The following is a 144,179-nucleotide window of genomic DNA, read 5'->3' as shown; positions in this document are numbered from 1 at the left end:
ACAACCAGGGCTGAGCACTTTATTGTGGTCATTTTGACGTGGATGAACATTTCGTCTCGTTTGAAATTTCGACCATATTGGACATTTCGTCTCGATGGACATATTGACTCGATGGAAATTTTGACCTGATTGGACATTTCGTATCGATATATGTTTTGACAATGGTGTCACGTGGCTTATTGTACATTTTGAGTCGATAATCATTTCGTCTTGTTGGACATTTTGACCAGAAACTCAAATTCATAAGTGCTGAAAAGAGAACCGAATAGATGGTTCCAAACATCTGAGGCCAGATTCACGAAGAGCTTCTTAGTTTACGACAACTTAGCTAAGAAGTTCGTAAGTTAAGAACATCGTAAGAAGAGGAGAAATCGGTATTCACCAACGCGTTCTTAAGTGAGAGGAGGAAAGCGACGTTGTCGTACGGAAAAACTAAAACTTACCGGTGCTGTTGCTATGGCGACGGCGTCTTCGGCAGCACGAGCAACCAATCGGAGAGCTCGGCATTTGTTCGGAGCCGTTCGGAGCCGTTCGGAGCACGTGGATTTTTCATAACAAACACAGGCGGCCTTTCTGCCACCGCTGGTCTGGGGTTCGTATCCGTGCAGTGATATGTCGACGCTAACCCGACTTAAACTCGCCGGAATGCCGAGGCCGGGATGCGTAACCATCCCCATTGACTGCTACGAACTCGATCGCTACCAAGTCAACACAACTGTCATCGTTGGTAAAAGACGGCCCGCAGTCGTTTGCAGAGCGACATAGATGGGAACAAATTGCCGCGGCGTTTTTTGCGGCCTCGGAGATGACAGTGTAAGCAAGAGCCACGTAAATGCCTGTTCACACTACGGAACGGACGCGCGCATTTGATCGAAGTGCTGGATTTGCGCTGTTGGACCGCGAATTGATAAGCGCTTCGGGACCGATCCTTTACAATTGCAACTCGATGCTGACGTGACACCCGGCGAAGAAAGGTTGGACCGGCATTGCGACCCACGAGCTGTTACAGCGATCGACTGTGAGGTGCAGTCGTGTCAGAATAAAATGGAATACTAATAACAAAGTGTACATACCATGTTGCGAAGGTAATCCATACGGCGTTTATTTGAGCTTGATATCACACAAAACAGAGATAGAATCGATGAGAGCCCCTTTTCGACGACAGCGTTCGTCACCGTTGCGTCGGAAAACAAGGAGATGACAAGAGGAAGAGATTGACCTCTTAATTTAGAATTGAGGTCAGCGATCAACCTATATACGGGAAGGGTTCACAAGGGTCGCGCGGGCATATTCCATTCAGCACGCCAGCCGGTCGTGGGCAGACGGTCTTCGCCAAGGACCGTCAGATCATCGCTGCGCCGAGTCGGAGTGCCTGCTAGGCCTATCTGCCGATCGGTCGGAGTCCGTACTCGTGGCCCTTGGAGTTTTTCCCGGGTGTCTGTGGATCCAGCGTTCTTGTTCGTTCGTCGTGGTCTGTTTCAAGTACTTTTTACTTGTTTCTTGCTGCTTGAAGCCGGGACGCGTGAGAAGCGCACGTAGAAAAATAAACATCCGTTGGTTGTCGCGACCAACTGAGCGACGCTGTCGGCCATGCTGATTTGATCGTAAGAAGTGCGTAAGACAGCTTCGGAGCCGTCGTAGGATTTCGTCGTAACCTGCGCAAAACTTACGAAAATTTCGTTTCGTGAATTCTTAAGTTTTGTCTTACGCAGATTTTTGGCGTAAGATCGTTTCGTGAATCTGGCCTCTGAATCTTAGCCAGTGCAGTTCCTCTACCGTAGACACTATGGTTGATTTGTTTTATGGTGTATGAACCTCATTTTGTTTGTTTGTGTATTATGTTCTCGTTCCTTGACTTAGGACCTGCCTTTTTCTTATCTGAAGTGTTTTCATAACTAAGTCTTGTTTTATTGGTAAATACGGTGTTTTTACAATGTTATTTTCGTGTATTTATTTTTGCCTTACGTCGTTAAGATATGTTTCTTTTTTGTTATAGATGTTTAACTGACTTTACACAAATGCAATTAGCTGGTTACCCCCCCCCCCCCACACACACACACACATACTCACAAGAATGATGTTTTCGTGGGCCAGCGATATTTATCTGTATAACTGTGATCATAAATAAATATGTATGTATGTATTAGAGGCTGTATCAGAGTTGGCTAAAAAGTTACGGGCGTTAAAATATTTATTGATTAGTTTTCATATCTTCGTCGCCCGTAGCGTACCGGATTTACTCAAGTAAGGCAGTGCAGATAAAAGCGCAGACGTGTGAGCTAGTATCTAGTGTGAGCCTAGCACAGCGGAATACCTTCGTTTGTACCAGAACTGCACGGCGCAGGCACTTTCCAAAGCCACATGCACGCGCCCGTGCCTTTGTTAGCACTGCAGATCGATGTTTGTCAAGCTTTCAACGTGATTGCGACTCAACCAATTAACCATTCGATTAATTTATCATTCAATCAACCATTTTCAAGGCCACGCTGCATGCGCCGTGACTGTACCTCGGCGGTCGCATGGTCCCTCAGCGCCAGCTCGTGGCGTTGGCTAATATTCGGATTGAGTTTAACCTAATAAAGTCCTTAGATGTTCGCTTATTTCCCTGCGAGGGCCGCTAGAAGCAGAGTGTCTTTACTTCGAAACGTGCAGACATTGGGCAGAACCTCCTAGGTAAGAAGGCCGGAGTACTGGAGTTTCTACGTCACATGGCTAAGGCCATCGCGAAGCACAGGTTGGAGAAGCATGCAGCACGCGTGCTTCGCGCTCGCCTCCTCGCCTTCGCGAGGGGACGTAGAAACTCCAGCACTGCGGCCTTGTTACCTATTCTCGTATGTACCTCAATAACCCTAGTAAACCAAAATTCGGCTCCTCGTCCCGGAACGTTATAATTTCGCTTTTTATCTGCTGAATTAAGAAATATGTAGGGGCATCTGAGATTAGCTTTACGTTATTTCCTCAAAAAGTACAGATTTAGAAATGACAAAGCATCGTTTCTTCCTTCGACGACAAAACCTTGTAAGAACTACTTCGGGCAGCACATGAATAATGCGCAAAAATTCCTTATTTATTGATGTGACCACGAGTATAGGGGTGTTCCACCGAGGCACCCTAGATTAACAAGGAACTCAAGCATGGACAGATCGGGCGGAAACCCCTGCCCCATTTATGTCACGCTGTATTAGAGCAAAAGCTGAGCCTGGCTGTAATTAAAATAATAAAAATAATCGCGAGTGTACAACAGGCATAAAGTAAGTTATGTTTTCCTCTAAGCTCGACTCTGTTATAATTATACAGAGTTGTCCGTAATTACACGAAGTTGACCGATTATGTGTGATGGATTTCCATCGTTTCGCAAAAAAACAACACATGCTACACCTGCTGCAGGTGTTGTCTCTGTACGCTGGATGAGTGTATAGCTCGACTCACAAATTTAAGCCGTGAAGCTTTTGGAACCTGATCCTACATGCGTCGCCCTTAAACCGAGGTACGTAAAGCTTTGGTTCTGTACGATGTTCTGGACCAGCGAAACTTATTTCTTTTCTATATGTGTCGTTCAGTTTTGTAATATTAGTCGCCGAATATATAAGTATAAAAGATTTGAGGTTAAATTCACTGCATGAGCTCAATCTCACGATCTGAGCTTTGCGTTTTCAAAGAAACGCGCACAATTCCGTGCTATTCATATATTTATTGATTGGTACTGTTAGATGGAATTCGCATGGTTATAAAAAATTATGATCATTCAAACTCATACGAAGCACCGATATATAATAAAATATATAATCCTCAAAAATCACAAACACAACCACAAATACTGGAAAGTAGAACTGTAACGCTGCCAAACAATACCCAAGACGTCAAGCACGTCTTAAATAAACGCCCAAACAAAAAAGAAATCGTATCAAACTTTTGTTTTACAAAAAATTGCAAACGCCTCATGAGAGAGAGAGTAAATTTTATAAACAATGCTTCCATCATTATTCAACTGCCTCGAAATGTTTCATATTATGCACGAGGGTTCACTCTTTGCACAGTAAAGAAGATAGGCTGGGCAGTCAAAATACTGGATGGTTTAGAGATAACGGACCCGTGTATTTCTCGCCACATAAATGAACTACGCGTCACCTAGCGCTCTGTTTTTACTCAAAATGTAACGCTATTGGTTAGAAAAAGAAGCCGAAGTTTCAGAACTAGTTAATATATAATTTAAGAAGTTATGAACAATTTACGGTGATTTGTAATGAGGAAATAGGGAGCATTTTCGATAGCAGACGCCATTTCTCTCCACGCATTCCCGGGCTTCGTTGACCGCCATGTTTGCGCTGAAAATTCCCGAAAATTGTTTATGCGGAGCGCGATTTCGTCTGCTTCTTGCTCAGAGGTCGTGATGACGTCAGGACGCCGAGTTCTGATTGGCTCTGATTGGAAGAATAGTGGGTAGACATCAATGCTAACTCTTGAGGTCTACCGGCTATTTTTCCGATAGAGCCATTCAGAGCTCGGCGTTCTGACGTCATCACGACCTCTGTGCAAGAAGCAGACGAAATCGCGCTCCGCATAACTTGTCAATCAGACAACGGTAAGATCTTAAACATTGCCACGTGGTCCCAACCCCTGCTGCCACATTTGGGTGGAGACTAAGCGGTGGGGAGATGCGTAGCTTATTTCTGCCGTGAGAAAAACACGCTTTTCTTCTTACACAAGCACCCGGTATGTTTGTTGAGCAATTCCAAATTACGAGGTTGCATGAGAGCTACGAATCACGTGTCATTGTTTGGCGACTCATTAACGTGACGTCAACATCAGCGTATTTTGGTTTGTGACAGATTCCTTAGCTGTGGTTAGATGATACGTCGGCAGCGTATCTGATGGGAAGGGGGCAGCTATGATTGGTCAGAACGGGAAAAAAGAGGGCGGTGGTAACACCATTTGTCGAAACTTGTCGCGACTCAAATTTACCGCCGTCCTGAAAACACGGCTATTGTGCCATTGACATTAAATTATTGACCCTGCTTAATTGAATGTTCTATTTAAATGGAGATACATTAGTAAAAGGCCATGTGAGCAAAAATTCCAAAGACAACAAATATTTTCTAATTAGTTGGAGACGAGAGACAACACATTGAGGGTGGTAACAAACGAAATAGGCTGATAACTACTGTCAGACTATGGAATTTTTCTGTACTAAAACAGCGAGCTTTCTGGCCAACAGAGTTAATTAACGCTTTTGGTATGTGCAATTTTTAAAAAAAATATCTTTATCTTTCTTTAGCATCTTCAATATCGAGTCTTCAAGAGTAAAGATTACTGCAGGACAGTTCTCATTCTTAAAATAGACAAATACAAAAAACATGAACGCTAATTACGATTGTTATCACATGAAATATTAAAGCATACTCGTAACTTTTTTATATATCCCTTTGTTTCCCATAACGTTACCACTTGCACAAATACAAATCTTACCACATGGTTTTACTTTGAGGGCAATAAATAAAACAGAAAAAAAATACGGCAGGTCTAAACAACGTTTTTTTTCTTGAACAAAAGTGATGTACACATATGTGTACGCCAGGAATGCCAGGTCACTTTTTGCGAAATTGTTGAAAACAGTTGGGTGGTCAATCCTCTTCAATACAAAGGTATGCCCTGCACTTCCTGCGTTGCATCCTGCTACGTCGGCAGCATGTTGGCAGCTTGCACCGCGGCACATTCTATTTATTTTTATTTACATATACTGCAGGCCCCACATGGGCCCAAGCAGGAGGGATAGCATACATAATAAATATAATAGTAATACATACGGCAAAACACATGAACACAGACGCGTACATATAAGGCTGCGTTACACAATTTACCATACAGCATAAACAACACTTTATAACAGAGTTTTTCAAATGTGCGCATATTCAAAACTAAACAAAAAAAAATGCAGTTTTGGACCAGACTGCCCCCTAGAGAAAAAAACATAAATTCCAAAAAGCAAAAAACAACAGCAGCAAACGAAAATAGGTTGTAATGTGATGACGGTGCTAGTATTAGAGATACGACAAAAAAGATATCTCAGTTTCGAAGGCTTCGTTTGGCAACTTATTCCAATCTTCAATGGTTCTGGGAAAAAAAGAATTCTTGTAAAGATTAGTTCTTGCAAATATGGGGGTTAAGGTGAGTGAATGACGATGCCTTGTCGAGCGCGTGTCAAGTTGTGAAATATAACTTTGTGGCTGAATACCCAATCTATGAAAATAAAGAGAATAGAGAAATTTTAACCGAGCTATTTTTCGTCGTTGAGTAAGGGTGGGAAGGTTGGACAGACGTAAAATGTCTGTTGGGGAATCAAATCTATTAAACCGTCGGTAGATATATCTCAGTGCTACGTTTTGTATCTTGTCGAGTTGTCCTATATCTTTCTTTGTATAAGGGTCCCATACTATGCTAGCATACTCTATAGTGGGTCTGACGATTGTCGAATATGCAAGTTTTCCGAGTTCATTTGGTGCCTCGCAGAGTTTTCTTCTTAGTAGTCCAAGCTTTCGGCGAGCGTTTGAACATATGTTATCAATATGTTTTGACCACTTTAAGTTACTAGTTAGTGTTACACCTAAGTATTTGTATTCTGACACTTCATTGATGGGTGTTTCTCCGATTGTGTATTGAAATTTTAAAGGGTGTTTCTTATTTGTCATGCAGAGGTGAACAGTTTTGTCATAATTGATTTCCATTTTCCATCGTTCACACCAACTGGCCAAACGATTAAGTTTATTGTTCAGAACTTCTTGATCTACGGGAGAGGTGATAGCGGAAAAAATAACACAATCGTCGGCGAATAAGCGGACTGAACAGTCCGCGCCCAGGAAGGATACTAGATCATTAATGTATATTAAAAATAACAATGGTCCCAGCACGGAACCTTGTGGCACCCCCGACGTAACCTTCAATATGCGAGAGTAACTTCCGTTAACGTCTACGAATTGGGATCTATTACGAAGATAAGCAGCTACCCACTTAAGTATATTATGAGGGATGGCAAGCTGATATAGTTTAAATAGTAATTTATCGTGGGGTACTTTATCGAAGGCTTTCGAGTAATCAAGAAATATGATGTCTACCTGGCCGGCATGATCAAGAACTGCTGCAAACTCATGTACCGTGGTTACCAGTTGCGTGGCAGTAGAAAACCCCTGTCTAAACCCATGTTGCTGATCAGAAAGTAGATTATTTCGTTCTATGAATGTTTTAAGATATTTTACCACTATATGCTCCATAAGCTTGCATGATAGACAGGTTAGAGAAATCGGACGGAAGTTAGTGACCGACATGTAATCTCCTTTCTTATGGACGGGTACAACGCGTGCTCTCAGCCAGTCATTGGGTAGAGAACTTGTTAAAAATGAGACTTGAAAAATGACTGTTAGGAAGTGAGCAAGTGATTCAGCATACCGTCTAAGAAAGGCACTCGGTATGTTATCAGGCCCCGGCGCCTTTTTTTCGTCAATGTTTAATAGCATAGATACCACCCCATGATAGGAAATTTCAAAAGTCATGTCGCTTTCATCATCCGCATTACACAACAAGATTTCACTACACTGCGTAAAAACTCCCTGAAAGTAATTATTGAATGTGTCGGCAATAACTGCGGCGTCTTCAATTATCGTGCCGCCTTCCCTAAGCCGCTCAACTTTCTTATTTCCGTTAGACAGATATTGCCAGAACTTTTGTGGGTTTTCCCGGACAAAGTTTGGAAGCGTATTCGTGAAATAAAATGATCTTGATGCTTGCAGTTTTTCCTTTAGTGTGTTACTTAGTTGTAAGATAACACCCGAATCTGGGTTTTGTCTTTTCCTTTGTCGCTTAATCCTACGCTTTAACTGAATAATTTCTCGAGTTATCCACGGGTTGTTACCCCGAATACGCTTCCGTTTGTCGGGTATAAATTTTTGTAAGCAATAGTCGACATGCTCCTTAAACGTGTTCCATAAAATATTCACATCATCACCAGAAAAGTTTTCAAAACGTGAATCAAGGTAGTCTAAAACTGCAACGTCGTCTGCTTGGGTGTAGTTTTTAACGTACACAATATTAGGGGTTGATGCACATGACACTTTATGAACAGTACAGCAAAAATAGACAACCTTGTGGTCGGAAAAATCCTCATTGACAGAAATGGTTGTAGTTTCAAAGCAAGTGTTATGAAAAACCAAATCTAAGATGGAACTGCACACGTTAGTCACTCTCGTGGCTTGTTTTACAATTTGCGTGAGATTATATGCGAGGATCATGTCAAGAAGAATTTCTGAACTTTGCGTATTAGTCCGACCACAACTTAGAGTTGCCCAATCGACATCTGGGAGATTAAAATCTCCAGCAATTATTAATTTCTGGTTTCTAAAGTGGTTAAGGTGATCATATAGCTTATAGAGAAATTCAGAATGTGCAGATGGAGCTCTGTAGACACCAATTATCACAACGTTAGTACCCCATAAATTTAGTTTGCAGCAAAAACTTTCGTGGTTTTCTATTTGCTCAAGAACGACATATGGGATAGTTTTTTTAACTAATATGGCTACGCCACCTCCTCTAGTAACGCGGTCCCGTCTGAAACTGTTGTAGGAGGGAGGGAAGATGTCACAATCAGGGATATCAATGCTAAGCCAAGTTTCACTGATCACCGCGACATGCGGGTCATAGAGCATTAGAACATGTTCGAGACGCTCTTTTTTATTCACAACACTTTGTGCGTTAATACAAATCAAACGAAGCTGGGTTTTGGCTCTGGCTTGTTGAAAATCATCATTGCGTCATTCCCCGCTATTTGGGGATGTTCTCGCGGCATTCAGCCTCACTCTAAAATCTGTTTCATCATCCCACGTGTACACTTCTCCGTTTACAAAGAGCTTATCATGCACTAGTCTGACCCTGGTGTCATCTTGTCTATCGCCCTGTACAGATGACCAAAGCTTTTTTCTTTTCGACAGAGTGCTCTGGGAATAATCATTGGATACTGATAGGCCGGTGTTTTTTAGCTTTTTGCAGTTATTTAAAACTTCCTGTTTCTCGTTGTAATTAAACAACCGCAGTATAACGGGCCTCGATTTTCCTTCTTGTAACCTACCGAGCCTGCGAATGCGCTCCACAGATGACACGGTTACACCTAGCTTTGCGGAAAATGTTTCGTGAATAACCTTCTGCTCCAGGTCGTTCCGTGTTTCACCTCGTTGTTCAGGAAGTCCAAAAACAATGAGGTTGTTTCGACGAGACCGATCTTCGTAATCTACAAGCTTTCTGTTTTGCTCGTGCAATGCCCTTTGAAGTTCTTGCACTGTGCCCTCCAGAACAGCTAGTTTTCCCCCAGTTTCCCTGGTAGTTTTAACAACTTCATCTAACTGATCGAGTCTGGTGTTTATCTCAATAAATTTTTATTTCAAGAACTTCTTTAAACAGTTTACTCTGTTCATGCAGCACGCTCTGTACCAATTCCTTCAGATCGTCAGGACCAGGGTTGCTCTCAATATCGCAACCGAGTAACAGACACAACTTCAACCAACACTCATTTAAACACTTCACACATTGGCTGGGGCACGGCAGCACAACTAAGCAGTATGAACTTGGTTTAAAGCATTTAGTGTATGAGTCGTAACTAACCTGCGGTATGAAGAAGAGGTTTTTAGGCATCGTGCTCCATGCGTTGCTGCCGTGCCGCCCTCTGAGCCAAGTTGCCGGGCGTTGCGGTTTTATAACCTCCCATGGTGACGTCACAGTCCCGTGGTGTCGTTGTCTCATCTATGCGCAGTTGTTGATGCTCTTGTCATCCCCGAAAACGGGGGTGACGTGCAGGTTTGTCGTCCCGGTTTCATGAACTGGAAGATGCAGTAGCAGCAGAATCTGCGGTATGAAGAAGAGGTTTTTAGGCATCGTGCTCCATGCGTTGCTGCCGTGCCGCCCTCTGAGCCAAGTTGCCGGGCGTTGCGGTTTTATAACCTCCCATGGTGACGTCACAGTCCCGTGGTGTCGTTGTCTCATCCATGCGCAGTTGTTGATGCTCTTGTCATCCCCGAAAACGGGGGTGACGTGCAGGTTTGTCGTCCCGGTTTCATGAACTGGAAGATGCAGTAGCAGCAGAATCTGCGGTATGAAGAAGAGGTTTTTAGGCATCGTGCTCCATGCGTTGCTGCCGTGCCGCCCTCTTTACGGGACCTTGATCGGGACATGGTTGACACCATCGTATCTCACCGAATCTGGAATGTCCGAGGCTCAGTTCGACAGGGTGTTGAACCGACTGTCTTCGAGGTCGGCTTCAGAAGTGTCTTCTTCCTCCATCAAGCCGATTGCCATTTGCAGCTTGAACTCTGCAAGCTGCAGCTGGGAGCCCTTTACCGCGCGGTAGAGAAGCCAGCTCTTTACAACGGCAAGATCAAGCAGGTGATAAATTATCTTTTTGTACCATTTCTTGTCTCTTGAGTTTGTTTCGGTGGAATGAAAGAAGGTGATCCGCTCGGTCAACACCGCCCATACTCTGGTTGTAGACTTTGACCAAGCTCGGCCTAGGTACTTTTCGTTCTTCAGTGGGCAACGCCCCATCCTTCCATTCCTCAGAGTGGCAGTGCATCCAAGCCCACAGCGCTTCATTTCAGTTAGAAGTTCAACTAAGGCAAAAAAGTTGTCGCAGAATATTTTTTTCCTTCACAGCAATCAGTAAGTTGCACTTCCATCTTTCCACTTCCACCAATTTCGTTTCAAATGTCTTCTGTGTCAACAACACGGTTGTCACTGTAAAGCTGGATTTTATAGACATAACCTGACCCTCCAGCAAGTGTCCAAACTTTATAACCCCGCTTTTTCGGCTTTTTTCAATATATAAACCTCCGGGCTGGTGTCTACCCTTAAAAGGTATCATCATCTCGTCCACTGCAAGGCAGGGCTCCTTTTCTGCGGCTTGCCGAAACTTCTTATTGACTGGGTCAAGGTTGTGATGTATCTTGTAGAGCCTGCCACAGCCGTCCTGTTTTGTTTGATTTTTTTTTTTTCGTCGTCATTGTTGCTGCATGGAACAAGGAAATTACTTCATCGAAGCGATTATGGGGCATGCACTCGGCAATTCCTGACTGGCGCAGCAACCGTGACCAATACAGGCGCCTGTTGGGCAAGGACACTACGGACAAGTAGAGAATCGTCCCAATAAATTTTCTGTCTGTTTCCTTGCTTGTGATGGGCATCACCTTCGGTTTGTACTTCTGGATCCTGTAGCGATTTGTTTCAATCGTGAGATGTTCTATCAAATCCTCATCAACGAGCTTAGTGAACAAACTCAGTGGTGCTTTCGATTCTGCTGCGTTCACCTATGGAATTATGTTCACTTGTCCTGAAAGCCCTCATTAAGTTACAAGTCTTTTTGACCCAGCGCCATGTCTTTTTTACCTTGTTCTTCACAGTTGTTGATTCCTGCACTTGTGATTCATCTGTGTCGAATGAGTCCGATGAATACGCGTCGGAGGAACCCTGACTGGCTGGGGCTTCCACACTAGTCATCATCCGAGTTGTCCAACGCGGAACATTCGCTACCACTTGGGCAGTCGAAAATAATAGCTTGAATATCCCCTCCTGTCAGGTTGACGCCTGTCACAAAAAAAAATTGTTTATGAGAGCACTGTTAAAGTGTGTGCATACGCAGACACACTTGTTTTATGACGTATATATCACAGAAGAGACCTACACGCAACCGTGAATTCTGCGAGCAAGAATATAGAACACCATTTTCCCGACGGCAACGCAGGTGGACGCTGTCAAGACTACAGGCGCTCTGTGCAAATTTTATTGCACATTTTACCCTTTAAAATTATGTAGAATGCATTGCCAGGGATTCCTATCTATGAAAAGAAGTAATTTATACAAAATAAAGGGTTTATCACGAATAAAATATTGAAAACAAGGGGAGGCATACGGCGAGCCGCACCTCGTGGAAGAAGGGCATCGTTGTTTTTTCTGCCGCTCGCACTTTTCTGGACGCCTTGCGCCATCTATTGGGAGTTATTTGAAGCGCAGGAGAATGGCACGTACTGTAGCCGTTGGGGATTTCAAAGTTTTGCCCTTTACACATGACCTGTAATATATCAATTCCTTTTGGGCAACATATGTTGCCATTGGGTTGTAAAGGGACATTATATTGACACAGCGAAACGTTTTGTAATATGTTACGAGATATTAAAAAACACAAGAACCTGATCGTTCAAGCACATTAAAGCGACGATTTCTATGATATATCAGCCTTTTTGTTAAATAGGTAAAATGTTTACGAGAAAAGTACATAACTTCTATTGTCACGCACTGCATCGTTCCGTTTGTAATTATATAGCTTCTCTTGGTGTCTTTCAGGACTGACATTCGAAAACAAAAAGACACACGTCAAGCTTCTAAAAAAAATGAGTCTTAGCTTGTAATGGTCCTCTTGACTCAGCAAATTTCAGGGCATGCTTCCCCAGTAAAATTGGCGGAAGAAAATGCACAGTCGAAAAAGCCATCTACATATCACATGCCGTTTGGAGTTGACATAATATTGGCCTTGTACAAGGCGGGTTATCCTTATTTCTTCCTTGCCAAAACTGCGAGGAAGGGCGAAAGGAATTCATCCCCAGAGAAGGGTGACAAACATCAAACTCCCAGGGGGGGGGGGGGGGGGGGGGGGGGGGGGTGTCAAAGGGGAACTGATGTTAAAAAATAGGGAAAGAAGAACGCGAGCATAAGTGGAAGACGCATTTGGACAAATCCAGCTTCCCGAAGCACTGCACAACCCAATTAAGTTTCTCTCGAACATTTGGTGCCGTCACTCTAAATGCATCACTTTGGTTTATCCATAAAAATAGCAGAGCGTTGCAATTATTACCCCATTCAGCCGCCCCAATTATGAACGTCAAAATATAATATATATTCGACACAAAGGAGTGCTGTTCAGCAGGATAGTGAACGAGCTAAACGTGACACTAATTTTACCAATAGACACAGCGTAAATTTGCGCAGGACAGCATCAAAGCTGCACCATCGTGCAGTGTTTCTGCGCATGTTTTATGTTAGTAACAAGGGTAAGTAACAACCCATGCTTGGTTAGAAAATGTAAAACTGAGATCGCCTTTGTTTTTATTTTCGTCGCAGCTCGTACCACAGGCCCCACCACTGCTGTCCGCTCTTCATTTCGTCAATATGCCACCTCCAGTCTACAGATACATAGAAGGGATACACACGAGCCTCTATTTCACCGATGAAAACATGCGCTCGGCACTGAAATACAAACCGGAGCCAGAAGACGTGTTCATAGTGAGCTATCCCAAATGTGGGACCACGTGGATGCAGTACCTTGTGTATAACATCTTCAGTGGCGGTGTTCCTCCACAGAACATGGGAGAGTTCCTTTCGAGGTCGATCTTCCTCGAAATGACCGGAAGCCCAGCTGTTAAGAATATGTGCCGTCCAGGTTCCATCAAAACGCACTTCTCGTTCGACAAACATCCCTATTCCACACAAGCCAAGTACTTATACATCGCAAGGAACCCTTATGACTGCTGCGTGTCCTTTTACCACCACACGAAGTCATTTCCTGCGTACTTCTTCGAGACCGGAACCTTCAACGAGTTCTTCCACATGTTTCTCGAAGGAAAAGTGGACTCTGGAGATTACTTTGACAACCTGCTGTCCTGGTACGATCATCGACGTGACCCTAACGTCCTTTTCTTGACCTACGAAGGTCTCAAGAAGGACACCGAGAGCTGGGTGCTGAAGATGGCAGACTTCTTGGGCAAAGACTACGGTTCTAAGCTGCGATGCGATGCTCATGCCGTTAAGACTATAATACAGATGTCCAGCATGGAAACCATGAAGAAAATCTTTAGCAGGGATCATGCCACACTGGACGAGACCAATTTGTCTACCGATGATAAGTCCAAAAATCCTTCGGAATGCTTCGAAGAATCGGTGCTGGCTGCGATGAAAAAGCCAATGACTGGCGACTTTATACGTAAAGGTATCGTCGGAGACTGGAGAAACCACTTCTCCGAGGAGCAAATTGCCAGGATGAAAAGATGGATAGCTGTTAGAACAGCCAGCAGTGACGTCATGGAACTCTGGAAGGATGAGGATCTTCCCTGACCGGACGTTAGGGAACAATTTTTACCTTTGTCATATTAGCGGCAGCTTTTGAGTGTGTGTTATCTTACATCAATTCTGAAATAAAGAAAAGTAGAGGGGTGTTAAAAAATAGCACCAGAATTTCTTAACTTCTGTAAAAGGTTGCGAATGGTGGGAGATGTTTATGAAGTCCGCATCTCTGATTTCCCGCACTGCACGCTGAATCCTATCATTTCTTTTACAACAATAGCTTAGTTCAAAAAGGCAATTTGTGTTGCTTTTTACAAAGGGCCGGGCGTCAATTCAAAATTTTAACCCGATCAATCGCCACTTTTTAATCCATTAATTAATCGATCAATCGGTTTCGCTGATTTACATGCATAATGTATAAAACAGGATAAATTTACAATTGCCTATGCAGATTTGCTCCATTACCGCGTGAAAAACGACGCAACGAATATATTTTCAATTAAAGTTCAACTTTGATTTGTTGTAAACAGTCCAAAGCTTATTTTTTCGCTTGTGTCTGCAGAGACGTTCGTTGACATCCTCCGGCAGGACCCGGCTCCTTTGGTTGTCCACAATACAGCTGCGCTAAGCAGAAACCTGCTTAGCGTTGAAGTGACTCTGTGAGAAATAATCTTCTCACCTTGCTGCGAGTTGCAAACGTCGCCCCTGGAGCTTAGATTAAATTTTAATTTAACTTAAAGTTTGCCCTTCATATGGTGTACTCCAAGTCTGCGAAGTAGCTAATACTGAAGCAAGTAAAAGTGGCGAAGGATGCGCCGCGCCTTTTCCCTCTCAAGACACTTATCAGTTTAAATGTAGCGTTGCTCATGTGTACTTGACCCAACCAACTGCAGATAAAGGCAGAAAGAACCATCGAACCCGCGAAGCCATCGGGTCGCCTGCTATAGGAAGGCAAAACAGGCTGGGAAACTTTATTACGGGCTTTCGTCATCGTTTTATGGTGCTGTGATGATGGAGAAAGTTTTCATGATTAGATATTGAGTAGACACAATGCTTTCTAGACATTATTTACTTTTTTATGGGTCCATTTTTAACCTTATGTCAAGCCCCTGTGCATTTGCCCATAACAACGGTCCCATCTACGGTTTGTTCAGAGCCGTATATTGAAAGAGTTTGGCCAGTGGGTGGTGGCGACGAAGGCGCCGGAGAGGAGAAAAGTGAAGGTAAGGGAGGAGAGCGCCGAAGGAGCGAGAGGGAAAGAAGGAAGCAGAGAGGAGACGACCGCCATTTTGACACAACGCTGTCGGCGCCGAGCACTGTTGAGGCTACGCGTCGTCTGCTACGGGCTTATTTCTTTTTCGCCTGAATAAAAGTTTGGTTTCAAACAAGGAGAAACTTCATTCGTTAGCTTTTTAAGCCACCGAGGAGTAACACTATATCATTCTCTTGCCACAGCGCAGCCTGCCAAATAAATGGAAAGATCCGAAATGGACCTTTTCCGAGAAGCGTTCTGCGCACGCGCGAGCGCCCGATGCCAAGCGGTGGAAGTCGGCACGAGAAATTTAGGAAATTCGGAAGGAGGCTGTGGATCAGTGAGTAGAACACGTAATTGCAGCTTGTATATAATTGTGTTACACAAAAAAAAAAAAAGAAAGTGGATGGAAAGAAAAACACGACGTTTGGGTGGACGCCACGGATGGCCACTGCAGCTCGGAGAGCGAGGAAACTGGTAGCGTAGCTCCCATTATCGACTGGTAGCGCAGGTAGGTCACTTCCTCAATTTTTAGTTCGTGCAGTCACCGCCTGGTGCCGTTGGTATGTGGAAAAGGTCCATTTGGATGTCAATCCCATGCATACCGCCGGGCAAGGGGGATAGAAGGGTAGGAGAGGGCATGACGTCAGCCGCGTAGGCTCCACAAGCCATGCTTCCTCGACGCCTCGCCTCTTTCTCATTTTCCTCCTTACTCTCCTCACTTATCAGCACATCACGTGACCGTAGCTAGCCTTCGTCTAGCCTTCGATCTGATAAAGCCTACCGGACGGAGCACGCGCAAGCCTGCAAGGAATCCTTTTACAATCAACCATCCATCTCGCACGTGACATGTCACGCGCACCAATCGCCAGAGAGATCTGCGGTCACGCTGGGCACAAAATCGTTTAAACTTTTTATGACTAGGCTTCACCAATATTGCAACGTGGCCCCTCCTAGTACTTATAACCTCCTTGCCGCCGGGCGACGAATGAAAATGGCGGCCCTCCCCGCTCAGCTGGGAGCAGCCCAGATAGGGAGCAGCCGGGAGTTCCACGCGCATGCGCTCAAGCCTCTCGCTCTGCGCCGCAGGCTGGCTGGCTCGCTCGGGAGGGTGCGTTACGGGGGCGAGATCATAGACTGGGTTTGTGTGCAGCGAAGAGCCATGTTGTGAGCCTTGGGGCAGTCAAGTTTAGTGTGACACATCGTGCCATCTAGCTCAAAGTATTTGCAACACTGAGAAGGCCCTTTCCCCAGCCTGCTTGCTCGTGGGGCTGTTCACGAATCGCTTTGAAGGTGTTGATTTGTGCGTTCTTGGTCTTTCATCCTTAACATTGCAATCGGGTGTCCCAGGCACTGTTGCGTACCGGAGTGTCGCAACCCCGGAAGCTTAGCAGGCATACGAATCGAGGCATTCCGTTCACATTGCCTCACTTCAGATGGATTTCTAAATGTGATATTTGGCTCGATATTTGGGATGAATGTACTCGAAGGAGGGCGGATCCAGAACTCCCTTTTGGGGAAGGGGCGTGGGGGCGGGAAAATTTGTAAGGATACTATGCTCCCATTCTTTCTTGTGCACCGGGGGCTCCACCCATGTCAAATTGCCCTCCGAGAAGGGGGGGGGGGGGGGGGGGGCGCCCACGTCACCCCCCCCCCCCCCTTGAATCCGCCCCTGACTCGAAGCCCGGCGTTGTCTACGGGTTCAATCTGACTCTCTAGAGTCAGACCAGTCCTTTGACGTTCTCACTGCTCTCTGCTCAGTGGATAGATCTTGATCGAACGACGTTTTGTGGACGTTTGGGCGTAGTTACGGGAGTGACCGTTCTCTCCGCTTCGCCGGCTGCAGAGTGAACTGTCTTTTGCGCCTTTAGCGTGATCGCGTAGCTGCCCAAGATGGTTGGTCTATTTCGACCTGTGTCTATGCGGTTGTAACTTCGTCTCTGCTGCAAGAAGGACGTCTACTCAAGAAATAAACAAAATTTACGTACCCCTCGAGAAAAAGTTATCCATGCGGCGTTTATTTTTCTTCTATGTAAACGAGAACAATATATTCAATCGACGAGAACAAGCATCAGCTCGCGACGAGCAACTGCGTACGACACCGTCCAAACTACAACCAGCTTGCACGAAAAACAAATTCCTTGGACAATACAATTGTCTTCGATACGACGACAAGATGGCGGGAAACAAACTGATCCCAAAAATTAGGTCAGATATTCATGCGGAAAGTTCTGCTTTTGTTCCGCTTTTGTAGAGCTCGGCGGAAGTCTTCGTTTTTATAATCTTGTGGTGCGCGCAAACAACGTGAAAAAGAAAAAAGAAATGAAGAAAACGGTTCTTGTCTACTTTCTGTCACTTAAATTTGGTCGTAATACGATCCGTGCGGGCCGCTATGGCGCCACCGTTGGATGAATGGATGCGTGGGGCTGAACCCTTAGAATCGGCCGGCGTCTTGCACCATCTAGCCATTATTTTTTTCCGTGTATTTATCATATAAAGAAACGCAAAATATACAAGGACGAGGAAGCAGACAGACAAGAGCGCTCTCGCAACTGTTGTTTTTTTTATTTGTGAAAACAATCATATATATAGCTTCGAACTAACACATACTCTCTCCTAAGATTCCTGTGATACAGACACGTAGCCAGGGGGGGGGGGGGGGGGGGGGCATGGGGCCCGGTCCCCCCCCCCCCCCCCCCCCCCCCGCAATCTTCAATTTTGCTGGGACCTCTTATCCCCCTTCCTTTTCATACAGCACTTTGTCCTGAGCGGACCCCCGCCCGAAACAAAATCCTGGCTACGTGCCTGCTGCGATACCAGGTGCTGTGCCGTAGGATCAAGAATCCCATTGTATCGAAAAATCCCTGTGATACCAGGCACCGCACAAAATACACGGGTCTTGTCTACGATATTCCAACGTCATGCGGCTCGTCTTAGATCGGCCTGAAGGGAAGGCGTTTCAATGATCGTGCACGTGAACACGCCGCGGCGACGAAAGCCACTACATCGGGACATATTGCCACTCACTGCAGTCGTTGCCCATGTGCCCCGTCATTTGGCGATACCAGCTAGGTTTCTGGCTAGATACCCGGATAGGGTTTCTGGAGTACTGCTTGAGGCCTTCGAAATCCAGGCAAAGGGCAAAAAATGTGTAAGTGACACGTCGCTCTTCTTATCGGTGAATGAGTATTCCTTCTTGTTACGGGGGATAAACAGATAAAAAAAGAGCGCTCTTGTCTGTCTACTTCCTCGCCTTTGTATCTATTGCGCTTCTTTAGGTGGTCATGAACCAACTGGCCCAAATTGCTGCCTTAATGCAATTTATCATAGTGGTATATATCTAGAGATTTATTCCTAAAAGCTATACCCGATCCGTACGACGGAGGCGCCACTATACAATCGGGTGCCCTCGACATACGCCACCAGTCGGATAATCTCGTCTTGTTTATCTCCCCCTTCCCCATGCCTAGTTTTCTCTCACTGTCTCTAAATCCCAGAGCACTTGTCGCCTCCTCAGCTACTACAATGTGAAGCCCCTCACAGTAAAGTATCAAGTGCTCAGACGTCTTCTCCTCCTCTCCACAAGCTCCACGCACCGTATCTACTTCCTCATATCCAACTATAGACCTTTTCCACAAGGGCGCCGCCATCTTGAATCGTCGTCACTTCCAGTATGGGCGACGAAAAAAAAGTAAAACGTTTCAACCTGTAACTAGTAAAAAAATAGAGGCGAGCCAAAACGAGAATGTGTGACGGTTAGGCTTATATCCTAAATGTCTTCTATTGGCGTGGCAACGGCAAAGTTACGTTTTCGCCCATACTGGAAGTGACGTCAATTCAAGATGGCGGCGCCCTTGTGGAAAAGGTCTATATATACGTCTCAGTCCGCAACACTCCCGTCCTCGCCTAGAAGAACAAGGAGCTCCCCCATGAATTGTCGAAGATGGGCTCCTTAGTAATGTCCTTCTGAAACGATCTGTAAATTCCCAAGGCCGATTAAGTCTGCATGCCAGCTTCCAATAATTCCCTCTCAGTTTTTTTTTTTTTTTTTTTTTAACTACCTCCTTAAACTTTGTTTTCTCATACGCCTCCCTGCAAATTGCCCATATATTTAGATCTACGTTTTCTAGTCCACTTTCTCCATTTTGTATTGACGGCTTTCATGCGTATTCGCGTCTCCAGCTCAACGCTCGCCCTCCCGCGGCGGAAATGGGAAGAGCTCTAGTGAGGGTCCCCCGATTCTCCTGCTCAGCGGGCACGGCGGAACTGCTCGGGATCATGGCTCGCCAAGTGTCATTTCCGAATGCAAACAACAAACACCCTTCACAGTGCCAACGTAGTGCTGCTCCCGGTATGGGATTGTACCTTACTGAAGAGTTTTAGTATTGCGCATAGAAGCAAACGCAAGCGGCGTGCGTTTGCGTTAAGCGGGTTTCACATGCAGCGATTTTGGCCCTAAAAGCGGCGCGATTTCTGCCGTCGCGGCGCTCGTGCCGCTCAACCGCTGGTGCTGGCCAGACCGCCGTGACGGCAGAAATCCCGCCGCTCTAGGGTCAAAACCGCTGCATGTGAACCAGGCTTTAAAGTTGCGTGCCCCATTTTGTGCGTGCGCCTCATCGCCATGCGCCTATCCAAGACGGCAATTTCGGGCTCCGCGCACGCGCAGTGTGGAACACGCAAAGCTAACGCAAACACACAGTGCTTACGTTCGCTCGTATACACAATACTAAAACTCTCTACTGTTTTACCGGCTTCCAACGCCAACGAAACGTGCTGCAGTGAGCAGTCGTGCAAGCAGGTATAGGCGCTTCTTCAAACTGGAAAGGCTGAGATTGGAAAAACGACGGAGCGTAAGAATGAAAGTAACTAAATTTTATGAAGAAATTAATAATTTAAACAAAATGTTTTTTTTTATTTTTATTTTTGGGCATTTTGTTTGGAAGGGTATTCGCGGCGACTTTGGACGTTTTGCCGATTGTCAAAAGTCGCGACTCTGATAGCAAAATATACTTTACCGACAATTAATGTAATTTACCGTGGATTTCTCACATTAGCTAGAATGTTTCGTTGATTGTAGACTATTTTATCTTATTACTTGGTAATTAAAAATGCTGCAATTGGCACCAGTGATCATAATTAGCACACTTTCAATTGTGATATTTGTTCGCGCGTTTGAAATTAGATCATAAGCAACAAATTGTATTAGAGCTCGAAAAATATCATATTAAAATATCTTAATTTTAATATTAATATTATTAAAACATATCGCGGCAGAGTATGACCCCAAATAACGCCAAGATCACGGAAATACGCCATTTAATTATAATAGTCTCCAGAAAGGTTTTTAGCATGTAAAAAAACTCTGACTTCGTTATCAACATAGACAAACCGTCAAACACTGGATATAATATGAAGTCCTATGCGTCACGCGTTGCTATAAACACACACACTCACACACACACACACACTTCAGCTGTCTGACTCGGATTCCGTCTTTGGGTTGTTGCAGTGAGACCAGCGTTTATTAATTTATACGTTTTGTGGACATACTGTAAAAATTAAAATTATTCTCTTATTTTTGTGCTGGAAATAATGTTAAACCAACAAATCATCTAAATACCGAAAGACCAGATAAATGGCCAGCAGTTCATTATTTCCCATGGCAATTATCTGAGCGAGAAAAGGCAGCGAGAAAGCACAAATATCAGCACTGATTTTTTCAACAACTACAACTACAAATATTAGCTTGAATCGAAAATCTAAATGAAAAAATAAAGTTTACGCGAACAACTTGTCTAACAAAATAATTACGATATGAGACACATCTTGAGTTATGAAATAATTCGAAATTACGAACTATATCGAGAAATTCAGACCAAAATAGAGGTTAGTTTCGGTTTCGCTCCAGAATTAAAACGCGAATGCTTGCGTAAATATAACGCTAAACTGCTTTCTTTTTTCTTTTTTTTTTTTTGTTTGTTTTTGTTTTGTTTTGTTTTGAGAATAAAGAGGTGACTTGCGATAATAACACCCTAGCTTCCTGATATTACCAGAGATAATTTGTGTCGCTCAGTGAAGCCATCATACTAGACAGGCTCAACAGCGGCACGCATCTCCGACCCTCACTATAACCGCCATTTTGGAAAATGAGGGACGCCACCTATAGTTAGTTGGAGTCGCGAATATAAATAGCTAAGAACTCTTCTTCCCCATCGTTCTGCATCTGTTTCTCTCAGCCTATCCTCAAATTCTATCTTAGTGCTAGCTTCCCTGCCCTCGAATGAAGACCATCCCATATCACCCTGTCCATCTTGGTTCGGTGTTTTACCATGTGCTCCGAGAGTCAATCTACCTACTCTGCGTTGCTTTGTTTCTAGCCTTGTCTGGACGTCCAGCTTTATGCACAAAACTACTTTTGCAAAAGTCAGGCTCGAAACAATAACTCCTTTCCAGATCTCCCTCATCGCCTTATACCTGTTTTAGTTCCAGAGTGCTCTATTTTTCGTTACAGCTGCATTTCTGTTGCTCATACCAGTTACACATCCGGCATGTTAATTGAGGTATTCTATACCCTCGTTAGTCCATACTCCCAGATACTTGTATTTATCAACTCGCTCGACCCCTAACCCTTGGATCTTTAGCGCCGCAATTCCGTCATCATTAAACACCATGACTGCTGATTTGTCTCTACTGAATTCTTAGCCTAACCTGTGGCCCTCTGCGCCACATATAGGACTAAAGCTCAATGTTGCTATTGGCCATTAACACTATGTCACCCGCATACATCAGACCTGGTAATGACTGTTTGATATTTTGACCTTGCCTATCGTATGAAAGGTCAAACCTAACATCGTCCTTTTGCAACTTTTTTCTCTAATCCTTGGAGATAAATTATAAATAGGGTGTGTACTTTCCGGTGTGTACTTGTGAGAAAAATCGGCGGATGTTTTTCGGTGTTTATTTATTTTCAAAACACCGGCGTGTTTCGGTGGAACGTCTCACGACGAGGCTAAAAACTGTGATTATCGGTGAAAAAAAAGCGATTAATCACAGAGAGAGAGTTCCAATTTTATTCACATAGTTCATACACTTATTTTCTTGGAAGCAACTATTTCTCACACTTGGTTATTATAGTAGATGCAAGCATACTTTCATGCTTGCATCTACACGCAAGGAACGTGCTGCCGTCATGGCAGCACGTTCCTTGCGGTTCGCAACCCGCAATTATGAAAACGCGCGCTCCTGTACGACACGGACGTTGGCAGTGTCTTCCAGGAACCACAGCAACCTCTGAATACATGGCTTCCACCGACATCACTTGGCCAGACACAATGTGGAAAAGGCACGTGAGAGCCTACCCTCCACTGTGTTAATTTTTCCACAAAAGGGGGCCATGGGAGACACAGTAGGGGAAAGGCGTATGAGAGCTTAGCTTCCACTGCGTTCACCAGACGCTCTTGACCCCCAGAAAGGAGGGCGGACTGACGCCACCTGCAAGCCATGTATAAACACTGGAAGAATGCAGGATCCACGAGATAACACGTTTGACGAACCTCTACGGGGAAAGGGTTTCGCTTGGTTGGAAACTAGCAACGACCGGTGTTTTTCGGTTTTAACCAGGGCGAAAATATCCAACCACCGGTGTTTTTCGGTTTTAACCGATTTTATATTTTCGTCACCGACGGATGTTTATCGGTGTTTTTCGGTTAAAACCGGAAAATGCACACCCTGATTATAAACAACAAAGGCGACAAAGGGCGTCCCTCTCTAACACCTCGTTTTATCTCTGTAGCATTTGTTCCATTGGGTGATTCCACGTCAGTTCATACAATGATGGCCCAGGTCATAATTTCCATATTTTTGTTAAAAATATATATGAAAGCCATGTTTTTGGGAGGAACGTTAAGCTATATACGAACGCAGTAGAACTTTGTTATATAAAATAGTGAAGCTCGAGGAGTGGAAATTGAGGACATTTCACGATGCTACTCTGCACAGTCGCCATTTTCCCATCGAAGCCTTAACGTCACCATAACTTTTTAATACATTTTTCAAAAGGTTTACGACACGTACACAAAAAATACCAAGAGAATATTTCTATGCAAACAAAAAAAAAAGTGAAACATGTCATAAAACGTGTTTTAAAGACATTCATAATTAAAAAAAACAATTTTTATAATACTTTACAAAACATATCAAAGTGCGCATCTTTAAATTATCTTTACGAATATATAAAGATAATATACCCACCCTTAATCGTCTCCTTGATATTAAGGCAGAAATCCAGCTCATTTCTGAAAAAATGGCGAAATTGAGTATCGATATTAAAAAAAAAAAAAGAAACTTCATCTTTTTCTTTTAAGTCCTCTTGGAACTTTGCAGTGACTTGAACTAACCTGTGATGGCAAAACATTGAGTAACATATGACTTCCAAACGGGAAAAGCTACGACAAACCTTCACTGGGAGCGAGCCGACGTCTTCGTATAAGGGCTTTGCCGCATAACGTCGCCTTCATGGAAGCGTCAAATGCTGGAAAGCGGGACCCGATCGTAGAGAGTGGAAAGTCCTGCTGTTCCGAGCATTGCTTGATCGTTGTGTGACCATAGCCCCCCCCCCCCCCCCCCCCTTAATCACGAACGAGAAACGTCTGCGAACACACGTGCGCCCTACTTCCCTCTATTCTACAAGGGAGGCGAGGGGGTAGCTTTGCGCCGCGGCCGCCGGGGAGCAGGACCGCGGGCGCAAACATGCGCTCCGATAAGAAACCGAAATTTAGAAACGCCTCCAAATAAAGCTTTTTTACAGAAGGCCGTAAATTGCTGCCCCGGCGTTATATTCTTCAAAAATAGTTGATTTAGTGGTTTTCGATGATGCTCACTCAGCAAGTTCCTAATTGGAACTATATGTCTATTTCGACTAATTAAAAAGTTAATCAACGAATTTTAATTGATGAGCCGACTTATCGCAGAGATTAGCCACCCGCATTATGTCCGCCTGGACGCATAACTCACCTGCACAAACCGCATTAGTGTAGCTTTCACGGTCTTTTTTAAACAAATGTGTAAGAATAAAAAAAAACGTAGATGTCTGTTATGTCTTTTCACATGTGGTAACGGGCTGGCAGGAGCTCTGCGTAAGGGTTTTTCACCTATCTGCCTAGCCCCGCACACCATCACTTGTGCCCATTCCAGTATGTGCAAATAAACTATTATTATTATTATTATTATTATTATTATTATTATTATTATTATTATTATTATTATTATTATTATTCCTTGGACTTCCGTTGGTACTGGGCCACCCGTTCTCGTAGCCTTGCAAGACTTCTTGTCGGTTTGCTAAAGAAGTCTTTGCATGGTTCACCCACGATGTCCAGCTTCGTCCTGGGGTGACGTCCGTGCAGCAGGAAGGCTGGCTTCTCGCCTGTTGCTGTGTGAGGAGTACAACGATAGATGTCAAGATATTTTAGCACGGCGTCCTTCAGAGGACGCTGCTTCTGTGCACTGGAGTGCACAAAGTGACACGGTTAAAACGCTCGATCTGGCCATTTCTCTGTGGATGATAAACTGAGGAAAAGGTGTGCTTCACTCCACGCTCCTGCAGGAATGCTTTATAGTCGCTCGACACGAACTGAGGCCCGTGATCACTGACCAGTTCGGTGGGGTAGCCCTCGCGGCTGAACACAGACCGTAGGAAGGCAATTATTTTGTCTGACGTCACCAGACTCGTCAGGCACACCTCCGGCCACTTGCTGAAAGAGTCAATTAAAATGACAGCATACCGACAATCGCTTGGCCCTCTAAAAAACGGTCCCACAATATCCCATCCTCGTCGCCACTGTTGTGTTGCTGTCGACGCAGCCGAAGTGACACGCTCCAGTACCGGTGCAGAACCAATGTTATCTTTATTCGTTCTTGCTCTTTTATAACCATGACGATAGTGGCGCCACCACAACAAAATGCATGTCCACACAGAAAGAGAAAAATAAGAAATAGACAGACATGCGACCGCAAAAACGTGATTGAACCTGGGCCGACAAACTAAATCCCTCCAAGGTTAATTAAAGGACAGCAACGGGAACGGGCACCTTTCCCAATGACCTAAACAGATGAGTTTCGCCACGCTATGTGAACTGACCGAGGCAGAAGCCCTAATCCCCCCCTCCCATTTTACTGCCGTAACCCCCTTCCCATGCACACACACGCACACACACACCAACTACACTCCAACACCAAAAATGCCCAAAGCACTAAAATAAAGGAAACTTTCACAGGGTGATTCAAAACAAAAGACGGCTGACTAACGCTATGCTTAAAGGAGACTCGGTGTCTTCGGTGTTCAATAGGTGGAACTATAAACAAACAACACCAGCTTAAAGGATCTGTGTAACGATATTCAGTTGGAATGTTTTTCACTATAAACGAGCTTACTGGCACTAGTAAACTCAAGGATACTCGCACGCAGCGCGACTGGCCAAGAAACTCCTTTGTTGCGGTGAAATTTCAAGGACAAAATCAATTATTTTCAATCAATCTCTCCTTTGCAAAATTTGATGACGTAACGTGGGGATCGCAGAACACCCAAGTGACGATGTTTGAATGCGGTTCATAGACTGGACCCGAGCATTGCGTGGGCACTCGATTTGGGCTCGTGATAATTACTATAGTTCAAGAAGCATTCGGGTAGTGGCCCCTGTCCAATCGCTGCAACGACGACAATAGCCGAGCCATAACAATGTCTAGAACCCAGCGCGTGTCCTGTGCTTTGCCAACCCCAGCGCGTGGCTATGATCTACATTGGCGGCATATAATCGGCTCCAGATCACGTGGCCGCTTGTTCTGGCTGCGAGTTGAGGGGGTGAACGCTGCTCGTTTTTCTTTAATTTTTTTTCTGGGACTTCTATTGCGTGGGGTGAAAAACGAACGCGTGTTTCATAGGTCATTAACGTCAGGGATCCGTTTTAAGCGGTATTTGCGCAAAGTACAAAAATTGTTGCATCACTCCTTTAAGCGTTCGTGACGCACCAATTATTTCTACAAAGAACGACAGAAGTTGATAACCACAAGGACATTTTCTTTCGGAACTCTGACCAGAAATTCAGAGCCGACAGAGTGGAATTCAGAACCTCTCAAATAGGAGTTTGCGAGGACGTTTCAGTATAGTGGTTTACTAAGCGAGCGAGAGTTTAGTGTCAGACCGTACAGCCATGACCTAACGATTCAGCACCGTGTGATTGTTTTGTGTAGACTATCCACGGAGACACAAGTGTATAGCGATAAGCACCTTGTACCGGTAGGGCGTTTGGTAGGAACAGCGCAAAAAAGACGTAGGACGAGGTCGGAGAAAAACACAGACAGGGCGCTGACTTACAATTGAAAGTTTATTGCTCTGCAAAAAGAGAAATAAACGCAGAAAGGAGGAAGGGGAGAGAACAAACAAATCAAACCAATAACATACGGCATCACCCACGCCCACGCGCCGTCACACGAACCTGCCACACTTTCTCACAAAATCGACCTCGTCATTTGCGAGGGCAACAGAAGGAGCGCTCACACACGTGTCAGCTAGCTCCGATAGACACCATAAAATACGCTTCGTCTATCTCCCTCGCAGTCTTGTTTTTGTGACGAGACAAAATCTTTATATCATGAAATGACGGCGTGCAGCCACACCTATCACGATGGACCGCTAGGTTCCCTGAGGGCGAGGAAGGCAAAGAAAGCGAATGTTCCCTTGCCCTTGCCCTTACACAACGCCCAGTCTGACCAATATACACCCTGCCGCAGGACACGGAGATCTGGTACACAACCCCGCTTGCACAAGCGACGTACGGGGTGCGATGTTTGACGTCGCACTGAACGGAAGGGCGTCCCTCTCTACTCACAGCAGCACAAAGGTGTGACAGTTTAGATGGCGCCGAGAAGACGACGGGCATCTTTAACCTACCGTCAACGCGCTTAATTCGGTGGGACAAGGCATGGATATACGGGAGACCGACAGGTCTGGTGGATGGCCTTGGTTTTTTCCCAGGACTAGTGTGCCCCCTAAACATTCTAGTGTCTTCATGAGCTCCATGGGTATGTCGTATGGGCCTGCTGCTGTGCCTGCTGGATCCTTACTTTCTGCTTTATCACAATCTCTTGTGGTCGTCCCAATTGTTACACAATTGTGTTCCTCCTCTACACGTGCTGCTGTCAGTGCTATCCACTGTCCACCTCTGCTCAAGCTGAAAGAAAGCCTCTTCAATTGTCCGCCTAATATATTTCCATGCCTCTTCCCCCTCTACTCTTCTCCCATTCTGTGTGGTCAGTAAGTGTTGGAATCCTCTGTCTTCCTCCCTTGCGCTTTAATGTGCTCCCAAAACCTTTCTGCCGCATTCCTATATATATTTTTTTTTTAATTTAGTTTCATCATACACTGCACTCCTGCACTCCCAATTTTGGCCTAGCTGTTAAAGTTGATGCCTCCCTTTTTCGCCTCTTGGAAGTTCTCCCATTTTGATGCTACTTCAGCTGGTAAGGTTCCCCTTTTCTTTGCCCACCTATGCTCCCTAAATGCCTCTTGGCACCGCAACATGGTTGCTTTGACCTCCTTATCCCACCAGCTTTTTAGTTTGTGCCTTCGTTTTTGCTTTCCTTTGTTTAATTCGGTGCTCTTCTAATTCTCTTTTAAAAATTTCTATTAGATCCTCATACGTCCCATTCTGTTTCTGGTTCTTTCAATACTATGCTCTCAATACTTTTTTTATATTTAAAATTCACGAGTTTCGGCTTACCCCGTCGTTCCTCAGCTTGTTGTCCTGGTTCGGATGCGCCAAATTTTATCTTAGTTATTTTGTGCTCACTATATTTAAGTTTTCTGTACCTTCCTCGTCTATTTCCATACTTCCTAGCCTGCCATACCGCTTGTGGGACATAAGGCAGTAGTCTATTGTTGAGTGCAAGTTCTTTCGTTACACGTTACTTTCGTGTCGCATTGTACTGGTACATTAACTAACACCAGGTCCAGGGCATCACAGAAATCTTCTAAGAACTTTCCGGTCATATTTGTGAACGCGTCAAACTCTTCTAAGTGGGCACTCATGTCTCCTGTGATAATTATTTCCTGATTGAGGCCAAATTCTCTGATGTCCCTCGATATACATGTACAGTGTTCAGTACTTTCCCGCTTTGAATCGTTTCCTGTTTTCAGGTAAACAAACCCCAGAAGAGTGTTTAGACCTTTTACCCTACCTTTCAACCATAAGTGTTCTCTGCAGCCCTTCCTCTCTCTTTCCCAGTCTTGTCCTTTTAACTAACGTGCCTAGACCTCCGCCTTTGCTTTCAGCTCCCCTCCGGTTGCATCCCATCCAGGAGTAGCCTGGTATGTACGGTGGTTCTTCCTCATCTTTAAAGGGGCGGTGCAACGATTTTATGATTAAAAGAATTTGCATCTCGTCATTTTTACGTTGTTTATCGTGGCCCAGAGGATAGAGAAAACACTTCCTTCACTAAAAATGTCGCGATTCCGCTGCATAATCGCAAAGCACAAGTCGAGCTTTTTCCCCCACCTGCAGCCCCAAGTGGCAGCCGAAGGAACTACGGCAGAAAGATTACGTGACCTCGCTCGGCTCTAAGCTGCAGCATAGCGCCCGCTAATGTACGCAGAGAGAGGGAGGGGAAGCGTCCTCCGAGATAGCACACGGGAAGCTACACGGCACTCCGAATGACGTCACTGGGAGTGCGACCAGGTGTGACCCTGAAGGCTGGGAGTGAGTTGAGGGGTGCCCGAAATACCAATCTTTATCTTTTTTTTACGCAAAAACTAGGACACGCTGGCGAAATCGGTTTTCTGTTCTTTACTTCAAAAGTGTCAGGGGGCAACTTCCAGAAATCTTTGACCGAAGTCCGAAAATCGTTGCACCGCCCCTTTAAGTCGCGTTTCTGGTGGAACTGACAATTGGCAATTTGGAGCAGCTCTTGTAGCAGAGAACAACAGCTTTTGGAGCAGAGATTCACACTCCTGGAGCAGACAATTTTGAGCTTGCATGTCAGAGAAGTTTATACGATCTCTTTGACAGTTAGCCTCTGGAATAAAAACTTCAGTTGTTGGAGTGTTCCGAGACTATCTGAAGTGTCATACCTACAGGGGGCCTGGCTGCTACAGATACTTATTTATTGAACATTCGTACGTGGGCAATTTTGAAGATGTCTCAATTAACTAATTAAGAATACAGATGGCGTCTACCGCTGTGTTTGACGTAAAAAAGATGTTTTTGGCTACTTTATAGGGTCTGTGTCACAATGACGTAACTGTCACGAGTTTAATACCAAACGGACACTTTTGTATTTAATGTGTCTCACGCTGCTCTCTGCGTAATAGTAGTTAGGCATGTCAAAATAATGGATTTCGAGTTCGAAGCAAATTCAAAGTGTGTAGTGCGTTTGGCCCAATATTTGTGAATCGAATATTGAATAGTTGCTGGGTGATTCCACGTCAGTTCATGCAATAATGGTCCGGGTCATAATTTAGATATTTTTGTTAAAAATATATATGAAAGCCATGTTCTTGGGAGGAACATTCAGCTAGATATGAACGCCGTAACAATTTTTTTCGCTGAGATATAAAATAGAGAAGCTTGAGGCGTGGAAATTGAGAAGATTTCACAATGCTACTTTGCACAGTCGTCATTTCTTTATCGAACCTTTCACGGCACCATAACTTTTTTAATAGGTTTTACAAAAGTTATACAACACATACACAAACAATTAAAAATATCCATAAAATATTTCAATGCAAACAAAAATGTCAAACATGGCACAAAAACGCGTTTTAGAGACACATTCACAATTTTTTTGCAAATAAACCATCTTTCATAATACTTCACAAAACATATCACAATGCGCGTATTTAAATATTCTTTACGAATATATAAAGATAATATGCCCACCCTTAAATATATTTTTGTTATCAACGCGGAAATGCGGCTGATTTCTCAAAATGTGGCAAGATTGGGCGTCGATATTTAAAAAAACTCCATCTTTTATTTTTCTTTAACTCCCCTTGGCACTTTGCAGTGACTTGAACTAACCTGTGATGGCAAAAGATTGAGTAACATATGACCTCCAAGCGGGAAAAGCTACGACAAACCTTCACTCGGAGCGAGCCGACATCTTCGTCATAGCGGCTTTGCCGCACAGCACCAAACGTTTTGAGCGTTAATTATGGCATGTATTTTATATTATTAAAATTCTTTTTCTTTTTATAATCGGTGAGTATTAGTGACGTGAAAAGGAACTTTGAGCTGGAATACCATTAATTAGCTTACAATTCACAGGAATAAAACGGCCCCACTCTGCAAATTCGCTACCTATGCATCATGCATAAGCTTAAAACTCTCAGTTGCGCGAATGGCCATGTATACATCTGGTCTCTCGGCATATGATGACTTTCACAGATGAGTTCCCTGGATTCTTTTGACAGGTTTTACGGTGGTCCACTTTGCTTGCTTCACCGCACGAAACTCTCGAATTCGAAGACAGTTGTGAGCACTGCGCAGAGTGGTTTGACGCGTTTTGCGAAGTGCTGAAGGCATGTAGTTCCCACCAGGAACGCAAACGATTGTACGTGCTTCTGCCACCAATCATGCTGAAGAAAAAAATATTGCGTCTGGTGTCGGAAGCGACTGCCTACATGATTGATCAAACATGAAAACTGAAGCGCAAAGGTGGTGTTTGGGCAACCCCTGATCCCTACATGGGGAAAAAGGCGAATGCCGAAGACGTGAGGGTTGCGATTGAGTACTACACACGCGACGACCTCGCATGCTCTGTTCAAAGCCCCAACAAAAAAGACGTCGTCAAAGCCATGATCAACGACATGTTCGAAGTCGTAAAAAGGTTTATGACCCGCTCTATTAAGGAAGCTTACCAGCTGTTTAGGAAGGACCATCCCCATCCCGAACTAGGCATCTCCAAATTTTATTCCCTACGACCAAAATGGGTAAAATAAAAAGTCCCGAGCACGAGGTGTGCGCAAGCATATATTGCGTCAATTTTCAGTTGCTTTTAACGGCAATAACAAATGCCCCAAAGAAGACATTTGCTGAAGACGACCTCAAGCGCATCTACCTCTTCTGCGCTCCACAGAACGATTGCTTTCTGCGCCGTTGCGAAAAGTGCCCAAAAACGCAGAGCATCTCGCTGCAGTCGCTTCATCTCGACGAAAACGAAGAGATCTGTTTCGCGTTATGGGACGCTGGCGAAGCCGTCAAAAAGGTTATGGAAACTTCTGCCTTCCTGCGGCAATAGGAGAGCGAAAAGTATATGAGGCATTCTTACATCCTTGACCTTGAACGAAGCCTGATACATGACACAAGAACCGCCTTACCACCCAAGGCAGTGATGGTCCACTTCGATTTTGCGGAAAAATGGACAGTACTCTTTCCAACCGAAGTGCAGAGTTTTCATTGAAAAAAAAACTCAAGTGTCTCTCTCCACAAGTGTGGTTACGTCCACGCAAGGCACGCAAAGCTTTGCCGTTGTCACCGATGGTACACGACACGTGACACAGCTCACGCTCTTCTAGCCACATAGGCCACAAAAGAGTATGTTAATGTTCATTTCCCAGTCTTTTTTTAAATAATTTTTGTATCAGACGGAGCGGCGGCGCATTTCAAGAATCGCTTCCCATTCCACGAATTGTCTCGGAAGCCGCACTCTTCGGCAAGATGGATCTTTTCAGCCACTGGACACGGAGAAAGCGCTTGTGATGAAGTAGGTGGAAGAACCAACGCTCACCAAGTTGAGATCTTCGCTCAACTCAACGATTGACACCGCTAAAGACTTTGTGGAAGTGCTACGTAAAAAAGTAACAAATGTCTGCATGTTCCACCTCTCTGTGGAACGGGTTCGAGAGCATCATGCGGTAAAGCAAGCAGAGTGGACCACCATAAAACCTGTGAGAGGAATCCAGGCTTCTCATCTGTGGAAGTCATCATATGCCGAGAGGCCGGATGTATACATGGCCACTCGCATAACTGAGAGTTTTAAGCTTATCTATGCATAGTTAGCGAATTCGCACTGTGGGGCCGTTTTGTTCCTGTGAATTGTAAGCTAATTAATGGTATTCCAGCTCAAAGTCCATTTTCGCGTCACTAATACTCAGCCCTTATGAAAAAAAGAATTTTAATAATATAAAATACATGCCATAACTAACGCTCAAAACGTTTGGTGCTGTGCGGCAAAGCCGCCTTGACGAAGACGTCGGCTCGCTCCGAGTGAAGGTTTGTCGTAGCTTTTCCCGCTTGGAGGTCATATGTTACTCAATCTTTTGCCATCACAGGTTAGTTCAAGTCACTGTAAAGTGCCACGGGGAGTTAAAGAAAAATAAAAGATGGAGTTTTTTAAATATCGACGCCCAATCTTGCCACATTTTGAGAAATCAGCCGCATTTCCGCGTTAATAACAAGAAGACAATTAAGGGTGGGCATATAATTTTTACATATCCGTAAAGAATATTTAAATACCCGTATTTTGATATGTTTTGTGAAGTATTATGAAAGATGGTTTATTTGCAAAAAAATTGTGATTATGTCTCTAAAACGCGTTTTTATGCCATGTTTGATATTTTTGTTTGCATAGAAATATTTTATTGATATTTTTAATTTTTTATGTATGTGTTGTATAACCTTTGTAAAACCTATTAAAAAGGTTATGGTGCCGTGAAAGGTTCGATAAGGAAATGACGACTGTGCAAAGTAGCATTGTGAAATCTTCTCAATTTCCACGCCTCAAGCTTCTCTATTTTATATCTCAGCGAAAAAAATTGTTACGGCGTTTATATCTAGCTGAATGTTCCTCCCAAAAACATGGCTTTCATATATATTTTTAACAAAAATATCTAAATTATGACCCGGACCATCATTGCATGAATTGACGTGGAATCACCCTGCTGCGTCTTTCTCCACGCACTGACACATCAAAATCATATTTTTTTTTATTATCCGAAACGATTGAAAACGATGCCGGGACATTACCCTCAAAATTTGAGATTTGGGAATTCAGTATTTGTGAAGTAAAAAAATAATTTCCAAATGCCGAATTCGAAGTTCCCGCGCGATCGGCGCCGGTGCCTTGACGTCAAAAATTGCGGAGACCTGAGAGTCGACTTTCTTTCACCACTCCCTGCTGTTGCCATGGCGACCCAAAGCGAGGAGGAAAGGAGTGAGCGGCGGCGTTGCGGCGGACCGGTTTTGAGCGGTATCGCCTGTTTTCCGTTGGAGGATACAAATCCAGGAGACGGCTCCACAACGAACTCCCGATTTTTGGTATTTCAAAAAGAAGGGCCGTAGTGCGTTCGCAATTGCGTTAAAAAAGATGTTTTAGGATTGCCGTAATTAAATGTTATAGAGATGTCGCCTACAAAGCTTCTAAATTTCCTGATTTTTGACGTCACCGATCAAAAGAAGCGAGGAGGCGAGAGGCGGGAAAATCAAACGCCAAAAATAAAAAGGCGCGCGCGCGCGCGGGAAAGTTTTTTTTCGCGATGCGGTTTTTTTTGCGTGTCTATGACTGCAACTTGCATCGTTTTAGACAATAAAAATAAATACGACCTTTGGGGCGTCAGTGCCCCTTTAACTACTGTTACACCACGCTTAAACGGAAATTCATCTGAACTCGCAAAGGTGGTTCCCAAGCTTTTAATTGCCCACTTATGAGCTCCGTTAAATCGAATCTAGTTATATTTATAGACTGTGGCCTCAGAAAGTCCAATACCTACATTGAGAGGGCAAGTAAACGACAGATTTTACAAAAAAAAAATTAAACCTATAAAGGAGCCGAGTTATGCCTAATGAAGGAGATTTATATATATTCTTGCTATATGCAAATATTTTCTTCGATTCTGAATTAAAACGAGAAAAAAAGCACAAATAATGAACAGAGGTTGTTAGAACATCGCTGCCTAATATATACCCTTGCATAATAACCACAGTTAAATTTTGAAGATCTTACCGCAACGTAAATATCAACAATCACAATGTTCCCCTTTTTCTTTTTTTTTTAATACACCATACTGCTTTGAACGTGTGTTTTTCGCCTAAGCGCGCGGTTACGCTGCGGCGAAGCACAACGCGAGATCGCGGTTTTAGCTTTGCGAGTATTGCTTCTCCGCAGTGCCCCGGTGTTTGAGGAGAAGCACACTCAAGGGGGCTAACCCGCCGCGATGAACACTTCAAGAAGTACAAACATCGCAGTTAATTTTGAAGCGAATGTCAAATAGCATACTATTTGAAACTACTATTCGAAAATTCGAGCAACCTTCTCTTTGCACATAGTGCTTAAACCTAAAAAAGCAACAAAAAACGGTACTTTTTATTTTTAGTAGCATTGCCAACACCACGTGACTGGCGCGAATTGTCCACAAATACAGCCTTTGTAGCAGCATGTAGCAGGTTATTCGTTCTGGCGCAGTTTGGCGCAGCAGTTCCACCACGGCACACACTGTGAAATTTTCAGCCTCTCAATGTTCACCAATCTCCTCCCACTTTACTCTGTTTCTACATCTCCCTGCACCCTATATTGAGCAGATTCTTTCTCTTATTTTTACGGGGCTTCCTCCTGCTCTCCCTGCTGCTCCTACTGTGCTAGCACCCAGGAGCTTCTCCCGACTCTGGTACCGGCCCAGTGTTGCCTCATTTGGCCACGGTGGCGATGATGATCAACCGACGGCGGCGCGCTCAGGAACCCTGCCCAGAGCCTCGAGGGTTCAGCGCGGGGGTCGCGGGATGGATGAAGTGGATTAAGCAATGGCGGCGGAAGACGGGCGTGGGACCTCTACTTCAGGACAGTCGGTCGCGGTACCGGCGAATCTGTCTAGCTTCGAAAGATAATTTTTTTACCGATCAAAACCATTAGAATTTAATCCCTAGACACGACCGATCACCAAGCTGATTCGTCGCCCCTTCTCTTGGCTAAAGACACCACTCGCCTTGCGAGCACGAATTGATAAGGGCCTGAAACACGAGCAAACGTCAAGCACAAAGTGCGTACTTGGTGTGGTATATGCGTGCGAACCATTTCTTTACTAGGTGCGAGTGCGGCCAATGCGTGGTACTGCCGAAGTGCTCCACAACTTCGAGCTTGGGGAGTGCCTTTGAAGCAGGGAATTGGCAGAAAACTTTCTAATCTACAGTCGACCAGTTGCATTACTGCGAACGAGTTCCCACTCCTGTGCTTGACCATTACAATGTTAAAACTGTCATAGAGTTTGAAGTGTGGCTAGTTGGTGCATATTGGCAACAGGAGAAAACAGCGTAAAAATTGAGACATTAACAATTCTCTGTAATGCCGAGTTGGAGCGCAGCTCTTGAGGAGGAGGAGGGAAGGGTATGCCCCTCTCCTTTCCCATCCTCCTCTCCTGCTCGCCTCACATTTAGCGGAAAATGTTCGCTAACTATCCCGCTAAATTTAGCGGGGAATTTTCGCCGTTAAATTTATCGGGAAAATATTCCGCTAAATGAAGCGGTAAAATTTCTCCGCTAAATTTAGCGGGCGATTTTCCCGCTAAATTATGCGGAAAAAGGTTTTCGCTAGCGGGAAAATTTTTTCGCTAAATTTTGCAGGAAATTTTCTTGATGAATTGAGTGGGGAACTTTTCTCGCTGAATTGAGTGGAAAAATTTCCCGTTAAATTTAGCGGGAAATTCGTGATAGAATGACATCTTGTTCGTCGTTATCCGTGTACGGCTGCGTTGACATTTGTAAATATGCGAGGTAATATTCTAGTTTTCACTGGAAGGTGAATAACAAGTTCGTGCGATTATACAAAGTGCGTTGTTTGTGCTTTTGTGTTTATTTATACTAATGTTATTTTATTGCCTTTACCGCGTTTATACTAGTCTTAACTGTATTAAAGTAATTGTATTATTGTATACAAAATAAGTTATATTTTGTTCTCAAGCAGCTCGAGCCCACAGGGAGAAGTAAATTAGTTGACTGTAAATAGTAAGTTTGGTACCCCTGCCACACGGAAAAGTTAATATATATTCATTAAATGATATAGGACTTAATCAGCTCGCGGTCTTGAGTGATTATACGAGCGCCGCAAGCTGATTTGTCGACCCCATAATGTCATTCGATCGATATTACATTACTTTTGCCATGTGGCCGGGGTATGATGCAAGAATTCAGTGACTGCACGCGATAACATCGCTTACATGATCGCGACACTTGTCTAGCCATGTCCGCGTTGACTATGTCTACCTGATTTTTACTGTGTCCCTCCTCCTCTCCTCCCATTTAGGGGAAATTCTCTCTGCGAAAATTAGCGGGGAATTTTTCACTAAATATAGCGGGGAATGCTCCCCGCTAAACTTAGTGGGGATTTGTCCCGCTAAATTTAGCGGGGAACTTTTTCTCTAAATTTAGCGGGGATTTTTTCCCGCTAAATTTGGCGGGGAAATTTTCCCGTTAACTTTAGCGGGGAATTTTTCCGCTAAATTTAGCGGGGAATTTCTTTCCGCTAAATTTAGTGGTGAAAATTTTCCGCTAAAATTAGCGGGGAATTCTTTTCACTAAATTTAGCGGGGAAAATTTTCCGCTGAATTTAGCGGGAAAATTTACCCATAATGCACCGAGTGGTTACGCCGACGGCGACGCCACTCAAGTCGGAAACGGGCGCCTAAGAGCTGCGCTTTAAAAAAGACACATCACAGCAGGACACTTCTTCGGTCAGCCATTCGAAACAATAAAAACAGTCTCAGAATATCTAACAAATCAAGATTGTAGTAACTAAACCCCTTTCACACACACATTCCCATTCTACGAATGAATTCTAACTCTTCATTACACATCGTAACTAGCCAGGCTGGCACTGCACTCCTCGTAACCGCTTCGGGAACAATCTCTTACAGACACACAGTTTTGCGAACCGCTAAGCCACTAGACAATCGCAATTCGATGCCGAAGCGACGCACGGCGCAGAGAAATTGGACCGTCATCGGGTAGCTCCCAAGAACTGCTCCAACTCGACATGCGTTAGCGTACAGTAAAGTCGGAATAAAAGGGACGAGCTGAAAACGTACGTACCCATGCAGCAAAGGCAATCCTTATGGCATTTGTTTGAGCTTCACAAGACTAAAACACACGAATAAAAAAGAGATAGAATCTACGAGTGTCCCTTTCCAACAAGAGCGTCTGCCACCGCTGCATCTGAAAACAAGCTAGGGACGACGAGGGGAAAGACTGGCTTTCTTACGCCAAATTAGAGGTCGGGGTTCAAGCTATTCCTACGGGGAGGGTCCACAAAGGTCGTAAGAAACCGTTTTTTGCAGTCGATTTAAAGAGCCTGGATGCTATTTGAGACACCCTGTAGGTAGGAATGCTAGGCCTAGAGAGACATTTTGACGCAACATTGCTTCAACGACCCTGGCCAAGACCATCTGCCCACGATCGGCTGGCTTGCAGAATGGAATATGCCCACACGACTCATATTCCATTCTGCAAGCCAGCCGATCGAGGGCAGATGGTCTTGGCCAGGGTCGTTGAAGCAATGTTGCGTCAAAATGTCTCTCTAGGCGTAGCATTTCTACTACAGGGTGTCTCAAATATCATCCAGGCTCTTTAAAGGGACACTCAAGCGGTTTTTGGAGAAGCTACTTTTTGGTGCGATGGTGTTAAGGCAGTGTCAGTGAATGAGTATCTTCAGTTTTAGAAGGCAGAAACGCCTATTAATCACGCAGGAATAAAATACGTGCGGACTCTTTTCTGTACTTGCGAGGACCAATGAAATTATCGTATGTTTGAAAATTTTGGCGGTCTTTTTAAAGTTTCGCTAAAAAAACAATTTTCAGTTCATTTAAATATGTTGTGCATGATAATTTCACAAGACGTAAAATATTTCTAGTTTAGAATACGCGATAGCGCAATTATCGTTTCACAAACAAGGGACTACGTTTTCTATTTGCCTTCCTCCGCGGGGGGTGAATTTCCCGTTCCCCAGGGATGCGCGGAAGCGCACGTATCTCCGCGCGTTGCAGGCCGGCTCCTTCTATCCGCAAACGTGGCGTCGGTGGTGATCGTCGGAATGGACGGCCTGGTGAAAGCTCATCGTTCCGCGTAAAAGCGCTATCCTTGACTGTGAATTTTCGTCGTATTTCGCTATGATAACCCAGCACGTACTAGAAGGGAACATCCACCTACTCGTGCGGCGATGTCGTGGCGGCACTCTCAAGATAGCAGAAACGCCCGTGCCGTCGTGTTTGTTTACTTCGACTACAGTGGTGCTTTCTAAGCATTTGTGTCCTCGAACATCGCCCGGATTTCTGATTTGGCGCATTTCATGCGTGTGCTCAAGTTCAAGGTATTACTGGCGCGTACCGTATAATGGATACGAATTTTCACGCGTTTTCATCACCGGAGAAAAGTGATTAGGGTTAGCAATCCTGAACGCTCGCAACGTCTATCTGATCACGAAATCATATTTCTACGTTGCTATATCGCTGCTAAGATTACATTGTCTTTTATAATCGTAGAAAAGGCGTGTGGCGATATTTGTTCTATTGCAATGTCGTATATTAGAGTCGTGATCGTCCAAGACGGCGCTGCATCTTTTTATTTTATTTTTTTCATTCGCTGTACCCTGCAAGCCTATCAAGAAAAAATAATAAAGCTTTAGACTAGAAAACTGTCTGTCTATATTCTGTTACGGCATTGAGTAGCAGTGCGTCCCCTTTTTTAGAGGGGCCGCTGACACAGCTGACGGCGGCGTACAGAAGCGGTCGCCGTGCTGACGACCCGCTGCGCTTGTTGTAGTGGTTACAGGTGTGTGTACGCGCGGCGCAGTGCGGTCGTTCCGGTTGCAACGGACGCAGTCATAGGTACGCGCTCGTTGCACATGTCTGAACCAGCCTTCCCCCCGTTCTCCCGAGGCGAAAGTCAACGTGGCGACATCGTTTGACATCACGTACCAGAGGTAACGCTGCGATGTCAAACGTTGGTTTGGTTACGACTTGCCCCAACCGCAAATCGAAGAATGCCCGAAAAGGTTTGCGTTTCGTCGTCCTCGGAACCCGAACATGACTCCGAAGCGCTGCTATCGTCCACATCGCACGTCGGAGTGGCGTCATAGGAAATCATCCCCAGGTCGGCTGTCCGCCGAAGAACTTCAACCTCTAACGGCGTCAGGTCCTCGAGCGTATAGAACTCCGCCATGATCGAAGCTCGAATGACAAAGAGGTTCGGCCGATGCGGCTACCTCGGGATCACTGCGCGACGGAACGTCGTCCAACGCCATTGGCCCGAGATCCTTTTGATAAGCGTGCGACGACCAATGAGAGTGGTTTCGTTTTCGGATGGATCCGAGGTTTGGCGGCCTTCAATTACATTTTTATTAAAGAAATAATCACCGTATGACTATACTTTTTGGTTTTTAGGGATACTTAAGGCGTCTAAATTCAGCTGTCATTATCAAAACACGAACTCAAAAACCACTTGACTGCCCCTTTAAATCGACTGCAAAAAACGGTTTCTTAACCTATCGCGATATGATTTTGTGCAGCATTGCCCACAGGTGGTGCATTTTTTCTATAAAATTTGCAAAGAGCGAACTTACCTGTGGAAAAAGTAAAAAAAAGAAAAAAAAAGGCTTAACTTCTATGGAAACGAAGTGAAACCACAGATCTTCAAACAGGGCGCTGTTCGGCACGGGTGACAAGAGATGGTGCAAGCGGTCGCGACGGCAACTGCCGCCAACGAACAAACATATATGGTGCTTAGAGCCGGCGTCATTAGAGAGTTTTAGTAGATCGTGTTTTCAGGCCACGCTAATCGTAGCGGTAGAGTAACTGTATAGGCACAGTTACTCTACGTAGCGGGAGCTCGCGCTGCCATCTTTGATGCATGCTCCGAAGCGCGCGCTCGTAGCGGTAGCGGGCCTTTGAAAACGATCTACTAAAACTCCCTATTAGCAGACAATCTCTTCGACTCAAAAGCGGCGCGCGTACTGCAGGCCAGTGACAGTCGCAGAACCAAAAACAGGCATTGTAACAACAAGGAACTGCAATGCAGACGACATAAGTACCGCGAAAAAAAACAAAAAAAGCCAAAATAACCCGAGAAACCATTTCTTTAATCGATTATGTGTCCATTCAATGTGTTTTATTAGTAAGGATGATAAAAACATGCATGGGCACCTGACATTGAAAAAGCTCACGCTGCTTTTGAGTCGAAAATAACGTCTGCTATTTGGCGCCGGCTCTCAGCGCCGTAAGCTCGTTCGTTAACGGCAGTTAGCGTCGCGACCGCTTACGCCATCTCATGCCTCCCGTGCCAAGACCGGTGACTTCGCTGCGTTTCCATAGAAGTTGATCCTTTTTTCTTTTTCCTCAGGTAAGTTCGCTCTTTGCAAATTTTATAGAAAAAAATGCACCACCTTTGGGCAACGCTGCACAAAATTGTAGCGCGATAGGTTAAGCAACAGATTTTTGCAGTCAATTTAAAGAGCCTGGCCGCTATTTGCGACACCCTGCAGTCCTTGGCGGTCGCTCGGTCGGTGGGATCGTAGCCACTTTGGGTATTCATGGTTCCAGCGTTTGTCGATCCGCGGCGTTCAGTTTAAAGTATTTTTTTTTCTCCTCTCTTGCTGCTCAAAGTCGGTCGGAAGCGCGTGAAGGTAGAAATGCCCATTGGCCGTCGCGAGCGATGTTGCCGGCCATGTGGATTTGATCGTAAACGGATTTGTTCTTAGGTGTTGTTGTGCTAGCGGTTGTGTCGCAAGATCGTTTCGTGAATAAGCTTGGTTACTTGTTGCGGGCAACAAGGACAAGGCAGACGGGTCACAAAGATACGGCTCTTCTCGGCCATCGTGGCCACTGGTGATGCAGCATCTTCATCCTCACTAATGTCATCATACCCACCGCTCTCGTCGCGTTGGTCGGCCTTCACACACACACATAGCAGGTTCGCGATATGTTACAGCCTTCAGCAGTGATTTTTTTTTTTTTGGGGGGGGGGGGGGGCTGAGGTTGCTGGGATGTCAATGATTTGGGGTGCAGAGAGGGGGAGGGGGGCGAAAATGCATCAGTATATTATAGAATCGGCTGGATTTCGGGGGGTAGGGGGCAAAGGCCGATAAGCCCCCCCAACCCTGGCTACGCCCCTGGCCCTCAAAACTTTGACCAAGCAAGATTCTAACACGTCAAGGCCTCCAAGTGGCAAAGCTCATAACTACGGTACGCTTGGCCCTGCATGACATGACGTCAAAGACGCGCCGGATCTCCCGAGATGCATCGCGCTCTTCAATGGCCGATTTTGAAGCGCTCATTGAAATCCCGGTGTAGGGAACAAAGTTCTCTACCTATTTTTATCTACAAAATTATATACACGTCCAGTCCGGTCGGGAGCAGCCGGTGTTCTGAGCTCGGCCTCCCAGCTCATTCTCTCTTGTCCACCTCTTCTTCCTTCGTCCGAACAACCGGTTGCTAGGGGTACTCCCCCTCCAACAAGGAGGTCGTTGGGAAACGCCGAGTTCTGGTGGTAGAGGTGCCCAAGTGACATGGCGTTTTGACCGGTCAGGATGCCTCTGTGGCTTGTTATCGGAAACAATTCGCGGTAGGTGTAGGGAAAAGTGTTGGTGTATGTTCTTCGAAATTCCCGGTGTGCATGTCCTTGATTCAAGTGAAGTGGTTGGAGGTGTAGAAGCAACAGGGGTGTCAAGGAAGGCTGGCTTGAGGCGATCGATTGACACGGTGTCTTTTCGTCCCTTTAGATCAAGAAGAAAATATTTGTCCCGACGATCAAGCACTCTGAACGGGCCGTCGTACGGATGTTGTAGAGATGGCCGATTCGCATCGTGGCGGACGAATACGTGAGTGCAGTGGGCGAGCTCAGTCGAAACGTACGTCGATTTACGCTGTTGTGGACGAGGAGGGGTCTCTCGGAGGGCTCGCATAGCCGTCGTGAGTTGCGTGGCATATCTGGCGGGATCGCTATCGGCGCCGTGATCAGCCGGGATGATCAATTCCCCTGGAAGGCGAAGGGGTGCGCCATATACGAGTTGGGCAGCACTACATCCGATATCTTGTTTGAAAGCGGTCCGGAGTCCCAAAAGCACCAATGGGAGGTGGACGCTCCAATGAATACGATCATTGTGTGCTATTAGAGAAGCCTTGAGCGTGCGATGGAAACGCTCTACGATGCCGTTAGCCATGGGATGGTATGACGTGGCCGAATACGCGAGCACCCTAGTAGTCTCACGAGCTCTCGGAATAAAGCGGACTCGAACTGTCTCCCTCGGTCGGTGGTAACCGATGAAGGCACACCAAATCGAGCAATCCAACCTTCGACGAATGTCCGTGCCGTGGTTTCGGCGGTGATGTTAGGAATGGGAAATGCTTCAGGCCAGCGGGTGAAGCGATCAATGCACGTCAGTATGTATGTGTTTCCACCAGATGTTGGGAGAGGACCCACAATGTCTAGGTGTACGACATCGAAACGCGCTGTCGGTGTTGGGAAGGCATCGTATGGTGCTGACGTATGACAATGAATTTTAGACCGCTGGCAGGCCAGACAAGACCGAGTCCAGTTTCGTACGTCCTTGTTGACACCCGGCCATACGAAGCGTTCAGTGATTAACCGCTGAGTTGCTCGAACTCCAGGGTGTGCCATGGAGTGTAGGGACTCAAAAACTTGACGACGGAAATGCAGCGGTACTAAAGGTCGGGGTGCGCCTGTGGTGTGGTCGCAGATGAGTGGTGTACCACACATTGGTAAGACTACCTCGCGCAAATTCAGGCTGCAGTGCGGCGATGAACGAACTTGTTAAAGCTCGGTGTCATCTCGCTGAGCTGAGGCCATGGCTTCAAAATCAATTGTCACAGGTACCATGCTGCAGCAGGGAGTGACGATAACCCGCGAGAGCGCATCGGCTGCCAAGTTGTCTTTGCCTTTGACATGGCGGATGTCTGTCGTGAATTCTGAGATGTATGACATTTGACGAATCTCACGGGGAGTAAATTTGTCGCTCCCTGATTTCAGTGCGTATGTTAAGGGTTTGTGGTCGGTGAAAACGACGAAATGACGACCCTCTAGGAAATGCCGGAAGTGTTTGATGGCATGATGAATCACAAGGAGCTCTCTACCGAATGTACTATAGCGTGACTCTGTTGCGCTGAGTTTTCGGGAGTAGAACGCGATGGGCTGCCAGTTCTTGTCGGAGAGCTGCTGCAGGACAGCGCCAATAGCAATATTGGAGGCGTCGACCATTACACTCACGGGAAGCTTTTGGCAGGGGTGAACGAGTAGGGTAGCGTTAGCGAGATCTCCTTTTATGCGGCTGAAAGCTTGGAAAGCCGAGTCACTCCAATTTAACGGTGTTGAGTCCTTGTGTTCGCCTTTGAGCATATCAGTGAGCGGCAGGAGTGTTGAAGCGCAGTTGGGAATAAAACGCCGATAGAAATTTATGAGACCCAGGGACTCTCTGAGTTTATGAACGGTTGTTGGTTGTGGAAAAACCTTAATGGCTGCGACTTTTTCGGGAAGTGGCCGGACCCCTGTGTGATCCACTTGATGGCCTAAGAAATTCAACGTCGTGACTCCAAACTCGCATTTTTGCTTGTTGATTATGAGGTCGTGCTCTTCAAGGCGCTGAAAAAGCAGTCGAAGATGCTGAATGTGTTCTTCGTCGTCATTGCTGTAGATTAACAGGTCGTCAACGTAGGCATAGACGAAGGGAAGTCCTTGGATGACGTGGTCGACAAAGCGCTGAAATGTTTGAGCTGCATTTCGTAACCCAAAAGGCATGCGAAGATATTCAAATAAACCGAAAGGTGTGATGATGGCCGTCTTGGGGACGTCACTCGGCTCAACTGGGATCTGGTGGTACGCCTTTACTAGATCTATTTTAGAGAAAACCTTTGAGCCATAGAGGGAAGTTGTGAAATCCGCGATGTATGGCAGCGGGTACCTGTCGGGGACTGTGGCGTTGTTCAGAGCACGATAGTCCCCGCACGGTCTCCAGTCACCAGGGTTTTTCTTGGGAACCATGTGCAGTGGAGACACCCATGGGCTTGATAATGGTTGAATGATGCCAAGCTCTAGCATGTGATCAAATTCATCTCGCGCGATCTTCAAGCGGTCTGGTGGAAGCCGACGTGGTCGAGCATGAGTAGGTGGCCCAATAGTCACGATGTGGTGGGCAACATTGTGCTTCACTGGACGCTGAAAGTTGGTAGGGCGAGTGATAGACCCGAACTCTCGTAGCAAACTTTCGTACGGCGAAGTCGGACTGGAGCAGTTAGGCCTGTCCAGAGGTCGTGCAGGCTTGCATGCGAGGTGTGTGACAATATTTGTAGTAGCATCTACCAGGCGCTTACGTTGCATATCAACCAGTAGGTTAAAATGTCGTAAAAAATCAGCGCCGATAATAGGATAGGACACGTCCGCGACGAGAAAAACCCAGCGGAATACTCGACGCAGTCCGATGTTGAGGGACAAAGCGTGTTCACCGTAAGTAGCGATTGGAGTCTTATTGGCTGCTTGTAGGGTGGTAAGTGTCTGCCTGCCTTTTGTTTCAACGGCAGAAACTGGTAGTACGCTCACCTCCGCGCCAGTGTCAACCAAGAATCGCAAACCGGAGCTGCGATCAGTTATGAAGAACAAGCGGCTGAGCTGCGTACCTCCACCACTCGCCGCCTCTAGTGGTGGGTGCAGGCATTTCCCGAAGCAGAGCATGGTCCTACGCAGTTTCGGGCGCGGTCGCCGAAGGTCCGATGGTACCAACAAATATCTGAATGTCTTGATACGGCTCGGGCTTGGGAGGGCGAACTGTATCGGGGGCGGGACGTGGATCGCTGGTGATGTTCCGATCGTGAACTTGAAGTGAGTGCGGCTACTTGGGCGGTGAGGGTCTTGATCGCTTGTTGGATATCCGTGCGAAAGGAATCCTCCGTTGTTTCAGCAGCAGAGATGTTTGCCGATGCACCGAGCAGATGGGATTGCGTGGTCGCGATAGGAGCGACTTGCGGTGCAGCGACTTCCATCACTGTGTCGGCCAACTGAGCGAGCTGAACTAATGCGAGTCCCGATGCAGACGTTAGAACCATTCTTACGTTGTTAGGGAGTCTTTGCAAGAAGAGCTCCCGCAACAGGGCGGGGTCGAATGTCGCTGCCCGCTCTCCAAGAAGTTGTTGAAGACGTCGCAGTAGCTGGGATGGTGTGCGATCGCCCAGCTCTTCAGACGTTAGTAGCTGCTGGAGCCGTCGATGCTCGGATGCCGAGGTGCGTTTGATCGGCTCAGCCTTCAAAGTGTCGTACGGGTTAGTTGTTGGTGGTTCGAGGATGATGTCTCGAATATCAACGGCAGTTTCGGGAGGCAACGCCGCTACCACATGGTGGAACCTCTGTGCTTGCGAGGTGATATGACTGGTGGTAAATTGGCTCTTCACTTGCGCGAACCAAAGTTGTGGGTCCGCTGTCCAGAATCGGGGAAGCCTGAGCGTGCGGACGACGGTGATGCCCAGCGGTGTTGCCTCATCGGTTGCCATGACGGAGGTGGCTTGCGGATCACGTCCGGGTCACCAATGTAGGGAACGAAGTTCTCTACCTATTTTTATCTACAAAATTATATACACGTCCAGCCCGGTCGGGAGCAGCCGGTGTTCTGAGCTCGGCCTCCCAGCTCGTTCTCTCTTGTCCACCTCTTCTTCCTTCGTCCGAACAACCGGTTGCTACACCGGCATTTAAAACGAAAAATATAGCCATCCGATTAGAATACAAACACCATGCGATTATCAATTACAAGTTTAGCTGACCCTATTCGACTTATTTCTTGATGTTTTCTGTATATTTCAAGTTTCAAATTAATAACCCCTTTAAAAGTGACACTGCGTTTTAGAGGCATTGGAAACAGTGTTGTCATTTTGCTGCCCTTTCGATCAACCTGATTACTGTAGTTATTCAAAGATACATCCATGTTTTTTCCCCCTTTCTCAACAAAGCTTTCTAAAATTAGGGGTCAACCTTCAATGAAGACCAAAGGTATCGAGCATTCCTAATCAACCACGTTAAAACCGACGACCAGTTCGCGCTTTCCACTCTTCCTCCTCTCCCCCTTCTACCCTGTCCTCCGTCACCTGTTCCCTCCTCCCCCATGGTGAGAAGGATCTTCTGCCTTGCAGAATTTTGACTATGGTCGTCGGCCTTTAACTCGGGCGGTTCACCAGGTCAGCCGCTGCTCCTAGCACACTGGTGCAAAGCAGTGAAGCTCGACGCACATGCGAAAATGCAAAGCGCTGAAGCTTGACGCATGCAGACTGGTGTGCAGACATTGCAGACATCATCTGGAAATCCAGACGAACTAAACAGCGTGGTAGACAAGCAATTTCTATACACCAACAAGCGGTCCCGACGTCCGGTTCTGCGCATCCGGTCCTCGCACATGCGCAGTGCCCACATCTTGTGTGGGAAAACGCGGGCCTTTTGTAAACAGCACATTGGCCACCTGGTTTCACCTGGAGTCTCAAAGCACAGTTAAAGCTATGAGCCAATGAAATAAAATAAAAAACCAGCATCAAAAGCGCTAGATCCTGGCATTTGTAGTCTTTCTCTAAATGTTTCTTCATCTGCTAAGCCAATCAGCCACTGTGAATACCCGGTGCCTTGCGCTTTTAGCATGAGTGTTTGTGTATATTCCATCCTTTAACTGTGCTCGGACCAGAGATAAAACAAACTATACGGCCTACCCTGTAAAATACATACATGTACCATTTTCCTTTCCTCCTACTTTTCTGAATATTAGTCAACCAATAAAATACTTGTATTTCTGCTTTTTTTAAATCTTATCTCGGCACAGATGTAGCACAATCTTAGCAAAAAAAAAAAAAAAAGCATTTTAATGCAAAATGCATCAATTCTTTTTTTTTTTGGTGGAAGGGGGGGGGGGGGGCTGAGGTTGCTGGGATGTCAATGACCTGGGGTGCAGAGAGGGAGAGGGTGTGAAAATGCATGTATGTATTATTCGCGTCTCCAGCTCGACGCTCGCCCTCCCGCGGCGGAAACGGGAAGCGCTCTAGTGAGGGTCCCCCGATTCTCCTGCTCAGCGGGCATGGCGGAACTGCTCGCGATCATGAATGGCCAAATTTCGTTTCCGATTGCAAACAACACTCTTCACTGTCCCAAAGTAGTGCTGCAGCCGGTGTGGGATTGTACCTTAGTGGAGAGTTTTAGTATTGCGCATAGAAGCAAACGCAAGCGGTGTGTGTTTGCGTTAGAGTTGCGTGCCCCACGTTGTGCGTGCGCCTCAACGCCATGCGTCATCCAAGACCGCAATTTCGGGCTCCGCGCACGCGCAGTGTGGAAAACGCAAAGCTAACGCAAACACACAGGGCTTGAGTTCGCTCGTATACGCAATATTAAAACTCACTACTGTTTCACCGGCTTCCAACGCCAACGAAACGTGCTGCAGTGAGCAGACGTGCAAGCAGGTGGGCGTTCCTTTAAACTGGAAAGGTTGAGATTGGCAAAACGACGGCGAGCAAATACAAAAGTGAATAAATGTTATGAAAAAACTTATAATTAAAAAAAGTTTATTATTTTTTTGGGGGGGCATTTGGTTTGGAAGTATATTGGCGGCGACTCTGGACGTTTCGCCGATTGTCAAAAGTCTCGACTTTGATAGCACAGTATACTTTATCCACAATCAATGTAATTTTACATGGATTTCTCACATTAGCTAAAACGTTTTAATTGATTTTAGACTATTTTTTTTATTTTATTGGTAATTAAAATACAGCAATTGAAACCAGCGATGATAATTCGCACAGTTTTCATTGTCATATGTCTTCGCGCGTTCAAAATTAGATCAGAAGCAACAAATTATATTAGAGCTTGAAGAATTACTTATTCAAATATGTGAATTTTAATATTATTATTATTAATACAAATCGCGGCAATGTGTGCCTCCAATTAACGCCAAGATCACGAGAATACTCTTTTTAACCATAATAGTCTTTCCAGAAAGGTATAATTCTGTTTTCTTTTCAGCATAGGAAAAACTCTGACATAGTTATCAAAATAGAAAAACAGTCGAACGCTGTATGTAATATGAAGTCCAACGCGTCACACGGTGCTATAAAAACACACACACACTTCAGCTGTCTGACTCGGATTCCGTCTTCGGGTTGTTGCAGTGAGAGCAGCGTTTATTAGTTTATGCGTTTCGTGGACATATTGTAAAAATTGGAATTATTCTCTTATTCTTGTGCTGGGATAATTGTCATTATTTCCCATGACAATTATCTGAGCGAGAAAAAGGCAGCGAGAACGCACAGATATCAGCACTTATTTTATGAACAACTACAAATAGCAGCCTGGAACGAACAGTACGTCACAAAATAAAGTTTCCGCGAACAACTTTTCCAAGTAAATAATTACAATGTGAGACACATCTTGAGTCATGAAAGAATTCGAAATTAAGACCTATATCGAGAAATTAAATTCATATTAGAGATAAGTTTCCGTTTCGCTCCAGAATTAAAACGCGCATCCTTCCGTAAATATTACGCTAAACACCGTTCTTGTTTTCAGGTTAAAGAGGTGACCTGCGCTCATTAAACATTAGCTTCCTCATATTGCCAGAAATAATTTATGCCGCTCAGTGAAGCCAGCACACTAGACAGACTCAACAGCGGCACGCATATCTGACCCTCACTAAACCCGCCATTTTGGAAAATGAGTGGCGCCACCTATAGTTAGTTGGAGTCGCGAATATGGTCAGCTGGATTTCGGGGGGGGGGGGGGGGGGGCAATGCCCGATCAGCCTCCCCCAACCCTGGCTATGCCCCTGGCCCTCAAAACTTTGACCAAGCAAGATTTTAACACGTCAGGGCCTCCAAGTGGCAAAGCTCGTAACTACAGTGCGCTTGACCCTGCATGACACGACGACATCAAAGTCCCACCATATCTCCCGAGATGCATTGCGCTCTTCAATGGTCGATCTTGAAGCGCTCATTGACATCCCAGCATTTAAAACGAAAAATACAGCCACCCGATTAGAATACAACCTTGCGATTATCAATTACACGTTTAGCTGACCCTATTAGACTTATTTCTTTGTTTTCTGTATATTTTAAGTTCAATCACTGCATTCATTTTAAATATTCAGTTTTTTACACAAACGGTGGAGTAAAATGGACTTCGTGATGTAGTTCCAGGCCACAGCCTTTGTTTGCATGTCTTTTAGTTTGTCAATGCATCTTTTCTTTGTATTTTTATAAATTGTCATCACTTTATTTTTCAATGTACTACTTGTTAGAATCTTCTGTGAGATCGGCAGTATTCTTAAATCAATAAACTTCTAAAAACAATAAAGTTCTGATGGCCCTAGGTAGTCGCCAAAAGTTTGACAGCCCATCTACTTTTGTGGAGAGCAAAGTGCATCAACAAGACACGCATCTTTCCCGGCGGGAGAGCCTTCCAAACCAACACCTCCTGGTGCTACTTACACTGACACAGGACAGGCTGCACCAAGTTGATGAATTCAGTAGATTTACCATTCAGTAAACTGTTCTTTCGTTGCAGCAAGAGGCAAACACCAGAACCCTGTGAGGCCTGAAGCAGGGGCTCTGAACCGCAGCTGCCACGACGTCCAAAACTCTCAAAAATGGGCCAAATCACAATTTACTGAATCTGCACAAGCCTGCTGCATGACCCGAACAACCGTTCTTGTAAAAAAATTAATTTATTTAGTACCAAAAGATTCTACATATAGATATTTGTGAGAAGGTTTGTTGTACATAATACCTATATTACGCAGCGAGGAGAGCTCGAGGAAAAGCCAAAGACCAATGCGGGTGATTAGTCTCCCCCCTCCCAAGAAACGCCGACGCTGGGTTTGCCAATTCGGGACGAGGGCCGTCTCTGGGAGACGAGCGCGGAAGGCTTACACAGAAAGCCCGGACAAGGTACAAGGTATTGAGTGGGGGCTCTCATTTGTTACTCTATATACAACTAGGAGCTATACAATCAGTGGTATGGTACACTCTGAGCATGCCCACACACATAAATACATGCGGTAGCCTCGCGTAACCGCCGTCCAAAAGCGTCCGTCCGATATGCTATGTACAAGTGCGGCAAGCATGCGTTCGGCTCTCGCTCTGGCAGAGCGACGGCTGCGCAGCAAGTTCTCGGCTTGCCACCTATTGCTTTCAATGGGCCCCTCCTCAACGGCACCCGAGGACGTTCGCTCGTTCACCGACATAGCCTGTGGCGTTCTGCCCGACAGTGGAGAAAAACAGACCACCGCGTCCAGCTGCGACGAGACCCCCCCAACTCCAAGGGACGTCGAACGATTCTTCGGTGCGTATGTACACGGACTGCCGCATGAAACGAATTGGGAAATCCTTAATGCTTTGTTTCAATACCTTCCAAAAATTTGTTCTCCTTTAGGACGTCGGACCTGTCAAAAAAGTTTGTAAAGGTGAGAAATGATTCGGAGCCGGCCGGTAAAACGTTGCCCATTTAAAACTCCCGAGACAAAGAGTGTAAAGAGAGGGACACACACACGCCGTTTCGGAACACGACAGAGTTTTGAGAGTTTCTTTCAAAGCGTCGCGCGCCGACGAATGGTGCAGGCAACTGCGCGAAGCAGAAGTGGCAACGCCAACCCGGACTCCAACCGACTCCACCGAGAGGACGGACGGTTGCAGTGGAGGTCGACGAGGTCGCACCGACCAAGACGCCAAACTTTGGCGACCGAATTTCCCAGGCTGTCGTCTGTCCCCGCAACAAGAGTCAAAACTTTCGGACGTATAAAGCACTCTTGAAGTCAGGCGCGAAGGAACCGAGACGCGCAACCGTATTTAAGATTTCTGCGCAATGTACTCCCTCGTAGTGCTACCTCAAAAAAAAAAAAAAAAAATTACATGCGAATCATATTTTGTACGTTTAGCTTTCCCCGTCCAATTTCTGGCTTATTTATTCAAAACATGCGTTTAAAATGCTTACACACACCTCTCTACCACTGAGTGGCAAGCTCCCACAATGCACATGAAACCCATTGATATCGAGAAAAAAAAAACGACGAAGGAGAAAACGGGCACAGCACCAATACATCGTGCAATGTACTGGTGAAAGGGCCAATGTGCGGAGGCCAATGCAGGGGCAGAAAATGTGACGAAAAGAAACCGACACACTGGACACCAGCATCAACGTTCCACCACACCCCCTCTCGATCGGCAAGAGTCCCGGCCGACCGCCGACGTGGCGCTCGCGTTGTCAACGCCTGGGGCCCCTTTTTCAGTTGTGGCAACGTACGCGATAACACTAGTCTGTCGGGTTGCGAGACCTTTCGTACCAGGAATCCTCCCTCGCAACGTCAAAGTTGCGAGAAATAAATTTGTAGCCACGCCCGAAGGATGTGCATGTGTCCCTTTCTTTTGCACTAATTCACCTCGGGTGATTGCAAAAGCGGGGCAAGCTCCTCCCATAAAGCCCTCCACTCTCTCCACTTTAGCAGAGCAAACGCTGGACAGGAGGCTAGTCCACTTGCCTCCTCTTCAGTGTTCCCTCTGTTAATCTGGAAAGAGTAGAGGGCATCATGGAAGGAGCTTGACCCCGCTTTTCTTAACCCACAACGCAGTATGAACGGTCACACAAACAAACGGCGCCAAAATTTCAAACGGAGAGAAAGGGGGGAGACGGTAGGCTCAGCAGTAAATCGAGGCTTAACCCACTGTGCTCTCCCTTACCTGAAAAGTTTCGGGCTGTTTACTGGTGAAAGCCGAGATATCTAGCACTCTTGCCTAGATGATTCGGGCCCCAAGATACACATAAAAACCAGTACTATGTTTTTCTCCCCCTTCTTAGATTGTCAGTGAACCCCCAAGGGGAATGAAATATGACACAGAGTGATGAAAGGGGCAACCCATTACGAGATGCAAGGTCGTTCAGCCGCATCGCGAGCCCCTGATTGCTCGGCTCAGAACGAACAACGGACAATGCTAAGCGGCCTAGAAAACGTCGGGGACGTCGGACTTTTGGCAGGAACCTCCAAGATGAGACACTGTCACGGCAAGGAGGCGTCTAGCAATAATGGCACCTGCTTGCAGTTCGCTAGCGATCGGGGCTTGACTGAAACCACGAGTTATCTCCAGAGATTCAAGCTTTGACTCAGTTTTGACAAAATTCCAAGTAACAAAACATTCACTTCACCTTGCCATTTCTTTTTTTTCGTCACAACGCCACACCAAGGTGTCGATGTGAAAAACAGAAAATAATCGTGAGAACATGATAGAGACGTCCCTTTCTTTGTTTTGTTGCTCGAGCTTTCTCGACTGCAGAAAAACGCCAGAAAGACGCAACACATCTTCAAGCAGTGTTCAGATTCACTTCCCACTTTGAGATATATTAGATGTGAAGAATTAAATAGAAAAGCAACCCCTACAATCTCTTCCACAAACCTGAAATTATTATTCGGTATACATTTCTCCTTTCGATAAAACCAAAGAAAACTACACACCCTAGTGCATACACCCAATGCCCATTTTACAATGTTGTTTTGCAGTCAAGACTGTAAGAAACACAGTCAATGTCAAAACAAACAAGAAAATCTGCCATTTGTTTCTTGTTGACACTTGTTTTTTTTCTTTTGCTATTAAAGCAATATGTTTGAACCAAACGAGAATGATGACAGCAGAGCCACTACAAAGTTGTCCACACGAGCAGCGGTCGATGCTATCCCCACATATTGCCGATACCTGTCGTGCCTAGCCTTTTCTCACAGGTGGAAGCCATCGAAGCAGACTGCACAAAGGTTTTTGATGAACAGAGCACAGTCACGCATCAACTGTATGTTTTGTTTGCAATAGAAGTTTGTCTAAAGCGCTTCCTCTATTTTTAGTCTTTACAAGGTACACCCTTCTCCAATGCCAGCATACCTCAAAGTAATAAATACGAATGAAGCTTCTTCGGAACTGCTTCGAGCCCAAAAGTAAAAGAAAAATAGGACAGCAGCTATTACCCGAACTCAAACTATGTACAGCGTGCTCGTGACCTGCTCTGTGGATAAAAATCAAAAGTTCTTCGTGGTCCTCATGTAAAATGTAGAAAAACAAACGTACCACTTTTTAAATCGCCAACAAAAACCAAGTTCCAAACATTCAATGTCGACGTTATACTGTTCGATGGTAACATTAAATAGTAGCTCCAATTTTTTACTAAGAACATTAAAGAGTGCGTTACATTACAGTTGCATTTTGCCGTCCGTCTCGGAAGAAGGTCATCGCAAGTCTTTCACTGCACGGGAGCAACCAACCGGAGGTGAGCTCCATGAAGACTCGAGGCAACTGCTTTTTTTTTCTTGCATATATTGATCTCCACTGTCACTGGGTGCTCGTCTTCGTGCGGTAATGCAATGGGGAAACATATGCACAACCACAACGCGATATGAATGAAATGATTAGAGTACTGGCACCACCGGCCATCGTGCAAGCCAGCGTTCAATGCTTCAATGCTGAACCTTGGCTCGAACCTCGTTCACAGTTCAGAGAAACGTCGTCGTAACTTTCTTGCATCCCCTCGCCCTGCCGCGCAAGTAAGGCCAAGTCTACGACACGAGCGCGCCATTTTCGAATGCGCCGTGAACCTTTGGCTTTGGTTCCAGCACAGAGATGTCTTTCAAAGGTTGCAGTCTGAGCTTCCACTAACAGGCTGGAGGGTTTTTACGGCAGTTGGAGGGTTTATGAAGAAGCTATGCACCGCCTACACTGTACAAATCTATGCCGGTTGACGCAAACGAGTTGCCGATGCAGAACAATGCGATGTCCACTTGCTGCTGCCAAGTAGGACGAGGCCTAAAAATGAGTCGCTAGGTCTGTTGGATGTCCAAAATGTCGGCAGTCGCGCCACCAAGAGAGAGGCCCGTCGGGGCCTCGTTTGGGGACGTGGGATCACCCTCTCCATGTGCGACGTTATTGCTGTACAAATCACTGCAGCTGCCAGTCAACGAATCGTGTTGGTTCCCAATGGGCAGTCGTCCAAACAACAAGTTAGCGCAACGAGGACACCGATCACTTCGGGCCGAAGCGACGACAAAATGAGCAAACTTAAAAACTGCATTAGCAGTAGCTGAACCCTTCGATCGTTTCCAAGAAATAAGAAAACAAGGCTTTCTGTGACACAATCTCCGACGATTCAAGTCGCCTCTGAGATGCCCAAGAACGGCGTCGGCCAAGAACAACCGGGACACCCAACGTAAATTTTAAAAAATCACGAAAAAAAAAAAAAAAAAAAGAAGAGTGAAAAATCTGAATTAGCGTGGCCAAGAAAAACGCACCTTGCTCGCCACGCTAAAAACACGAGGACACACACTTTCCATATTGCTTGCAAGGTGCACACGCAGAGTATTTGTGACGTCGCTCGTCCACGCCCGGCGAGACGATACGGAGTTTTGTCGCGAGACCGAGAACCCGCGCGGAAAATGATACCGCAAGCCTGGCCCAGACACGCGAAATCCATTCTTTCCCACTTGTGAAGCATGCACTGTTTCCGGGGGACACATTCACAACCGCAAGTTTCCTTCCTAAATGTCACAGCTCAAAGTAAGTACAACTCAAAATAAACCACCCCCTTGGCACAAAAAGTAGTTCCCAGCGTCCCTCGCGCCAGCACTCGCGGAACGGAGGTCGCACCTCTGGCGAGTCGTCTGCTTTCCACGAGGGTGGCCCTCGTAAACAGTGACTATTGACGGACGCTTTGTGCGGCTGCACAATGGGAGGTGCCCCCGCGACTTCTCACTAACACCTCCCTAAAAGATATGTACTGGCTAGCCTTTGCTGTAAAATGGAAATCTGCCGTTGTACAAGGTACCGCCGCACCGCAGACCGACGCCGTGCCCAGAACCACCCGCCCAAACCGTTTTAACGGCCCACCAAAGGGAGGTAAGGCAAGTCGTGCAGCGGCACGCCAAAGTAAACGACAAAAACAAGCTTGTTCGGTTCCGTGGCCTCCGTCGTCGGGCCCTCCACGGCGCTGACGCTCGGTTGACTGGCTGGTTGGGGTGCGGCGTGGCTTCCAAGCGTCCCAACAAGCAGCACACTCCGTGGGCCGATCCTGAAATTCGTCGAGAGGTCAGTCGACAATTCTCTTATCCTCCGTCCAAGTTTTGTACGGCCAACCTGTGCCCACAAAACACAACGGGGTCAAGACCGGCCGGTGTCGACGACATTCGAACGTTCGATTACGGTTCAAGGGGGGACACTACCCAGAAAAAAAAAGTTTTGCAAAAAAACGTTGATTTTGCAACCAAATTGTTGCGTGTATGTCTATACAGCAGAAAGATAGTCTGCCTCAACGGGCGACGAGCCTCCCAGCTGTAGATGAGCAATTTAGCCAGTGCGGTACAACCGCTAGCCTGGGGTCTTTAACGTGCATCACGCAGTAGTGATACACGACCGCACACTGGTACGATGCTCATCCAGATCGAAACGGGCAGGGGAGGGGATTGAACCCAGAATCGATTTTGAAAAATGCCACATCTAGAGTATTTCCAGAAAGTTTCATTAGTTTACACAGCATAGTAGCTGTGTGAGAATATTCGAAACTTCGAATACTTCGCGAATAATACTTGCTATTCGATTCGATTCACTATTTTGTTGTTCGAAGTATTCGAGTTCTTCAAATACTTGGAAAACTAGGAATAACGCAAAACTTGCTGATTAGTGTCAACCGCGGTCGAGTTTTTTGTTTTGTTTTTGGACTCCACAGTATGATTTAGAGTTTGGCAAACTCAAAAATCCAACCTAAGTTCCTTTCTTTTTTTTGTATGAAGCGCTGCAAAGTTACTTGCACGCAGTTTTGCAATCTGTCCTTTGCTTGCCGTGATGTCTGGATTGCGGAGTTGGCGAAGTGGTCGTGGCACTAATGCTGCGATAGGTTTGATGAATGACTAAATTTGCGACACCACATGCATTGTCGTGAGCACAAACGCGATGGGCCGTACTCACTAGCCAAGGTCCTATGGATTCGGATATGGATTTATGGCTGACCTTGGCTACCGGCAATATCTGGCTCGTGCTATTTTACCGCTTGTTTTTCCGGTTCATCAGTTTGCCAGTATTCCTTTTGTTATTTACTTCTGCCCGTTTTCACCGATAAAAGTGAGACTTGCTTCCTTCACCTAAAAAACAACATATTCTTAATTTATTGCTTCTTTGTGGCGCCCTCTATTGGCAGAACTATTGCACACGGAAAGAAATGGCACAAATTCAGTGTGGCTGCGCAGCGCGGTTGCACAATCTCTAACTCTGCTGTGGCTTGCCGACCCGCCACCGCTTGTGTACTTTCGTTTAAGTTTTTGTGGTTGCGTTCGTCCGGGACGCGATGTCCGACTGCGTTGTGGCTTTCCAACCCGCCTCCACTTGAGTACTTTCATTTACATTCTGTAACTTCACTTCTTGAATGGTGTTTTACTGACTGATCTTTTATTTTATGTTTTTTATCAGTCACATGCAGTGTTGGGTAAAGTACATCTAAAATATACTTGAAGTAAAGTATGAATTAAATGAGAGGTTGTGGACCTAAACTTAAGTAGTAAGTACATAAGGAGCCACATACTTGAAGTATATAAATACAATGTACTTTCAAAGTAAAGTACAAGAATTGTTTAACACAATCTTTCATGGTACAGTGTTTCTCTTTTTTTTTTAACTGGTATGCATTGTCCCAAGTGTAATCGAAGGCGCATAAGTTAGTTGTTTTCAGCAATGGCGGCGAATATTGGATAAGGTCAGGCAGTCACTGTGTAATTACTTTACACTGGCTGATGAACTATTTAACTCAATCAACATATAAGGCACTTGTTTGTTGACAAAGCATCATTTTGTTATACAAATTTAACATGATCGAATTGGCGTAATGTACTTTGAAGTCCGGAGTTGTACTTTCCTCATAAAGTACCAGAAAAATTTTTTTAGTAAAGCACAAGTGCATAATCAGACAATGTACTCCAAGTAAAGTATGATTTTTCTAAACCCACTCGAAGTAGCACTTTAAGTACTTCATACTTCCCAAAACTGGTCACATGTGTGACATCTTTCTTATTGCAACAAAATTGACCTTTTCATAACGGTGTGTAAAAAAGAAACCAGTTCTGTTATGATTGAGCGTTCTTGTTTAAATTTACATAAAATAAAAAATATTTGTTTAAAAAAATGTTTTTATTCGGAACTACCATTCGTATTTGAAAATATTCTATTTGATTCGTAACTTTTATTGTTCGATTCGATTCGCTTCGAAAGAGTTTGATATTCACACACTTTTACTGCATAGTTAATTCATACTGCATAATTTTCGGTCCACTGATGCTAGAGAAAAGGAAGGGGTTGAAGCGCTTTGAATGCATTTTTTTCCATTCCACTTTTTGGCATGAATTTCACTTTAGAAAAACTATTGTTTATTAATGGGATAAGAGGAAAGACTCACTCATTTTCGCTAATTGGAATTTTATGGGCAACGCAACTGTGGAATTGCTTTCTTTTTTCACTTTGTGGATGTGTTTTATAAAAGATAAAAGATTTTGTTGACAACATAAAAGGCAAAAATTTATTTAATTTTTCATTGCGATGTTAGCACCAAATAAATTACTTGTTGGAAATTTTGTTTTCACAGTTGCACTCTACAGAGATTCTGCTGCAGATCTAAAGTCGAAAAATGTTGGGTACTACATTGGTTTCGTAACGATAATTTTCCCGAACAAAGTCAACGTGTTCCTCATAAAAACAACTACAGTATAGACCACTTACAACGTAACCACTTATAGTGCAGGACCGGGTATAACGCGTTTTTTTTAAACCACCGGTTCGCCTCCCATAGAACTCCATGCAATTACGTACCGCTTAAAATGCATGCGCGCGAAGGGAAATACCGGATATAGTGTGGTTTTTGGCACAGCCCGCCGACCGCGCCGACGACCGGAGCAGCGAGCACGCTTCCCTATGCGACAGTAGATAACGGCGCTGACGGCGCGAGCTGCAAGGGGCACTCGCGGGGAGAAGCGGTGAGAGGCTGCAGTTGCCGTAGCGACGGAGGGACGCACGCACGTGTCGTTCACGTGCGTGCGTCCCTCCGCTGCGTTGGAAACAAAGAAACAAACAACCACAACGACAGACCAATTGCAGGTCGAGGAGAGGTGTTCGCGCGCGTTGCATGCCGGTCGCGGGCCGGCTGCTGCTATCCGCAAACATGGCGTCGGTTGTGATCGTCGTCGTAGACGGCATCCATCTCATCATTCTGCGTAAAAGCGCTATCCTTGACTGTGAATTTTCGTTGTGTGTCGCTATGATAACCCAGCACGTACTAGAAGGGAAGATCCACCTACTCGTGCGGCGATGTCGTGGCGGCGCTCTCAAGACGGCAGAAACGCCCGTGTCGTCGTGTTTGTTTACTTCGACTACAGTGGTGCTTTCTAAGCATTTGTGTCCTCGAACATCGCCCGTATTTCTTATTTGGCGCATTTCATGCGTGTGCTCAAGTTCAAGGTATTACTGACGCGTACCATATGAAGGATGTGAATTTTCACGCGTTTTCATCTCCGGAGAAGTGATTAGGGTTAGGAATCCTGAACGCTCGCAATGTCCGTCCGCAACCCGCGACGCCGTTAAAAGGCTGCGCCAGGCAAAAACCGCTCATTTCTTTCAAAATGTGTGACACACTTGAGACAGAACTGTACTAGTCTGGTGAAATAAAGACTGTCCTCAAACTAAGCTATATTTTTCATCTAACATAAAATAAATTTTTTTACAAAAGTAAGTTGTCTCATGTCATGCATTTTGGCCTGAAAAATTGATGTTTTGGTTATAGCGCGGTACCGCTTATAGTGCGGATTTTCGCGACTCCCGAGACATACGTTATATGCAGTCTACACTGTATTGAACCTATTTCTGACCATAATAGGTATATTTCAAGTTTCGCTTCAGTATCCCTTTAATATGACTGAAATTTACAGTATATACTGGCAGTTGCAAGGCAGGATGCAGTGCAAATTTTCATCTGTGTACAAAAATTAGGAACTAAATGATACAGTGTAAACCGCATATAACGTATGTCGCGGGAGTCGCAAAAATCCGCACTATAAACGGTACCGTGCTATACACCAACTCAACTCTCCTACGTCACGCCGCGGTGGTGGCGCGCCGGACGCACTTCCGGTTTGGGGCGGTGGGCAGAAGTCGCCGTGCGAGACATGCATTCCTGTGTTCCTTTGGAAAAAACGAGACAAAAAACCTGCCTTCTCGTCAAAATGCTGCGATGGGGGCTTTACCAAGAGAATCTGGAAAGGTTTGAAGATCAGTTTTCATGTGTTTCTGCCCCCTCCGTTCGTCCGAGAACATGGATAGCAGCCGTGAAAAGGGCAAACCAGACGCTGTCGAACTACGATTGCGTGTGCGGGCCACAATTTGTGGTCACCAGATGTATTTGCTTTGTTCCAACATGAACGAGAGAAAACCCCCAAGTTGTCCGGACTACTCACGGATTCAGTGCGTCTTCAAATTCACGCAGCCGCCTGATCGTTCGAACTTTCGTCTGCTCTTTCAAAGTTGTCTGCTTTTTGTCGTCTGCTCGTTCGAACAAAAGCGGCCCGTAGACCAAACTTTGACCCGGTGATTGCAATAAGAAGCAATTGCGGGCCTCAAAAGACTTAAGTAGGCTCGGTGTAAACAGTAGATACAAGATGTTAATTATTGGTACCGGTGGCCATCACCGACTTGTTACGCTTGGTCTGTTCGGGCTTCCGATTTTCAGTATCGACGTCGATCATTGCCGCTACCTTTTTGCACTTTTGCAGCACAAGCGACGTCGCGACCGAAAATAGCTACAAGAATCTCATCATGGTTTTGGCGTCCATTCTGCAGCGTTCATGCGAATGAATCGCCGCATGTCAAATCATTTACGGAAAGTTTAGCGGCGTAACGAGCCTTTATAATTTCGCTCGGGCGATTGAAGTGGTAAGACATTGCGATGAGGACGTAGAATCGACGACTCCAACGCGAAAAAGAGTATGCAGACTCACACAGACGCCGACAACATGACATTCGAATGGTTTGTTTACACGGGACGCGGTGCTTCTTGCCCGTACTCCATTGCGCGTGCGTTCGAACTGTCGTCTGCTCTTTCAAACTTGGCTGCTTTTTGTCGTCAGTTCGTTCAAACGACAGCGGCCCGTAAACCAAACGTTAACCCGGTAATTGCGATAAGAACTAAGTGCAGGCCTCAAAACACTTTTGAAGGTTGGTTGGGGTAAGTAGGCTAAGTGTAAACATATACAATAAGTTGTTGATCATTGTTACCAGTGGCCATCACCGACTTGTAATTACCGATTCTACTTGCGGTTTTTTAGTATCGATGTCCACCATCTCAGCTACGGTCCACGCTTTTGCAGTCCGAGCGACGTCGCGACTGTAAATAGCGAGCAGAATCTCATCGTGGGAGTCAGGCTTTAGCGCCCATTCTGCGGCGTCCACGTGAAATGAATCGCCGCACGTCACATTATTCACGCAAAGTTTTGCCTCGTTAGTTTTGCTGAAGCCGCTCAAGTATAGTCGGACACGATGTCGGTCCAACCTTTTTTTGCCGCGTGTCCTGTCAGTATCGAGTTGCAATCGTAAAAGATCAGTCCAGAAGCGCTTACCGAAACGCCGTCTAACAGAGCGAATCCAGCACTTCGATCAAACGCGCGTGTCCGCTCCGAGTGTGAACAGGTATTTGCGTGGCTCTTGCTGACACTCTCGTAGTTCAAACATATCTTTTTTAATGTCGGCTCGCAGCTCGCGACTCAACTATCAACTAAACGTATCAACTAATACCGGCCGTGCCAGAAGCATGCTCGGGTCGTGTCGTGCGAAGTGCCGCAACGAGAACGAGCTCACTGCGGCCAACTACGTTTTGGCTTTCTCCGCCAAGGCTTTGCAAACGCGTTCAGGCCTAGGCTAATTCTGCCGGCATGCCGTATTGCCGCAGAACGGCGCTGCTCCTATGCCACAAGTGATGTCACGAGAACTTTCCCACCATCCACCAGGTGGGAATTTGAAAACATTTCATTAGGTTTAAACTTAGTACTCCTGTGTTTTACAGCGCAATATTGATATTTCCGAGGTGGTGCCTGTCCCTAGCCCATATTTATGCAGAAAGATCGGTGCTAAAATTTCGTTTCCGTACCCCTTTAAGCCATAGGTTCAAAAGTTGACCCTCTTGGGCAGTGTCCCCCCCCCCCCCCCCCCCCCCCCCCAAGGCCAAAACAGCGAAGGCAATTGTGTACCGAGTGCATAAACTAGCGGCAAAAAGAAAAACGGGCAGCTTTTGATAACGAGATAAGGCAAAGCGCAAACCTCAGTGTTAGTTTTAGGGTCACAAAATTGTATACTTCTGAGCGACAAAAGTAGCGATTTCAAAAAGACCTTTGGAGCAGGTCGCTCAGAACAAAAGTATGATTTTTTGGTGCCCATCGTGCTATTGACGCAAGTGGCAAGGTGAAAAGCACAGCAAGCCCCAGTATCTCTCGTAGCAATGTCACAGTTTAGAATGTAGCAGCAGCTTCCTTGTGTCGACGAGCCAAGAATTCAGGCGACACTTTGCCGAAAAATTAACCCCTTAGAAATGTCGCCGCATGCGGTCTGCCTTACCTGGGTGCACAAACACACACATGCACATCAATGGGACGTGTGTTCTTGTGCGCCCAAAAAAGGCAGAAGCGTTGCCTATCTGCACGCAAAGTTGCGCTGCTTCTTCATCGGCGGCAGTTTTGCTACCCTGGTTCTCTGCCTGAGGAATGAGGGAAAAACGGACCCTTCATAAGGCAGAGCGAGGCGTTGCTTCTATGTTCTCTCTCCGATTTTGACGACCGTCTCCTAACTATGTAAATAAACCGTCGTTCCATAACCAAACCTCCAGCCTCCACTGAAACCTTGGGTTGTTCACATCAGGGAATGGACGTCATCAAAGGGCACGAAAGCCTCAGGACGTGGGCCTCAAACCCGCCTCTAACAGCGCCCACCCGGCTGCGGCAGCCAACAACCCTAAGGCACTCTATCCTGTCTGTTTGAGCCTCTCGCTTTATCTCGAACAATCTAGAACCAGACGCAGTGCATCTCTCTGCGTTTGCGAGTACCCCCGGTTTCCGGCTGTCATCATCCACTTCAGGCTTCTGGATGGGCAAATATGCGAGTTACACTGTTGGCTTTAAACTCAAAGTTGTTGCCCTTGCTCAAAACAACAGCAAAAGAGCAGCCAGGCAAAAGTTGTGAAACTTTTGACGAACAAAAAAGATTTAAAAAAAATTAAGTTTTTCTGTGTGTAATGGTTGCATTCCTAGTTCTCACCCGAAATCATAAAAAAATATCTGCGGCCATTACACGCATATATACGCTACATGGCAAGAGGAGCTCAATATGTACTAACTGTGCAAAAATCAGCCTCCTAGCTTCGATTAAAATATATATATACCATATTTATTCAAATATAAGGCGGTCACGATTATAAGACGAGGGGGCAGTTGAAGGACCCAAGAAAAAGAAAAAAATTGCCATATTGCTATACTGAGCTTCGAATATAAGGCGGGGTATGACTTTGAGACTACGGATTTGGGAAAAAAAACCTCGCCTTATATTCCAATAAATGCGGTATTCTCGAGGTGCATATTCCCTTAAAGGGGTAGGGAAACGAAATTTCAGCGCTCATTTTCTAGCTTTAATATGTTGCCTGTTGCACCCTAACCTCAAAAACACCAGTCTTTCGTTGAAAGGCACAAGAAAACTAATTTTAAAGCTAAATAAACGATCTTCAATGTGCACCTGGTGGATGCATGCGGAGCCTATTTGGGAGGTAGTCTAGCAACGTTGTGGAATCTGCTACGTAGTCGTGACGTAGCAGATTCCTTCGGAGCAGCGCCGCTCTTTGGCATTTCAACGTTTTCCTTCTTAGCTTTCCTCCTGAACTCACAAATTGCGCATTGTACCAAGCGGTCCAAGAAGACAGAACGGAAGGACTCCCCTCTTTCTCGCACCCTCGTTCGTGCAACCGGAAACAGCCATTCTCCCCCTAGAAAATTAGCCCGTCGCTCAAAATTCGAACAAAAGTTGCTTTCCCCACCTTGTTCAGCACTAAGCTGACAGTGTTGTGGAAGCTACGTGCTCCTTGGGCCAGCCACACGCTCGTCACCCCACGGGTACTTCGAACGGCTTGGTTGTAACTCGCTGATGCTATTGACACCACTGCAATGCTGACAACGCCACCAAGGGCAATGCTCATAATCACGCCAGCCTTGCTACGTCACGAACGCGGGGTATCTTTTCTTTCTGTTTTTGTTTGCACCCGACATCCCATGAGAAGCCGAGTGCACCGTTTGGAACGAAAAATATAGCATATCGTTCAAAATACAAACGTGCGATTATCATTTGTGGTTATTATCCGTCATGCTTGACTCATTTACGAACGAAATCTGAATATTTCAATTTTTGTTTCCGTACCCCTTTAATGACCTTCCAGTCCACGTCTCATCCTCCACTGGTCTGTTCGCCGACGACTGCTCAATATACTCTGAAATAACTAACGATTTTTATGTTTAGTCACTTCAGAGTGACCTTAACAATGTTTCTTCCAGGTTTGATAGATGGCAAATGAAACTTAACATTAACAAGTGTAAATCCACGAGTATCACGTCAAAATAACCCTTGTCCTTCTTACAACAACAAAAGTGTTGCATAAGATTCTGCATCCTTATATAAAAGCCTTGGCATACACATAAGTACAGTGAAACCCGTCTAGAATGAACCCACGTACAGCGAATTATAGTCGATATCGAACTCACGGAAATTTAAACGAAAATGCATGTAAAAAGTACTACTTGTTATAACGAACCACATCTTGGCTGTATCAATCAAACCCCCCCCCCCCCCCCCGGGAAGGCTTCCAAAAACGCACAAACAATTGCCGTCTAGCCTGTCCCTTCCCCCCAAAAAGAAGTAGGAAAGAAAGAAAATTCCAAAAGCTCAAGTTGGAATGAAATTAAGCGAAGAGAGGTAATTCAGAAGGGGAGAAAGCTAGAAAATACAGTATAGACCACTTACAACGTAACCGCTTATAGTGCAGGACCGGGTATAACGCGGTTTTTTTGAACCACCGGTTCGCCTCCCATAGAACTCCATGTAATTACATACCGCTTAAAATGCAGGCGCACGAAGGGAAATACCGGTTATAGTGCGGTTTCTGGCACAGCCCGCCGATCGCGCCGACAACCGGAGCAGCGAGCACGCTTCCCTGTGCGACACTAGATAGCGGCGCTGACGGCGCGAGCAAGCGTGGCAAGCCGGGCAAGCGGCACTCGCGGGGCAAGGAGGTTGCTCGAAGAAGGGGGGAGGAGCGAAGAGAGAGGCTTCAGTTGCCATAGCGACGGAGGGACGCACGCACGTGTCGTTCACGTGCGCGTGTCCCTCTGCTGCGTTTGGAAACAACCGCAACGACAGACCAATCGCAAATCGAGGAGAAGTGTTTGCGCGCGATGCATGCCGGTCGCGGGTCGGCTGCTTCTATCCGCAAACATGGCGTCGCGTCGGTTGTAATCGTGGTCGCAGACAGCGTTCATCTCATCATTCCGCGTAAAAGCGCTATCCTTGACTGTGAATTTTCGTTGTGTGTCGCTATGATAACCCAGCACGTACTAGAAGGGAAGATCCACCTACTCGTGCGGCGATGTCATGGCGGCACTCTCAAGACGGCAGAAACGCCCGTGTCGTCGTGTTTGTTTACTTCGACTACAGTGGTGCTTTCTAAGCATTTGTGTCCTCGAACATCGCCCGGATTTCTTATTTGGCGCATTTCATGCGTGCGCTCAAGTTCAAGGTATTACTGACGCATACCGTATGAAGGATGCGAATTTTCACGCGTTTTCATCGCCCGAGAAAAGTGATTAGGGTTAGCAATCCTGAACGCTCGCAAAGTCCGCCCGCAACCCGCGACACCGTTAAAAGGCTGCGCCAGGCAAAAGTCGCTCATTTCTTTCAAAATGTGTGACACACTTGAGAGAGAACTGTACTAGTATGGTGAAATAAAGACTTTCCTCAAACTAAGCTTTATTTTTTATGTAACATAAGATAAATTATTTTACAAAGGTAGGTTGTCTCATGGCATGTATTTTGGCCTGAAAAATTGATGTTTTAGTTATAACGCGGTACCGCTTATAGTGCGGATTTTCGCGACTCCCGCGACATACGTTATATGCGGTCTACACGATACACTGCACGCACGCACAGAAAAAAAAAACCTTTTCATTCCAAAGCGTTTGCCCACGAAGAGAAGCGATTCAGAAGGGGAGATAAGCTAAAAAAAAAAAAACTTTGCAAGCATGCAAAAAGACAAAACAAAAAACAACTTTTTAACACGTTGTTACAAGGCAGAAGTGAAGAGATGACAAAGAGAAGCTTTCGCCTTACAATGAATGCATCGAGGAAGTTCAATGTAAACGGTTTTTGCTCTATCAAACTACTTGCTATGTCGAACTGATCGTAGCGTTTCCTGCTGTTTGTTATAAACATGTTTGACTGTAGTAACCTAACGTGGAACGTTCATATGAATATGTAACTAGTACTGCTACCCGCATGATCGGCATCCTCAAAAGAAACTTTTCTCCTGCACCACTGTCCTTAAAACAGCTCCCTTAAAAATCCTCAGTTTGCAGTAAGCTCGAATACGTAGCCACTATTTGGGATCCTGCTAAAACTCTCGCATTATCGCTAGAAGTGGTTCAAGACCGTTCCATTTGTTTCATACTACATGACTATTATTGCACATCAAGCATGACCGCAATAAAGATAACTGTAGGGCTGCCTGACCTCTTCCTCAGCAGAAAAGTATCCCGGCTTTGCCTATTTCATAAGGTCTACCACCATAACCCCTCATTACGTCAGCATCTCTTAACATAACCATCCTATCTCTCATCACGTGTCGATCATCGAAATAAAGTAGGCGTCCCCCTTTGTCACTCATCAAGTTTTCACCAGTCTTTTACACCACCAATATCTCTGGATTGGAATCGCTTTCCAGCACCTATTGCCGATATAGTCGAAAGCACCGAATTTAAAGATGCCATTTGAGAGTTTGTTTCGTGTTCAGATTAACAGTTTTGTGCGACTTCATCTGCTTCTAAATAGTTTTCTGTACATATTTCGATGCTTTGTTTCTTTTATATTCACCTGCCCAGTTTTCTCTGTGTATGTTATTCAGGTGCTTTTTGTCCATTCCCCTTTGTAATGCCTTTGGGCCCCGAGGGAGGAAATAAATAAATAAATAAGAGCCCCGTTACTGGATCACGTTGGCTGTACAACTTTCCGAAAACGCTGTGCAATGGAGAATGTTTGAAACCGTGTCCGAATATTTATGGCAGTGGCATAGCCGTAGTGTTAGACTCGTGCAGTTTCCTGGTTGCAAGTTTTTCACAAAAGAGACTTATCATCGCCTCCATGCTTTTAAATTTGGAGAAATGCGTAGGATTCTCTTTGTAGGCGACCCGGTGAATCTAAACAAATCTACCGCAAACGTGCTGCACGTGCAAACACACTTCTTTTTCAACTTTTGGCGGGCAAGGATTTTAGACGCGTTTCGACACCCGCAGCGATCCAGAGAAAAGCGTTGTCATAGGGACTGAGCAATTTTATAAAAACATTTCGATGCAAATGGCAGCCTTACTTATTGAAAACCGTCTGTCGCCCGAAAGCAGGAAGGACGGTAACCAATGGCAACGTTGCCCGATGTGCAATGCGGGCACCCTCGCAGGCGGCACGTGAGGAAGCCCCCCTCCAGCGTTGAATTCCGCAATCGAGTCGATGCAACAATGTCGGTTCAAGACGACGTCACTATACTCAGCACCAACTACTTCCTGCTATGTCGTCGAGGCTAGCGCAGCCTCCGCATTGCTCCAGTTTTGCCAAAGCCGATTGGGTGAGCACGAGCGCATGGGACGCCAGACGAAGCCACCCGCTCTTGTGGGCAGTGCGGCGCTGCAGCACCGTGGAAGCCACGCTAGCCTCGACAATGTAGCACAGTAGATGCCGAGCATAGATCGACTCGGTCATGGAACTGTCCATAGACACTGCCTACACGCGCACACCTCACTTTCCCCCAAAGGTTTGCATCCCGCCATCCGAAGCGCCGCAGTTTGTGAGACTGCCGTTATGGTAGCTACAGTCTACTGCATTTTTTCGAATGTAAGTCGACTTTTTTTTTTTTTGAAAATGTTGTCGAAATTTAAGGGTCGACCTACAATCGTGACAAGGGAATTTCGACCTACATTCATAACCGAATTTCGCGGCCCTACAGAGTGCATTGAGCTAAAGAGTCACCGAGTCAGCATCGCCGTAGCGCCGAGCCGCTTTTTTTTCAAAGCTGTAGGTACACGAAAACAACTAAAACAGAAAACAGCAGCAGCAGGTGGGCCTGGGCTCGCGCGCATCCCTCGAGCGTCGGGTTTCGTGCCTGTCCGCAACTGCCGCGGCTAGCGCCGCTCCCGCATGCCCCTCGCGACGCAAGGGGGAAAGGGGGATGCAACAGCCACGCACCTTGCCCCCTCCGCTCTGTCCCTCTCCCCCTTCCAGATGCGTGGCAAAAACAAATATGGAGGTTTCACTTCTTGTTGCTAACGGCGGCTCGGCTCGTGGCGGCTAGCAGTGGTGCTTGCGTCTTTATGTTGGGTCTTTCGTCGCTTCGCCCATCTCTACCTTCTTTCGTTTCTTGTTGCCATTTTGCAATGGTGTCAGCGAGGTTTTGCTGCGAATTTATGAGGACGTCGACGAAGCGTCCAACGACGACGACATGTCCGGAAGTTCCGACGATGATTAAGCTTTTGGCATCATGCTGCGATTTAGCTGGAAGCGCTTTAATTAAAGGTTTGTCTAATTCTTTTGCCAAAGCTTTGTTCTTAAAAAAAAAAAAAAGAATAGTCAACCTACAATACATTTTTTTTTTTTTTAATTCTCGGCGAGTGTAATATAAAGGCATCGACCTATACTCATGGTCGACATACATTCGAGTAAATACGGTACTCTGGAAGAAAGTTTCCATGTACAGCACCTAGAAGAAGCTTAAACAACGCCTCCGAAGGGAGTTCGCTTCTTTGTGGGTGTTCCACAACCGAGTACATTTGGTAACGCCGATTGGAGGGGGCGGCACCGTCCCGCTTCCGAAAAGCGACCCCTCCTCACCTAGAGCTCCGTACTGAGCGCCGGCTGGAGGTCCACGTGAATGGTGATCTTGTTGGGGTCCTGGTTGGTGGGCGTGACGTCCCCGTTGGGGCCCACGGGGGTCACGGGGCCCTCCTCCTCCCCTCCCGAGGGGCAGTAGGGCACGTAGATGCGCACCCCTTCCGGAGACCCCTGCTGGGCCCTGCACACACCGGCCCCACGGGGGTTCAGTCCACGCCTCTCGCGGCTGCAACTCTACAGCCTCGTCATCCAGGAAGTGCTGGCTCCACACAATCTGCTCAAAGAGGGGGTATTTGCCAGAGTGGGTACACCATACTTTTTTAACCATAGTCCGGAGGGGCAAATTTGAGCTGAAAAGAAAAAGTTGTTCCATAGATAGCCGACATCCCGTACACATTTGCCAAGTAAAAAATCCTCCCACGTGGTGCACCTCGAAAAATGCCTCCTCTATTAGCTCACAAAGAAGCCTGTATCCACAGAAATTGTCGTTAACGTAATCTGTCATTCACAAAGTCCATCCCGTCCAGTCATAATAAATAATCATTAAAAAAAAAAATTGCCACATAGTTTGCATATGCACATAGGTAGTTCGCACTGCACAAAATTTTGACATTTGAACACGCAAAGCCCGATGACTATGGTCCAGGAACATATGGTAATAAACCGGGAGGAAAAAGATTTGACACCTTCGCATGCAATCCAGCAAACTTTTTCCGTGGTGTTGAATTGTGGCAATGGTGGGAATATAGAAAATGAATATTACAGACAAAAAAAAAAGGAAATGAAAGATGGTAATATTTTTGAAGATTGTTGCAGCTACTGAAGGGCGAGCATTGATTGCATGGAAAGAACGAAAGGCGCTTATGTTAACGAGAGAACTTTTCAGTGCGATGACACGTCATTACGGACATGGGATGGCTAATCCAGAGTGGGTTATGAATTAGTAACAGAATATGGCGGGGGAAAACTTGGTTGCCAGATCTCCGGTCGTGCTTCCTAGACTGTCGGCATCTTCGAAAGAATGCCATACTGTCCTAGTACAGATGGCTCTGGGAAGGACCACAAAGCGCACGAGCTTATTCAAGCCCTGCACAAATGAGCTCGCTCTTGAATGGTTCGTACCACCAACCCTGGATAACTCAGTCAGCAAAGCACTTGTCTCACAATCTCAAGGTGATGAGTTCGTATCCTGCCAACGACAGATGCCTTTTTAGATGGTTCCCCATGGGTGTAACGACTCTTGATGTAGATTTTTTGTTACTGCCGGCTGTTGGAACCAAACGTTACGTAAAACATTACAAAACTCAATAGAAACGCCGATGAAACATATCCTGCGTAAATATTTCGCACCGAAGTGCAGAAAGACTTGTCCTCGGCGAGTCGGGGCGTAGCCAGTTTGGTCTGGCTACGCCAAGAGGCTACAGTTATTCTTTGCGTGTGCACGCATGCGCACGTGTTTGTGCGTGGGCATGTGCACATTTTGCCGTTATACTTCGTTTCCTCTCGCAATCGATCGCAGCAGAAGCTACCAGCTACCCCAGTGAATCCAACGCTGCAACCATATCACGCGACCACCCGCTCCGCGCGTCACTGCGTCCCTTCCGAAGGTCACATGACGCTCTTGCAGCCCGGGAGTGGCTTCAATGGCTTGCTGCATCCTCCACAGAGTTGCAAACTTGGCAGTTTTCCGAGTGGTCTAGCAGGAGAAACTGTTTTCTTGCAGACAGTGGGACTTCTATCTTACGGATAATTGGCCAAAAAAAAAAACAGAAATGGTAATCTCTGGGGGGAAAGCGATCATATGGGATTTCACGGTAGGTGCTTTCTCCCCTTGAAGCTTATCACATCAACCAAAAATCTCTCTTACGACTATTCTACGCGCCGAACCAGACACCCGAAGAGATGAGCAAACTGCCCCCGGTCTTTGCGGAGGAGGAAGAGGTTGCTCACAGGGCCTGTGCGGCCTCCAGGCTCTCCCGGTAGTCGACGTTGTCGTACAGGGACGGGGTCCGGCGCAGCAGGGTGGGACTCGAGAAGCTCGACAGGTCGGCCGCCGAGGTCTGCGACGTCTCGGCCAGGGAGTTGCGCGAGCTCAGCGGGTCCAGCAGCGAGCTGGCCCCGTCCTCCGCCCCGGCCCCGCCGCAGGGGGGGGACGGGGAGGGCTGCGGGGAGGAGGCCCGGGCAGGAGAGGGCGTCCGGCTGCCCCCGTTGGTCAGCTGCAAGAGGGATGCGACGACGGGCGCGCTTCGGTCACCCTTCCGTCGACAAAACTGGGACGCCGTTCGGGCGACAGAGGGAATCACACTTCTGGCTTCCAGGCTAGGTGGCGCAAGCTACTGCCCGTCATGAAGGGTACAGCCGTAGAGCGTGGGTTCGCAAACTTTTCCATCTCGAGGAACATTTATCTTTTTTTGAGCCATCGCCGATTAACCCTTCCCGGTCGTGGCACTGAAACAATGAAGCGGAACAGAAGCTTGAAAGCCCTCTACAACAGCAACTTAGATACCAAGGAGTGATTTGCTCATAGCTATGTGTGAGTATGTGACTGAGAGCTTCTAAAATAGGAAAGGGAAACACACTTTACACGGGGGCAGGGACAGTCAAGGAAATTTTGCAGCTCAAGAGCTCGTAGGAGCTCAGTTTAAGAAGCCACGGTTACGGAGAATCGAGAAGCGGACACGGGCATTTAATCTCACGCTTCCTGGCACGCGTCGCCGAGGTGTTGCATTGTCGTCCTCGCCCACCCCTTCTTTCTCACGATCACGTGGAGGATGCGCGCACCGAGGCAGTCAAGCGTAGTGCGGGGTGATGCACTGCTCACGCACGTCAACACATGCGGGTGTTTCGCGGGTGGCTGGCAGACCACACGAAGAATGACGTGTGCAAATCTGAAAAGGACAACTCAACCCTCTCCACTTCCTTCTCCACTCTATGGGGGGGCTACCCTTACCCCTCCGCTCTTGCAATGCCTAGCCAGAAACTTGGGTGAAATCTGAGGTAGCTTTCGTCAAAATGTGATCCTGGATTAAAACTTAACGTCATCGGCACATCGACGAGCTTCGTCGATTTGCCGCGGACACCCTAGAAGGGGGCCTAGAAGACGTCCCACAGTGGGCCCGACGAATACCGCACAGACCAAAAGCTGTAGTGCTGGATGTTCTACTTCACTTACTGAGGCCCAGCGCAGGGACGGATTGCGTGCGAGTGCTGTGCGAGCGTTCGGCCAAGACTTGTCTTCAATCGGTCGTATCTCAGGGGTCTCATTTTGGTCACCGCGAGATTTAATTTGCCTCTGTCGGATCAAGCGATGATAGTGTTCTTGTTCATCTGCTACAAGGCACCCTTTCGCAGGCGGAAATCCAAAAAAAAAAATTCCGCATGTCGTCTGCTAACAGATCGCAAAAAAGGGTTGATAGTCTGCTACAAACCGAGCGGTGCGGCAAAGTGAGATCGGACGCGGGCAGAAATTGTGGCAGTCCGCCATTTCACGTTGAAAGCCACTGACAACTCGAGCTTCGTTTTTAAACTTCCAGTGGTTCTGATGCCGTACAGATGCCGATACTGACCGGTGGATGAAGGAGTACAAAAAACGAGCATGGCAGAGGCCGCAAGATCTCTCTGGCTATTGTACGCTGGTGAGACGTTCTCGCCAAATATTGCTCGATTCTGAACTTGTTAAGGGGGGACACGACCCAGAAAAAACAATTTCTGCAAAAAAAAGTTGATTTTGAAAAATGTCATATTTACATCCACCAACATCTAGAGAGTATTGCCAGAAAGTTTCATTAGTTTACACTGCATAGTTAATTTTTTATAAATTATTTTCGGTCCACTGATGCTAAAGAAAAGGTAGAGGTTGGAGCACTTTGAACGCATTTTTCTCCGTTCCACTTTTTGGCATAAATTTCACTTTAGGAAAACTATTGTTTTGTTATTACGCAACTTGGATTCATTTTTATAAATTTTTCTGGGGTGAAATTTTAAGGGGAAGATAACTATGAGCTTGTATTTTTTATTTTTGTCATTTTTCATGCTCAAGAACTAAAAGTTTGGACAAAGGATGGAAATCGAGAAAACTGTATTTGTGTTTATGTGGCTATTTTGTCATGAAAGATGGTATAACATAGAAATATAGCTCCATAGTTATCTGCTTTGAACTGTCCTAATGCAATATAACACATGAAAACAACAAATTCATAGTAATTTCAAAACAATAGTTTTCCTAAGCAGACACGCCCACTTTCGTCTTTGAACGTTTGCAATTTTTTTTGTACTTCACCCAGGTTAACAAAAATTGGCAGAAATGTTTTCAACATCAACAGAAACAAGCAGTGTAAATATAATTTAAATCCAACAAGTGGTTCAAAAATTTACTCTTTTGGGTAGTGTCCCCCCTTAAAAGGTCAAAAATGACTCATTGGTTAATTACGCGCAAGCTGCGGTGCCACGTCCAACCGGCAGACCAGCAGCCGAGTACGCTTTCGCCTAGACCAAAGTCGGACCCCAGTTGAATGCTGACACAGTACTCGTGTCTGATCTGCACCAGCCGTAAGCATTTTACGTATAAAATTCAGCACTAGTACGGCTTTTTATTTGCAAGGTGCCCCAAGAATCCTTTAGAGCAGGGGTTCTCAAACTGGGTAACGGGGGACACAGGGGTTCCACGAGCTGGTCTCATGGGTTCCGCGAACACCCATGCAAAGCGCCTTCATCTCACTTTGTACTGACATCGCGATTGATATGGTGGGGACATATGGGAAGCAACACAAGCAAAATTGCCTACGATTGTGCATCGGTTGCTTCTCGGTCGGCAAATATAGAGGGGGGGGGGTCCGTGGCAGTTTTTGAGGCTACCTGGGGTTCCGTGAGACCAAAAAGTTTGAGAACCCCTGCTTTAGAGTTCCTTTCAGAGCAAAAATAAACTATGCATTGTCAAACTTCTTTGCCCAAATGAAGCGCTAGTGGTCTGCACAAGTTGTCCAATTTAAAAATGAAAGATGATCTACGGAAAATTTCTACGGGAACATGTGTGCCCAGCATGGGGAGGGGGTGTCCCACCTTGGGGCTGGGTGCGAGCAGGGTGGGAGGCAGCTCGAGGCCAAAGGGCCTCTGGGGCAGCTCGTCTGGCGGGGGCCTCCCGGGGGGCACCTGCAGGCCCTGCCTCCTCAGCTCCTCCATGGCCCCCTGCAGGGCCTCCATGGCCGCGTCGTCGTGGAAGCCAAAGTCCTGCTCCAGACGCGCCTGCAGGAACTCTATCATTTCCTCCATGCCCTGCCGCAGCAGCGTCTCTGCAAGGACACGCCGCAAGAACGCCTCCTTGAGGGCGGGGGACCCACAAGGAGTCGCACGAGGATGCAAGCACGCAGGGGGCGATGCGCAAGCACGGAATGCCCCCGAAACGTCGCCAATCTTTGCGGCGGGAAAAAAAGAATGAAGAAATTTTAATTTGCACGGATTTGTGAGGGAACTTACATCTGAACTTGGGTGCACGTCGTAGGACGCTCCTGAGTCAATAAGCCAAGACATATAGTCGTAGAAGCTTATTGAACGGAAGGTGTGAAAGGTTCCGGGCACCTTGTTTTCACTCCACAGCCAATGAGATTGTGGCATCAACCCGAAAGAATTCCGAGGAACAAATTGTCCAGAAAGAAGCGTAGAAGTCACGTCCCGCATTTCTTAAGCCGTCGGTAACTACAGGGTATCTCAAATAGTGGCCAGGCTCTGTTAACTGCAAAATCTATTTCTTAACCCATCGCGCTAAGATTTTGTGCAGCGTTGCTTTTCTAAAAATGTTACAGAACACATCTCCACATAACATTAACATCATTTCTAAAAAAACTATGGGAATTGGTTTACAAAACACATTCCGAGTTGAAAGAAAAATTTTAAGCCGGACAAAATCTCTCGTAGACGTTAGCTAGAAAGGCCACTTCCTTGTCACTCCAAAATAGACCTCTGTTCTATGTGTTCTCTTCCCCTGTGCTTGTGCGCCGTTTTAATATGCCGTTTACATACCAACCGGCTCAACTCTCCACACTATCACTGTTGATAATCTGTTGGCTGCGGAAGCTTCGTGAACTGTCTGGCATGCTTCGCTGCTGTGCCACGGTCAGGATCGCAGCGGACAACAGCGCCACACAAGTACAACATCATCGAGCAGAAATCGAGAGACCGCAAATGAGGATGCGGCAAACGTGCTGGTCAAAGATGCGTTCCAGACGCCGTAACGCGAGGAAGTGGCAGCGCCAGCGACTCACTGCGGTGAAGCCTGAGCAGGGTGTAGGACATGGCGGTGAGCACGGGCTCCCCGTCGAGCACGTAGGCGTCCCAGAGGCGCAGGGTGAGGGTGAAGGGTACCCGGTCCAGGAAGCACTGGAAGAACCACTTGAGGGTGTACAGCGAGGTGTGCATCTCGTACCGGTCCAGGTGCCGCTTCAGCTTGGGCAGCAGCCGCCCCAGCACCCGGTCATGGTGCTCCTGGAACCGGCGCAGCTTTGGGAACCCCTGGATGAAGAACCCTGCACAGGGGGGGGGCACATCTCGTTGCACCGATCGGGTCATACCCTGCGCCACCTGGCGTAGAAACATTCATGCCCCCCCCACACGTAAAGTTTGCTCCTGCCCTCCTGCCCGTAGCTGCCCTAGCATAACTGGATGTTTCAGGATTTCAACCCCTGGATGAAGAACACTGCGAAGAGTGAACATCTCATCAGTGACGTCACCAGGGGAAGGGGGGGGGGGGGGGGGGAACTGCCCTGGGTGCGGGTGTCGTGGCAAGCCACCACCTTGGGTGCCACTTACCGTAGTGACGCCAATGCGTCTCCTCCCATGGATGGATGATAGCAAATCGGGGTGTGCGCTGTACCACCTGGCGCAAAAACATTCACACCCCCTCCACGTTTAAATATTGAGCCAAGTTCCCTGCCATAGCTACCCTAGTGTGACCATATGTTTTGGGAGTTTCTTCAACCTCTTAATGAAGAACCCTGCACAGAGAACACATCTCCCAAGTTGAGTGATGGCATTGAATTGGGCGGTAGCTTGCACCACCTGGCATAGAAACAGTCACGTCCCCTCCAGATTTAAATATTGTCTCTAGATTTGAGGCCGCAGCTGCCCTAGCACGACCGGACATTTTGGAAGTTTTTCAACTAATGGATGAAGGACCCTGAAGGTACCGCAGGGCACCAGGCACATTGCACTGATGGATGCATGGAGGGTTATACACCTTTTCAGCACTCGTCACCATGGCAAAGAAAGCCGACTCATAGGGCTGTGAAAGCGTGCACATTGTCCGATATTCCTCAGAAGAGAGCTATACAGTAAAACCTCGTTATAACAAAGTTGAAGGAGCGGTCGTAGTTATTTCGTTATAACCATTAGTTTGTTATAGCCAATGTCCATTTCTCCATACTATTAGCAAGCAAGGGGAATTATGATTGCTTTGTTATATCCATTAGTTTGTTATATCCCATTTTGTTATAACGAGGTTTTACTGTACGTTGCACAGCCCAGTAAACAAAGAGGGCAGCACAGAAACGGCAATTATTAAAATGGGTTCTCAGTTTGGATTCCTAAGAAACCGGGTGTTCCCCAGAGTACCGTAAGGGGTTCCCCAGAGTACCATCAGGGGTTCCTTAAAGTACCAAATATCCTCAGTCATCCCTGCCTCCAAGTCAAGTGGTCTTCCTGTTCAAGCAACATCTTAGCCGGTCTGAACTGATGCAGGAGTCGGGCAGCAGACAGTGCCGTTTGCAATCATTAGTGGTCCGACTACTCTTTGTGCATGCTTAAAGTTTACATTTTACCCACTCCTCCCCGACACCCAAACGGCTCAGAGAATAACTAAATAAGCAAACTGCACATTTCAAGCAGAGATCGACCATAATCCCAATGTTTCCAAAAATTGAGCGGAACAGCATGGAACTTACTGTATTTACACGATTGTAAGTTTACTTGATTGTAAGTCACCCCCCCCCCCTGCACGTGAAAACAAAACAAAAAAATCTTCTAGATGCGCATTTTACTGTGAACTTGTGAGAACAGCAAAGTATCTGTTTCGAAAGCGCAGCCTCCAACACGCAATCGAGGCCTTCTGGCGTGCTTTGGCATGCGCAAGGTTCATGAGATGCCCAGGCGTTATCGAAACTAGGAAGTTCACGCTGGAGGCGGGACAACTGAAGCAGCTTTGTGTCGTTCTCCCTCCATACAAGACTAGACTATGAGTCGTCCGCACTGGTGATGTCAGCCCCGTCACCTTCGCTGCTACGTTCTCGAAGCATGTCGTCGATGTTGTCGAACGAAATCTTGCACTTCGTAAATGACAGGATCAACCGCATCTTCCGTGCTTGCTCGGCGATCGCATTGCACGTCGCGGGTAGGGGCCGATTTCGCACTTTTGTGGCAGACGTTGCAAGCCTGACCTCCAACTCCAGAAGGCATTCCCACCTATCCAGACTTTGTCCTGCGGAAGCCTCTTCGTTTGCCGTCACTGTTAAAGATCCCGCGCCATTGCAGACTCCACTGGAGCATCGCCCGCTCTGATGGGTCAAACTTGCGTCCAACAGCACAGTTGTTTGTTGCTTCTGGGTGAAGAATGTCAATGAACGAGCACCGAACCTAAACTGCACAGATCACGCGTGTCAATACAAAAAAACATAGTTAGCGCTGCAGCAAAATTTAGACACTCAATCAAACGACAAGTCACCGTGACTTGTGCGAAAAACTGAAGAGAAGCCGCGGGGAACGCGAGCCGCGAGGCTGTTCCAGCGGCCTCCAGAGTGGTTCTTACAAGAAGTGCCCGCCACCCCCCATAGTCGGGTGCGCCGTGTGCTGTTCACCGCCGTACATCGGGGTTAATTTGCGAATCGCTATCAATAATACTCGTTCACGCAAATAAAACAAAAAGAATTCGTAAAATGAACGCTTAAAATAGCACAATGCTAGAGGTACAGCCGGCTGAACTCGTAACAAGCCGAGGTGTTTATGAGATCGCAATTGTTTCGTTTTTGCCAGTGATGGAATGCTTTGGTTTGATTATAAGTCAACCACACCCTTCAGATTTTTAAACATTGAAAAAAGGGTCGACCTACATTCGTGTAAATACGGTACATGGTAAAACAGTCACACTCTTTTACGAACGGAGAAAACTGAGAGCGAGCAAAGACCGGGCTCACCGTGCATGGCGTGCCTCTCGTCCGTCATGAGCACCGAGATGGCCCAGAAGGCATCCTGCGCAGACAACCGTCGCCCACTCACTCGCCTTCCAAGGAGAGCTGCCTCGCAAGCGGCAAGGCTAGCGGCCCGCGTCCCCACGGTCAAGTCGCCCACTTGGCGTTTTCCGTACCTCGCACACTCCAAGACAGCTCCCCCCCCCTCTATCGGTGCTACGCCTTAGTGGGCCACTCACACACGCTACCGCTTATGGCAGGAACTATTGCGCCCCTCGGCGCACGCCTCCGGCAAGCGACTGGCGACCGTTTCGCATTGCGAGTGAAGCATGTTAGTGTTCATCAAGTCAAGGCATAGCTACGTTGCAACGGTGCTCATAAATTTACGTTGACCAAGATATAAAAGAGGCAATGGGAAGGTGACACCATTGGCAAAGAGCCTCGAGTCGATAGAAAATAAAAGCCTACCGCAATATCTTAAGAGATACCCCACCCCCCCAAAGGATAACCCGCCCCCCAACTTTGGTCCCATTTGCTTCTTTTCCTTTTTTCAAAAACACTGAAAGATAGCTAACTTCTAGTAATTGCGGGGCCTTGTCCAATGGTGACCTCGAAAGATAGCTTACCCCCCATTTTCACCCGATTTGCATCCGATTTTAGGAGGGACATCTTTTGGGACATTACGGTAGTATCGCGACACACATATTCTTTATTTGGGCCAATTAGAATGAAGTCTTGCCTTTGTGCAGTTTTTCTTTTTTGTATTTGGAATTAAGTGATGCACACACTTTGGGTGACCAGGCGAAATGGCATCCGGTGACATCCCTCCACCAGTACGCGACACCGAAAATGCACACGGTCACAGGTGTCGTCACTTGACTCAAGGATGTCGCGAGATAAAGTTCATAAAGTGTGTGCAGGCCTGGCATGGGAATGCGGAGGTGTTAACAATGCCGATGAAACAAGCATTCCGTTACATGCCAAGAAAAGCATACGTGGCTTGGGTCTCGTTGTCTAAGCACACTTTAATTCAAAATATTTAAGGTGGCAGTGTGCCTGAAACTTTCTGTATCCAGCCCTCAAATACTGAAGACTGCAAGGAATAAACGAATGAATTCGTGCCCTTGTGACCGCATCCCTCCCTAAAGGATAAAAAGAAAACAGAAATGGGGTCGAACTCACCTCTTCATTCATGTACATGAGCAGGAGGGCAGCAATTTGGCTCATACCTTGGCAGTAGCCCACCTCCTGCGAGGCCCAAAGTCACTATGAAGGCAACCAAACTAGCTCCGCGGCACGCAAGCAATGATTCAGAGTTCAACATTTCTAATACGTCCATACCCCCCCTTTTAACCCCTTGACGGCAGAGTTTTTTTCGCAAAAGGTATTTCTCAGTGATCAGCTTTTGTTTCCAAAAGAATGGTATAAAGAAATGGTCAATGGGCAAGTGTCTTCTATATTGTCTAGTGGAAGCACAAACACTGTGCTTGCAAGCTCTTTGGGTTTAGAAGCATGAAATGAAGATATTTTAGGTGAAAACTTATCACCTTTCTTCCATTTCGTTTCATTTTGGTGCGTCTGCTTCCGCGACATTCCGGTGGCTTCAGATTCGGAACTGGAGGTACTTTACAGAGCTTCTCCGCCAGGTGATGAGCACTTATCCCCCGAATGTAACTCCGAAAAGCACTGGAAGTCTGAATCGAAGGAGCCAGTGCTCCCACTACTGCCAGAGCGGCCAGTATGTGAAGTGAGCATTATGTGCGTGAAGTGCCTAATTTGAAAACTATAAATAGCCCAGCAAAACGCATTACTGTGCCAATGTAATGTTTATATTTCACCAAATATATAACAAAGAGTCATGGGCGTACCAACTGGGGGGGGGGGGGGGGGGGGGGGGAAGGCGGGTACTTGTCTTTCAGTTCTTAGAGTGGGGGAGCAAGGCATGTGTTTTGCCCCCCCTGAATCAGCTGCCACTGGGCAGGGCAAACACTGGCCGGCAGCGCACAAATGATACCAAAGGCACAGCCCCCCCGACCTGGGGGTAGGGGGCTCTGGTTTGCCCTGCCCCCCCCCAACTCAAAAACAAGTTGATATGCCACTGCAAAGTGCAACACCTCCAGCTGTGCATGCAGTTTTGTATTTAAGCAGTCACTTTCAAACATGTACTCACCAGCGTACATGCAAGGCGACGACCACCAAAAGGATAGGGAATTTGGGTAAAAACACAAATTTCCTCAAAATGTACAGCAAGTGCCTCCGGAATCATGTAACAAAATTCAGGAGAACATGTGCTCCCAGAAACATTGTGTTCAGTATGGCCAATGCATTCAATGGTAACATCATCTCACTCAAATAATTTAGTTTCAAGAATGCAGCTGCACGAAAACAAGCACGTGTAAATCCCTCGCTGCACAAAAGTCCTGTGCTTGCCGAAGGACGGAGGAACAGCGATCGTTCCTGTCCAATTGGGTGGTAACTTGCGTCATCTAGTGCCGCCTCGGGCACCCGCTACTCGGCCCATGGCCACGACGAAGAGTCTGTCGACGCACGCTGCACCGATGCACTTGTTGCATTCTACTCTTCAAGGCGAAGCCTAAGCGACCTTGGCTCTTGAAACAACATTATTAAACTGGAGGTGACCAACGGCTTAATCTTCTCACTGGTTTATGTTCCTTCGAGGATGAAAATGGCACGCCCTCAGTGAAGCAACCAAAACTGAGTAGTTGTAGATGGACAAGGTGTCAATTTTAATGCTGCAAGACACAGAAAAAAAAAAGGTGGCTGTTGTAATTATACGCGATTAGCATGTGACTTCTAACAAGGATGTCGAACCAAACCTAACCCGAAATCCTGAGCAAAACCGTTAATTTTAACCGAATCGAAACAAAACTGTAATTTATGGCGCACCGTGCATTCACGAGGGTGCCTATCAAACCACTCTGGCATAGTTGCCGCGAGGCAGCTAAGTAGCTGCCTCGCCTCAGACACGATCACATGGTCGTGTCACCGCGGGGTCGATCGGGATCTCGAATTCGGCTCCCGATGCGCCGCTTTCTCTCCTAGCCACTGGAGGGCGCTACAGGCGCCCCCGTGGCGGGCGAGGAGAAACCTCCTCGCCCATCGATCGGGAGAGATACTCGGTGCCGGTGGGGCAGGGGGCAAGAGGCCTCTAAGAACTCCGGACGAGACCGAGACGCAGGCAGGCAGGTGGGTGGCGACCGGATCTAGGGTAATCGCGGGACACGAGGCCTGGGGGCCTTCTTTGTGTTCAGCTTTTGGCTTAACGTGCGTTTGTAAATATCTGTGTAATGTAACTATTTGTAGTTTAGATTGAGTGTTTTGTAGCGTTGTGTTTTATTGTGAGAATAAACTGAGAGCGGAATCCCGCTCCCGTGAAAGAGCCAGGCTGGACTCGGGTTGTTGACGGACCACGTGGGAAACGGCGAATCGGCGGCGTTGCGCGATTTCCTACAAACCGAAATCAAATGCTTGATCCCAAACCGGAACGGAACCGTAATCTCGTGCGACGGTCATCAGTTCATTGGAAACGGGTCGGAGTGATAAAATGCGAGCCTCGCCTGAGGCACCTGAGCGAGGCTCTGAGGCATCTCAGCTATGAAACCACACAGAAAGCCAAGCAAGATGGCAGTGAAATGAAGCAGCCACACGTCAGTCTCAATTAGCGCCATTCCATGGTGCTGCATGTCCGGGAGGCAGCGGCTCCACCGCTCCACGCCCAAGGTCAGCGCAGCGAGCAGAGCTTATGCGCTGGATTGCCGACGCAAGTATGCCACAGACGAAGTAAGAGAGCGGAGGAACGGTGCGCTTGCTTTTACATTCACTACTGGGGGGATTGGTGGCCGAGTGGTCTAGCGCACACCAGCTCGGAGCACGTGGAGCGAAAGCTCGTGCTGCAGAACCCAGGGATCCTGGGTTCGAGCCCCACCCCTGCCCGTTTCGATCTGGATGAGCATCGTACCGGCGTGCGGTCGTGTATCACTACTACGTGATGCACGTTAAAGACCCCAGGCTAGCGGCTGTACCGCACTGGCTAAATGTCTCATCTACAGCTGGGAGACTCGTCGCCCCTGTGAGGCAGACCAAGTTCTAGGCTGTATAAACACACACACAACCCAATTTTTTTACATTCACTATTCATAAGAAATGCTGAGGTGTACCACAAGTCTGTTTTTACTTTTCTCATATGTTAAACGAATGAGGTAGATTGAACTTTTGACTATTTCGAAAGTTCCGGGCACCGCTGTTCAAATTGCTTTTTCTGGCTCTCAATATGGCCGTTTCTGCATAAATTGAAGATTGTCATTTAATTAAAATGCAACCAAACGAGACTTGAACACATGCAATTCAATTATCAGTTCTGAGAACAAACGAAAAAAGTATTGCAGCTAACACCCAAATTCAAGTTGACTAAAAAAATAAATAAATCTTTTTTTTTTTTTTTAGCTCCTATTTTGATCCAAAATGCTTTTGAATATTTTGCAACCGTTTTTTCACAATATTTTTCTAAACTACACGAGTTTTATGCAAATTCCAAAAATTTAGAGCATAATACAGTAAACTCTCACTATAGTGAATGTCGTTTTAACAAATATTTCAGAATAACGAACTTCCAAAAAATCCCTGGTGGTTTTCCCATGCATTCTATGCAAAAATGTTTCAGTAAAACGAATGAATGAATTTCAGAGTAGTGAATATTTTTGTTCAACAAACTTGATTGGTGGACCCAGGATTATTTTTGCAACGAGTTCAACAACGTTTTGCGCTCTGCAGCGCTGGCGCAGCCGATGCCTGCCACATCACCGCCGCCGCCTCTGCAGGGGCAGCGTATCGTCGCTGGCGTTTACAGCGCTGCCCAGGAAAAGCGGCGGTGCAGTAGATGGAAATGAGCCACGTGGTGTGTCTGTTTTTTCTTCACCATCGATTCTGTTTAGCCATCTTAGTTTTGGGTAACAACGACAGGTTTGTGCGCCCACTTTCGTAATGAGTACGAAGAAATGGAAGTGGTTGTCTCTATGAGACAAGCTCAAAATCCTTCAGCGTCTGGACAATGGTCAAAGGCATGTGGACGTTGCGGAGGACTATGGGATTGCACCGTCAACGATGTCAACGATAGTGAAGCAAAAGTTGAAGCTTGAAGGACTAGCTGCCTTCAATCCCAACAGGAAACGACTCTGCACAGGATATTTCGAGCCAGTGGGACGATGCCATTGCAGCATGGCTTCGTCACAGCAAAAAGCTGCGCCAGAGGAAGTGCAAAAAAAACGTAGACTCTATGGACAGCTTTGTTACTTCATGACCTTTAAAAGAGCTGGTGCCAATTAAAATTAATTTTTTTTTTTCAAAATGAGAAAGGCAGCAAAGTAACTGTTATGCACTTTGTATATATCGGTGTACACCACTCCATAAATTACATTTAACACTTTTGACTCTGTGTGCCCTATGATGTTCCATATTCGAGTGAATACCGTATTCGCATGAATATAACGAAAGGTTTTTTTTTAAAATTATGCGCTCCAAAACGCACCTTGCGTTATATCCGGAATAGAGTTTAGCCACGAGGCACGCGAGTCTGGAAAAAGTCATCTTTCCGGCTCGATGCAGAAGATCGAGTGGGAAAAGAAGTGGGGTGCGGGAGGGAATTTATTAGCTATTGGTCCACGTGAACAGGGAGAATAAAAAACATAAGCATTTTTATCGCTTCTGTGTTTGTACAACGCACGGGGCAGAAATATAGGGAAACTGTGGGAATACGAGCACTGGCCAATTCGAGCCAAGTCAAGCCAGGCCAAGTCAAGTCAAAACAAGCCAAGCCAAGACAACTGACCATGTTTACGCAATCGTGCAACACAAGGTGTTTATGCGGAAGGACAAGAACAAGAATGCGTGTGATCATGCGCGATCGTTTATCGGGTCCAACAGTCTTTTTTCTGCCTGCGCACTTTTTGGTTTCTACTCCAGAGTGGCCTGGTGCTTGTGTGTTGGTGCTTTTGCTTTGTGCCTTGCTTTGCTTGCGGGCTGAAGAGGAGCTCACCCCACCCCGAAGAAAAAGAAACTACCGAACAAGGGGCGCCATGTGCTGCTGCATATCTGGGTAGTTGCCAAGTGGATTGCAAATGGAAGGACCTGAGCAGTGAGGTCAAGCGCAGTGAAAACATAAACCGATATTTCGTAGATTTCCATTGCCCTTTCACTTCTGCTGTGCCCATGAGTGCGGTAAATTTATGCAACCTCGGCTCGCGTTATAAAAGTAATAAAAATTTTTTTCTTTTAGAGGTTATCAAAACTTGCCCTCGCATTATATTTGTGGTCGCGTTATATTCGTGCAAATACGGTATATTCAGTTTAGTAAACCTTCAGTTAAGCAAACGATTTCCTTGGGTCCCTTGAAGTTTGTTCAATTGAGAGTTTACTGTATGAGCAAAAATAAAATTATTTTTTTTTTTTTACAAAATTGTATTTTTTTTAGGGTTCAGAGGCTTTATCCAAATTAATTTTTTAGTAAACATCCCAGACGTGAAAAAATTGTTGAGTTTCCTTAGACATGGAAGGACCTTGCAGTGACACGGAGTGCCACGAAGCGCTTCAAGCAACCATCCTTTGGCTTAGTAGAACGAGCGCTTTGAGGCTTTTGCCTAATTTTGCAGCCGTCTTACTAGTAGCACAATGTGGCCGTCAATGGCCATTTTTTTTTTTTCGAGCTTAGGAATTACAAAGAATGGAATGGTGGAAGTTCAGCCATCCCAAAGGTGGGAATGGGTCCAGCGTCTCCATCCCGAGGAGTTTGAAAACGGTGAAATTTTCGGAAATGACGATTCCCTGGAACGGAATTGAACAGGAACGGGGCTGCCCATTCCACGAAACACCGCTGTCGGTGCCAGGAGCTCGTGCCAGGAGACGCGCATCCACGCACTCCAGAACAAATAAAGGAACAAAAACGTTCGTAACAAAATGGTCACGTGTCTATTTAGCTCCAAAGCCTTTTGTTCACGCACCCCATGATGTGTGAATGCAACGCCGATGCCCAACGACTCCGCCGTGACGTGCCGTGGCAGTCGCTCTGATTGTAGTGTGGATTAACGCACGAGTGCTCCTTTTTCTTTTCTCATGTCTTTGGGAAATTATAAACGTTATGCCATATTTGCACCACATTTCACTTAGCTAGGGCTATTTATAGTTTCGGAATTAGAGATGCTCCGTGCACGCGACACGCATGAGTTGATGCGCCCTAGGTGGTCACTTCGCACGACGATTCCTCTGGCATAAGTGGCCAATGGGAGGACCAGCTCTTCCGATTCAGACTTTTCACACTGCTTAGACTTGAATTCCGTGGGTGACAGATCATTAGTCAGTAGAGAAACTCGGTAAAGTACCTTTGGAATCTGGAACATTTATGAATAGCGAGAAAAAAAAAGGGACTAAACAATGCTAAAAGACAGTGTCAAGAGAGGAATAGCCGGTAGCATGAAAGCAGCAACCGATGTCTAAATTTTATTTTTTTTTCTCAGTTATTAAAGATGTGCCATTATATTTCATGTTTTATTAATAACTTTTCGTGCTTCTCTAGAGTTGGAGATCGGGCCATAAAGCCGACCTGAAATCCGTCCAGTCAGCATTCGAGAGACAAACGTCCTATTTGAAGACGTCAGAAGCCTTCGCTCCTTTCCTGGCAAAAGCAAACTCACCGTGTTGTAAACTGAGTATGCTGCTAGGACGTGGAACAGGGCTTGTTGTCTGGAAAAAAGAAAATTGGGATCCACTTTAGTTTTCAGCAATGACAGCCAGACATATCAGAAAAGTTTGTGTTCTTTTCGGCTAGTTCATCCGACCACACGACTCCGAGAGAGCAGCAGCAGTGGCAGCGATGCTGCAAACACAGGCTAAAGGAACCCTGACCAACGCAGCCAAACACCAGTAAAAGGATGCTTTTGCTACATAAAGACCCATTTAATGAAGTAAAAAATGAAAGACGTTTACAAATCTCTGTAATGCAAAATTAGAGCACAACTCTTGAGGAGGAGGGGAGGGTACGCCCCACCGTACCCTCCCCTCTCCTCCTTTTTTAACCCACTAGCGAGCAAAATTTTTAACATTAAATTTAGCGGGCAAATATTCTCATTAAATTTAGCGGGAAAATTTTCCCGGTAAAATATGCAAGGAAATTTTTCCGCTAAATTTCCCGGGAAAATTTACCCGCTAGCGGAAAAATTTTCTGGATAAATTTAGTGGGTTAAGTTTTCTGCTAAATTTAGCGGAGAAATTGACGTCAGATGACCTCAACACAAATTCAGTTTCCCCGCTAAATTTAACGGGGAAAATGACGTCGCATGACTTTCGTCACGTCACCCATGAACAAATTCAGTTTCTCCGCTAGATTTAGCGCAAAAATTGACGTCACAGGACCTCAACACAAATTCAGCTTCCCCGCTAAATCTAGCAGGAAAATTGACGTCACGGACCTCAACGCAAATTCAGTTTCCCCGCTAAATTTAGCGGGGCGGTTCCGCCGACGCCGACACCGTGAAACACAGAAACGGGCACCTAAGAGCTGTGCTCTACAAAGAAAGGTCCTGGCCTACTTCCGAAGCATTCGATATGTCATTATGACAGCTACAACTACAGTGTTTTCCACATTATAGCCAGCAGACTATCATATCCTACAGTGTATGGACTATAGTCAGGGTGTCTACCAAATTATTCTTTTGAAATTCCCTGACTTTTCCAAGTTTTCCCTGACAATTTCAGGTGAAATTCCCTGACCACTCTAGAGGCGGTTAAATATACAAGACCATTACAACACAAGGCATTGAGCACTGAGCACAATGAGGATTATTTTGCACGGGCCTAATCTAACTTGCATATTCCGAAAAATTTGGGTTCGTCCAGTCTGGATTAAACGAGCACTTTCTTGCCGCTGACATCGTCAGTGAAGAGGCCACTTTCAAAAACACGATGAGAACATGACGCTCAACCAAACACGTCAATAACCGAATGGCAACATGGCCGCCAGATGCACTTTCGGATACTTTCGGTTTAAGGCTTGGATTGGAGTCTGCGGCTTTCCCATTTGTTACTAAATCTAGTAGCTCTAACTGGATCTAGTTTAGTGTCGTGCTCTCAACCCAATCCAATCCAATCCATGGCTTCGACTGGATTTGTCGATTCTCTTTGCATCGGGTAGCAAACTCTACACGGGGAGAGCTGAGCCTGCGCCTCACTCTAAGCAGTATTTATTGCCTATATTTCTGTACCCAAGTCCTCAAGCCTTTGCTCAGGGCATTCGATGGTGTTTCCGGCTTATTTTCCCTTACTGAGCTCCCTTTCTGACAATTTCCCTGACAATTCCCCGATTTTTCCCGGTAATCAAAATTTTCCCTGACAATTCCCGGTTTTCCCAGTCGCTAGACACCCTGACAGTCCACACGGCGTAGAGAAAGTATAGCCTCCGGTCTATAAACTGGAATACGTAGAAACGATACAAACTACAAGAACAATAAGAATTAGGAAAAGCAGAGGAATTTAGATTAATCCTGTTTTATTAATCAACATAGAGTGCAGAACGTAAGGGTGCAAGTGAGCTGGCGTATATCCAGCATTTTAGTGAAAAACGCGAGACTGAGGTAATGACAGACGACGACGAGGAAGAGAACGTCTCAAACGAGACACTCTCCTTCTCCTCATTGTTGTCGTCTGCCAATACCTCAGTCGCGGGTTTTTCACTAAAATGTTTAGCATAAAGTGCTCTTGATTTCCAGGCACCATACCGATACTGCAGTCGCCAGGCCAAAAAATCCGCAATTTGTGTGAAGTTTGGCAGAGTAGAACCTCAGTGATTACGGGGAGTTTCCGGCTAGGCTTTCGGAAGCCCCTAAAAATAAGGTGGTCCAGGAAAGAAGAAACTCTTTACAGGAACCAACTGCCAGCCACGGCGGACGTCAAATATTGAAAAAAAAAAAAATTTGTTACATGGTTAACTAAACTATACTCTTTTTTTTTATTTAGTGCAAATAAACGTATGAACCCAATGAGAAACTCTCTAAGCATCATCAAAAGCCACCAAAACAACTCATTCTAGAATGATACAAGACAGGGCGGCATTCTACGGCGTTCCGATAGAATGCTCAATTTGGCCGTGCTTTTAAATTTCGGCTTTCTGTCGGAGTGCACTTTTGCTCCAGCGGCACTGCTCTCCGGTGGCCACGATGCACTCGCCACCCTTCCCTCCGTCCTACGAGAAATGCGGGGCGGCAGCTTCGTTTGCACCTTGGATACAGGCAAGTGGGACTGCTGGCGCAAAGATTCGCTCAAATAGGAAACGGAAACCTAGAAACGCGTCCAAATCTAGCATTTTATCGCAACGCCGTAAACACTGCCCCGTCTTATATCGTTGTAAAACAAGTTGATTTAGTGGTTTCTGACGATGCTTAGCAAGCTTCCCTTCAAAACATGTTCATTTTCACTAATTAAAAAAAATTAAAAAAATATCAGGTAGGTTGTAGTAGGTCGTATCAGGGACACAGCCAACGTCTTGCGCCTGCTGCAAACGGTGTGTGGCCACTAGGGTACAGGAATGACTTTAACCAAATCGCCCCGACACTCCCCTGCGCTGCTCCAGCCCGTCGCACTTGCCTCTATCTCGTGCGCTTGTACACGAGATTGAGGCAAGGACAGGAGCAAGGATTCGCATCCCTCTGTCTTGCTACCCGAGTCTTTTCCCACCATTTCTGGACCCTATGTGTCGCAGACGAGGGCGCCATAGCCGAGCAACCGCCAAATTTCTGCAACAAATTTAACAGTTTAAACGTTATAACTCCCGATGAGCGCCGGTTTGAGTTTGATGTATTATATATACCTTTTATGGCAGAGTGCACCCTCTTAAACTAGACAACTGCCGCTCGGACCGAGAAAAGTACCGCCGACCTATGGATGTGTGAGCGCCGCATGCGAGCCGAAATTTAGCTTCCACTGCGTCGTGCATGGCGCGACACGTGCATGATCGAGTAATGGCCTCTTTCTTCTGTGCAAGGATGCTAAAGTAAGGCGTGCGAGTAGTACAGTAGCGAAGAATAAGCAATAGTAGTGCTACATGTTTTCGTTACATGCAGTTTTAGCGAGTGACCCCCTACTGACCAAAATGAAACAAGTTTCACAGCAAACATTTTAAACTTGAGTTAATTACAGTAGAACCTTGCTGATACGTTTTCCAGGGGACCGCAGTAAAAAAAACGTATCATCCAGGAAAATGTTAACGCTGTTGGTGGGGCTACAGATGTGACGGGAAGCAACCCTCACACTGGGGTTTACTCCAGAATGACTTTTGGAGGTTCACAGAACTACCTTGTTAGTTACCATATAGCTGGGCATTCTTCTTTGGCACAGTTGTTTAGAACTAGCAGTCAACCTATACTGTACCTACTCGATCAAAGCGCGACCACGATTGCTACCTCAAGGGGCAACTTTCCATATTGCTCATTGGGAGAATAGAATCACGAATGTTGTGCAAGGCTAGTAGAGAAATAAAACGGTACCTTTATTTTGCTAGAAATCGTCTCCAGCACGATTTCTGACAACTGCACTCATTCACGTCGAGCAGCGACCAAGGTTTTCTCAGCTTTTGCTCCACTCCCGAAGTCGAGACAGGCGCCACACTGAGCCCGCCGCGTTGCCATCAGTTCCATCAAAACGTCCGACAGGAACGGAATCCGTTAAGATCCAAGAACTAAAACGCGCGCTAGAGACCAGCGCATTAAAACTTTAAAATCTTTGAGCTGGATGAGCTATCCAAAACGGACTCCGATCATGCCATCACTAACTTGCTAGCAGCGGATATGGATTTGTATTCGACTAGATAATTTGAAGAATCCAGCAGAGAGGCCGGGAGGCATACGTTGCCAACAGAAGACCGAAAATTCACCGCGCGCAGCCAAGGAGCGCGGGTTCGGGAGCGCCGAGGGGCAGATTTTGGACGTAACAGATAAATCAAACGTAACAGACGGGAAACTAGTACATGTATCCCTATGGGAGTTAAATGGGACCGGTGCTCGTGAACGTAACAGCCAGGAAAACGTATCAATTGGGAATGTATCAACATGGTTCTAGCTAATTTGTATGCTTTTTGAACGTTCATCGTGGCTGGCAGTTTGTTCTCGGAAAGAGTTTCTTCATCTCTCAACCACCCTATTTTTAGGGATTTTCGAAAGCCTTTGCCGAAATACCCGGTGTATTCCAGGGGACAGCAAACGAAAACAACAAAAAAATTGCCTCCAAGGAATGTAACTGGTGCGGAAAAACTGCCGAGACGGACGACGGATGAACTCACTTGACGCTGTAGCGCTCTCGGAACATGATGTGGTTGCGGTACGTCCGGTTCACGTCCAGGTCGATCTGCCGGATGTCTGGGGACCATTTACGGGCACGCTCCCTCATCTCCTGCAAGCACGGAAGGCGCAAGACGTCGAGCGAGGTTTCCCCGAGCACAACCTCCCTGCACCGGGTCGTCTTGGCAGATTTGTAAGGTAGAAATGAACCTGGTCGGCCCGCACGAGGCACTTCCAGAAACAGCGCCTAGGAATACAAGTCATCGTAAAACGAGCCAATCGGTCGACTCCAGGCGAGGTTCACTCCAGGAAGGTGGTGCAACGTCTTTCGAATGAGACGACGAACCAACTTCCAAACCGACAGGTCGGTAAAGTTTCTTTCCCGATTATATAAAGAAAAGAGGCTGAAGGTCGCGAGTATCCCCATGTATTTCCACCACTTTTGGATATTTAAATCGCCCAACTTCAAATGTTGCTATAACAAAAAAAAAAGATCAGGAAGTGCCATGGAGGGCAATGACAAAAGCCAACCTTCTTGGCTCAAAAGACGCGACCGGAGCACCCGCTGGTACGGCCATGCGCTTTGCGGCGACAGAAAGGCTGCTTGAACTTTTAACTTTATTTCGGCAAACATTATGCCGATGACATTGGACGGAAAGCTACCAAGAGCTAGCTCGACTGGGTCCGGTGCTTTTGCACGTACAGGGAATGCACTATTTAAAAACAAAACCGTTTAAACATTCCTAGAAATCGTACAAAACAACTCAACACATTTCATACATATTCCTATCCAAACAACTGAAAACATTCCTATAAAATTCCCCCAAAACAATTCTATTTACCCAAAACAAAATGAAAGTGTGCACCGTTCTTTTGTTAGCAACTTCGAGCCAACAAAAGTGCACGTTTTCCAGGATTCTGTACGCCCCTGGGGGGGGCCGTGCCGAAGGAAAGGAGTTGTCCCCCTTCCCCCCAGAGGGCACCACTCACCAGGTACTTGCCCTCCTGCTCGGCCTTGATGCGTGCCACGTCCAGCAGCCTCAGCCAGACCTCCGCCCGTACCGCATTGGGGATGCCCTTGTAGACGCGCCGCCGCAGCTGAAACGCAAACCGTCGGGTTAGTACAATAACCTAGGGGAAAAGGTCCCACGCGCTTAGCCCATTTCGAAACTGCGGGGCAGAGATTTGGAGTTTTCTTGCTGGCGACACTTTCATATACAGTTAAACCTCGATGTAACGAAGTCGGTAAAATTCACAAAAAATTTGGGGGTTTTACGTGCCAAACCTACGAGGGCATCTGGCACGCCCCAGCGGAGGACTGAGGATTAATTTGGACCACCTGGGGATCTTTTGACGTGCAACCGAAAGCTCGGTTACACGGCGCCTTCTCCGCAATAAGCCTCCGTCAGATTGCGGGCACCTCGGTCGGGATGGTAAAATTCGCAATTTACTTCGTTACATTGAAATTTCGCTAAATCGAAATTTGGCTTTAACATGCGAAAAAAAAAAAAAAAATTCCGAAACATTTTACGGGTATGAAAACTCACCGAAAATGACATTTATTTAGGGGCAAAGTAGTCCGCGAGTTTCGTTTGCGCCTTGTCCGACAGTAGCAGCGGCGTCATACGGCGTTCGAGCGCCCAGAGCGCTTGCACGGCATTTTGCTGCCCATGCGACGCCGTGTACCTCCTCAGTACGCCCATTGCGTCGAGCACTTCCCGAGTGCTCGTGATCTCGGCAGTTTCTTCAGGATGGCGTCCAAAACGTTCGCTTTCTCATCCAAAGAAAGAACTTTACGTTTCCTTATGGCAGCAAGCACGTGAGTGAACCGCCCAGTTGAAAAATAGAGCTGTTTAGTTTAGGCGGTGCCAATGTTTCCAACCTACACAGCACTCTTGCCCGCACAGTTTACTTGCGCCTTTGCTTTACATCACGCTCGCAAGACGATAATCGGTCTTCTCGGTCTTCTCCTAGATGGCACTGCCCGTGCGGTCGCGCGGTCGCGCCATCACGTCGCACGTCGCTCCCCCGCTGAAGTTGGCTCCCGCGCTACCCGCGGTACAGTGGACTATGATGATCAGTGAATGTCAGTGGTGATGCTATTATGCCGTGTTAACTTTTTGCTCGGCATTTTCTGGCCAGCCCCGCAGAATCCGCTTTGCCGCATGCCTCGCCGGCGCTACCGGCGCTGCATCCTTTGGCAGCCTAGGAATGTTAAAAGGCCTGTCCCCGTGAAGTAACCTATCAAGCGCTCGCGTTTGCGCATAATTTTTTTTTTTTTTTAACCACAATTTTTTTGCGAAGTTGTTTTTTAGAGTTGATTTATTTATTGCCTTCTATGGCAATGGCGCTTCGTTATATTGAAATAGCAGAAAAATAGACTTCGTTATGTAGAGGCTAAAAATACATGGGGTCTATGGGCAAGAAATTATGAAAAATAAAATACTTCGTTAAATCGAGGATTTCGTTACATTGAAGTTCGTTATATCGAGGTTCGACTGTACGCAAAGAAGTGGCAAAACACCCCCTGAAAGGTCTGTACCTGTACCCGTTTCCACCTCAAGAACCGAAGTAAAAAAAAAGTCTGCTCCTCGCAGAGTATTACTAATTTGTAGAAGAGTAGTAAGTTGGGCGAGTTGGTAAACGTTGAACATGGTTAAAATCGCGCACAAAGAGACGAGGACAAACGAGGAAGGAACACAGAACACAGACAAGCGCGCACTCACAACTCTAGTACCGTATTTGCACGAATATAACGCGAGTTTTTTTTCGAAAATACGTGTTCCAAAACGCACCTCGCGTTATATTCGGAATCGAGTTCAGCCACGAGGCGCGCGAGTATGGAGAAAGCCAGAGGAGAAAGTCATCCCTCCGGCTCAATGCAAAATATCCAATGAAAAAAGAAGTGGGGGTGTGGAGGGGCATTTTCTAGCCATGGGGTCACGTGAAGGGGCGAATAGAAAACATAAAAAAGCATTTTTATTGCTTTTGTGTTTTTACAACGCGCGCACGCCGCATGCGCGCGCGCCATGCGGGAATGCGGGCACCGGCCAATTCGAGCCAAGCCAAGCCGGGCCAAGTCAAGTCAACACAAGCCAAGCCAAAACCACCGACCGCGTTTACGCAATCGTGCAACACGAGGCATTTGTTTACGAAGAGGGATCAGAACAAGAAGTATGATCGTGTATCGGGTTCAGCAGTCTTTTTCCTGCCTGCGCATTGTTTAGTTTCTGCTCCAGAGTGGTCTGGTGTTTGTGTGTTGGTGCTTCTGCTTCCGCGCCTTGTTTGGATTGTGGGCTGCCGAGGAGCTCGCACGGAAGAAAAAAGAACTACCAGACAAGCAGGTGCCGTGCTGCTGCATACCTGCGTAGTCGCCAAGTGGATTGTAAACGGAAGGACCTGAGCAGTGAGGATGAGTGCAGCCAAAACATAAACTGATATTTCTTTTATTTCCATTGACTTTTCACTTCTGCTATGCCCCCTAGTGCGAGAAATTGACGCGGCATCGGTTCGCGTTATAATAGTAATAATATTTTTTTTTTCTTTTGGGGGGCATCAAAAACTGCCCTCGCGTTATATTCGTGGTCGCGTTATATTCGTGCAAATACGGTATATTAAGTGAAGAAGAGAAAGATGAAGCACGATTTTTTACAGGGGACAACGTCACCAGGGGGAAACAGATCATCCGCAGTCAAATGATCGCTGCGTTAAGCGCGATCCAAACCAACGCTTCTTTTTGCGCCTGTAGGTCGTGCGGCTGCGGATGTGACGCATTTCGTGGCTTTTTTGCTGTTTCCGGGCGCGCTTTCTGAGTCAGAACCGTGCGCTTTGGTTTGGACGGGCGAAACTTCGGCACGAGCGCACAAGCAAAGTGGAACTGCGACAGAATGGCCGGCCAGACGGCGAGAGAAAGAGAGAGAGAGAGAGATCGCGTTGTCATGTTGGAAGAGAATAAAAGGGGGAGAGGAGAGGGCAGCCAGACGGCGAGAAACGCGGAGCCGGAACTAGCTTGCCCTCCACCGATTGGCCGGGACGCAGGCGCGCCCTGCTACGTCACCGCGCGTTTTTGTGCGCGTCCAGAGAGAAGTTGAAATCAACCAACTTTTTTATGCGCGCCCGGAAGGAGCGAAGAAGCGGCCCGACGTCACGAAAATGCGTCACATCCGCAGCCGCACGACCTACAGGCGCAAAAAGAAGCGTTGGTTTGGATCGCGCTTTAGCCAGCCGTCGGTTGCTTTGAGTGAAAAAGAAGTTGCCTTCTTGCGATCATTTGACTGCGGATGATCTGTTTCCCCCTGGTGACGTTGTCCCCTGTAAAAAATAGTGCTTCATCTTTCTCTTCTTCACTTAATATACTAGAGTTGTGAGTGCGCGCTTGTCTGTGTTCTGTGTTCCTTCCTCGTTTGTCCTCGTCTCTTTGTGCGCGATTTTAACCATGTATTACTAATTTACCCTTTTATGTCGAGAATTAGATATATGTAGGTGCACTTTAGATTAAATATAGGTTATGAAGACGTACACGTTTTAGCAGTCCTTCTTCCTCTGGTATAAAAGACTCCAAGTAAATAACCAAAATAAGGCGTTTGTAAGATGCCGTTTGATTTATGCTTTTGCTTTAGGACAGTTACTGCTGCAGATGCTGGCACGTGCAGCGCGTGGAACACCATCCCCTGCATCCTCCTCGATGCTTGGGTAATTTAGCGATAGGTCTGTTCAGTAGGTTAGTTATCAATAGACACCATTTTCAAGATCAGTAGACCCTCACGCAGACAACAAAGGTTTGTCAAAGATTTGCTGCTGTGCAGCCCTCGTCGGCCATGTCTATGCTCACACCACCCTCTCTTTGTCGTCGTTCCAATGCTTGCGTGCCTAGTTTCCTTTCCTTCCGCTCTCCCAGGGTGGCGGTCCTGTCACTCAAGTCTACTTTCTGCCGAGTGGCGGTGTTATCGCACGTGTCTCGTTTCCCCCGGCTCCTCGGGCCAGGTCTGTGTCGTCTGCTAAACAGCTCCGCTGGTCATCCACCTTCACAAAGTGGAACGGCTCATAATTTTTCCATTTTAAGCACCGTTTTAGTAGACCAGAGCAATCCATTATTGCGTAACTATGCCGTAATAATGTGCCAAATGCTTCCCAGCACGTTGGTTACATTTCACGAGCTCTGTAGGTCTCTCCCCTGCTTTACCGCAACAATGCTGAGACCCGATGGGGGCTCCTCGGCCGTTGGTAAAGGGGCCCTCCAATCATATTTAAGCATCTACCGTTTTTGCTGTTTCCACGTCCCTTGGGGTTCAGGCAAGCCAGCGGGCACGGAGAGAGTAACTAAATATCAGTGCGTCACATTTTAACCGGACGACGCGGAAACCTCCATCACCGCAGGAGGCGACCTGCAGTATTGAAAACACGCGGTATGTGACGTCTTTGGTTTTGGGCTTACTACTGGTCAGAGCTGCTAAAAGCTTCTTTTAGTCGAAATACAAAATATAAGTGGCGCGAATTGTTTCGGTTATTTATAAAAGTAGTTTTTGTTCAGTATTTTAGATCAGAGAAGAAAAAAATGCAGTTTATAAGGTACGGAAACAAGAAATAACCCGTCGACATACCCGCCACCAAGCGGTGGAAAAGGCGGCGCATACTAGAAAGGAGTAGTGGGACCGACACCCAGGCACCGACACAGAAAGGTTCCGGATGTATGCGGCGGCGCTGCGGTCGTTTACGGACTGGAGGATCCGATCGGCTCCGAGCATTCCGAAGGCCTTCAGCGAGCAGCTTTGTGTTGCGTTTTGGCTGTTTCGCGGTACGGCAGTGCGAAGTGGCTCCCGTTCTGAACTGATCTTTACCCCGTGTTTGCTGTCGTTTGTGGCCAATAAAGTGTCATGCCGAATTAGTGTTTAATCGCGCAGCAAATGCAATGAGAGCCGCTCTGGCTGCCCGCAGTATACAGCCTATTCAGAACACACTTTAGCGGCACCCTCTTGCGCCGTCGACACGGAGTGCGGCAGCCGTGAGCGCTTGCTGAGCTCACTATCCCTCCTCTAGTTCACGGCCACTCAAGCAACCAAGGACGTCATAAGGGAGGCTATTTTTTGCTTGTTTTTGTAATTTTGATTTGCCTATAACTTTTAAAATAAAGCGAAATTCAAGAAAAGTTTCATTAAGTTACTACAGTCAGTGCGCTCAGGTTCGGTGCAAATTAAAAACCAGTAAAAAAGTGCTTGCAGGGCCCCTTTAAAGGGAAACGTGCATTCCTCCGGATTGAGAATTTGAGATCCCCTACGCTGGATCGATAGACATTTCCGGAAAATCCCATAAGGCCTCTTGGTAACCTCACATTGCACCGCGCAGTGTGGGAAAGTTGTGAGGATGCGCCGACGCACGTTTGGGTCAACTCTCACACTTGTACACCCCGGGAGTGGCACAATTCCGTCTTTTACTGCTGAGAGTTCAAACCAGAAAGAAAACAAACACAAACCAAAGCCAACATGTACCCCATTTTGTTATCGTCCTACTACTTTTTTCGCATTCTAGACCCCCAATATACTAAGCCAACATCAACCGTTTCGTGTATTTACTAGCACTCTTCGCGTTGTACATCAGATTGCCACCGTGCTTCGAAACGATGGCGTATATCCCTAACGGTGGTGGCATGTTTGCGTCCATTTGAAGAGAATGTGCATCCCTCAGGTAAATGAACATGGGGCCATGCCACATGACCAGTCTCCATATAACTGCAGAGACAATGATAGCAGCATGTGCATCTAGAGACCTTGCATCCGCAAACTTCGTCTACAAATTTATCTGCTAGTATTTTCTTTCTTCTTTTCTTTTTCATATTTTCGGCATAAAGAGCATTACTGCACATGTGTGCTGCGCACACCATATCATCCACACAGAACAGATCTCGTGCCTAACTTTTCACGAAGTAGCACGAAGAAACTCGTGGTCACAGAAGTCGTGCATTCACTCTTCGCAACATTGCATAAAAACATTGAAGTCAAGTTCGAAGACAACTTCTGAGGCCAGAAGCATCTTATAAGCCGGATTAACATCCGAAGAAAAGGTTTGGCCAATGCCTAGGTCAAGTCGTCCCACGGAGGACCGTCCAAGGACTCCATTCCGCCAGCAGAACCGTCCCCCGTGTCTAGGGCACAGGGACTGTTCTGGCAGCACCGCAGTCTTTAAATGAACTACTTGCTGGTCCTTACAACAAATCAGATGAAGCACTCTCTTCACGAGGCATTTGAATTGCTCGAAAACCCCTAGGTCTCAAGTATAAACAGCATTTCCAATCATTTATCTTTTTGACGAGTTTGTGGGGTTTTTACGAATTGGCGGACGCAGTGAACTACTTTCTCCACGGTGGCTTCTCCAAACCCGTGTCCATATGCTAGGTTCTCCAAGCATGACTCTTGTGCTTCTATTTGTCCATAGGCAAAACTTTCCCACAGGATAGCGAAAGAATTCAAGACCGGATAATCTAAAAAACCATGTTTGCGTTTATTCCAATGAAACAAACCGAAGTAAACTCATCTGCCCTTAGTCGCGGATGATGCGAAAAAGCCCAGGCGAGCGTGCGGCTCCAATGGCCTCTGGCGCCGTCTAACGGAAGAAAGCCGAGCCATTGCTGAGGCTATGCCTGATTGAGCAGCATTTCAGCATCTGTTTGATTTTTGTGCTTGCTCTCCACTTGGTCGGTTAACGATTGCAGTTAACACCAATAATAGTGCTCAGAGAAAAGAAATTTTAAATAAAAGTCCCCCCCCCCCCATCGTCGTTCATTTCGCAAACTTATTATCGGGCGTCCGAAAACCGATCGCTCGACCTGACGATTCGATGGGTTCGGCCACGCTTGGTTTCGGCATTTGTCGCGGGACGCCTGTATACAGTCAAACCCGTTTATAACGAACAGCAGGAAACGCTACGATCAGTTCGATATAGCAAGTAGTTAGACATAGCAAAAACAATTACAACAAACTTCCACGGTACGTTCGTTATACAGATATATATCTCTTCACTTCCGCCTTGTAACAACGCGTTAAAGTTTTTTGTTTTTTTTTACATGCGTGGAGGGTTTGTTTTTTAGCTTATCTCCTCTTCTGAATCGCTTCTCTTCGTGGGCAACGCTTTTGGGATGAAAATATTTTTTTGTGCGTGCGTGCAGAGTATATTGTTTAGCTTTCTCCTGTTTCTGAATCGCTTCTCTTCGCTCAATTTTGTTTGCAACTTGAGCTTTTGGACTTGCTTTCTTTCCTACTAATTTATTTTTTTCTTCTTTTGGTGGGGGACAGTGTTGAAGACGATAGTTTTCGCGTTTTTGAAAGCCTTCCCAGGGGGAAAAAGTTTGATATAGCCAATATGTTGTTCGTTATAAAAAGTACTTTTACATGTATTTTTATTTAAATTTTTCGTGAGTTCGATGTCGACAATAATTCGCTGTACGTGGGTTCGTTCTAAACGGGCTTCACTGTATTCGGCAAAACTGGCATAAACTCAGCCACGGCTTGTCAAGCAGGGAGTGACGACAACAACTTAACAGCCGCTAAAGCTTCGATAACGGTTTTTCTTCGGGCTGCTAGCACGGCAGGTCATGTAAGCCACGCGCTCTTCTTTTTCGTGTCATCCGCAACTGTACCGTCGCTCTACCCACTCCTAGTTTGCGACATCCCTAGTCGTGACCGGGCGGAAACCCGTGCGACGCTTGGCGACGAGGGACAGAAAGGTGCCTACCTTGGCTGTGTATTTCGAGCCCTTAAGGCGCTCCTGGCAGCAGAAAGAGAGAGGAGGACGACGGTGGGTTAGGAAGACGTCCCAAGCAAGTTACGCCGCTTTCCAAGACTCCCGGGGTAAGAGAACTCCGCAGTTTACGCGGGTTTCGCCGAGTCGAGTCCGAGCTACGTCGAAGTGAGCCACAAATGGTTGACACCCGCGACGACTCCTCGCGGTTCTTTAGGGTGAGCCCCGTGTTCTCAGGGTCTGGTGGTTTACTCATCCCCAGATACACGCGACAAGGAGTCTATTACAACAGTCCCAATATTCCTTCTAGACCACTCAACACGGCGCACGCCTTCCTTCCGTGCACTTCCTTGCCCCTTGGCGCGACTTAAAGGGATTGTCTGGTCAAAACCAGAAGTAGTCAAGTTTTTGCGCTCGTTACGTCGAGGAGGCCTTCATGAAGAGAAACAACATTTTTATTTTGACCATATAATCTCCCGTTATTAACTAAACCTTTCATGAGCGTATGTACAAAACTGCACCCCGAATTTCGCCAGTGTCAATGGCTGACATCCGTAGCTGCTGCTTGACGTCACAAAACGCAAAAGATTTGTCGGATGGTAGGGATAACAAGCGTTGGTCGATGGATGCCTTGTATTTCGTTTCGAATTATATAGTCTCCTAGGTCAGTGGTTCTCCAATGGGGGTCCGCAAAGGCCTTCTAGGGGTCTGCGAAGCCCTGCCTCATCAGTCAAGCCCGACAATAAAAGTTGTCTTTTTTTCCAGGTTGAAAAGAAATGTTTCAGTTTTCGGGCGAGTTTTTTCGTGTGAATGTCCATAAGAGAGGTGTACTTCACACTAGCCCTTAGTTATATCCATTCATTAAATCATTATTATATTTAGCCTATACCTTTCCTCTCCTCTCACCACGAACAGGGGGTCCTCCATCACCTCCGCCGATCCACAAAGGGTCCGCGAAACATTGATGGTTGAGAAAAACTGTCTTAGGCTGTACCCTACTGAAATACACTTTTTTTATCACAGTTCCCAAGCGTGTGCAAAAAAAGTCACGCCTTCTGGCAGGATATTACTCGAAAACAGCCATAAGCCTCGAGCAAACGTATGCCGTTTCGCGCAAACACAGCATAAACAAATAGATTGACCCGATTTGGGCGAGTAGTGGATGGACGTAGTTTAATATCGTTGGCACAGCATCACACCTCAGCTTACGAGCCTTCTGTCCGCTTAGAGCTCAGCTCGTAGCTCTCTTCTGTGAGATGATTACTGCATAAGCGGGATCTCGATCTTGACGGGAACCCAGTCCCTACGCACGGCGACGATCCATTTTGCACGTCACTGTACGTCTCGCGGAAAAGTGTGGAACGTCATGTCTTGGCTCGCATGTGCTGTCAAGTAGTTGTGGCAAACAACCGCGCAACACAAATCTCAACCAACCACGAAACAAGTCGAGCACAACAACAAAAACGAAGCACGCCGACGCGTTCACTTGCAGGTAAACGACGAGACAGAAATGCTTGCTTTGTGTTGTGTGACGTCAGAGCTCCCATGTTGCCACCGAAAACAGCGTTTACGCTAGAGTGCGATTGGAGCAGTATAAATTCAATTACTCATGCAGAGGGGCATATAAAATTCAGATATTGCACGTACGATACATCTCGGGGCAAAAACAATGATATTCAATTGTTTTCTCAAATACAAAATTTGACCGGACAATCCCTTTAACGGAAGAGCATGTACTCTGCGCTAAACACATTGCAGTTTTAACCGCTTCGCGAGACCTTACCACCAGAGTACCATATTCCCGTCGAGGACAACTCAACAAGATTTTGTTCTCAACAAGAATATGCTGCCCTGTGCTCCGAGTCGAGCGTAGTCTGCCGCACTTCGGCGGCAGAATGTACCGGGGTTGTTTTCTTACGAATAAAAAAATGGTACAGATGTAAGTGCCCACACACTCGCCCAAGTTAGTACGGAACACCAAAGCCTTACCGCCCAGGTGGCAGAGGTGCGCGAGGCAATATTGTATGAAAACGGTGCCACGCCATCCTTGGACACCTTGCAGTGTCGCGTCCTTAAAGGACAACTCCGCTCAATTCCAGGAATTTCGGGGTTTTTGGTGATTATACACTAAGGTATACTAATAAACGGCTCGACGTCGTTTGTTTCTCAAAAAAGGAAATATAATTCTCGTAATCCTTCTTTACTCCTGATCACGAACCGAAACCGAAACTGCGCCCGCGCCTGGCAACATTGGCCCCGCGTCGTCATAGTCTGGGACAACCCACGTGGTACGAACGTCACCGCACGACCTCGCCGACCGCGCGGACGGACGGATCGGCGGAGCAAGCGTCGTCGCGCCGTGTCGTCTGCTCCACGGTCTCTGCTATCCAACGACGTGTGCACTACCGCGGCCGCAGAGTGTTTTGACGCAGAAAAAGGCAAGTTGTTTTAAAGTTATGTTTTGGAACCATTAGTAGTTGAAGTTAAGTAAACCACTCGTAATATGCCAGGCATCGCAGCACAAAACGTTGCTCCAAGACGCAGCAGGTTCGGTCTTCCCGACGACGAGCGCGGAGCGCTCGCTCAGACACTCATCAGCGCATGCGCGTTTTGGATCACGTGGACATCGGTATGCACGCTGCTGGCGCCGCCTGTTAGCTGCGCCTCAATAAAGTAAAAAACAAGAAAAAAAGCGGTCCCAGACTATGACGTGCGGCGCAGTGTTGGCTGCGCCAACACGCGGTATTGACTGCGCTGTTCTCTGCGCCGCACATCGGCCGCTAGAATTAGCAGATTTCGGAGACATGAGGCATCTCAAACTTTGTTTACCAGTTTAACAAACGTTTAGGCTTAATTACGTCGTAAAACTTGACGTGTAGTCTTTCTAGGTGATACTAAAGAGAACTGCATTGTTTTTTCAGCATCGAAAATGAAGCGGAGTTGCCCTTTAATGCGAGGAGTGCTTTGGGGCTTTACGTTGCAAGAAAACTTAAGAGCAATGACCCGACGATTCCTTACAGAGGCGATCTCCCGGGGTTCGGACCCTAGTCACTGCGTTTCAGAGGCCAAACCCTACACCTCTGCTCCGCAGAGGCGGTCGAGTCCAAACGCGAGGCCCACCTTGTCGTTGAGGTAGTACTTGTCCCACGCCTCCAGCATCTTGCGCCACTTGTTGAGCCGCACATTCTCCTGGTCCCGCACCTGCACACCAGCGACAACAGCTTGTCATCCGACCCGTCACGTTGAACCAAGAACAATTTTTATTTTATTTAAAACTACTGCAGGTCTAAAGGCATTTTTTGGGTACACATCCGGTCGGATACACACACACACAAAGAAAAGCTGTTCAGCTTGCAACAGAGATTCATGTGTACCAATACCCTGAGCAATGCTACAATGTATAATCCAAAAAATAAGTGCACACACCTATCGAGAAAATACATACAAAAAAAGTAATTCATATTAGCACATAGATTTTTACGTGTGAATTGTAATTGCTATATGTGCTTTGAAGAATAAGTAATGGCAGGAAATATATTTTAAGTTATCCCTGGAAATGTTTGTATTCCAGCTATGAAGTTCACTTACAGAAAAACTGCTCTAAAAAGAGTGTTCCATTTCATTATCAAGCATAAAAAGAAAAGCAAAAAGAACATTTAAACGTGTTAGTTTGGGCGAAAATGGGGATCTAGAAAAATTAGTGACAATGTCGTGTTTGCCTTGTATCTCATCATGTTATGAATGGGGGAGGTGAGAGCGCTAGCTTACCATGAAAGATAGGAAATAAGTAGTTCAATCCTACCACTTTCGTGCAGTTCGCTGATGTTTCAATATTATTAACTCCCACCATCAGGGAAGCCAAACCTGTAACTTTTTCAAGATGAAATGCACACAGTTTCTTTCTGTACCAGTGTACCATGCTCACCTAAAAATAGCTTCATCTTTTTTTATAAAAGTAAACCACTGAAAATTAAAAGGAATTATCTCAAATACATTTTTCTCTTTGAGCTATGATACAGAGACTATGTCTTTTCCAACTATTATACTTCCAAGGTGTCCACTTGTCTTCTCACGTGAATTGAAAGTCACATATCCAAGCTGTCTAGAAACACACTTTGAAAAGGTTTTCTTGTTTTCTCAGAATTTGTTTTTTCATCACAAAGCAAAGCTTTGCTATTTTCTCTATATAGAACAAGGATCTGAATCATGATTTTAGATATAACACCTCACAAGTTACAGAGTGCAACGAGACTAAAAATTCTTCAAAGATTTTCTAATTGGCAATGGCCATAATAATCAATTCCTAATTATTGACCAAAGAATTTCAATATGTGATAAAATTTCTCAGGATAAAGTTAAATTAAGACTGGTTTTATTGCACTGTATAATTTGTGGAATATGTAAAAAATACTTTGTGCCCTAACTATTGATCAGGTAACGTAAAAACGATAAGCAGAAACATTTGCCACGAAGTTACAATTTTATTCGAAAGAATATTAAAAATATATAAAATAAACTTGCATCGGTGCAAAGTACACACAGTTATAGTAAATTAAAGAATTTCATTTAAATCGGGATAGAAATTACATAAAAACAGAAAATCAAAACAAGTGTCTTCTTCAAAGACAACTTCCCACACAAGGATAGTGAGCATGATGTCTACATGCTGGGAATCTTGACAGAAAGTATTTCTCAGTCCCAGTGCTATCTTGTGCACAGTGCAGGGAAGAAAGTGTGTGGACCTTGTTCATAGATTCAATAAATCTAACAAATTAAAAAATGACGATTAGCCAAATGTGACACAATCTAATCTAAATAATCCTACTCCAACAAAACCACTTCGTACACTGTTTAAATTGGTGAATACTGGTTCGGTGAGGCTGACAATGTGCAGGGTACCATATAAAAGCGTGCAAGGGCAGCACTTTTTTTTTCTATTTCGGGGCTAATCTTTTAGGTGCATGTATACATGTATAAAAGAATAAATAAAAAAAAGTGAAAGGGCAGTGGTCAATTGGTCCGGTAAGAGCGTAGCTCCCACCCCATTAGCTTACGGGTGAACAAAGTATGGGTCCAGTTTCCGGTACGTTTGATGGCAACATCGAGTGTGGAGGCCCCAGAACACGTCGACGACGAGGACTCTCAACGAATGCTTCCTTCACCTCGAGCACGAGCCAGCCAAAGCTCGATGCAAGGGGGCTTACCTTGGCTTCGTGGCCGGTGTACTTGTCCGGTAGCCTCGAATTGCTGCAAAGTGGAAAGGCACCGCATCACCCCAAGCACGAAACCTTGGCCCAACGCCTGTCCAGACATTGTCAGTGAGCCCACCGGATGGACCACTCATAATTTCGGTTGTCAAAGCGGCTAGCCCTAAGGGGAAGTCCTACCCTGCAGCATTTCCTGGCAAGTTGAAAGTCTCCAAACGAGGGTTCTCGAACCAGGTTCCTAAGAACCCAGGGCTTCCTGGAGTTCCCAAATTTTGTCGACCCGTCCCTGCCCCAGAGTATACATTTGTACAGTCTTAGCACTATTTTAGAGGGTCTGAGACACACACTGATGCGCAATTAATGCCTGTTAACACTCTTGCAACCGAGTATGACCAAGAGAGACAAGACTTGTTAAAACCTCTTAAAATTTCTTAGGACGAGAGAACATACTGGCATGCTGGAGCCATCTATGCGGTAACCCTGGAACTGCATTTCACAAGAGTGAAGGTTTTGCTGTATTTCCAAGGTCAAATGTGCGTAATACCTATAAGAAAGGCTCATTTATAACCAGGGTGTCGAACCGGAACCAAACCGAAAACCGGAACCGAACCGGTATTTTTTTCTGGAACTGAACCCGAACCGTTATATTGTTATCGCGATGAACCCGAACCGGAACTGAACCGGAAAAAAAATAACAGTTACCGGCTCATGTCAAAACGGTTCGGCCACGCGCTGTTGACAATGAATGTGCTATCAATGCCATCTGTTTTTTAAGTGCCGTCAACTGACACACACCTCGCTTACATATTTTTCTTCTCCACTCAGTCCTAGGAATATAAACACTGCATCCATGAATCTTGACATAGGAACCGGTATTGCACTGGAAGCGGCTTGCACGGAAGAAAAAGAATTGGAAGGCTGTGCAAAAAAAAAAAAATATTGCATCACGGGATTTCATTTTCCTACAATCTCGTAAATCCTAAATGCTGCTGTGTGCTCATTTCATAACACGTTTCTAGAACGCGCGAGTTCTTGAAGCTTGCTTCCATCAGAATGAGAAAAGAAAAGGCTGTGGAGTTTGATAATGTTTGAGGGAGAGAAAGAAATTTTATTTAGAGTTGAAATGAGCATTCATGAATTATATCTGCTCTTCGCTGCCCTAAACCACCGGTCAGAGTATATCGAGCTATGAAGTGTCAAGATTTACATGCCGTATTTTTTCGTACCGGAAACTCGATAAATGCGGGGAAAAAAAACAGGGATACAAACCCTAGTCGCTCGCGGAGAAGCGAAGCTGCGCGCACTTTCGAATTTGACAAAGGATCTGCCGAGCTTCTGTTGCTTCCGTCGCCTGCCCAGCGTACTCATGGGACTCAAGCGGGCGCGTGCGCTCAAACCAACGCTCAGCAGACGCTGGAGTTAGCGCCCGTGACAGACAGCCCTGTCATCAGACAGTCGTTGTTTGCCGCTTGCATTGGCTACAGGCTTTTATAAACGTTATGCACTACTAGTTTCGACTACTTTTCATTTGTTTTCATCGGTGTCCGTATTATACATGAATAAACGCGCCAGAGCAAATCGAATTCTACGTACGTTTGCCGTGACCCGTACACCTTTGGGGTGTGCACCCTCCTCTTTTTTGTTTTCTCTCACAAACACGCCGTTTGTCTGTACTTATTTCACGCTGGCTTTCCGACGATGTTTTATTTGTAATTTATTTTGATGTTGCAATTTGTCATTTATAATTTCCGAACCGGTTCGCGAACCGGTTCGCGGATCGAATTAATCAAACCGGAACTGAACCGGAACAAAATAAATTTATCTGAACCTGAACCGTAACCGAACCCATATTTTTTTCGATTCGACACACTGTTTATAACATTGACAAAAGTTTTTCGAGCCAAGAAAGAAAGGATAATCCGCGAGAGAAATAGAGAATATGCCGGACCGCCAAGTTTACACTGCTACCCAATAGGTGGCGCCAGTGTGTCCTCTAGTTGTAAGAGGTTTCAAGGAACCCAGTTTTAAGAGGTCGCAAGGGTGTGAACGGGCCTTTATGATTCAAACACTTCATAGTATGTGCATTTTTTTTTCCAACGTCTATGGGCTTCTGTACTGCTTTTCTGCACACACCAAGACCAAAAAGGTTGCTCGGCTGCCGTTCAGATAAAACATTTTAAGAACTCCCAGTTTGCAATATTAGCAAAACATGTGTAAGGAAACTGTTTAAATAGCAGGTATCTGGTATGTTAACAAACGAATGCACCAGTTGCACGTTAGTATAAAAAGCAGTTGGTAATGTCTATCTTGAAAGAGAACCAGTCTTCAATAGAAGGGAAGAAGAGGGGGTTCTCATTCTGGATCAAGAAACCCCTAATGCTAAACTCCGACTGCTGCACCACCAACTTTGCCCAGTCAAACTTTTTCGGTTTTGTCTGCTCCAATGGAGCAAGCTAGCGATGCTGCAACAGTGCTTCATTTTGTTTTTTCCCCCCCTTTATTTCAGACAAGTTAAAGACAAATTTTACTGCCCAAGCTGGTGCCTGAGTTAAGGATATCACACCATACCAGTACTAGAGCATTGGAACATGCTCGTCTGTTATCAAAACTATTTCATGCTGGTGACAACCTTTTCACCTTTTATTAAGCAGTAGAAAAAACTGTGGAGCCCATATTTGCACCAGCCATATCATATTCCAGTCTCTTTAGGCACACTTGTTGCTAATGTGTAGAGGAATTAGCATACAGACACAACACACATTACACTCATACCCTGCATGCCCATATAGAGCATTGAAACCGAAAATAACTTGAACACACACTTTTTTTTTTATTTTTATACTTTGCGTTGGTGACATACAAACCTTTGCCCGCCAACCAGCCCTTTTTCAATTTTGCGCGTACACAAAATAGTCAAATATCAGTCAAACAGTGCGTTCAAAAAGTTTGAAAGATTCGAACCTGGTCAAACTCTAACCTTGTCGAGCTTACGACATTCATGCTCAAGCATTTATTACAAAACACAGTTAACAGGAACAAGACATGTACGACAGACGGGCACTCATTCACAGCTGATTGTTTAATTTTACAGTTTGCAAACAGGAAGGCCAAAACCCAGACCACCCATGTGCAAAACAATTCTCGTAATCCCAAAACAAGGAGCGGGAAGCCCCCTTAATACGCAAACTGAAAGTCAAGGGGAAAAAGCCTCCAGTCGTGAAGCTCAACTATAAACACATCTTCTGGCTGAAGATAAAAAACAGACTCTGCATTCTTCAAAAGGATAGGAAGGTAACTCATACACGGATGGAAGGAAGGACACAGGATGAAGGATAGAAGGGAGGATAGAGGACGACTTTTAGAACTGTAGGAGGACAATGTGCATGCATTGCCATTGCTGAGCCTCTTCACAGGCCTTTGCATTAGATTGAATTGGGCAGTGGCACGTATTGAACCCCCTGCATTCAATCCCCACCCTTAACCACTTCTCTCTAATTGAGCATCATATTGGTGTGCATCACTATCGTATTGTGCAAGTTAAAGACACCAGGCTAGCGATCGTAATGCGCTGGCCACATTGCTACTCTGTAGCGTCAACTAGTGTACCCATACTTCGAAGGTAGACCTTACACTATAATATCTCTAAACACGAATGTTCAATTTGGTGTTACTTCGTTAAAGGTGTTCCAATTAATTGTTGCCCTCATAAGTGCAACAAAGGCTACCACAAACGATTTGTGTGGCTCTCAATTTTCCCACTAGTATCCAAAGTGAGATTTCCAGGCTTGTGCGAATATCCACAAGGCCAAGCGGCGGCGTTGGAAGAGAGGCACTCACTGTATAAAGCCGTACTTGTCGGTGACGTGGTACAGCTCAAACTTGGGGTCCTCCCAGGGGTCGATCTCGGCCACATTCTCCCGGCCTCGGTCGTAGCGAGCCACGATGGCCGCCCGCTCCTCCGCCGCCCGCTCCAGCAGCTCCGCCTCCGTCAGCTCCCTGCCTGCGAGCGAGGTGCCCCCAAGTGTCCCCTTGAGGTGCCACTCGCGGCTTCTAGCCTCCACATGAGACCTGGAAGGCGTCCCTGACTGGTGTGTTTGCCGCGCCCTCAAAAATGGTTCCTCGATTTCCACCCAATGACGTCGCGCAAATGTTGCACTGTCGCTGCTCGCGACCCGGGCGGTGTCGCAGCAGTGCCGGTTGTACGCTGCAATGACGGTGACACTGGCCTTCTCTCATGTTTTTTTTATATGAAACGTTCATAGGCTAGGTTTTCAGATGGAGTGACGCCTCGAAAAGTGTAACCGCGAATTTCCTTGTTGAATTTAGCGGGGAAAATGATGTCACGCGGCTTCGTGTCACGTGACCTGTATGCAAATTCAGTTTCCCCGCTAGATTTAGTGGGAACATTGACGACACATGACCAACACATAAATTCAGTTTACCCACTACATTAAAGGGTCCCTGAAAAGAAATGCTTTTTTTTTTTTAAACAGTCTAGTTCGTACTTCCAAGTCAAAAAATTAATTTTACCGAAAAAAATTTCTTTAGAACAATACTGACAGTGCGAGATTTATTTTAAATTCTGTGCGCGAAGTCCATGACGTCATGGAAAAGTCACACACTCTTTCCACTTCAACGAGATGGTCATACACTCTCTCCATCTCAACGTGATGGCCAAGCCGATCCTCTTCTCCACGTGACCTCTTCTCCACGTGACCAAAATGCCAAGAGAGCAAACAAATGGAAAGGAGGTGACCACTAACCAAATCGCGCCTCGTGCCGTCAATGTTGCCTTGAAAAAAAGAAAAGAAAGTTTCGAGTAAATTTGACTTTTTTTATTTTCAACTACGCTGTGTGAAAGAAGAAATGTTTTGTTCTTTTAAGGGCTTCTTAAAGCGGCAAAATTGTCACGTGAAAAGTGGAGTTAGCGCTGCTAACTCTAAACTCCACTAAATACTTGGTTTAGCCCTAGTGGTTTAGCACCATTAGCACTAAACCAAGAACGCTTCACAAAGTAACACAATTGCGGGGGAATTCACGACACACTTGTTGTTAGAACTTTTACCACCAACTGCCAAGATAGAGACATCCAACAGCATGACGCTCCGACTTTAGTGAGATCATTTGTTGCACTTGGGGACCATTTTGGACGCACAACCGGCAAGGCTGCCAGACACACCAGTCGAAGACGCGTCGCAGGCGCGCTGGGGGTGGCTTCAAGCATGCCGGAGAAAACCCGCCGCTTCCGCGGGTCCGGGTACTCACTCATGGTGTACCACCACTCATTCCGACGCCGCCAGGCCCGGCCAGCCACGCCTCCTCACAGGGAAGGGCGGGAACTCCTGCACGTGAAAGCGGCAGGGCTTAACCTCCGGAAGGGGCTCCAGAGTCTCAAGACCAACCCGCCTTCTTTTAGTTTATTTACAAAATTATATCGAAATTTTATCGACCTCTTTGAGAGATTACACTATAGGAGTGGTCGAAGCACAAGCGTTTGCAACGTCCAAATTTCAAATTGGGTCGAAAAAGACTTTTTTTTTTCAATGTGGACAACATTAGATTTATCTTGTTCTACAGTTGTATAAATTCGAAGTAAAATTTATGGCGATAGCGTTATCGGGTGCAGCATTTAACCTATTGCTATTTTCCGCGGCAGAAAGGGTTAATAAACCCTTTCTGCCGACACGAGAATTGCCGAAAATATTTGTAAGTTATATTAATAAACTATCTAGTCGTATCAACAAATTGCTTGTCCCCACAGCACTCAAGTTCCATTTAATCGGCGTGACACTTCCTAATTCATATTAACTGCTAAAACACCTTAAAAATTTTAATGTTTTAAGTTGGACAGATTTCTTTGCCCTTCAACATTCGCTGCATACAAAGGATTCAACCGAGCCTGCAACGCTCTGCATTCAGCCGCAGCGACACCGCTCGTCGTGCAAGAGATTGGGCTGAAGACTTAATGACAGCATTATGAGCAGGCATGCCTCGAACACGTTCAAAGCACCTTTACTTCCTAAACATGCACGCTTCCAACACGTCTGCAGGCAGTTTTGGTAAGACACACGTGACAGGACCACCCCACAGGGAAGAAACGAGCCTCGGACGGTGTCTGTGGACTGCATTTCGTGGGATGTATTAGCAGTGTGAACGTGGCTTTTAGATTCGCACCGAGCGAAGGAATTTCAACTGCAAAGCGCTCATCGCAACAAGTAAAATTGAAGGGGAAAGAAATTTGGGCAAATGACCCGCCTCCCTCGATCCTCCATTCTACCGGTAAACCCCCCTTTTCGAGTTACTACAGACAAATTTGCTTCGAGGAGTAACAAGTGCGTATAAATGGTGCAAAATATGTCAACTTCGCCGCGGTCGTCGATAACTTCACAAAAGTGAAACAATCGTGTCCACGATTCTTTCTTCGGCGTTCTTGTCTACAAATGCAGCCATCTCAAAGGCTGCGAAGCAATTTGACGCTCCCCACGTAGGACTCCGCTCGACCGTCTCTCCAGTCACGCAATTCCCTTTAGATGTTTCTACGCTCAGTTTCTCTCCGAGTGCAACCGGAAGCTATAGAAGCGAGCTCGGGGCTTTCGGCATTCATGCCAAGCATGTGCACTCGTATGGTGCAAGCATAGTTCGGGGCAGCAGGTGGCATTCGACTTGACTCGCGCCAAGATAAGAAACAGTTTGGTTGCCAGTTTTGTTCAGAACCAGTGCCGACAACTAGTTGTGTCTCGCTAATGCGGATACCGTGCTATGCGGGGTGCTTTCTTGGGGGCTTTACGGATTTGTTCTAATAAACGAGACCATGAAATCTACGCTAATGCGGTCTGTGCAGGCAAGTTATGCGGCCAGGGCGACATGGTCTGGGGGGCTAATCGTCGCGATGAGTCAAATGATGAACTAAAATTCGTTACCTTTTAGTTAGTGAAAATAAACAAATGGTACCAATTACAAACTCGTCGAGCGTCATCGAAAAAACACTAAATCGATAATTTTCATAGACGTTCAGAGCGTGGGAAGCGCAATAGTGCGTTAAATGTACCACTTGTACAACAGGCACGACGCTGGCGGTGAGAGAATGCGGGTGATGAGGCGAGAAAACGGCGTGGGCGTGTTACCGCAATGGTAGCCTAGATCCTGCTGGACGAGTTGTAACTTTAGCACTCCACTGAGCTCCAAGTCTTTCTAAATTAGACTTATTTCATGGTTCTCTATGATGCCTGGCATGTCTCTAAGTAGAACTAAAGGCTTAAATTCACTAATTCAAAGTTAATTAACAATTTAATTGATCAGCCAACGTATCGTGATGATTACCCACCTATTATGTCCCCCGGAGGGTATAACTCGCCGGTACAAAACGCATTAGTGTAGCTTTCACGGCTTCTTTAAAGGAGCTGTGCAACGATTTAACATTGAGCCTTGTCACAAAGGACGGAAAACACACCTCCTTCCTTCAAATTGTTGTGATTCCGCCGCGTAATCCCGAGGCAAAAATTAGAATATTCCCCGACCTGCAGCCGCGAGCGGCGGCCATGAGAAACATGCGGCGTGACGGTCTTTTAGAAAGATAGCAAGTTGTGCGAATACCAGCTCCATAAAAGGCAACTTTTCTATAAATCTTGTCTTTCCAACATAAACGTAAATGCGTCAAAATCCTGGTATCATGGACATAACTTTTATTATACAAAGTTTTAGTGGCGCCATCTATCCTAGGTCCACAAAACCGTCAGTTCTATCTGCTACCGCGAACAGCCGCCAGAAGCCGAAGGGGAGGGGGACGGCCGGACGGGTATGGCCGGACCCAGATGAGACTTTCCTCCTTTCACTATATTGTTCGCGCTGCACCCGCCAGCACGTGGTCACGCGGTCGCGAGCGGAGGAGTTCTTGCTGCTCACTGATGGCTCTAGAGAGAGAGCTTCACTGGAACACAGTGCGAACCCCATTGACGTCACAGCGCACGTGACTCGGAAGATGGTGAAGAAGTTGAGATGTGCCGAAAGCCTCAATCTTTGTCCATTTTTAAAATAAAAACTAGGACATGCAGGCAAAAGCGGTTTCTTGTTCTTTACTTCAGAAAAGTCAAGACACTAACTCCCAAATTATTTAAGAAAAGCACTGAAACTGTTGCACAGCTCCTTTAAAAGGAAAACTTGTAAAGCTTAAACAAAAACACCCTGTATAGACTAAATTTCAAGGAACGAACTAGAGGTAAATACAGGGGTTTTTGCCTCGCTACTATTGATGCCTCGCATTGTGGGCGATTTTATGGGGGAACACATGTGCCCATATTAATGATGTATATGCAAACCACCCTCCATATAAGAGAATTCCCCCTACTACCACGTAATAGCCAAGCGCCCCCCCCCCCCATGCAGAGTTCCTAAACTCATACTGTCACACATCACATGAGAGGTAATTCAATGACTAGGTTCAAATCAATGAAATAATAATAATGTTTACTCTCGTTTGCAGGAAGGACCACAAGGCTTTTGCTCCGTTGCACGAACAAACATCAAAATAAACATATTGAGACAAGAATAAACAGACAAATTACGGATGGGCAACAGACCCTTTTCAGGCGCCTTTATAAAAAAATTGATAGCCAAAACAAAATAGCCATTGAAAGTAGAAATCATAGTTTTCTGCTTTTATTGCCTGCATTCCTGATAATGTATTACAAGCAACAGATATCTATTAAAACCTTGACTTCAAGCACAAAATGAAGGAACGATGGAGCCCGGGTTCTAGAACAGCTGCACAATGCGAGATAAAAACCGAACAACCTTGTCGATAACAAGACGTGAGCGTCAGGACGCTATCTATAAACATGCCAAGGCCTCTTGCAACGGATACCTCCGATTGGCATTCCTTGCAGGAGATAGATGTAAGGTCTGTAAAACACGCCCCCCCCCCCCACCTTTTTTTTTTTTTTTTCGAATTTAAGGATGAGTTATTTTCCCTGAATATTTATCCGTAACACATCATAAATTAACATGGTCACAAAATGTTTCATGTCACCTGCAAGCAGTACTGACTGGGCATTATCTACAGGTGGCACTACAGCGCTAACAAATATTAGAAATAAAAGGGGGCTGAGGTAAAATCTTTGAGGACACCAGATGCGAAAAAGAAAATGTCTGAGTGACTTATCCGAACGAACACAGCTGGGATGAGATGATAGGTAAATTTGGAACCAGTAACACAACTTAAGCAACTACCACATAACTAGCATTTGTGTAACAACAACTCATGTTGCATGTCGCACATTACCGAAAGCTTGACATGTCGAAATATATGCGAGCAACTCCTGTGTTTTAACAGAGACATAGGAAATAAAAAAAGGGCACAACTCAAATTCAACAAACCGTCCTTTCCAAAAAAAAATAAAAAATAATACACACGCTAACAAAGTACAAATTACTGGCACAAAGAAAACAATTATTTGGCTCTGTATGACCCACCCCACCTTTAGATTAGAGGATGCAAATATCCGTAAAACTGCATGTTCGGTTAAACCGGAGGGAAGCAAATCCGGTTTTGAAAGGTGGCTTCCCTCCACAAATAAAAATGTAATCAAGGCTTTCATTTCATTTTTATGTCAGTCCTAGAGTCACAAAGAGTGCATTATGTTTAGAATGACCAGACGTCCTGTTTTGGCCGGGACGGTTCTGTTATAGAGGTTTGTTTGTGCCGTCCCGTCATTCTGTCCGAATATAGTCAAATGTCCCGTTTTTGTGGGAGCTTGCTCGCGAAATCAGTACATGGCAAGTGGAAGAAAAAAAAAACATGATTACTTGTGTCCTGAGAGTATATTAGAATGAACATATATAGTGGAAAAATGTTATCTCCAAATAGAGTAAGATTTTTGGCTTTTTTGTGACTTCACTTGACAATAAGTTTTGTTTGCATGGACTTGTGTAGGAGCACTTTTCTATATAGGTAATGCGTGTGTACTCAACTACTCAACGAAAGCCCCAGAAAAGTGTGTTTTTGCGGTGAACTGAATAGTAGAAGAGCTTTTTTTTCTTTCTGTCTAGTTTTGCCCCACCCCCCTGATGTCCCGCTTGCAACTCTGGGGATTATGGTCACCCTAATCATGTTACTCTAGTAATTAGAAAGTAATAAATTCCCCAAAATCTGTAGATATCGCAAGGAGAGCAAACTATAGGGGGTGCTTTGTCTGGCAATGAATGACCATTTCAAGATCCCTTTTACATTTTCGAAATATGAAGGCGACAGAGGTGAAACCCCCCGGCAAAGACTGAAAGGGCAAACATTTATTTATTTCGGCCGAACAATCTCTATTCTCATATAGGATAATGTATAGAATATTCAAATATCCAAATATTTATATAACCAAATAATGCAACTGGTTATTCAAATACTGTCAACGACTTCATTTTTGCAAAGATCTAATTTTTGCAAACTTCGCGAATTGCCTACAATTTGCGAAAAATAGGTCCCGTAAACAATTACGGTAAAATGTAAAGACATTGGAATCTATATTGTAAACACATTGGAATCTATATTGATATCCCACCGCAAAAATGAGAACCCGTGAATAATTCTAGAACTCCAGCTTTGTCCTAAATCGCAAAATATTGAGCCCGCAAAAAATAGTCGTTTACAATATCCGGTTTTTGAATTTGAACACAGTGCAACCCACTTTTAATGATGAGAAACCCTGAAAATGCAATCGTTATAACCGATCATCACTGTACCAGACTAGAAACTGATCATTCCTGGTCTAGAAATTCTAGGAAATTATCGTTATAAACAGTACGTCGTTATATATGGTGTCGTTAGAAGTGGATTTCACTAACCAAATAACCAGTTATCTCAAAAAGTGCTCTGTAGTGTTTCCACTACTTTAGATAGTCCACACAATAAAGAGATGGGGATTTGTCGCTAGTAACGAAGCCACCATAGCTTCTAAAATTAAAAGAAAAATAATTATTTTACCTAGAGTAGTAAAAAAAAACCTAAAAACAAAAAAATTTAAAGGTATCCTCAAATCTGTACAGATGATGTTTTCTCCATGGGAAGTGAAATGTCTAACAAATTTAATTTTCCTGTTATGTCAACTCTGTGTATTTATTTTTCTTTATCCCCCTCCCCCTCCCTCAATGGAGCCCTAACTAATAATCGTGACTACAGCCAGCACCTGTACTAGCTACAGTGAGATTTTATTACAGCCTGCATGACCTTTTATGGCCTCTAACACCAGGCAAAAAGTGCTGCCAGTTAGTTAATTTGAACATTCTGGGACCGACGGGTGGTTTGTTGGCTAGTTGAAGAGCGGTTGCAAATTTTCCCAACCTCTGCAAAAGAGGAAACATAACTATGCAGAGTGGTTACCTGAACAGATACACGGGAAAATACCTAGGCTAGCATCACGCACAACCTGTGTTGCAAACTGGCAAAAGCTTTCTGGTCACCAACCGTACACATTTATCCCTCAAGTACAACTTTTTAGCACGGTAAATACTAAACTAAATATACTGCAATGTTAAGCTGCCTTTGCTAAAACAAGTGAAAGAATGCGAGCATTCCTCGCAAGAATGAGCATGCCTAATGATTTGGGAAGGGCATTTCTGTGGGGGGGAGGGATTGATTCTTAATTTTTCTTGAACGACTCAAAAGTCGACTATTTCGGAACATTCCCATGAGATTTCTTGACAAACAGTTGTGTCCTACCAGAATTTATCTCCCCTTTTCCAAGGGTGACCCAAGAAGAGCCCGCAAAACAAAGTTGTTGCAAACACTCTTCTCGTTCAGTGGGAGTATACACGATTCGAGAATTGCGACATCTCTTACGGCATCTTAGTTTGTACTATCCGGCATCGAATAGTATGTGTACTATCTTAATCACAGTTAGTGGAAACACGGGAGCATGTGGGATTGGCTACTGTCGGAGCACTCTACAGCCAGGGGCACAACTGCAACGTCACGGACGCACGGCAGTCGAGCACTGGTCGTTACAGTTCTCCGACAGTACCAGATCACATGCGCACCAATGTTCCCGCTAAATGGGACTAAGATATTACTTCATCTTCCGAAACATCCTACGTGCAAACCTGGGGGATTGCCCGTAGTCGCGTATGCTGTGGACAGTGTCCACACCCAATTCATTCTGTACCCTTAAGATGAGGGGGCTATCCTGGCGTCAAGTAGTCGTATGCAGTCTGACGCGTCCAGAGTACTTGGCATCCCGCGTACAAATTAGCCTGTGTCCATATCACTATTCTATTCCCAAAACTGTACAAGTTTTTCTCCCTACAGCAGAGAGTCTCAAGGGGCACGCGCGGTCTTACGCACACGGTACCTTAACATTCTGAGCCGCCAAGAAATCCATACCCGTACGATGCCGGGCAAACGGAAGGAATAAAAAAAAAAAAAAAAAAATGAGGAAACGGGGACAGCCGGCACTCGGTTGACTCGGTCTCGTAGAGACATATGCTTGCAGTTCTTCAGTCCACGCTGAACACAGACAGCAGGCCGGGACGTGTCGCGTGCTTTCCTCTTGTGTGTTTAGCTCTCGGGTTTTGCCATGTGCAACTTTCCTCAGCTCGCATCTCTTCCTACTCTTTCGCAACATCTGCCGCTCGGCGGAATGCCAGCGGTTTGACAGGAACAGGGAGCGCTGAGGCCGCCCACCGCAGGCGGGAGCAACAGCCACGAGGAGATTACGTGCCTGTCAGAAACTTTTGCGGTCACACAAGAGGCAAGAAAGGAAGAGTGCAGAATTGTCAATGAAGCAGAAGCGAGAACACGAAACACTCATAGTGCACACATTTCGTGCGACAGGCCGTTCCCCCCTGACTTGTGCAGGCGTCTGCGTGGGTAGAGGGGGGCCGATCTCCCACACGATGCACCCAACTGTCCAACCTGGCATAGCCTGGTTAATCCGCTGCCCTCCGTAGGAGGCTGTCGTCGGGAAACTGAACTTCGAGTCGAGACGGATGTGCGGGGGAGAAAAAATACGCGAGAAGCAACTAAGCCTAACTAACAGGTTTCGGAAGTTTTGAGAGCACCGAAGACCGGCCGTGGAACAGTACCTGGCAGGGGAATATGTGAGCGCGACGCTTTGCTTAACAGTACTCACCGACATGGGTCGAATGCGATAATCCTGTGGAGACAAGTTGGCGTCAAGCTGACAGAAGTGCCGCTGCTCGAAGCACCATGTCACTCGCAGAGTCCGACACAGCCGCCGCGCCGCCGTACTGTTGGGTGAGGCAGGTGAAGTGCCCACCGGTGAAGGATCCGCCACCACCATTCACCGAGGAGGTCGGAGCCCGTTGGAAAAGGGGCGTCGGCGCACCGCCTATCCCACACCGTGGCCTATCTCATTCACCGTGAATCGCATCCGAGCTGGCCGAAAGCGCCGCAGCAGCAACTATTTCAACGTCCCCCGTCAAAATATTGATGCATGTTATTTTCACGTTCGTGACGTCATTTTTAAAGAGAATCCGTCAGTGTGACGTCAGGGGGCCCAACAAACCGTTGCTAAGGGCTTTCAGGGTTGCTATGGACTCATACATGGATAGGGAGGTGTGCCTTTTCGACTGGCGGTGGCGTGGCCGCGTGGTGGTCACATTTGTTGGCGGCGCGGTGCCGTACGTTTAATGGAGGCGGCGTGCGGCCGTAATGCGTCGGCGGCGTCAAGATAGACAGGTGGGGAACCGAGAGGCAAATGAGCGACCGGATTGTGTCCCCCTCGGTTTTCTGTTTTTTTTTTTTTGTGGCGCCATCTATGTGGAGCATCGTGAACTCTCACTCCGGGTGGGCGACCAGTGGCGACCGGCTAAACTGACGGAGATGATTTCTCGTGGATTTTCAATGGAGGACTGTCGTGCTCTCGGTTTATTTTGCGCACTCGCCCACATAGAGATCATACATACTAACTGTAGAGGAAAAGGTCCGCCATTTTCCCATGCATTCTGGCTGCCGCAAGCGGCGGAGTATGCAGGCAGACCAAGGAGGTTAGAAGTACTAGGAGGGAGCACGTAGCAATATTGGTGAAGCCTAGTCACAAAAGTTTAAACGATTTTGTGCCCAGCGTGACCGCAGATCTCTCTGGCGATTGGTGCGCGTGACATGTCACGTGTGAGATAGATGGTTGATTGTAGAAGGACTCTTTGCAAGCTTGCGCGCGCTCCGTCCGGTAGGTTTTATTAATTCGAAGGCTAGACCAAATACTTGGCTAGACTGTGGTGCATTCTAGTACCCCATAGCAAGACGAAGGCTAGCTACGGTGTGGTCACGTTGGCATGGTAAGTGAGGAGAGTAAAGAGGAAAATGAGAAAGAGACGAGGCGTCAAGGGAGCATGGCTTGTGGAGGCTACGCGGTCGACGTCATGCCCTCTCCTACCCTTCTATCCTCCTTGAGGCAGACCCTTGGGGTCCCACATGGTTACCAACTGCTTTCGATTTCACAAATATATCATCAGAGCAGTTTCATAAACTTCAACAATCGGCGAACTTACCGGTGGAAAGATATTCGCGTTCCTTTCGAAGCTTTTCTTTTTGCATAGCACGCAGATGTACGGCCTCCCGTCAACACTAAAATAAACCAAATAACCGGCTTCGGTTGCTGGTTTAGTTTCGTATTTCCGGGCAGGGTGCCAGCGCCCGGAAATACGAAACCGCGCGACTACCAGATTTTTGAGATTTCGACAGAAGGGAAATTAATGCAGCGTAATGAGTGTGCTGCTTTTTATAAACCTTAGAATAGCTCAGAATTTAGTTTGCAACGTTAAATTATCACGGTTTATATTGCTGAGTTTACAGTCTTCGCGATTACCATTGCGACTGTCGTCCTTCAGCTGGCAACGTTGATTTCTTTCTCTCGTGTTTTGTCGCTCTCTTTCGCGATCTTTCACTCGGGACCCAGGATGTCGGCGCGCGGGATTTGCCACTCCTCCTCACCCACCTTTACCCCCCTGCTCGCCCATAAAGTTCCGTGCGAATCCGATTCAATTTTTTTTTTCCTCTCGCCGCATCGCAATCTGTCGCAAGTCGGGGGTACCCACTAGCAGACGAGTACACAATCCGGTCACGGCGCTGCGGTAGGCTTCTATGGGCCGTTTTATGGTGTACTAGAAGACTGGGCAGTGTAGCGAGCGCCGGCGGAAGAGGGGCTCTTTCAGCGATGACCGGATCGGTGGCCGCGAGAGGGTGCAACGTGTAGTAGGCGTGTAGAGTAACTGTAGTAGGCGCGCTGCCGGAGTGCGGAGCAGGGTTGCCAGGTTGGGCTATAAATAGCCAAATTGGGCTAGTTTTATTTGCAGTTGGCGGGAGGAAATGGTAGTTGGCTATTTGGCTAGTATTGGGCTATTTCTGACCTGTGCATTGGGCTATTTCTGACCTGTGCTGGAACCAAAATGCCTGAAAGCACTTGGGTTTATAGGTTCAAATGTGTTTTTTAGAGTAGATAGATAGTCTTTATTCGACCCTGGAGGGTCGCAGCACCACAGAAAGGCCATTGGCCTGTACCTGAGGCCTGTGGTGCCGCAGTATAGCAGGAACTTAACACAACAGTAACAAGGACATTAACGGTAATTAATGTTTAACGCAAAGGTCATATGGGATGATACGTGTCAGTCCGAAAAGGAGGTGTCCGTCACTGCCGGAGGAAGCCTAATGCCTCCTTGCACCAGGCTTTCATGTCCTCTTTCTCTTGGGGGGCGCTTCAGTCCCTTAACCCTGATAAGTATGCGACAGCAAACAAATGCGTCTTCTTTTTGAGCGCCTTGTGCAATTGTTTACCTCCGAATTTTGTCCGAATGCAAGCATGTCTTGTAATTCCTCCATCTCAACAAGTGACGGCGCGATTCCTTGCGGCCTTAGCAGCACCTGTTCTGCGCATTCTTTAGGTTTTCTGTTGACTGGCTTGCACCGATACTTTGTGTTTAATTCTGCATAGTTCTCCCGTGACGTCATTCTTGTCATCATGCCCTGATAGTAAGCGTCCCAATACAGTGGAAGGTATGTTGTCATGCGCTTGTACGAGCGTTTCAGGAAGTTCGCCGAACGTGCAAGGGACGCCCTTTCTGGGGCATTTGGTGGATACAAATGTATTATGTGTCTTTTCTGCTCAAAATAAACGTATCAAATGATAAGTTTGTTTGTTTGTTTTTTTTTTGGCTATTTTTGGGCTATTTTTCTGGATCGACATTTGGCTATTTTTGGGCTATATCTCGTAGACGTTTGGCGGGTTGGAGTTTAAACACCTGGCAACCCTGGTGCGGAGCGCAGGCAGCGGTAGAGCTTGGCTGGCTTGGCGTTCCTCACGAGTTCGATTGTTTCGTATTGTTTGGCTAACTCTTTACGGTATTCTTTATTTCTGCTGTTTCACATATTATTTATCGCACTAATTCGTTGCCAAATGCTTTGCCCGAGACGTGCATCTTCGGGCAGGACGCCACAGTACACATCCCGACACTGCTAACGCGAACGACATTGGCGCTTTCTCGGATTTACTTCGAAAGAGTATTAGTGAGGACGAACTTTTATCACCTGCATTATAGACCCGAATGAGCTTTTTCCCCAGCAATTAGAACTTTGTTGAGATCCTTTGGTTTTTCATAGAAAAACTGGCGATCGCTTGTTCGCGCTAACAATGTTGCGTTCTGAATAGGCGGGAAATCCATCCCCCAGGGAAACGTTCGGGAAGTCTCTTGAAAGAGACGTCCCAAACGTGTGTAATACCCTGGATAACGTAACCCTATAATTTCGCTGTCACTGTAGTTGTGATCAATGAATTCCGCGGTTCAAGAGCACTGACCGTAATTAATTGTTTCAACATTTGGGAAAACAAAATGGGGCTTACAAAACGGATTATATCGTCTACTTCCGTAGGCTGCATGGAGGTGCCACTGTCGACTCTCGCAACTACTTCCACGGGCTTTCGAAGGAATTTCTAGTACTAGCCTTTATCGTGTTTGCTGTTACTACGTAGGGTCTTCAAACAGGACTGTGCGAAGAGTTAGAAAAAATGTATCCACTCACCAGCTCTGGTAGTAACCATGCACAGTGGATAAATTCTTATTTATCCACTGAGCACCAGCTATATTGATATGTGTGGGCACCAGGGCGCACAGATATTTTTTTAATTATGCACTGGGCACCAGCGCACTGATGAGATTAATGAGGTGCACCCAAGGATTCCGGAGGCGATGGTACTTGCTTTTCTCAAGAGCTGGGGAGAGGGAGGCTACCGAGCTCCCCCGTAGTCGGCGCCTGTGGCGTTTTTTACCTCTATATTCTCCAACGTGAGGTCATGATCTTGATGAGCTTCGACATCTTCAGGATAAATGACTCAGTATCTTCCACTGGGCCAAAAGACCCTTCAATATTCTTGCGGTAAAAAAAAAAAGAGGCCTCTTAACACCTCCTCATTGAAGAGACGGAGTACTGGGCCAACCCTCATCTTTTTAAAGCTGTTAGGAAAAAAAAAAATTTCTGATGTGAGGCCATAACCTTTAACGTCACATTTTCACAGTCACTTCTCCAAGCCTTTCTAATGCAGTCAGCGTGCACAGGACCCTTCGGCGTGTCCAAACCAGTGTCTGTAAAACCGATTTAGCAGATACTTTAGAGTGCAAAAAGTCCGAAAAAAAAAATGTAGAGGACGACTGTCATGACAGCCTGCATTACATGAAGCAGAGTCTCCCTGTCACTCCTTTTAATGTTGCGGGACGACGACTGACGCCGATCGAACTCGAGAGGGGCACGAAAAAGGGAACGGGCTTCTTTGCAGGACCGATAGCCACTGTTGCAACCCGGCACGGGCCCCAGAAATTGAGGTTAGGGAGGGGGGGGGGGGGGGGGGGGGGGAGGGGGGCATTGAGAATATAAGAGTAGTTGCGAATTAAAGGGGTGCTTTCGGAAAAACAAGGGGGGGACTACACCCCCGTAGAGGTGTGTAGGGAAATCAATGCCCAGGCACAAAACACGTCCCGCCGTTTTTCCGTAATTGCACGCGTTGTCACATCCCACTGAACGGCGGCGATCACAATCCATTTCACTCAACCATTAAAAGAAAAAAAAAACTGCAGCAAAACAAGGCGACGACGCGAACCACGCGATCACAAGCAGTACAACACGGCAATCCGAGCGGGAAGGAGCACGCCTGTTACCCGCAGCGCCCCCTGGTGTCCTTGCGCGCCGTCATCGCTGCGCCGACCTCCCCCCTCCGTTGCTTCTCGGCGCGGACGACACACTGCCCAGTTCTATAGTCAGTTACAGGTTAAGAAGGTAGCGGCAAATGCCCCTCAAAGGGAATCAGATATCCCTCCGCCACCTCCGCATCCAATAGCGTCCCACCGTTTCCGTGACGTCGCGGCCAACGCGCGAGGAGGGTCTTGCCTTTCTGTACATATTTGCTTTATCTTTCTACTTTGACCTAGCATTGTGGAAGCCACGAGAGGGAGATTAGAGTTCTCCCCCACCGACGGAAACAAATACGACTTTCGGGGATTAGCTACCCCCCCGATGGATACAAAGGCTGCTTTCAGGGGCTCGGTTCCCTCTCCGATGAATACAAAGGTCGCTTTCTTAAAAAGTGGGATCGGAGACAAGTGGGAATCCATTGAAGCGGAACAAGGAGCGTTTCCAGTGAACTCTTCTTTCGACTGCGGAGAGATTTGAAACGGGCGCATCACACTTGTGGGAGGAGCTTCTCCTACCTTCTTGACTTGTAACCGACTATAGTACACCATAGCCGTTTCCCCACCTGCCACTGACGTCACTCGCTAGGTGCGCTAGCATCGGCCACCACAGTCGCCATCTTCGAGGGCTTCGAGGTCTTGTTTTATCTCACGTATACTCTGTTTCATACTTAGCGTGCAACGCTGCCAAACCTAGAGTGCCTTCATGCTCGCTGCGGGACATGAAGGCACCCTAGCCAAACCTACTGGCTCGAGCGTGGGGCTTGATCTTGTTGACCATTTGCACGAGTTCTCGCGCAAACAAAAACATAGATGAAGCCACGCGCTCGCGCCAGTAGCTTTGTCAGCGTTGCACGCTAAGTATGAAACAGAGTATAGACGCTTTGCAGCAGCTGTGCATGGACGCCGCCATAACTGACCTTCAATTTTTGTTTCCTCTTATTCCGTTTATTTCACTTCATCATTACCATAGTAGGCCAGGTTATTGCCATATTAGATTCCACTGTGTCCTTTTCTAAAGCATCGGCCTTTGTAGACGATCGTCAACTACCGTTTCAGTTGCTCGGCATCTCGGTAAGACAAGAGAAGGTCAGCAATGGCGGCTGTAATTTGGCGCGTGTGTAAAGCGTCTATATAGGTGTCGGGTGCCGTCTGGCCGGACCTTTCAACGTGGGTTAGCAGCATTTTACAACTTTAAAGGGTCTTTTTGGCCGAAACTACGGGTTATTCTTAGACTTTGGTGCTTTTGAAGCGCCGTACGAATATATTTTTCTGTCTGTTTCAGTTCGTTTCTGTCGCTCTCGGACTTTTCCACCGCGGCCGTGTTGCTCCATCGGCTCCATGCAGCGCTCCGTGTCGCGCGCCGTGCCCTCCGCTGTAGCTCTTTTGCAAGAACTGTGATCTTTCTACTTGGGGGCTTTTGTAGCACGGTGTGATTACTCTTTGTTTTGTTTTGCGAGTTTCCTTATTGTTTTTTCTCTAGCGGATTTTCTGCACTACGGCCGTGCAACCGTGTTGCTCCATCCAGGGCTTAAAGTCAGGGGGGTCTCAGGGCGTCTCGGACCCCCCACTGATTTTAACGGATGGTCTCAGACCCTCCTCCACAGCCCCAGCATTAATGAAACCAAAATCATATCTTGCAATAAAATAGCTTGTTTTCAGGATTGTGACATTTGGGGATTAGCAATTTTAGGGTCGTAGGTACAGCGTGGGCAGAGTAAGCAGTGAGGTTTACTTTATGTGCATCTACTACATGTCGTCAGATCCCTCCCCCCCCCCCCCCCATACACACACACACACACACTTCTTGTAGGAACCCCCCTCAAGTTACGGCAGCTTAAGCACTGGCCCCATCGCCTCCGTGTCGTACGTCGTGCCTTCGGTGTTCGTTCCTGTGCAGAAACATACCGTGCGGCTCACCGAGTACGCAGCTAATGGAAAATGCGCTGCATTTTTCATTAGCCCGAACGATTTGAAAACCGCATGCAACCGACTTGGCGAGCGACGAGACAAGCGACGGCGACCCGCTTCGCTGTCGTTCGGTGACTCGCGCGACGGAAGCAAACGACCAAGGCGATGAGCGCTAAGTTTTTAAAAAATCCAAAAACTGAGCTACGCGACGAGCGACAGTGAAGGGTGAACCGCATGTAAGCGACCGACGGCGACAGCGACGGAAGTCGGCGACGAGTGACGGAGATTTCTCACGGTTGCTCGTCGCGTCGTTCGGTTTTTAGATTTCTAGAAATCGTCGCTCATCATATTGGTCGCTTGCTCCCGTCGCTTTCATGTGGTTTTCCTCGTCGCGCGAGTGACCGAGCGACGGCGAAGCGGGTCGTCGCCGGTTGTCTCGTCTCGTCGCTCGCTAAATTGTTTACATGCGGTTACGGTACTCGGCGGCAACAAATGAATTAAAACGGTCTACCCCCGAGATACACTGTTTTCTATATTTAGTTCAACGAAGCTTCTTCATAGATATGAAATTAGCACACACTACCAACGGACGACCGCGTACCCAAGCCAGTCAAACGTCAAATCGCGACCTCGAAGATGGCGGATCGACGGTGGCGCTCCCTGGCACAACCGAACCTGCAGGCCAGTGAATACCACCTATAAACACGAAAAAAAAAATGTCTTTAGACAGCTGTCGGCCTGCCTTTGAAGTAGGTTTAGGCTGTGGATGAGGCCTGCATGAGGCAAAAGCAAATTGTTCCGTGTATGTTTATACAGCCGGAAGTTAGTCTGCCTCAGTGGGCGTCAGGTGTCTCAGCTGTAGATGAGCAATTTAGTCCACGTGCACCAGGCAGTAGTGATACATGACCGTACGCCGGTACGTTGCTCATCCAGATCGAAACGGGCAGGGGCGAAGATTGAGCCCAGGAACCTGGGTTCTTCAGCTTGAGCTTTCGCTCCACGTGCTCCGAGCTGGCGTGCACTAGACCTCTCGGCCACCGATCCCCCTGCTGGCCTGGGGTCTTTAACGTGCCCAACGTAGTAGTGACACGCAACTGCACTCTGCTACGAATTAGAGCACTATATAGTTCTACGGAGGAGAGTAGAGCGATCCTTTAATCTGCGTGTTTTGCCGAATATGGCCGAAACAGGAGCTCGGCATGAGTCACGTGGTATCCAGGGTTCCAGGAGGCGCCCTATGGGAGAAGACATGGAGATCGAAGCAACACGGCTGATAAAAAATACACACTGAGTCTACACTTTTAGAAACTAGTCTGTCGTGAAGTTGGTAAAGCACTAAACACTTTATCAAAGTTTTCATATTATCGGATGCGTGTGAAAATTATGAGAAGGCGATATCCAATGCAATGGGGGCGTTTGATGCAGACGAATGTCGTACGCAGCGAAGATAGACCTTTTGGGTTGGCCGGAGCGGGTCACGTGAACGGTGTGACGTCACCGTGACGTCGCCGCGTCTTCGGTTGAATAATGCCACTTCGTCAATTTTAATGTGAAATAATTAACTCTTCCATGGAACGAGCTGACGTCATCAGTTTGAAGCGCGAAAACGGCACCCAGTTTCCGCATCGCCTGGAGTTCCATTGACTGACGCGCGTCGACGGGGCTCCCATTGACCGCTGCGCTCGTCAGTTTCCACGACCGCTCACCCCATGGCGCTGCGTGTCCATCAGCGCTAAGGCTTAATCAGCGTGCCGTTAGCACGGAGCGTCTAAGGTCGCCAGGGGAGCACGCACGCTGAACGGCGACGAAAAGTACGCAGCAGACGAAAGAAGGAGCGGACGAACGGCCTTGCATGCTTTCGTATTCTCGACTCATAAATGCTTAATTTAAAGGGGCCCTGCAATCGTATTTAAACGTCTAACTTTTTGCGGTTTCCACGTCCCTCGGGGTTCGGGCAAACCAGCGGGCACGGAGAGAGTAACTAGATATCAGTGCGTCATATTTTAACCGGACGACGTGGAAATCTCCACCTACGAGGGTGACCCACGATGCCGAAAGCGCGCGATATGTGACGTCTTAGGTCCTTGGCTTACTACTGGTCAGAGCCACTATAAACGTATTTTTTTTTGTCGAAATATAAAATATAAGTGGCGCGAACCCTTCCAATTATTTATAAAATTAGCTTTTGATCACTACTTTAGATCAGAAAAGAAACAGATGCAGTTTATAAAGTACGGAAACAAGAAATGACCCGTCGACATACCCGCCACAAAGTGGTGAAGGCGGCGCATACTACAGGGTGAAACAAGGAGACGCCAGGCTCTTTAAATCGACCGCAAAATTCGGTTTCTTAACCTATCGCGCAACGACTTTGTGCTGCGTTGCCTACAGATGTTGCATTTTTTTTTGTTGTGAAATTTGCGAAGAGCGAACTTACCTGAGAAAAAGTAAAGAAAGAAAAAGGCTTAGCTCCTATGGAAACGCAGCGACGCCACCGCTCAGCAAACAACACGGCGCCGTTTCGCACGGGAGACAAGATATCGCGCAAGCGGTCGCGACGCCAACTGCCGCCAACGAATGAGCAGACGACGCCGAGAGCCGACCCTTTTGCAGACAAGGAACTGCAGTTCCTTGCTGTTCCTTGCTGTTACCTGTCCTTTTTTGTTTCTGCGACTGTCACCGCCTGCGGAACGCGCGCCCCTTTTGAGTCGAAAAGATCGTCCGCTAAAAAGGCCTGCTTTCGGCGCCGTATGCTCGTTCGTTGGCGGCGTTTGTTGCGCCATCTCTTGTCTCCCGTGCGGAACGGCGCCGTGTTGTTTGCAGACCGTTGGCGTCGCGGCGTTTCCATAGGAGCTGAGCCTTTTTCTTTACCTTTTCCTCGGGTAAGTTCGCTCTTCGTAAATTTTACAAAAAAAAAAATGCACCATCTGTGGGCAACGCTGCACAAAGTCGTAGCGCGATAGGTTAAGAAACCGAATTTTCCGGTCGATTTAAAGAGCCTGGCGTCTCCTTGTTTCACCCTGTAGAAAGGTGTGCGGGTGTCGCGAACCGGCCGAGGTTCGAGTTCAACCAGGTTCGACTTTTTCTACGAACTTTGTATTGAGGTTCGACTCGTCTGCGCATGCGCGACAGGCTTACCAGTTGGCTTCGGATTGGATGGTGATGGCTAAGAGATGAATTAAGGGAAGCGCTGATTAGTTATTTCAGTTAATACAGTACAGAAAAATTAAGTTATTAACTTCTTCAGTGATTATACTCCGCGACAACTTTTCTTGGCAATGCAGTGGAAGGTACAGGCCCGCGCCCCCTCTCCCATTTTGAGTCTACGCAAGCTCTCCTCCTCCCCCATTTCCGGGGAGAGGGGGAGAGCCCTCGCACACTCAAAATGGGAGAGGGGACGCGGGCCTGTACCTTCCACTGCATTGCCAAGAAAAGTTGTCGCGGAGTATAGAATTGGTTTATTTTAATTGCAAGTGTTCATAAAATAAAATAACCCCTTGCATAAAAAAAAAATCTCCAAACCTAGACACGCTTGTATCAAGGTCTGGCCACAGTGTTCACAAAGTCGAACCGGTCGAATCTGGTGAAAAGTTCGAAGGTTCATCGAACCGGTTCGACCCAGTCGAACCCCGAAAGTTCGACCTAAAAATCCGGTTCGACAAAAGTTGGCAACACCACTAGAAAGGTGCAGTGGGATCAGGCGCCAACGAGCGGCGAGCAGGTACCGGATGTACGCAGCGGCGCTGCGGTCGTACGGACTGGAGGATCCGACCGGTTCCGAGCGTTTCCAAGGCCTTCGGCGAGCAGCTTCGGCTTGCGGTTTGGCCTTTTGGCGGTATGGTGGCGCGAAGTGGCTTCCGTTCTGAATTGATCCTTACCCCGTGTTTGCTCTCGTTCGTGGAGAATGAAGTGTCATGCCGAATTAGTGTTCAATCGCACAGCAAACGCAATGCGAGCCGCCCTGGCTGCCCGCTTCATACAGCCTATCCAGAACATGCTTTCGTGGCGCCCTCTCGAGCCGTCGACAAGGAGTGCGGCAGCTGTGAGCACTCGCTGAGCTCACTACCCCTCGTCTAGTTCACGGCCACTCAACCAACCAAGGACGTCATGAAGGAGGTTATTTTTTGCTTGTTTTTGTCAATTTAATATGCCTATAACTTTTAAAATAAAGCGAAATTTGAGAAAAGTAAAGTTTCATTAAGTTACTACGTTCAGTGCGCTCAGGTTCGGTGCAAATTAAAAACCGGTAAATAACGTCCTTGCAGGAACCCTGTAAGTGTACCACAAGATTTTTTTTAAATTCGTTTTTACGTGGCACACAACTTAGCACAAATCATTCTAAAATGTTTCTTTATTATGTCAAAGACTATCGCCGTCCTGTACATCCCCACAATATTGATGAAACAACAATTTTCTCACGTTACCCTTTCATTTCTGACCGTAGTTGGAACCTCCGGGCGTTTGCCGCTAGTCGCCGAGAGATGGCGTTCTCGATTGCGTTACTCTGCTCAGGAGGAGCTATATAGTGCTCTAGTACGAATATGCTCATCCAGATCGAGGCGGGTAGAGCTCTTTGTGACATACCCTTTTACCGAACATTCCGGTGCTTTGAAAATATATAGGAAGGCTAGAAATTAAAAACTAATATGACCATGATTTTGACTTTATTATTTTGTCACATTTTTCGAATCGACAATGGTTAAAACCAGGGTGTTGGAACGAAATGTTTTTCGTTCCGTTTTCATTTTCGTTCCATACAAAAAAGTTCCGTTCCGTTTCCGCTCCGGAACGAAAAAATAATGCTCCGTAACGGTTCGTAACGGTTCCTTTCTATTAAAAAAAAAAATCGCAACAAAAATTAAAAGGAACGTAACGTTTATTTTTACACAAAAATAGATAATTCAGGCGCTCTAGAGGAATCCGCGGAAACGACATTGCTTCTGAGATCATGTTCATTGCCTTGAGAATGAGATCATGATCAAGGCACAGAGCATGATCTCAGAAGCAGCACGTCATCAAATGTGCTCGGTGAAAGGCAAGACCTCTGGTCCGATAAAATAAATTTCAGCGCCGAGAAGGCCCTGAAGGCCCAAAGGGATGAAGAAGTACACTTTTGCAACAGAGTCTCAGACTGCCATATCCGTAGAAAAACAAAAGATGGACTTCTACAACGCCGGGTCACAAACTTCCCTCGCTTGCCGTGATCTGTTGTCTGTCTGTGTCGTCCGAAGAAAGCATGGAGGGAGAGGGCGCAAGCAGAGCCGTATATGTAGAGAGTTTGGCCATTCGTTGGGAAGTATAGGAGACAAATGAGGAGGCGCCATTGGCTGAAAGCTGGCTGGGCGTGTTCCAGGGCGTGTTCCAGGGCGTCTTCAGAAATTCGAATGTGACCAACCAGAAGCCGGAAATAATACCCTGGCGGTGGTCGCGAGAAACAAAGCTGATAACTGCACTGGAGTAACTCTCGATGACTGAAAATATGGTACACGTGATGTTTCAATCACGCTCATCCAAAATGATGTGGAGGAGTGCGACTAGCGGAACGATCGACATAATCCGTACACCAGGCGCCGAGGGCCGGGAATCCGCCGTCCGAGCAAACCAGAGTTGAGTGGCGCATTCGTTTCTTACATCTTTCTGCATGATCATGATCAAAACAACACGTGCACCCTATTTTCAAGCATAAAGAGTTACTACACTTCACTCTGACGCGCTTATTAAAACCATATACGAACATAGACCTTTGATCAGAACTGTTTCTCGCTACCACCGCTAGGGGATTCTTTTCGGCTTCTGGTTGGTCAAGAGAGCATGCCAAGTCCTCTTTCCGAGTCTGCCGCACGCCCTGGCTCTGCCCGCGCCTCCCATTGACCAAACTCTCTACATATGCGGCTCTGGGCGCAAGAGCCAAGGAGAGCATTGCGAGCGTGTGGAGGCGTCGCGCCACCGCGCTCTCATTGGTGGGAAGCAATGGCGCCTTGCGTCATGTTTTTTGTTTCTCGTTGTATTTTTGTCTTTGTTTTTGCTATGCTTGTTCGCCCGGAGTTAAGACGTGGGGGCGATGGCTTGCTTGTCTTCTCTTTAATTATGGTACAAACCAACGGCTGTCTCTTCGCTGCGCGAAACGAATTACTGAAATACCTGATATTTTCCCTTGAACCGAAAACCGATAAGAAAATTTTTCGGTTTCACTTCGGAACAAAATAATAAATAACGTTTCGATTACGTTTCCGTTCCGCCCAAAAATATCGTTTTTTTCGTTTTTCGTTTTTGGTTTTCGTTTTGTTCCGATACCCTGGTTAAAACTAGGGGTGTCGTGAACCGGTCAAGATTCCAGTTCGTCCTGGTTCAACTTTTTCGAACTTCTTGGGGAAAGGTCGACAAAGTTTCGACTGAGGTCCGACTGCTATGGGCATGTAGACATGCTGGCTAGTTTTCTGCGGATTGGATGGTGATGGCTAAGAGATGAATTAAGGGCTGCACTGACTGGTTATTTCAGTTAATACAGTACAGAAAAATGAAGTTATTAACTTCTTCGGTGATTGGAGTTCGTTTCTTTTAATTGCAACCGTTCATATAATCAAAAATAACCCTCCGCATAAAAAAAAAAAAAACTCCAAACCTAGACATGCTTGAATCAAGGTCTGGCCACACTGTCCACAAAGTCGAACCGGTCAAATCTGGTTGAACGTTCGAAGATTCGTCGAACCGGTTCGACCCAGTCGAACCCCGAAAATTCGACCAAAAAATCCGGTTCGACAAAAGTTAAATTTATTAAACTTTGCCGAGCGAGGGCAATTCATGATCTATGAGCTTCGTGGATGCCAACTAGGCTTGCCATGCACCGTTCGCAACCAAACAAGAAAAAAAAAAAACTGATTGGTTATGAAGAAAGATTGTTTTTTGTGTTTTTTTTTTACAGCGGAGCTATGAAGGGTTAGAGTTTCTCCAGGATCGTGTCCGGTACCAAACAAATGTCGACACCTGTGGACGACACAACACCCTGGTTGCCGCCGTCGCTCATAGACGGCGGCAGCTGTCCAGAGTGTTGTGTTTGCCGGTTGTCTGCTTGCCGCCGTCGCTCAGAGATAGCGGCAACCTTTCCAGCCTCCGCAACCAGACAACTGCCGTCGCTCAAAGATGGCGACAACATTTCTTCGGAGGAAGAAGAGCGGGAGCGGCACGAGCGGCGGCAATGTGCGTAGCAGCGAGAATGATTCCGCAACCGCCTCGAGGCTCCACTTCGTCGAGCACTTCAGATTCCCTTGGGAAAGAAGAGCGGATCGCTCACCTGAAAAGCCACCGCCCAGAACAAAAGCTACAGCTCCGCTGCTGTTCCTTCTTCACCAGAGTGGAAAGCCTGAAAGTTTTCTTTCTTCCGATAATGTTCATTTAATTTTTTTGCCGGGTCTGACAATTCATATCGTGCACTGTAGCAAAGCTTGTAGAACACCTGCACTGATATCAATTATAGTGGAAAAGTGCCCCTATAATAGAGATCAGTGGACACATGCGAAGGAAAAATGAACGAAAAAAGGAAATCCTAAAACGAATCTCCAACGAACAAGAAAAAAAAGTGGAAGCCTTTTACAAATCCCTGTAATGCCGAATTGGAGCGCAGCTCTTGAGGAGGAGGAGTGAAGGGTACGGAGGGGAGGGTAGGCCCCTCCTCCTTCTCCTCCTCCTCCCCTCATTCTTTAATATGCTCCGGGGGGGGTCACGTGACCTCGGGGGGAGGGGGGTGTCACGTGACTTCGGGGAGGGGGGTCACGTGACCTCGGGGAGGCGTGACGTGGGGGTCACGTGACCTTGGGTGTCACACGGGGGTCACCTCAAGGTCACGTGACCCCCAACGTGACCCCCACGTGACCTCAGGGGGTCACGTGACCTCGGGAAGGCACGTGACCTGGGGGTCACGTGGGGGTCACCTTGTGGTCACGTGACCTTGAGATGACCTTGGGAGGGGTCACGTGACCTTGGGGAGGAGACTGTGGTAATAATCAGGTTGATGCGTTTCAATAAAACCCCGAGAGGGGGCAGCCAGTTGGGGGCGCGTGCTTAACCCAGCTCGCTGGTGCTGTTCAGTCTCTCTCTGTGTGGTCAATCCGAATTATCACGACATGGTGTCAGGAGTGGGATGCGAGCGGCCACAGCAGTGAAAAGGGCAGGCGTGACGAGCGGCGGTCACAGCAGAGGAGGCGTCCGACTGGGAAGAAAGAAAACGGTCGGGAAGTCCGGGTACGTCAGAGGCCAAGCGCTAAGCCTAGCTGCGAACACTTAACCGCAACCGGTCAAGATGGCGGCGGGCGAGCATCGGGAAACCAGGCCAGCCTTCGGTTTCGCGCCACCGACGGCGTTCGATTTTCAATGCCCAGAGGAGTGGACGGCCTGGTCCAGTCGTTTCCTCAGGTACAGAAGGGTCTCGCGACTCATGGAGGAAGAAGGAGCAGCTCAAGTAGACGCTCTAATCTACTGCCTAGGGGGAGATGCCGAGGACATACTCGCCGCAGCAACGCTGACGGAAGAAGACAAAGTGGACTTCGAAAAGGTGCTGGAAGTATTCCAAAATCATTGCATCGGAAAAAGAAACGTTATTTACGAGCGAGCGAGGTTTCATCAACGCAAGCAAGAACCTGGCGAGACCGTCGAGGCCTTCGTAACGGCCCTACACAGACTGGTGGCCCACTGCGGGTACGGAGCGCTCAAAGAAGAATTGGTGCGCGACCGTCTGGTGGTCGGCTTACAGGACGGGAAGCTGTCAGAGACGTTACAAACTGATCCCGAACTCACCCTGGAGAAGGCGTTACAAAAGGCGAGACAAAAGGAAGCCGTACGAAGGCAGCAGGCTGTCGTGCGCCAGGAGAACCCAGCAGAAGAACTGTCTGTCGACGCCCTCTGGAAAACGTCGAGTAAAGGCCGCTCCAGTTCCGGAGACCAAACAAACGAGACTGCGGGGTGGAAGAGCCCGCTACACGGTTGCGGGAAGTGCGGCGGACAAAGCTTTCATGAAAAGAGCAACTGCCCGGCATCCACGTCCAAATGTCACTCATGTGGCAAGAAAGGCCACTGGCAAAAGATGTGCTACAAGAAAACTCTACGTGAAGTCACCACAGAAAAGAATGAACCTTTACTGGAAAGATGGTCACTGGGCGCACTCAAGGAGGGTAGCAGTGCATCAGCATGGAGAAAAGAGCTCAGCGTCAATGGAAAGCCAATCACTTTCAAGATTGACACCGGGGCAGATGTAAATGCGGTGCCACTGAGGGCTGTTAGAGATGTGAGTGCAGTACGACCCACTGCAGTGAAACTCTACGGTGCCGGCGGACAGCCACTGGAGGTGTTGGGAAAGGTTCAAGCCACCCTAAGCTGTGGAAACAACAGCGTCCGAGATGAGATGTATGTTATCCAAGGGCTGGAAGAACCTCTGCTGGGCCGTCGGGCGAGTACAGGTCTAAAGATTGTACAGCTGCTGCAAGCGGTTACAGCAGACCCAGGTGCCAAGTACAAAGAAAAGTTCCCAGGAATGTTCAAGGGTCTCGGGGAAATGAAAGGTGACTACCTCATCAAGCTCGAGGCAGGTGCAAGCCCAGTGTCAGTAAACACGTCACGGAGAGTGCCCTTGGCTTTGTTGGATAAGGTCAAGGCTCAGCTGACGGAGATGGAGAAAGACGGCATTATTAGGAAAGTCGTAGAGCCGACTCCCTGGTGCTCAGCTATGGTGGTGATCCCCAAATCAAGTGGGGAAGTCAGGATTTGTGTTGACCTGACAAACCTCAACAAGTGCATCGAAAGGGAGAAGCTTGTGCTCCCGGCGGTAGAAGAAACACTGGGGCGTCTCGCTGGCGCTAAGGTTTTTTCGAAGTTGGATGCCAAAGCGGGTTTCTGGCAAGTGAAATTGGCTGAAGACTCACAGCTGCTCACAACTTTTATAACCCCTTTTGGCAGGTTTTGTTTCCAAAGGCTCCCCTTTGGCATCTCCTCGGCGCCTGAGCACTTCCAAAGACGTATGAATCAAGTTCTTGAGGCGATACCTGGAGTGTTGTGTCACATGGATGACATTTTGATCACGGGAAGAGATCTCAAAGAACACGACGAGAGGCTGGAGGAGGTCCTTTCGAGACTGAATGCTGCGGGAATCACACTTAACGACAAGTGCGAGTTCGCAAAAACATCTTTGAAGTTCTTGGGACACATCCTGAGTGCGGAAGGGATCCAGCCAGACCCCGAAAGAGTGAAGGCAATCATGGACTTCCGGGCACCGGACACCGTTACTAAAGTTCGTCAGTTTATCGGCATGGCTAACCAGGTTGGACGGTTTATACCCAACTTGTCGGAGAAGCTAAAACCCATTCGAGATCTTCTCAGAAAGGACGCAGAATGGAACTGGGATGCCCAGCAGCAAGGAGCATTCGACCAGGTGAAGCGAGACATCACGGAAGCTACAACGCTGACACTCTATGATCCCCGACAGCAGCTGATAGTGTCGGCAGACGCCTCGGCGTATGGGCTAGGCGCAGTGCTGTTGCAGAAGGATCGACAAGGACTGGTGAGCCCGGTCGCTTTTGCATCCAAAGGACTGAGTGAGACGGAAGGAAGGTACGCGCAAATAGAAAAGGAGGCTTATGCGGTCACTTGGGCATGCGAACGCTTTGAAAAGTTCCTGATAGGAACCAAGTTTCATGTGCAAACGGACCACAAACCCCTAATTGCGTTATTGGGTGACCGAGAGTTGAATACCATTCCTGCAAGAATCCAGAGGTTCAAGCTCAGACTCATGCGTTTCTGCTACTCCATAGAACATGTACCCGGGAAGGACTTATGGACGGCAGATGCTCTCTCGAGATCCCCAGTAGAGCCCCCTGAGAAGATGGAAGAGGAGTTAGAGGCGTACGTCCAGCTTGTGACAAGCTTCCTGCCAGCTACGAGTCACTATCTGGACGAAATACGCACTGCTCAGAGTCAAGATCCTGTATGTTGCAAGTTAAGAGAGTACTGTGCAAAGGGCTGGCCCCACAAGACGGACATCCCACCTGAGATTGCTCCTTACTTCAGGAATAAAGACAGCCTCACGGTACAGAGCGAACTCCTCGTGAAAGACAATCGGCTAGTAATCCCGAAGTTATTGAGAGAGAAAGTGCTGTGCCAATTACATGCAGGGCACCAAGGAGTGTCCAAGTGCAGAGAACGAGCAAGAATGTCAGTGTGGTGGCCAGGACTCAGCACTCAGTTGCAAGAAGTGGTTACCAACTGCACAAGCTGCATCCAAGAGCGCATCCCAAAAGTGGAACCTATGATAGCATCGGAGCTCCCCGACTATCCATGGCAACGTGTTGCAGCCGACCTCTTTGAATTGAACGGCAAGCACTACCTTGTAGTTGTAGATTACTACTCCAGATTTATAGAAGTGTGTCTGCTGAAGCAAACAACATCGGAAGCGATTGTGGCGAACCTAAAGTCTGTGTTTGCCCGCCATGGGATACCGGAGGTCTTCAGGTCAGACAACGGACCGCAGTTCGCGTCCAAGAGTTTTGACGAATTCACAAGAAAGTACCAGATTCGCCACATAAAAAGCAGCCCACACTATCCCAAGAGTAACGGGGAAGCAGAACGCATGGTAAAAGTTGCCAAAGACATCCTGAAAAAGGCCGAAGACCCAGAGCTGGCACTTTTGATTTACAGAACTACACCAGGCCCCTGCGGATATAGTCCAACTCAACTACTCATGGGACGGCAACTACGTACAACTTTGCCCATGTTGCCATCCATGTTAACCCCTAAAATGCCAAACCACGCGGATTTCCGAAGAAAAGATAAGGAAGAGAAAAGAAGGCAGGCCCAAGGATACAATCAACGGCACGGAGTAAGCTGCCACAAGGAGCCGTCCATCGGTGGCTCTGTTTGGGTCAGAGACCCTGGCACGCCGGGGCAGATTGTGAGGAAAACGAACAACCCTAGATCCTTCGTGGTGGAGACACCGTCTAGACAACTCGTCCGGAATACCTACCATTTAGTCCCAGCACAAACACCGAAAAAGAGTGCTCAAACAGGATACAATGGAGACGAAGAAACGATATGCGAACAAGTGATCAATCCAGGCGAGAATGTCCAGACCCCGTGCGTTAAGGACAAAGAACTGACATCGGAACGGGTACTCGACCCAGAGGGAGGTCCACCTATGGCTCTCGGTCCGGAAGAATCTACTCCGACATCGGAACAGGTACTTGATCCAGAGGGAGGTCCAGCTCCGGCTCTCGCTCCGGAAGAATCTGTCGTCGACTCCGGCACAAGGGAAGAGGAGCCCTACACTCTCACTAGAGCTGGGCGACGAATCATTCGGCCGCAGAGATACAGAAACTAGTTTCAAGCCCATTGTAGAGAAAGGGGGATGTGGTAATAATCAGGTTGATGCGTTTCAATAAAACCCCGAGAGGGGGCAGCCAGTTGGGGGCGCGTGCTTAACCCAGCTCGCTGGTGCTGTTCAGTCTCTCTCTGTGTGGTCAATCCGAATTATCACGACAGAGACCACGTGACCTCGGGGGTCACGTGACCTCAAAGGGGTCACGTGACTTGGGGTCACATGACCTTGGGGGTCACGTGACCTTCAAAGGGTCACGTGGGGTCATCTTGGGGTCACGTGACCTTGAGATGACCTTGGGAGGGGTCACGTGACCTTGGGGGTCACGTGACCTTGGAATGACCTTGGTTACGCCGACGCCGACGGCGACGCCGACGCCGCTTAAGCCGGGAACGGGCCCCTAAGAGCTGCGCTCTAAAAAAGCTGTATATACGGTGCGAAACGGATTTGTAGCAGGCAAAACAAAATAAAAAAGTTATATCGAACGTTTCGAGATTATACAGCGTAAGGTCGGTCTGTCAGGATGAGGCGACACTGGTTTACACTGTAGATGAGCAATTTCGCCAGTGCAGTACGACTGCTAAACTGGGGTCTTTAACGTGATCACGCATGAGTGATACTCGACTGCACGCCGGTACGATGCGCATCCAAATCGAAACGGGCAGAGGTGGGGCTCGAACCCAGCTGCTTGCGGAAAAGTGGCCGCTATTTATCTCATGACTGACCGCTATTTATCACGCGGTGCTGGCGCTCTTGCGGAATCTTCCCATGGTCTCTAAAAGTTCCCTATTCATCTTCGTTTGAAGCGCAACAAAAAAAGAAGATTAATAAGTAACATTTAGAGCCCAAAGGAAGCTCCTGAAAGAGCGCAAGCACCACGTGATAGACCTGTGCGCCGGTCAGAAAGTGACGGCGGCGGCACGCCGGAGTGTTTTCTTCCGGCTGCGGCGTCTGTGGCAGCAGCGCGGCGGTGGCAGCAGCGCGGCGGCGGCGGCGGCGGCGGCGGCGGCGGCGGCGGCGGCGGCAGCAGCGCGGCGGCGGTGGCAGCAGCACGGTGGTGGTGGTGGCGGCGGCAGCGCGGCGGCGGCGGCAGCAGCGCGGTGGCGGCGGCAGCAGCGCGTCGGCGGCGGCAGCAGCGCGTCGGCGGCGGCGGCAACGGTGGCGGCGGCGGCGGCGGAAGCGGCGCGGCGGCGGCGGCAGCGGCACGGCGGCAGCGGCGCGGCGGCGGCGGCGGCGGCGGCGGTAGCAGCAGCGCGGCGGCGGCGGCAGCAGCGCGGCGGCGGCAGCGCGGCGGCGGCAGCAGCGCGGCGGCGGCGGTGGCGGCGGCGGTAGTGGCGGTAGTGGCATGGCGGCGGCGGGAGCGGCGCGGTGGCGGCGGTAGCGGCTCCGCGGCGGCGGCAGCGGCGCGGCGGCGGCGGCAGTGGTGGTGGCGGCGGCGGCGACGGTAGCAGCAGCGCGGCGGCGGCGGTGGCAGCAGCGCAGTGGCGGCGGCGGCGGCAACGCGGCGGTGGCGGCGGCGGCGGCGGCATTGCGGTGGTGGCGGCGGCGGCGACGGTGGCGCTGGCGACAGCAGCGCGGCGGCGGCGGCGGCGGCGGCAGCGCGGCGGTAACGGCGGCGGCGGCGGCGGCAGCGCGGTGGTGGCGACGGCGGCGGCGGCAGCGGCGCGGCGGCGGCGGCGGCGGCGGCAGCGGTGGTGGCGGCGTCGGCGGCGGCGGCAGCGCGGCGGTAGCGGCGGCGGCGGCGGCATCGCGGTAATAGCTTCGGCGGCGGCGGCGGCAGCGGCCGCGCGGCGGCGGCAGCGCGGCGGCGGCAGCGCGGCGGCGGCAGCGCGGCGGCGGCAGCGCGGCGGCGGCAGCGCGGCGGCGGCAGCGCGGCGGCGGCAGCGGCAGCACGGCGGCGGCAGCGGCAGCACGGCGGCGGCGGCGGCGGCGGCGGAAGCGCGGCGGAGGTAGCGCGGCGGCGGCAGCGCGGCGGCGGCAGCGGCAGCACGGCCGCGGCGGCGGCGGCGGCGGAAGCGCGGCGGAGGTAGCGCGGCGGCGGCGGCACCAAGAGGGTTATAATTACTAGGAGGGGGCACGTTGCAATATTAGAGAGTTTTAGTAGATCGTTTCCATGACTCCGATAACGATATCCCGATACTTCGCCACCGCCTCCCTTGCGCATGCATAGTATCGTTATCGGGGCTATCGGAGCTATCGGAACGATCTACTAAAACTCTCTAGTGGTGAAGCTTAGTCATAAAAGTTTAAACGATATTGTGCCCAGCATGACCGCAGATCTCTCTGGCGATTGGTGCGCGTGACATGTCACGTGCGAGATGGATGGTTGATCGTAGAAAGATTCCCTGCAGGCTTGCGCGCGCTCCGTCCGGTAGGTTTTATCAGATCGAAGGCTAGACGAAGGCTAGCTACGGTCGTGTTATGTGATCATGTTGGGCTGATAAGTAAGGGCGAGGCATCAAGGGAGCATGGGTTGTGGAGGCTATGCGGCTGACGTCATGCCCTCTCCTACCCTTCAATCCTCCTTGGGCGGCGCACAGGTTTACCGCGTGACCTGTGGCGGCTCCCGAGGGCGCCAACTACAAATTCGTTTCGCGTCGTAAATATAGCTCTACATTTTCTTTTTCTTCGTTAAAAATTCCTTGACATGCTACCATGAAGTTTTTAAGAAAATATGTATTGTAAATGACTTATTTTTCGCGGGCTCCAGAACTTACGATTTAGGTCAAAGCTGAAGTTTTGGAATGATTCGCGGGTTCTGAATTTCGCGACACGGTGTCATCCTAATAGAGATTTCAATGTGTTAACATTTTACCGGAATTCTTTGCGGGACCTATTTTTCGCGATTTGTAGGCGATTCGCGACATTCGCGAAAATTAGGTTTGTGCAAAAATTAAGTTGTTTAGGGTATAGACCAGTGTCCGCGCCCATTCCAGGGTGTCGCCATGTTTATCTACGCTCGCACCACCACGTGGAAGGAACCGGCAGGCAGGAGAGGGGGGCGGGGGGGGGGGGGGGGGGCGGCGTTGGCGGCTTTGGTTTGGGGAGCTGGATCCGGCAGGCTGTCCGAATGCACCGACACCTCGTGAAGGAAGTCTTCACCAAAGCCTCCACGGCCCGTTCTTCAACAGATAAGATGTCGTGAACATTCGAGAACCCATCTCGATCAAGAAAACAAGGGAAAACCCTTCTTGTCTTAGATGTTCTCGGTGTCTGCTGACCCTTGACATCCGCGTTTCAGTCCGGGTTCATTGCGTAGTAAATATTTCGCTACCGCTTTCTTGTAGCTTTCAAATGCTTGATTGTTGCTACTTGTATACGACATTACTTTCGTGGCACGTTTGAGACCAATTTTCGCGATTTACTTGCCTTTCTGCGGCAGCGCGGCTCTGCCAAGCCGAAATAAGTGGGAGGCGTTCACTTGATCGAACGACGTTTAGCGAATGAAAACAAGACCACGACGTTTCATCGAATGACTAGCAAATGGCGGCGTTCATATTAGCGAATGTGTCTAGTTACATAGACAGCTCGGATTAGCTTTTTTTGTAATGTGAAGCCTTATCTGCCGCCGCGAAGCGGCGTAAACGAAGGCTCCGAGTATGTTAACACGCGTCCCCCCCGTTCCTCCCCCCTCCCCCCCCCCCCTCCCCACACACACACACACACACACGCTGCGAGCGTCTGGGTTCGAAACTATTAATTGCCAGTTCTAAAGGATGGTACTTACTTGAAGTGGGAGCTGGAATTCTACGAGGTACCAGGAGACACTTACTATCGGGCAACCAAGCACGGTGCTTGTGGGGGCGGAGTCTAGGAACGCTACTGATTAATATTGTGACAGGCGATCAGTTATGATAACAGACGAAACTTCGACTTGCTTGTTCAGAAGTTCGCGGTGATATCTTATTAGCTCTCGTTACAGCACACCAAAGATCTTAGGCAGTGAAATTCACGTCAGGCAGGCTCGTGCGTCGTAGTCAAATGAGCGCAGTCGACGACGAGGTGTAATGAGCTACTAAGCTTTACGAGGAAAATACCCGCGAGAAAGAGTTTTACGGCAGTCCAAAACACCGATCCAGCAGACGCACGTACGTACGTTTACTCCGGACTTCATGAACCCGACTGCGCAAGATCAAAGCGATCAAAGAGCACCGCCGCCATCGGCACCCTGTTTTCTCTGCACTTTGCGCGACAACGGCACTGCAATGGAGAGCACTCGCCTCGGCGTTAACAATCCTCGAAATAGATTAATTTCCCACTCTTGAAGCCATTTCAAATGATAAATGAAAATACCTCGGCGTTGTAGAGCATCTGACGACACAAGGGTGCCGAGCGCCTACTCGGCATCGCGTTGCTCGTGAAGGCCTGCTTATTTGTAGTTGAGACGATGATTCCACATCTTTCGTGCCACTCGTGGAGCTTGCCATAACTTCGAAGGGTAGGGGAATCTTCTCACGAGGACGTTGAAGACACGCAGCACCGGAGCCACGAAAACAATCGTACAAACCGTCTCCATGTTTGCTTTTTCTTCGTCACTCGTGGTGCGGTCAAATCGTCGCGAGATGTTTTCTGGCTCGGCTAGATGGAAACCGACAGCGGCAAAGTGGCGTATGGACAAACGGATCTCGCATTACGGGCACTATACTCACATACCGCGGTGAACAGGATCGATGCCGGCGAAACGGCAGTCGGCACACCAGCGAAGACGCCCACGGCGGGGAGCAGCCGACGCAGGCCGACGCAGCCCCCCTCCCCGTGTGCGTCTGGGTTCGAGATTATTGGTCGCTTTTGCTCCTTGCGGTCGAGGCTAAAAAGAGCACTTCCGGACACTGGTCTATAGTCATAGGTACTTTGGCAATTTTTTTATTTATTTATTTATTTATTAATACTGCTCACCTCGTGGAGGCGATAGCAGGAGTAAAACTGTACATATTTGAAAAAAAGAAAAAAGAAAAAAAGTGCCGTTATACACAGTTCAAAATCTCGGCAGCGCCCTGCTGCAACGCGACACAGACAAGCAAAGTGACTCGCTCATCCAATCCCATCGGAAAACACTCGCGAATATAGAATGCGTAATATACAATCAAGATGCAACTCACACGCACAACAACTATTTACTTTTCTAACCGATTTGGGAAAGGAATGAATACAAGGTTGAACTATTCACAACGTCAGCTGGCAGGGAATTCCATTCTCTAACAGTGCGTGGAAAAAATGAATAATAAAATACATTGTTTTTAGCAGAAAATTCCCTTATTGACAGTTGATGGGATCGTCTTGTTAATCGTGGCTGAAAAAATGAGATATACTTGTTTTTGTTAATCTTTAGCTGGTCATTAATGATTAGATAGAAGAATTTTAATCGATCTCTCCGTCGTCTATTTTCAAGACTCTCGAGGTTGGCATTTTGCAGGAGCTGGCTGGGAGACACAGACCAGCTATAGGAGTTGTAGATAAACCTTACCGCCCTCCTTTGTATTTTTTCCAGTTTATTTTTGTTTACTTCGGTGTGCGGATCCCAGACCACTCCGGCATATTCCAGAATAGGTCGCACGTAGGTCTGGAATGCAGTCAGCTTCGCTGAAACACTGGAGCGCCCCAGGGATCGTCTCAGGTACCCTAGCTTTTGGAAAGCACGTCTTGAGATGTAGTCAATGTGATCGTTCCATCGTAGATCCGATGTAATGATCACCCCTAGGTACTTAAATGATTCAACTTTTTGCAGAGGTACGCCGCCTATTGAGTAAGAAAAATGTGAAATGGTTTTTTTTCGTGTGATGTTCATAAATACTGTTTTTTTCGCGTTTAGAGTCATTTGCCACTTCGCGCACCATAAGTTAATTTTTGCCAGGGAGGCATCGATGAGAAGGTGGTCTTCAGGGCTAGAAATTTCAGTGTAAAGAACACAGTCGTCGGCGAAAAGGTTAATCTGGACTGGTATATCATCTAATATGTCATTAATGAATATCAAAAAAAGTAACGGTCCAAGAGCGGATCCCTGAGGCACTCCAGAGTCAACGAAAACAGGTTCGGAAATCGATCCATCTATGACAACCCCCTGTCGACGAAGTGTTAAGTAGTCACCAATCCAATTTGTAATCATGTCGTTCCTTAAGATTGCTTTCAGTTTTATTAATAACTTCGGGTGGGATACTTGATCGAAAGCTTTTGAGAAGTCCAAGAAGACCACGTCCACCTGGCCACGACGGTTTAAGACTTCAGAAAAATAATGCGTGGTTTCAACCAACTGAGTGGAAGTAGACAAAGCTTTGCGGAAACCGTGTTGCCGAGGATGCAGTAAGTTACTTGATTCTAAAAAATGACAGATATGCGTAAATAATATATGTTCCAATACTTTCCCCGCAGTACACAACAGTGAAATTGGTCGGTAATTTGTCACAAGCTCACGATCTTCGGCCTTAAAAACAGGGATAACTTTTGCGTACTTCCACTCTGTGGGTACCCTGCCGCTTTCTAGAGACCTCCGAAAAATAAGTGTAAGGTATTTTGCACACCATTCGGCATAACGGCGTAGAAAAGCGTTCGGAACGTTGTCTATTCCGGTAGATTTTTTAACGTCGAGATCGAGCAACAAAGAAAAGATTCCAACTTCACAGATTGTTAAGTCGTTCAACGGAGGGATATTCGTCGGCGCCTCAAAAGTGGGGTGCGTGTTATCATCTATTGTGAAGGTAGATTTAAAAAAGAGATTGAAACAGTTTGCCAGTTTTGCTTTGTCACTCACATGCTCCCCGGCCACTTTAAGACTACTGATCGTCAGTTTACGAGGCGAGAGATACCTCCAAAATTTATCTGGTGATGTCAGCATAAAATTTGGCAGTGTTTCAGAATGGTATTTCTGTTTAGCCGCTTCAATGCTTTCTTTCAACTGCTGTCTGAGGTCGTCCAGATTACGGCTCCTGCCGTTGTTAGGGTGTCTCTTACAACTTTTCTTTACTCTGTTAATTTTACGTACCAAGTGGATGATGTCGCGAGTCATCCAGGGATTCTTTCTGTGCGTAGTTTTCTTAATTTTAGGCACATAATCATTGATGCACCGTAGTACCAATGATTTAAAAAAAAGCCAGAGCTCATCCACATTGCATTGAGGAGAGTCGCTAATGGCTGAAAACTCACAGAAAGCCTCCTCCATTTCGTCGAGAATACAAACATCATTCGCCTGTGCAAAATCAGAGACATACACTGTTTTGCTCTGTTTCTCAGGTTCCGCAGCGATGGAAAGGGACAGGTGAACTGTTTTGTGGTCAGAAATCGCGTCCAGAGCGGAAATGACAGGGTCTTTCTGTGCTAGAGTGTTGCTGACGAATACTAAGTCTAACGTAGACCTGGCGGAACCACACACGCGAGTTTCACACTTCACTAGCTGGGTCAGGTTGTGAAAAAAAGCCATGTCAACCAAAGGTTCAGCCTGTGACGAATCTACCTACCTCAACTAACTATATTTTCTGACTCCTCGGCCTTTACCCTTTCCGGTTTGGTATTTAGTATCGCAAAATACATTTCATTTCATTTCATTTCATTACCTCAAAGGCACTCGACTTGCGAGCGCATTACATGAGGGGGGAAATTCATAATATACAATTTGAACTTCAAAACAGTATTTTCGCGTATATACTATTTACATCTTAAAATAATACGCACAAAAATGCACTGGGGAAAGCGTGCAGACAAAAGAGCAGGAAAAAGAACACATACATGATATAACATTGCAATTTCATATATCG

General features: G+C 47.0%; 2 protein-coding genes across 2 annotated transcripts; one reads left to right on the top strand and one right to left on the bottom strand.

Annotated features, from left to right (window-relative positions):
* Positions 1–13,170: 13,170 nt before the first annotated feature.
* Positions 13,171–14,221, top strand: LOC115322516 (sulfotransferase ssu-1). The gene has a single exon (XM_029982863.4). It carries the CDS (start codon positions 13,192–13,194, stop codon positions 14,131–14,133), a length of 942 nt encoding a protein of 313 aa, XP_029838723.2. The 5' UTR covers positions 13,171–13,191; the 3' UTR covers positions 14,134–14,221.
* Positions 14,222–50,028: 35,807 nt separating this feature from the next.
* LOC8037859 (USP6 N-terminal-like protein) lies at positions 50,029–117,469 on the bottom strand. Its single transcript, XM_029982862.3, has 15 exons — positions 117,104–117,469; positions 109,257–109,333; positions 107,829–107,991; positions 103,989–104,031; positions 101,905–101,985; positions 91,045–91,152; positions 90,057–90,166; positions 85,423–85,471; positions 78,902–78,967; positions 77,726–77,780; positions 74,807–75,067; positions 73,608–73,837; positions 70,500–70,765; positions 68,550–68,730; positions 50,029–55,416 (listed from the first exon to the last, which is right to left on the bottom strand). Exons 2-14 carry the CDS (start codon positions 109,258–109,260, stop codon positions 68,550–68,552), a joined length of 1,617 nt encoding a protein of 538 aa, XP_029838722.2. The 5' UTR covers positions 109,261–109,333; positions 117,104–117,469; the 3' UTR covers positions 50,029–55,416.
* Positions 117,470–144,179: the final 26,710 nt, after the last annotated feature.

The sequence above is a fragment of the Ixodes scapularis genome, unplaced genomic scaffold (genome assembly GCF_016920785.2).
Source record: "Ixodes scapularis isolate PalLabHiFi unplaced genomic scaffold, ASM1692078v2 PGA_scaffold4__175_contigs__length_147842914, whole genome shotgun sequence".
Taxonomy (NCBI): Eukaryota; Metazoa; Arthropoda; class Arachnida; order Ixodida; family Ixodidae; genus Ixodes; species Ixodes scapularis.
Note: the sequence above shows the minus strand (reverse complement) of the source record. Positions and strands in the feature narration are given on the sequence as shown.

Coding starts and splice junctions, on each gene's coding strand:
- LOC115322516 (XM_029982863.4), top strand. CDS start 13,192: ATGCCACCTCCAGTCTACAGATACATAGAAGGGATACACACGAGCCTC.
- LOC8037859 (XM_029982862.3), bottom strand. Junction 101,986..103,988: donor ACACCGGCCACGAAGCCAAG/GTAAGCCCCCTT, acceptor GCTGGTGTGCAG/GTGCGGGACCAGGAGAATGT. Junction 70,766..73,607: donor TGCTCGCACCCAGCCCCAAG/GTGGGACACCCC, acceptor TCCCTCTTGCAG/CTGACCAACGGGGGCAGCCG.